This window comes from Bufo gargarizans, chromosome 4 (assembly GCF_014858855.1).
Source record: "Bufo gargarizans isolate SCDJY-AF-19 chromosome 4, ASM1485885v1, whole genome shotgun sequence".
In the NCBI taxonomy this organism is placed as follows: Eukaryota; Metazoa; Chordata; class Amphibia; order Anura; family Bufonidae; genus Bufo; species Bufo gargarizans.
In genome coordinates this window covers 110,874,829-110,982,444 of record NC_058083.1, presented here as the reverse complement: position 1 = coordinate 110,982,444, position 107,616 = coordinate 110,874,829, and the positions used below count along the sequence as shown (strand labels likewise).

The 107,616-nt window shown below is 44.5% G+C and overlaps 2 protein-coding genes across 2 annotated transcripts; one reads left to right on the top strand and one right to left on the bottom strand.

Moving 5' to 3' along the window:
* Window positions 1-29,321: 29,321 nt before the first annotated feature.
* On the bottom strand, window positions 29,322-47,224 carry ING5 (inhibitor of growth family member 5). Its single transcript, XM_044289262.1, has 8 exons — window positions 47,089-47,224; window positions 44,531-44,602; window positions 34,990-35,156; window positions 33,463-33,574; window positions 33,267-33,354; window positions 32,986-33,121; window positions 32,218-32,279; window positions 29,322-30,573 (listed from the first exon to the last, which is right to left on the bottom strand). Exons 1-8 carry the CDS (start codon window positions 47,123-47,125, stop codon window positions 30,537-30,539), a joined length of 711 nt encoding a protein of 236 aa, XP_044145197.1. The 5' UTR covers window positions 47,126-47,224; the 3' UTR covers window positions 29,322-30,536.
* Window positions 47,225-47,444: 220 nt separating this feature from the next.
* Window positions 47,445-88,749, top strand: DTYMK (deoxythymidylate kinase). The gene is made up of 5 exons (XM_044289260.1): window positions 47,445-47,685; window positions 62,799-62,907; window positions 78,891-78,981; window positions 80,568-80,765; window positions 88,114-88,749. Exons 1-5 carry the CDS (start codon window positions 47,445-47,447, stop codon window positions 88,228-88,230), a joined length of 756 nt encoding a protein of 251 aa, XP_044145195.1. The 3' UTR covers window positions 88,231-88,749.
* Window positions 88,750-107,616: the final 18,867 nt, after the last annotated feature.

Below are 107,616 nucleotides of genomic sequence, written 5' to 3'. Positions count from 1 at the left end.
CAAAGCTCGATTCACTCAAGCCTATCAGCAACCTTTGGCACTCCAGATGTTGTGAAACTACAACTCCCAGCATGCACGCTTGCTCAGCTGTACTTATAAGGGTGCATTCACAAGACAGTAAGTGTTTTGCGGTCCGCAAACTGCGGATCTCCAAAACACGGATACCAGCCATGTGCATTCTGCATTTTGCGGACCGCACATAGCCGACACTATATAGAAAATGCCTATTCTTGTCCTCTATAGCAGGGTTCCCCAACTCCAGCCCTCAGGGCCCACTTGCCGGTCAGGATTTAGGAGTATCCCACAGAATGAATACCTGTGGTAAATCCTGATAGATGGACACTAATTATATCACCTGCTCAATACTAAGGAAATCCTAAAAACATGACTGGTAGGTGGGTCCTGAGGACTGGAGTTGAGGACCACTGCTCTATAGGACATGCTCTATATTTTTTACGGTGCTGCGGAACGGAACAACGGATGCGGACAGTACACTGTGTGCTATCCGCATCTTTTGCGGCCCCATTGAAATGAATGGGTCCGCACCCGTTCCGCTAAATTTTGAAACGGTGTAGCACCCAGAAATACGGTCGTGTGAATCCAACCTTACTCCCATAGAAGTAAATGTAGCATTCTAGGCATTGTAGTTTCTAAAAAGCCGGCGTGCCATTTGCTGAAGTGAGACCACCCCATGATTGCATTCACACGAACATACTTTTCATCACTATTCCATCCATATTTTTCTGTCTGTAACATACAGCAAACGTTAAACTCATGCATGTATAACATACATGCGGAACGGGTGCAGACCCATTCATTTCAATGGGGAAATGCAAAAAAGATACAGCATGTCCTATTCTTGTCCGCAATTGCGGACAAGAATTGTCATTGTCTTTGATGTGTGGCCCGCAAAATGCGGAACGCACACGGACTGGTATCTGTGTTTTGAGGATCCGTAATTTGTGGACCACAAAACACTACCCCCGTTTGAATGAGCTCTAAGGTCCCTTTCACACAAGCGAGTTTTCCGCGCGGGTGCAATGTGTGACGTGAACGCATTGCACCCGCACTGAATCTTGACCCATTTATTTAGATGGGTCTGTGTACATGAGCGTTGTTTTTCACGCATCAGTTCTGCGTTGCGTGAAAATCTCAGCATGTTCTATATTCTGCGTTTTTCACGCAGCCCTGGCCCCATAGAAGTGAATGGGGCTGCGTGAAAAACGCATTGCATCTGCAAGCAAGTGCGGGTGCAATGCGTTTTTCACTGATGGTTGCTAAGAGATGTTGTTTGTAAACCTTCCGTTTTTTATCACGCATATGAAAAACGCATCAAAACGCATTGCACCAGCGCGGAAAAAAATGAACAACTGCACACAATCGCAGACAAAACTGACTGAACTTGCTTGCAAAATAGTGCGAGTTTCACTGAACGCACCCTGAACGCATCCGGACCTAATCCGTCACGCTCGTGTTAAAGGGGCCTTAGGTATGTTCACAAGGAGTTTTTTTCTGTGCTTAAAAAGTCCTGATGCAGAATTTGGTTCAGGATTCCTTGTGATTTTTTAGGATGCGTTTTTTTTACTCTGATGTGGTGCTCATTTCAAAAAGGACTTTGGACATGGATTCTGAGAAGCGTTACTTAAAAACGCAAATGGAAAAAAGCGCCATATGAATTGACAAGCGGTTTCCGCATTTTAATTAAACAGAGATGAACTGCAAGCATTTTTAGTACTGTTTTGGGCGTGAATCCATGTGAAAATCCAAGTGTTCTTGATGTGGATTTTAACTCGGATTTAATGCCCAAAAAACGCACCAAAGATGTTTGCAATTCATCTCCATTGAATTAAATGCGGAAACTGCCTGTTAAACCATATAGTGCTTTTTTTTCCACTTGTGATTTTAAAAACCACTCTGCGAAAAAGTACTGTGATTGTGCACAGGGCCAGCCTTAGGTTAGAGCATGCCATGTGCAAATTCCTGTACTTATGTAATTATTTTACTCGCTTATATAGCGCTGACATATTCCGCAGCGCTTTACAGGCATTATCATCACTCTCTGTCCCCAGTGGTGCTCACAATCTAAGGTCCCTATCAGTATGTCTTTGGAGTGTAGGAGAAAATGAAGTACATAGAGGAAACCCACGCAAACACGGGGAGAACATACAAACTCCATGCAGATGTTGTCCTTGGTCGACTTTGCTGCCCACTGTATGAAAGCCACGTTTCTTATGATGTGCCATATCGTGCCCAAATAATACTGTGAAACACTGCACTTCCTGCTAAACAACTATTCACTTAGTGAAATCAACAGGTACACCTTCCTGGGCCTAGAAATCAGGCAATTTGGCTTAAAATCGTTGATAGCATCATCACCTCAATCTCCCTGTACGGCAGCGAAGTCTGGGGTCCAGATACATATCCAGACAGGTCAAATTGGGATTCTGGACCAACATAAATACTTCACCTGAGATTCTGCAAGAACCTTCTCCAAGTCCTTCGGAGTAACTCAAATAGCACCTGCCAAGCAGAGCTTGGCAAGCGCTGTACTTGCTGTCTAGAAGAGGGCGCTATCATTCAGGGCCCATTTACTTAGCAGCAGTCAAAGCTCCTTCCATCACGAAGCCTTCTTCTACCACAAAGCCCCAAGAAAACTAAGGACCCCGGTACAACTCACCCCAACCCAGCCTGACCAAGCCACCAACCAGTAAAGCCTTACAGATAGTGAAATCCAAAAGACAATACACAAGGGCAAAGAGGAATCACAGAAGCTGGAAATATACCAGAGCCTACAGAGGGAGTACAAACTGGCTCCATATCTAGAAGAAATACCCAACCCCAGAGACACACAAATCCTAAGCTGGTACAGACTGAGCGTCCACCAGGGGTGTAACACGACCGTGACCGAGCCCGGCAGGGGGGTGGGCCCGCAAATGCTTTTAGCTAGCCTAATCCCCCTCTGCTTTGTTTTGCCTATTTAAAAAGTAAGTGATTTGTGCGGCTGCGCTGCGTACATCCCCATACATACACCCTTTCTGCTCAATGTCACTAGAGGTAACGGGTCTCATGGGAAGACGTGATGATGCTGCCAGTGAGAGGGATGACCGAACGTGGAACAGAGCAGAGGTACAATGCCTTGCAAAAGTATTCACCCCATTGACTTCTTTCGCATTTTGGTACATTACAGCCTTAAATTCAATGTTTTGTTAATCTGAATTTTATGTGATAGATTAGAACACAATAGTCTAAGTTGGTGAAGTGAAATGAGAAAAATATATAAATAAAACTATTGTTTAGAAATAGAAAACAGAAAATTGCCATGTGTGTATGTATTCACCCCTTTGTTAGGAAGCCCATAAAAAGCTCTGGTGCAACCAATTACCTTCAGAAGTCACATAATGAGTGAAATGATGTACACCTGTGTGCAATCTAAGTGTCACATGATCTGTCATTACATATACACACCTTTTTTGAAAGGCCCCAGAGGCTGAAACACCTAAGCAATAGGCATAACTAACTAAACACTGCCATGAAGACCAAGGAACTCTCCAAACAAGTAAGTGACAATGTTGTTGAGAACTAAAAGTCAGGGTTAGGTTATAAAAAAATATACAAATCTTTGATGATCCCCAGGAGCACCATCAAATCTATCATAACCAAATGGAAAGAACATGGCACAACGGCAAACCTGCCAAAAGACGGCCGCCCACCAAAACTCACGTGTGGCATGTGGGAGACTCCCAAAATGTATGGAGGAAGGTGCTCTGGTCTGATGAGACTAAAATCGAACTTTTCGGCCATCAAAGAAAACACTATGTCTGGTGCAAACCCAACACATCACCCAAAGAACACCATCCCCACAGTGAAACATGTTGGTGGCAGCATCATGCTGTGGGGATGTTTTTAAGCAGCCGGGACTAGGATACTGGTCAGAGTTGGGGGAAAGATGGATGGTGCTAAATACAGAGATATTCTTGAGCAAAACCTGTACCATTCTGTGTGTGATGTGAGGCTAGGACGGAGGTTCACCTTCCGGCAGGACAATGACCCCAAACACACGGCTAAAGCAACACCTGAGTGGTTTAAGGGGAAACATGTAAATGTGTTGGAATGGCCTAGTCAAAGCCCAGGTCTCAATCCAATAGAAAATCTGTAGTCAGATTTAAGATTGCTTAACCCATCCAACTTGAAGGAGCTGGAGCAGTTATGCAAGGAGGAATGGGCAAAAATCCCGGTGGTAAGATGTGGCAAGCGCATAGAGACTTATCCAAAGCGACTTGGCGCTATGATTGACGCAAAAGGAGGCTCTACAAAGTATTGACTTTAGGGGGGTGAATAATTATGCACATTGACTTTTTCTGTTATTTTGTCCTATTTGTTGTTTGCTTCACAATAAAATAAAACAAATCTTCAAAGTTGTGGGCATGTTCTGCAAATTAAATTATGCAAATCCTCAAACAATCCATGTTAATTCCAGGTTGTGAGGCACCGAAATACGAAAAAAGTCAAGGGGGTGAAGACTTTTGCAAGGCACTGTATATATGACCGGGGGTCCGAAATCCAGGCTCTAACACTGCATGCACAGATCGAAGTAACAATTTTTATCCATAACTAGCAGAAGGACCCGGCTTCGCACTGGTATATTTTATCTATTTCATTGAATGCTTGTGTGTGTCGTTAAAAGATATCGTCAGTATCCCCCATAACAGTGCCCCCCACCTTAAAATGGGACCTTTACAGCAGCCCATCCCCTTAACTTTGACCTTCACACCAGCCCGCCCCCTTAACAGTGAGTTTCACAGCACCCCACTCCCTTGACAGTTACCTCCTCAGGGGTCTGCCCCCTTAACAGTGACCTATACAGCACCCAGCCCCTTAACACTGACCTCCATAGGGGACCGTCCACTTATCTGTGACCTCCACTGTTCCGTTCCCCATTGACAGAGACCACTACAGCACCCGTCCCTTTAACAGTGACCTCCACAGTACCCCGTTCCCTTAACAGTGACATCCACAGTACCCCTCTCCCTTAAAGGGGTTGGCCACTCTTTAAATACTCTCCACTACAGTGTGACAGGCAGGGAAAAAATGAACTTTCACACTTGCGGCAGGACGGATCCGACAGGCTGTTCACCATGTCGGATCCGTCCTGCCGTTATTTCGCCGTGCCGCCGTTCCGTCCCCATTGACTATAATGGGGACGGGGTGGAGCTCCGGTGCAGTACGGCGGTGCACGGCGAAAGCCGCCGGACTAAAAAGTCGGACATGCAGGACTTTTTAGTCCGGTGGCTTTCGCCGTGCACCGCCGTGCTGCGCCGGAGCTCCACCCCGTCCCCATTATAGTCAATAGGGACGGAGCGGCGGCACGGCGAAATAACGTCAGGATGGATCCTACATGGTGAACAGCCTGTCGGATCCGTCCTGCCGCAAGTGTGAAAGTACCCTAAAACACACCTGCCTGCTTCTCTTTCAGTTATAAGCCACGTCCCCTTAGTCCTGCTCTACCTTGCAGCTGAGTTCGTCCATGGCTGCACGCGACATGGAGGAGCTTGAGAGGAAGCTCGTCCATGCGCATGTGCAGTCTGCTCCTGTCAGTGGTCGGCTCCCTGCTGCCCCTCCAACTGTGACAGGAATCAGCTGCTTGTTCCCTCTCTACAAACAGCTGATTCCTGTCAGAAGCCTTCAGAGTCCCTACTGCAGAAGCTACTTGTCAATCCCCATCCCCCCCCCCCTGCGATCACCACACAGACCAGCTAAGCCACGCCCACCGATTATGTTAGGCCACGCCCCTGCAACCAACAGGGAAAGCAGGACATCTAGCCAGGAACTATGATTTTGTGTGTGTGTGTGTGTGTGTATAATATATATATATATATATATATATATATATTTACCTTGGAGTGCTGCCTGCTTTTTGGATTATATATATATATATATATATATATATATATATATACAGGTCCTTCTAAAAAAATTAGCATATTGTGATAAAGTTCATTATTTTCTGTAATGTACTGATAAACATTAGACTTTCATATATGTTAGATTCATTACACACCAACTGAAGTATTTCAAGCCTTTTATTGTTTTAATATTGATGATTTTGGCATACAGCTCATGAAAACCCAAAATTCCTATCTAAAAAAATTAGCATATCATGAAAAGGTTCTCTAAACGAGCTATTAACCTAATCATCTGAATCAACTAATTAACTCTAAACACCTGCAAAAGATTCCTGAGGCTTTTAAAAACTCCCAGCCTGGTTCATTACTCAAAACCGCAATCATGGGTAAGACTGCCGATCTGACTGCTGTCCAGAAGGCCATCATTGACACCCTGAAGCAAGAGGGTAAGACACAGAAAGAAATTTCTGAACGAATAGGCTGTTCCCAGAGTGCTGTATCAAGGCACCTCAGTGGGAAGTCTGTGGGAAGGAAAAAGTGTGGCAGAAAACGCTGCACAACGAGAAGAGGTGACCGGACCCTGAGGAAGATTGTGGAGAAGGACCGATTCCAGACCTTGGGGGACCTGCGGAAGCAGTGGACTGAGTCTGGAGTAGAAACATCCAGAGCCACCGTGTACAGGCGTGTGCAGGAAATGGGCTACAGGTGCCGCATTCCCCAGGTCAAGCCACTTTTGAACCAGAAACAGTGGCAGAAGCGCCTGACCTGGGCTACAGAGACGCAGCACTGGACTGTTGCATGTCATTCGGAAATCAAGGTGCCAGAGTCTGGAGGAAGACTGGGGAGAGGGAAATGCCAAAATGCCTGAAGTCCAGTGTCAAGTACCCACAGTCAGTGATGGTCTGGGGTGCCATGTCAGCTGCTGGTGTTGGTCCACTGTGTTTTATCAAGGGCAGGGTCAATGGAGCTAGCTATCAGGAGATTTTGGAGCACTTCATGCTTCCATCTGCTGAAAAGCTTTATGGAGATGAAGATTTCATTTTTCAGCACGACCTGGCACCTGCTCACAGTGCCAAAACCACTGGTAAATGGTTTACTGACCATGGTATTACTGGGCTCAATTGGCCTCCTAACTCTCCTGACCTGAACCCCATAGAGAATCTGTGGGATATTGGGAAGAGAAAGTTGAGAGACGCAAGACCCAACACTCTGGATGAGCTTAAGGCCGCTATCGAAGCATCCTGGGCCTCCATAACACCTCAGCAGTGCCACAGGCTGATTGCCTCCATGCCACGCCGCATTGAAGCATTCATTTCTGCAAAAGGATTCCCCACCAAGTATTGAGTGCATAACTGAACATAATTATTTGAAGGTTGACTTTTTTTGTATTAAAAACACTTTTCTTTTATTGGTCGGATGAAATATGCTAATTTTTTTAGATAGGAAATTTGGGTTTTCATGAGCTGTGTGCCAAAATCATCAATATTAAAACAATAAAAGGTTTGAACTACTTCAGTTGTGTGTAATGAATCTAAAATATATGAAAGTCTAATGTTTATCAGTACATCACAGAAAATAATGAACTTTATCACAATATGCTAATTTTTTTAGAAGGACCTGTATATATATATATATATATATATATATATACGCACAAACATCGCGTCCACATGGGTGAATAATCTTTTTTCCATTTTCATCTAATGAGTGCTGTTGTTTTGCTTTACATATATATTTATTTATACACAAAATATAACACACATGTTTAATATATTTATATGTGCATATACATTGTGGTCCGCAATGCATCGGCACTGACAGTATGTGTATATATATGTATATATGTGTGTATGTATCTATATGTATGTGTGTATGTATTTATATGTATGTGTGTATGTATTTGTCTAAGGGTCCATTCACACATCCGTGTGTGTTTTGTGGATCCGCTATTGCGGACAAGAATAGGACATGTTCTATTTTTTTCAGGATCGGAATTGCGGACCCGGAAGTGCCAGTCCGCAATTCCAGATCGGGGCCACATGTCGTGCGGCCCCATAGAAATGTATGGGTCCGCAGTTCCGTTCTGCAAAATGCGGAATGGAATTGCGGATGTGTGAATGGAGCCTAAGTATGTGTACATATAAATATATATATATATATATATATATGTAATATGAATATACATACACATATGTATATATACATATATTTACACACGTGTGTGTGTGTATACATTGCAATGCATGGGCGCCAACAGTGTGTCCACTGTCTGCAGACATGAACCCATTTATTTAAATGGGGTCTGCAATCTGCATCCGACAGTACTTTTTCGCAGTGCGGAGGCATAGACAGAAAACCCATGGATGCACTCCATAGGTTTCCTATCTGTGCTTCCATTCCAGACCACACCGTATCTTTCGGATTTCAGACCCATCACTTAATACGGTGCGCACACGGCTGGTGCCTGTATATTGCAGACCCCCTGTTCGCTGGCCACAATACAGGCACAGGCAGGCTATGGTCATGTGCATGAGGCCTAAAGCCATACCTCCTTCCAGTATCCGGCAGGACAGTCCCGGATTTCAGTGGCGGTCCTGGTACGGGGGAGGTATGTCGAAAATGGATCAGTTTTGCCCTAATGCATTCTAAATGGAAAAGGATCCACTCAGAATGCATCAGTTTGCCTCCGATCAGTCACCATTCCGCTTTGGAGGCGGACACCAAAACGCTGTCCGCCCGATGAAACTGAGCCAAACGGATCCGTCCTGGCACACAATGTAAGTCAATGGGGACGGATAAGTTTTCTCTGGCACAATAGAAAACGGATCCGTCCCCTATTCACTTTCAATGGTGTTCAAGATCCGTTATGGTTATAGAAGACCTAATACAAATAGATCCATTCCTGATGGATGCATGCGGTTATATTATGGTAACAGAACCGTTTTTGCAGATCCATGACAGATCTGCAAAAAACACAAGTGTGAAAGTAGCCTTGGGCACGTAATGTGTCCCTCTTCCTTCTATTCTAAAGTTGGGAGGTATGCTAAAGCACTGATGAAATGACACCTAAAATGCTGTTGTCACTATAGCATCACAAGTAGGCAGAGATGTCATGTGACTCCTCCCCTGGAGACGCTTTGCTGTGATGCATGCTGGGATTTTTACTTTCACTTTGCAGCTGATCCACCCACACAGCCTCTCATTAATGAGAGCATGCTATGCCGAATGCAGTAGAAAAATTATATATATACAGTATATCTGTCATGATACAAATTCCTCTTGGCTTTAGTTATTGTCTGGGGTACTTTATTGTTTTTTTATACTTATGGTGGCCAACCCCTTTAACAGTGACCTCACAGTACCCTGCTGCCTTAACAGTGACCTCCACAGTGCTCGCCCCTTTAACAATGACCTGCCCCCTTAACAGTAACATCCACAGTGAACGCCCCTTTAACAGTGACCTCCACAGCGGCCTGCCCCCTTGATAGTGGCCCCTGCCCCCTTAACAGTGATCTCCATAGAGCCCTGCCCCTTTAAGGCTAGGGCTACATGACATGTGTCGAGCGACATTTTGTCGTATCAATGTCGCGCAACAATGTTTATAATGATAGGCTATGAATACCGCACCATACCTGTTACATCCAGTGACGTCTCCTGTGATGTAGACTCTCCTCGACGTCTTCATTCAGAGATAAGACCGCCATGATAACTTCTTTCAGCCGCTTCTCGTCTCTGCAGAGTTTCACTGAAAAAAATTTAGGTTCCTCACTTTACTATCATGCTCTCCTTCCTGGTGTCTCAACACCTGCTGCCCCCCAATACTGAGCTAGAGACAGACAGATAGCTTTCATTCCCCATAATATTATTCCCCCTGTATATTATAATGGCCCCCTCTTTATTATTAATGTACTGGCCCCCTCTTTAATAACAAAGAGGGGGCCAGTACATTAATAATAAAGAGGGGCCATTACATTAATAATAAAGAGGGGGCCAGTACATTAATAATAAAGAGGGGCCATTACATTAATAATAAAGAGGGGGCCATTATATTAATAACAACGAGGGGGCCATTACATTAATAAAAAGAGGGGGTCATTACATTAATAACAAAGAGGGGGCCATTGCATTAATAATAAAGAGGGGGCCATTATATTAATAATAAAGAGGGGGGTCATTATATTAATAATAAAGAGGGGGCCATTACATTAATAACAAAGAGGGGGTCATTACATTAATAACAAAGAGGGGGTCATTACATTAATAACAAAGAGGGGCCGGGGGTCATTACATTAATAATAAAGAGGGGGTCATTACATTAATAACAAAGAGGGGGTCATTACATTAATAATAAAGAGGGGGTCATTACATTAATAATAAAGAGGGGGTCATTACATTAATAATAAAGAGGGGGTCATTACATTAATAATGAAGAGGGGGTCATTACATTAATAGTAATGTACTGGCCCCCTCTTTATTATTAATATAATGCCCCCCTTTTTATTAATAATGTACTGGCCCCCTCTTTGCTAATGTAATGTCCCCCTCTTTGTTATTAATGTACTGGCCCCTCTGTTATTAATGTACTGGCCCCCTCTTTGCTAATGTAATGTCCCCCTCTTTGTTATTAATGTACTGGCCCCCTCTTTGCTAATATAATGTCCCCCTCTTATTACTATGCCAATGCCATAGCCTTTCTGCTCCAGTCCTCTCCCACCCCCCATACTGCCCCCAGAGCCTCTGCACTGCAATTAGGAAAGGTAACATAAAAAAAAATACTTACCCATCTCCATCCCTGCTTGTTCCCGCCGCAGGCGGTCACGAACGCCTCACTGTGCCTTCCTGCGCCGCGTCATCGCGTCATCTCGCGAGACCCCACGCAGGAGGTCACAGTGAGGTTATCGTGACCGAGTCCTGCATCGCTCTACTGCCTTATAGGCTTCAGGCCACTAGGCCTGAAGCCTATGGGGCATAACGGAGGGGACGGGAGCCATAGGCTCCCGTAGCCCTCATTGAAATTTCGGCTGCCTGGCGCCCCCTGCAATTCCGGCCCCCCCCACGCTACGCCCCTGACTAAGGGCCTGCGAGCTTCTATTGGCTGATAAGGGATATGTGACAGTTGGGATATGAGTGAAAGACTTGCAGGCTTCTATTGGCTAATGCAGGTCATTTTTTGGAACGGTACGTCCTAGAGAGCTGAGGCCCAGTCTAAAACCTTCCTGGACACCTGATGCACCTATGTGCCAATTTTGGTGAAGATCAGTCCAGTCGTTTGGTCATGCCTAAAGAACAGACAGACGGAAACTCTTTTTTATACATATAAGAGATGGTGGATGTTACAGTTGTGCTACTAATATTTGTTTTATGACATTACAGCACCCCATGACATCACAATGATGGTCCTTGATTATAAACACCAGACACTACTGGGGCTGCTCATTGCTTTGCAGGAGGGCGACATGCATGGTCAGAGACTACAGCAAGTATGTACAGAGGTCCTCCGGGTCCCAGGAAGAATAGATTGATAGATATGATCAAGGTTGGACTGGGGTTCATTGGGCTGACCAGAGGAAATTAGTCTTAGGACCAAGCTCCCATATTATCAGTAAAGTCTAATAGGTCTTGACTAGGGATCGACCGATTATCGGATTTACCGATATTATCGGCCGATATTCAGGATTTTGAACACTATCGGTATCGGCATCTATTTTGCCGATGATCCGATAATGTATGGGGAACACAGATCGCGCTGCTGACAGCGCTCTCCGTGTTCCCCTTAGCAGCAGCACAGGGGAGAAGGAGAGCAGTGTCTCCTCCCCCTGTGCTGCTGCTGCTGCCGCTGCCGCCAATGTAAGGACAGGGGACAGGAGGAGGGGAGGAGCTATGGCCACTGCTCCACCAATGAAGATTAATCTATCATTCATTCATATACAGGAGGCGGGAGCTGCAGGATCACATAGCCGGCTCCCGACCTCTATGAGCGGTAGCTGCGATCTGCGGTAGTTAACTCCTCAGGTGCAGCAGATCGCAGCTACTGCTCATAAAGGTCGGGAGCCGGCTATGTGATCCTGCAGCCAGCTCCCGCCTCCTGTATATGAATAAATGTGAGATTAAGCTTCATTGGTGGCGCAGTGCGCCCCCCCCCAAGCCCCCCAGTATCAGACATTGGTGGCGCAGTGCGCCCCCCCCCCCCAAGCCCCCCCAGTATTAAGCATTGGTGGCGCAGTGCGCCTCCCCCCCAAGCCCCCCCCAGTATTAAGCATTGGTGGCGCAGTGCGCCCCCCCTCCCCCCCAGTATTAAGCAGTGGTGGCGCATAGGGCCCCCCTACCCCAGTCGCAGTGCGCCCCTCCACAGGATCCCCTCTCCCTTGCTCCTCCGATCGGAGCCCCAGCAGTGTAATGCTGGGGCTCCGATCGGTTACCATGGCAGCCAGGACGCTATTGAAGCCCTGGCTGCTATGATAAGCTCCATGCTGCTGTGTGCACAGAGCACAGAGCAGCAGGGACAGTGTGAGCTCCTATTCACCCTGATAGATCTCTATCAGGGTGAATAGGACAAGGGTTCTAGTCCCTAAGGGGGCTAAAAGTTAGTTAAAAAAAAAAGTTACAAAAAAAATAATAAAAACACCAAAATATTAAATATAAATGAAAAAGATTTACCAAAAAAAAAAATACACATTAACAATAAACATTAATTTTCAGCAGATTTGTGGGAATTTTTATTTTTTTTTCAAAAATGAAAATTCCCAGAATATCGGTATAAATTATCGGCTATCGGCCTGAAAGTTCACAAATTATCGGTATCGGACCCTAAAAAATCAATATCGGTCGATCCCTAGTCTTGACCAGGGATGGCCAACCTAAGGCTCTCCAGTCTCCAGCTGTTGCACAACTACAACTCCCATCATGCCCAGACTGCCAGCAGCTATCAGCTTACAGCAGGGCATTGTGGGAGTTGTAGTTTTACAACAGCTGGAGAGCCGCAGGTTGGCCATGCCTGGTCTTCACCCTAGTGGCAAGTGATTGGCTCCAAAGGCAGCTCCAAATGTTTTTTCTCCTGGACCTTTGGCGCCCACTGTGGTATCAGACCCTAGGTCCACCAGAGGATATTCTGATGGGCCAGTCTGATGCTGCTTGAGGAAGTGTGTGGATATGCAAGTGCATATGAGACTCTGTCAGGTGTCTCATGGAGGCAGCTGTGATGATAGTGGTGTATTAACCACTTCAGCCCCGCTAGGTGAAACCCCCTTCATGACCAGGCCACTTTTTACACTTCGGCACTACACTACTTTCACCGTTTATCGCTCGGTCATGCAACTTACCACCCAAATGAATTTTACCTCCTTTTCTTCTCACTAATGGAGCTTTCATTTGGTGGTATTTTATTGCTGCTGACATTTTTACTTTTTTTGTTATTAATCAAAATGTAACGATTTTTTAGCAAAAAAATGACATTTTTCACTTTCAGCTGTAAAATTTTGCAAAAAAAACGACATCCATATATAAATTTTTCGCCAAATTTATTGTTCTACATGTCTTTGATAAAAAAAAAATGTTTGGGCAAAAAAAAAATGGTTTGGGTAAAAGTTATAGCGTTTACAAACTATGGTACAAAAATGTGAATTTCCGCTTTTTGAAACAGCTCTGATTTTCTGAGCACCTGTCATGTTTCCTGAGGTTCTACAATGCCCAAACAGTAGAAAAACCCCACAAATGACCCCATTTCGGAAAGTAGACACCCTAAGGTATTCGCTGATGGGCATAGCATTTTTTATTTTTTGTCACAAGTTAGCGGAAAATGATGATTTCTTTTTTTTTTTTTTTTCTTACAAAGTCTCATATTCCACTAACTTGCGACAAAAAATAAAAAATTCTAGGAACTCACCATTCCCCTCACAGAATACCTTGGGGTGTCTTCTTTCCAAAATGGGGTCACTTGTGGGGTAGTTATACTGCCCTGGCAATTTAGGGGTCCAAATGTGTGAGAAGAACTTTGCAATCAAAATGTGTAAAAAAATGGCCTGCAAAATCCGAAAGGTGCACTTTGGAATATGTGCCCCTTTGCCCACCTTGGCAGCAAAAAAGTGTCACACATCTGGTATCGCCGTACTCAGGAGAAGTTGGGGAATGCGTTTTGGGGTGCCATTTTACATATACCCATGCTGGGTGAGAGAAATATCTTGGCAAAAGACAACTTTTCCCATTTTTTTTATACAAAGTTGGCATTTGACCAAGATATTTATCTCACCCAGCATGGGTATATGTAAAATGACACCCCAAAACACATTCCCCAACTTCTCCTGAGTACGGCGATACCAGATGTGTGACACTTTATTGCAGCCTAGATGCGCAAAGGTGCCCAAATTCCTTTTAGGAGGGCATTTTTAGACATTTGGATCCCAGACTTCTTCTCACGCTTTAGGGCCCCTAAAAAGCCAGGGCAGTATAAATACCCCACATGTGACCCCACTTTGGAAAGAAGACACCCCAAGGTATCCAATGAGGGGCCTGGCAAGTTCATAGAAATTTAATTTTTTCCGCAAAAGTTAGCGGAAATTGATTTTTTATTTTTTTTTCTCACAAAGTCTCACTTTCCGCTAACTTAGGACAAAAATTTCAATCTTTCATGGACTCAATATGCCCCTCAGCAAATACCTTGGGGTGTCTTCTTTCCAAAATGGGGTCAGTTGTGGGGTGTTTGTACTGCCCTGGCATTTGAGGGTCTCCGCAATCATTACATGTATGGCCAGCATTAGGAGTTTCTGCTATTCTCCTTATATTGAGCATACAGGTAATGAGATTTTTTTTTCCGTTCAGCCTCTGGGCTGAAAGAAAAAAATGAACGGCACAGATTTCTTCATTCACATTGATCAATGTGGATGAAAAAATCTCTGCCAAAAAAATAAAATGGAGGGGAAAGGCGTCTGCCAGGACATAGGAGCTCCGCCCTACATCCATACCCACTTAGCTCGTATGCCCTGGCAAACCAGATTTCTCCATTCGCATCAATCGATGTGGATGAATAAATCATTGCCGGGATTTATTTATTTTTTGATTTTTTTTTATATATATATACAAAGTGTTTGCCAAAGCATAGGAACGCCGCCTCCTCCTCAGCTCGTATGCCTCGGCAAACGTATCTGTCACTGCAGAGGAGAAAATCCCGTCTTGCAGCGCCGCATACACCGACTTGCGTGTAATCTGACAGCAGCGCAATGCTTCTGTCAGAATGCACATCGGTGCTGCAGCTAGTAGATCGGTTGGTCCACCTGGAAGGAAAAAAGACAAAAAAAAAAAAAAAGAAAAAACCAGGCCGCAACGCAATAATTTTATTAACTTTGCAACAGAACATGTAACTTTAACTTTTTGAACTGAACATTAACGTGTTTGCTTACTGGTGTGTTTTTTTTTTTTTTTTACCTTTATAGAACAAACCTCTCCTTCCCCATGGGTCAATGTTCAAAGCGCAAATCGCCCAAAGATGTGGCGAAGTGCGTTATGCACTTTGTCCCATGTGAAAGGAGACGTTTGCAGCAGCAGTGAGTGAGTGAATGGGCCCTAATAGCCCTGTGTGCCTATCCTGGTGAGATGATCCCTATGCTAATAGTGTACCTGTGAGTGGTACTTCCGGAAACACTCTCCAAAGCATAGAGCAGGGTGGTCAGGACAGTCAGGACAGAAATAGCGGGTGTCACGCCTTATTCCACTCCTGCTACAGACACGACATCTTTTTCGGGGTGACGGTTGGGTTGAGGTACCAGGAACGACATTGGGGAAATGTCGCTCGTGTAGACGGCTAACTACACTGGTGGATGGGGTCACGGAACCTCCTGGGTACAGGAGGTTCTCGATGATCTCTTCCTGAAATTTGAGGAAGGATCCAGTTCTCCCAGCCTTACTGTAGAGAACAAAACTATTGTACAGAGCCAATTGAATTAAATATACAGACACCTTCTTATACCAGCGTCTGGTTCTGCGGGAAACTAAATACGGAGACAACATCTGGTCATTGAAGTCGACCCCTCCCATGTGGAGGTTATAGTCGTGGACTGAGAGGGGCTTTTCAATGACACGGGTTGCTCGCTCAATTTGTATTGTCGTGTCTGCGTGAATGGAGGAGAGCATGTAAACGTCACGCTTGTCTCTCCATTTCACCGCGAGCAGTTCTTCGTTACACAGTGCGGCCCTCTGCCCCCTTGCAAGACGGGTGCTAACGAGCCGTTGGGGGAAGCCCGCGTGACTAGTTCGCGCGGTACCACAGGCGCCAATCCGTTCTAGAAACAAATGCCTAAAGAGGGCCACACTTGTGTAAAAATTGTCCACATAAAGATGGTACCCCTTGCCGAATAAGGGTGACACCAAGTCCCAAACTGTCTTCCCACTGCTCCCCAGGTAGTCAGGGCAACCGACCGGCTCCAGGGTCTGATCTTTTCCCTCATAGACACGAAATTTGTGGGTATAGCCTGTGGCCCTTTCACAGAGCTTATACAATTTGACCCCATACCGGGCGCGCTTGCTTGGGATGTATTGTTTGAAGCCAAGGCGCCCGGTAAAATGTATCAGGGACTCGTCTATGCAGATGTTTTGCTCTGGGGTATAAATATCTGCAAATTTCAGGTTGAAATGGTCTATGAGGGGCCGAATTTTGTGGAGCCGGTCAAAAGCAGGGTGGCCCCTGGGACGGGAGGCGGTGTTGTCACTAAAGTGCAGGAAACGCAGGAGGACCTCAAATCGTGTCCTGGACATAGCAGCAGAGAACATGGGCATGTGATGAATCGGGTTCGTGGACCAATATGACCGCAATTCATGCTTTTTTGTCAGGCCCATGTTGAGGAGGAGGCCCAGAAAAGTTTTAATTTCGGAAACTTGGACTGGTTTCCACCGGAAAGGCTGGGCATAATAGCTTCCCGGGTTAGCGGTTATAAATTGTGTGGCATACCGATTTTTTTCTGCCACAACTAAGTCTAAAAGCTCCGCAGTCAAGAACAGCTCAAAAAATCCCAGGGCCGAACCGATCTGAGCTGTCTCAACCCGAACTCCAGACTGGGCGGTGAAAGGGAAAACTACAGGTGCGGCTGAAGTTGGGGACTGCCAATCAGGGTTTGCCAGCACCTCTGGGATTCTAGGGGCTCTACGGGCACGTCTTTGCGGTGGCTGCGACGGGGTCACTACTGCACGTGCCACCGTACCAGCTTCAACTGCCCTTCTGGTGCTCGCTACTTCACCAGGTTGTACGGCAGTGCTGGTACTAGGTCCAGGGAGGGCTGGGCTGCTGGTGTATGCCTCACCACGTAATCAGACAGCACCGGCCCCACTCTGCTGCTCTTGAAGCGGATCCTGCGCAACCTGCGGTCTAGCGACACGGGGCCGGGTACACCTGGTTCTATCAGGGACCTCAGCCTCCTCGTCCGAACTTTGGGTCAGAGAGCCACTGCTTTCTACAGGTTCGTATTCTGACCCACTGGATTCATCAGATGAGGGTTCCCACTCCTCATCCGACTGGGTCAGAAGCCTGTAGGCCTCTTCAGAAGAATACCCCCTGTTAGACATGTGGGCAACTAAATTTAGGGGTATTCCCTGAGACTACCCAAGAAAAAAAAAAGCAAGCCTGTCTTACAAAGGGGAGCCTAACGAAGTACCGGAGGCCGCTGCGGTTGATAAAAAATATCAAAACTGATTTTTTTATCGCCGCAGTGCGTGTAAATTGAATGTGCAGCGATCCAAAAAATTTTTTTTTTTGTCACTGCGGTGGGGCGGGTGTGGGCGAGCGATCAGGCCTGATCGGGCAAACACTGCGTTTTGGGTGGAGGGAGAACTAAAGTGGATCCAACCGACGAAAAGAACCAGCAGAGGAGCAGGCAGCCATATAACAGATCATATTTACAAATATGATCTGCTATCTGGCACTTTGATTGGATTTTTTAAAAATCAGCAACCTGCCAGCCAATGATCACGGCTGGCAGGTTGCTGACGAAATACTCCTGTGCGAAATGCCGGCGCGAACTGCGCATGCGCGCGCGCATATTCGCGTCATCTCGCGTCTCGCGAGATGACGCGTATATGCGTGACTCTGCGCAGCGCTGCCACCTCCGGACCGCACATCTGCGTTAGGCGGTCCGGAGGTGGTTAATATAGTAAACAATAGCACAGCGCCATGATGTTTCGCATACACATACAGCCATCTAAATTCAGCTGCATGACAGGGATGTACACTTGCCCCTTGGGAGTTTTAATCCGTTTCTACTCTGCTAATTTTCTGTTAGAAATACCTGAAATGGCACCAGACTGGCAGCCATTTCAGTAAGAGTTTGGTTACCTAGGCAACCTGTCAGTCTGTGTGAGCTGGATGCAGGCAGCCATTTTGGAGTTCAGTCGAGAGCAGCAGCAGAAGAGAGAGCTGTGTGGTAACAGCTCTGACAGGATACCACATGTGTGCAGGACTCTAGACATAACCTAAGAGCCTAGATAATACTCATTTAGGAAAGGTATTTTGTTCAATGTTAAACCCCTTTTTGTTTACATTTCATGCCCTATGTCTTGTCTACCATATTTTCTGTAAATCTTTTAAACGCTTCTTGTTTTGACTGACTTTATTTCATTAAAAAGAACTATTTCTTTTTAATTGTCTGTTTTCCTTTCGCTCTGAAATATTTACAGCTTGAGAATCCAACTTTCTTCAGGAGAGAATCGGTATATTCCAGTGTTATGGTAAAGATTTAATTGTATGATGATTGTAAATGTATGGGGACTGTCCAATCAGATGTGGGACATCTGAGATGAGATTATGGTGTCCAGGAAAGTTACAAAACAGGTCTTTTGGTATAGCACCCAAGTGTTACAGTGCAATGGGTCATAGGCGATCGATAAGATATCGATCGGCAGGGAGCAAGTTGATGCTTAATTGACAGTAGATTGGCAATTACAGTATCAAAATCTCTGATCCTCAGGTTTAGTGTGGTTCTCTTTACGAACCTGGTGGCAGCAAATCTAGGATGTGGGGAGTTAATGCTTTCATTGATTCTCAGCACCCATATATTGTCACGGCCGTGTTACGCGGACAGGCTCTTTCCGGCAGGCGCCTGTGTTACCAGTAGCAACTGGAGGTGGTTGCACCGGGCTTAGCTGGGCTGTGGGCACGGTTCGTGACAGCAGCCTACAGAAGAATTTCTAGTTAGATGCGTTTCTGAAAGCCTATAACAGCTGTGACAAAATGTAACCAATACAACCATGTGAATGAGGCCAAATCCTGGGGCTGTGTGGAACTTTTTTTTATTTTTTATTATGCAACATTAATAAACACCAAATTTAGATGACACAAAATACTTTATTTATGAATGACAGATTCAACAAGATAGAAAAATACAGACATCTTGGTCCAGCTTGGCTAAAACCTTCAATAAACAGTTTGCCATCCTTTTCATTATTAATACATTATCTCTTTAATAAAACTTGCTATAATGGGACAACCCCCTTATAAATGGTGTAAAATAGATCCGCTGAAGCCACCATGGCTGCTTTAAGAAATTAAGCTATGATGCTAGAGCCTAAGGCCAGTTTCACACATCCGTATTCCGGATGTGTGTCCTGGACAGACCATAGGCTTAATGACCCAAACATCTATGTGATACTGTGAGTTCAGGTCATTAAACCTGTAGTGGGGCCCGGACAGGCTTTCATAATCAGGACATATTGCTAGAATAACAACTAACCACAGGATAGGCAACAAGTCTCTGATTGGAGGGGGTATGACTGCTGAGACCCACACAGATCATCAGAGCGGGTGTCCCAAGTTCCCAGTTTGAATGAGGCAACAGTCAAGTATGAGCACCCCCAGCTCCATTCAAACTCTACAGGACTTCAGAAGGTGAAGACTACAGCGCTTAGTCCCATAGAATGAGTGGAGTGGCTGTGCAGGTGCTTGACCCCCATTCTCATCACCAGTGGGAGGCCCAGTGGCCAAACCCCCCCACCAATCTAACAGTCATCTCCTATCCAGTGGCGAGAGATGACATGTTGTAACTAGAATACAACTTTGGGACTCATGCACACAAACGTATTTTTTTTTCCGTGACCGGTCTGTTTTGTTTTTTTGAACCATTTACTTCAATGGGGCACATATATATAATTGAAATGACTGTGTGCATTCTGTGTCTGCATGTCCGTGCCACAAAAAAAAGAAAAAAGAAATAGAACATGTCCTATTATTGTCCGTATTATGGACAAGGATAAGACTGTGCTATTATGGGCGGGACGTTCTGTAAAATGCCGAACACACACAGGCGGTATCCGTGATTTGTGGACCGCAAAAAACTGCAACGGCTGTGTGCGCGAGACCTTAGTGTCCTTGCCATAATCTGCATTGTGCACGGGTTTTCCATGCAGAAAAACTTCAGCGTAATACAGTACTAGCAAAGTGAATGAGATTTGTCAAATTTCATACGCTTTGCTTAATTTTTTAAGTGCAGAAATCTTCAACATCTCAAATGTTTGTGTTATTCTGCATGAGTGGTTTTCCCAATAGACTTCCATGGGGTTGTTGAGTTAGAAAAAAAAATCTGCAACAAAAAACACACACACAAAAATGAGATAAATAGTAGGGTTTTGGTGCGGATTTCCACGAATCCACACCATGTACAGGTAGCCTTAGGGTATGTGGACTTTCCACAGTGAAACTGCATGCAGAAGATCTGCAGCATACATGGTAGCAGCAAAGTAGCAATTTTACATAAATCTCATCCACACTGGAAAATTTCTGCAAAAGCATCTGGACATAACTTGGCCTGCTGTAAGATTTCAATGAAATGCAGAGGGTGAAATCTAGGACTCATGCTGATATCCTACACTGGAATACATTCCATGTAGACATACCCTTAATATTTATTTCAATGTGTTGTGAAAATGCAGATTATCTTTTTTTGCTATGTTTTACCATTAAAAATTGTTTTTATTTTTTTTAAAGAAATAAAAATTAAAAATGTGTTGTGCACCACCATATTCTGAGACCCATAACTATTTTTCTGTTTATCGAGCTATGTGAAGGCTTATAGTTTGGGATGTAGCAAAATGACAAAATTATAATCAGCATTGTCCATTTTTATGTTTATATGATAAATGGGCAGGGGATTGTGAATAGTTTTTAAGAATATATTAAAAACAAAAGAACAACTACATTTTCTTTTTCTAAATTTAATTTCCCTAGGGGACTTTAACATGTGATCACTTGTATAATACGCTGCAATACTTTTGTGAAGCATCACCCTATTACAGGAGGACAGCACCAGCCGTATGGAGTGGGATCAGCTCCCCATGTGCATGTGACATATATATTACATCATAATGTACTAGGGGAATGGGGATGTAATTTGTCCCCTGCACAAAAATATAAATAGGCCAACATTTTAAAGTATAATAAAAAACTAAAAAAAAAAAAAAAAACAACACGACCACAACACAAACATTAGATGATGAGTGATCTGTCTATGCCATTCAATTCTCTAGGATTCAAACTGGCACTGACCTCCACAAAGAAAACCAGCTAGTTATCATTGAACAGATGCAAAAAGGTCATGTTTCATCCGATTTTGGTGTGGATATGGTACAGAAATACACATAAGACCACACAAACATTTGTGTGGGTCTTATGCGCGTTCACCCGCACTTGTGTGTAGGAGGTAATCCGTGCAGATTGTTGCTGTGGTCGGATTTCAACCAGTAAAGGCTCATGCACATGCCTGTATTGGGCCTGCAAACAGTGGGTGTGAAATATGCGGGCACCCCGCATCACAGATGCAGACCAATTCACTGGAAGGTGTGGTGTGTTGCCCGTGCATTGGGGACCACAAACTACCCAATGCAATGAACGGACGATCAACGGCTGTGTGCATGAGCCCTTACTCTGGAGTTTCCACTGTGGAAAATCCCCAGCAGACCTTCTATTTGTGGCTGTACCCTAAGAAAGCTCATAGAATAAGCCTACTGGAGGTTTAGGACAGCGGCTCTCATTGACTATACTTCTCTATAAAAACATGCTAAACAAGTATAAGACAAAAAAAAAATTATATATAAAAATACAGGTAGGGGGTAATGTGCACAAAACTTTATATTTCATGTCAGTTTAATAAATCCACTCTGTATCATCTTGGCAGGTTGTGACATGAAGTGCTCTTAACTCTATTATATAGAACATATTAGACCAGTTAAGAAGTCTCATAAATTAAATACATTTGTCGAGAAGCTTCAAACATTCATTAACCAGAAATACATATAGTCTATTAACAGGGCTATAATATTCCAACACATAATAATCACACCAAAACTTTGGTCACAGTTATCAGGGTTATAGCCTTAAATATTTGATCACAATAACAGCTACATTCAGACTTCTAATACATTCCGATTATCGAACATGAATTGAATGGAAGCAAAAAGGATGTACATTACCGAGATGAAGGATACATAAAATGCTACATGTGCTTGATAGTCATTCAATAAGCTATTTCCTACGAGGGAAAAGTGTGTACAGAGGTGGGCCCTGATGATTTTTCACATTGATATGGGGGAGTCTGTGAAACCCTACCATTTGCCCTCTACCTCTTCTATAACAAGATTGGACACAGCAGACCTGTGCTAATGTAAGCTTTCTGGAGTCTTCAGCCTCATGCACACGACTGTAGGTTTGGTCCGCATCCGATCTTTTTGCGGATCAGATGCCGATCCATTTATTTCAATTGGGCCAAAAAAGATGCGAAATGAACGTTTGCTGTCCGCATCCATATGTCCGTTCTGTGGCCATGCAATAAAATAAAACAAACAGTACATGTCCAATCTTGTTGGGTTTGCAGACAATAGGCATTTGGAACATATTGCGGGACTTGTGGAAAGGAAAATGCACGATTTGCAGACCGCAAAAAACGATACGGTCGTGTGCACGAGGCTTTACTTTTCTACAATTAAGGCAGGGCAGTAGGCCTCCTTACTGTTCCTTGTGCTCACTCACACCGAGTATTTCTTGTAGAATGCTAGTTGCAGAATTTGTCTCCGCAGCGAAGTGCAGAACAATGAGAGTGGATGCTGTTTTGACAAACCCCATTCACTTGCACCAAAAAATTATTGCATAAATAATATATATTTTTTTTTAAATCTGCAGAAAACTCTGAGCATTTGCACATTCGCAGTATGCCCCATCAGTTTTAACCAAGGAGAGATAAGTTTTGAAAACCACAAGTAACAGGTATGGATTTCTAGGGTGGTTTAACAGCATAACACTTATGCTATATGTGAACACAGTCTTACCCTGGGTTCACACCTGAGCGTTCGCGATGGAGCGCTCTGTATGCCCGATTGTACCGGCGTTTACAATCGCGCATACAGAGACAAGCGAACGCCCATTGTCGCGCGTTCCCGAAAGTCTATGTACGGGAACGCGCGACAAAACGCCACAAAGAAGCTCAAGAACTTTTTGGAGCGTCGGGCGTTTTACAGCGCGATCGTATGCGCTGTAAAACGCCCAGGTGAGAACCATTCCCATAGGGAAGCATTCGTTTCTCCTTGTTGAGGGGTTTTACAGCACGTAGGAACGCGCTGTAAAACGCTCAGGTGTGAACCCAGCCTTAGGCCTCTTTCACACGGGCGTCCTGGATTTGCTCTGAATGCATTGCGTGCGCATTGCAGGAAACATGCGCGAGTAGGCACGCAATTGCAGTCAGTTTTGACTGTGATTGCGTTCCAATGTTCAGTTGTGCAGCCAATGGCCCTTAATGGCCCTAATGACTTAGTGTCCACCTGCCATTGGCTGAAACACAACCTATCCCCAATTTGTTTCATACGTGCACAGGGAGAAGCAGCGGCGGCCATGTGGGACCAGGAGCGGCAAGCCCAGGCATTTGGGGGGGCCATTTCTAGGCTCGGGTAACCCCTTTAATGCAGACACCTAAATTATTGATTTTGGGCAGCAGATTGTGCGGTCTAAACAGCGATCTGCTGCCCAGAAACAATGCAGCAGTATGAGGATAAGGGATAGCAGTAGCCATTGCTCGTCCTCATACTACATCCTCATACTATTGAGGTGATTGCTACATGTAAATGCAGCCCGTCACCTCTAGCAAACTAGAAGCCAATTGTCATAGGGAAACGCTGCTGGTTAAAGCGTGTTAATCCAGCATTAGGCTGGGTTTACACCTGAGCGCATTCGATAAGCACTTTTTACAGGCCTTTTCTGGCGTATTTTGGGGTGTTTTCATATTTTGGAAACGCGCGTTTGTTTGATTAACCACAGAGGTATCCAATGTTAAACTGCGACAATACGCCCCAAAGAAGCTCCTGTACTTCTTGGGGCGTAGGGCATTTTACAGCGCGTTCGTACACGCTGTAAAAACGCTCAGGTGAGAACCATGCCCATAGGGAAACATTGTTTTTTGCCTGTTGAGCGCTTTACAGCGCGTAGGAATGCCTGTTAAAAAAGAAAAACAGTAATTAAAGGGGGTTTTCTAGGTTATAGATCATGATTATCTATCCATAGACGGGTTTCCCAAGTTCAGGTTTTCTGAAACAGTTTCTGAAGACAAAAGGAATGGATTAAAAAAAGAAATAAAAATATAAAAGAAGGATCTTTATACTTACTCTCCCTTTATAATCAATACCTGGTTTTGGCTTAAAAAAAAAACTGCATTCAAAAACCTGAATGTGTAAACCCAGCCTTAGGCCTCATGCACACGAACGTATTTAGTTTGTGTCCTTTCAGTTTTTTTTTTTACGGATAGGATGCGGACCCATTCATTTCAACGGGTCCGCAGTAAATGCGGACAGCACTCCGCATGCTGTCCGCATCCGTTGCTCTGTTCCGTAGCCCCGCAAAAAAAAAAAAATAGAACATGTCTATTCTTGTCAGTTTTGCGGACATTGTTACAATGGATCCGAAATACACACACGGCTGCCATACGAACATAATCTTTTTTTTTGCAGATCGCAAAACATTCGTGTGCATGTAGCCTTAGGCCAATTCCTCAAGTGCACGACGGAATGTTGCTCCTCTGACGTGACCTCATGACGATTTATGATGCTGCATGTTCCTGTCTGACAGATCTACTGTACTCACAGCATTATGTGAGTACAGTACAGAAGACCCACAGTCAGGCAGGAACTCACAGCGCTGAAAATCATTATGATGCTGCGAGTTCATGTCAGAGGAGCAGTGTTCGGTATGGGGAAATACAGCCGTAAAATAGAGCACGTTTCCTGGATTTACTGACTGATAAAACTGGGAGTCAGGTTTTTTTTATTTCCTTAAAGGAAAAGATTTTCAACCTAAGAGTGCTACAACATCTCACGCCTCTAAGAATAAAGAGGTGGCTGCACATGCACATCTCTCTCCCTTCACTTCCATGGGACTTTCAAAAATAGCTGAGTACGCTGACTTGGCCATTTTCAGAAGTCCTATAGAAGTGGAGAGAGCTGTACATGCACAACCACCTTTCTATTCACAGCAACATGAAGACATTCTCTAGATAGGAGCAGGTGTCAGAGGTGGGGCCTCATTACACCATAAATGTCCATATGGTACAACCCTGGATTAAGTTCATTGTAAAAAACTGAAAGGTCTACATACACAGCATTTTAAGCAAAATACAGGATGTTCTGGGTATGGTGTTCTAGTACCTTAAACACTTAACTAAAATGTTTTCCTAAGTGTTAGAAATACCCTAAAATGTTTCTATATTTGTTGAATTTCTAAATTTTACCGCAAAAGTGGCCTTGGAGTTCGGGCCTCCTTCGCTACAGCACATACAGAATCCATACACTGCACCCCTGTATGTGGTGTACAGATTCTGATTTGTACAATACACTCTGCAGTAAGCACCGTCTTGGTAGGAGCACGAACGTGTTTTCTTTCGGTGTCTGTTCAGTTTTTTTTTTTTTTTTTGAGGACCTTATGCGGAACCATTCATTTCCATAGGCCCGCAAAAAGCAAACAAACAAAAAACTGAAGTTATTCCATGTGCATATCGTTTCCGCATGTCCGTTCCGCAAAAAAATAGAACATGTTCTATTACGGACAAGCATAGTACTGTTCCATTAGGGGCCAACTGTTCTGTTCCGCAAAATACGGAATGCACACAGACATCATCCATATTTTTTATGAATCCGTTTTTTGCAGACTGCAAAATACATACGGTCGTGTGCATGAGCCCTGAGTCAGAATCTGTACACTGCATACATGGTGGTGGTATACGGATTCTGTATCTGCTGTAGTGAATAGAGCTGGTCAGGGCATTGTGATGAAAAGGGGCTATGACCGGACTTGCAGGACGTGGCTGATGCATAGAAAGTTACAAGTGGCCTTTTCTTGGAACAGATGTTAATGGGTGATTGAAACAGCCAGACAATGAAGTATAAAGCATATTAACATGCTGTCTGTTTCATCTACACGAGGCCTTAAATCAGACAGGTGTACTGTACCTGGGATCAGCTGCAACAAGGAGACCCCTTGCAGTTCTACAAAGCCAAAACTTACAGCCCCGCTATAAAGGAACTATGCAGCTACAAGCCTAAAATACATACTGTCAAAATACTCCCATTTGCATGAGGCCTTAAAACCAGAAGGCTCAATGTGGAACAAGTGCAATGGTCAAAAAACTAAATTATGAAACCTGTGGAAAAATAGGAGGCATAGAGGTATGGAATTTATGACTTTACTTCAAACCACATGGAAGCCCTCCAAATAAACAATTTCACATCTTTTCATAAGAACGTCAAACTCTGCACAACGACTACTGCCCACGATAGCGGATTTATACACATAAATCTGATCTTCATATAGATATACATCTTTTGTATTTACATGTAAAAATAAAACTGGCACTCTAATACAATATAGAGGAATCATTTCATGGGGCTCTTACACACACATCCCCACAAAGCAGTGTCATAGATTCATTTAAAGGGCTCTATAATCAAATATATTATCAACATCTTTATCTTCTCTGTATACCTCTTATTTAAAATATATTTTCAGTCAAACTGGATTGGAAATTGATCATCTTTGGTGTGTTAAAAAGAAACCAAGTGGGTCACATTTATGATACAAGCACTGTCCTTCCTATAGCAGCTGTAGGTTACGTCTACCACCACTGTGCTCTGCAGTCCAAGCGATCATTTACAGTAAACTTTTCTTTTGTAACAAGCCTGTCACCTCTACGGTGATGCCATCTATTTCATGGGCTGATCTCACATGCAGACATCATATCCATCAGGCACGGCATGGCTAACGTTCTGGAAGCTAGGATCACGTTAGACAACTCTTAACACACAAAATGGGCTGGTGACTGCATGACCTTACTGCTGTAGCATGGGTTTTTCAGTTCAAATTTATTTTTTTAAAGTAAGGAGACCTTAAAGGGGTTGTCCCTACACTGTTAAGTTTGCAAGGGAGAAGCCAGGCTTATAAAAAGGAAGCTGAACTCGCCTGATAAAGGTCCTTCCAGGTCCAGTCTACATTGGTCTGGAAGTAATGGCATCAAGCTCATTGTTCACGTGACCACTCATAAGTCCCATCCCATTCATGCACAGAGCCAGCAACAGGCTGAGTGGTCATGTGAATAATGGACCCGACGCCATCGCTTCCGGCCCAACACAGGAGACTGGACTCGCAGAGGTGAACCAGAGGGACCTGTAGCAGATAAGTTCAGCTTCTTTCTAGGTCTTAAAAGCCTAGATGCTCCTCTGCAAATGCTACAAAGTCTTTAAATGAGGATTTTAAAGGGGGTTATCAAACAGTATATAAGGAGAAAGGTGATGTAATTGAGCAAAGATGCTGGAAGACGTCTCCAAGAACACCAGAATCATAAGGGCTACCTGTAGGTCCTATCACTCTTAAAAGGGGTTATGCCATGATTGATGAAATCAAATTAATCCTCTCTGCTGCAGCTTTTTTTTGCTGAGTATTTTCTGTTGCAGTTCTCTCCCTGTAGGTTTCACAGTAGTAGCAACAGTAGTAGTTTACGCTGGGTTCACACCTGAGCGTTCGCGATGGAGCGCTCTGTATGCGCAATTGTACGGGCGTTTGCAATCGCGAAGAGACAAGCAAACGCCCATTGTCACACGTTCCCGCTGAAGTCTATGTACGGGAACGCACGCCAAGACACCCCAAAGAAGCTCATGTACTTCTTAGGGCGTCGGGCGTTTTACAGCACGATCGTACGCGCTGTAAAACGCCCAGGTGAGAACCATGCCGATAGGGAAGCATTGGTTTCTCCTTGTTGAGCGTTTTACAGTGCGTAGGAACGTGTTGTAAAACGCTCAGGTGTGAACCCAGCCTTAAGGATGGAACTGAGCATGTGTGTCCACCTCAGTAGGTGGACGTGAACAATACTATACAGATTAGGCTTCGTTCAGACTTTCTGTTCTGCTCCGTTTAGGACTGATAAGCACATAACTGACTCCAAACTGAGTCAAACGGAGCCCTTAGGACCCCATAGACTATAATGGGGTCTGTTAGGTTTCCGCTCAGAAGATTCTGTCCTGCATGCACAACTTTTGTCTCCGCTTAAAAATCATCTGAGCGGAAACATAACGGACCCCATTATAGTCTATGGGGTCCTCAGGCTCCGTTTGACGTCAGTTATGTGCTTATCCATCCTTTCCGTTCTCCTGCCCCTAAACGGAGCAGGGGAACGGAGGCGCTAAACGGTGATGTGAACGTAGCCTTAAACTCTATTATAGTAAAGTAAAGAATATTTCACAACTGGATAATTTTTATAAGAAAAAGTTACAAAAGTAACTTTTCATGCTGAACTATATAAAACTAACATTTAATGCTGGCACAACCCCTTCAGTGTCAGAGTGAATTCTACTGTAAATAGGCTACAAATACAAGATTTACAAGGTAAGATTTTCAGACAATTTTTGTTGTAATCATTTTACATTTTTTATCAAATTTGTGCTATGGCAATTTGTTATTGTAGTGTTCATTTACATCACCTTAACCTTTTATGTAGGGTTTGAATGTTATCAACTGATATGGCACATGCGTAAAAAATATATTATACACCACATTTAACATGGGGCCCCCTTACTTTTTCACATTACTGTATGTTTGTTAATATACACACAGCAGAATTCTGGTATTTAAATGGTACCTATATGGTGTGACACAGCAGTTTACATTTATATGTGCACAAAAACATAATACGGCTGCATTTTAGGTTTGTATAAAGATCATGAAAAGAATTCTTAAAAACAGGACATAAACTCATCACTATTAGGGCTCATTCACACTACCGTATCAGTTTTTGCGGATACCCAAAGCATGGATACCAGCCATGTGCGTTCCGCATTTTTCCAATAGTCTTTCTCCTGTGTAGAAATGCCTATTCTTGTCAGCAATTGCAGACAAGAATAGGACATGCTCTATCTTTTTTGCAGGGCAACAGAAGTACGGATGCAGACTGCACACCGTGTGCAGTCCACATCTTTTGCGGCCCCATCTGTTCCGCAAAACTACGGTCGTCTGAATGGGCTCTTAAGGGAATGTGAAACCAGCCTATAAAGGTAGGATTACTACTGCACCAAGTCATACATTCAGATGCACTAGCTTGCCCAAAGTGTACAAACCTGCATGTGAAAAGTGGTATAAGCATAATAGTGCACCCTTACAGAAGAAATGATATGAAAGGAATCCAAACTGGTTTATATGAAAAAATCCACAATTTCTGCTTTCACATGCATTTTGAGTGCTTGGAGCACCCAAAAAGGGTTCCTTTTATGCAGCCCCATGTAACAAATACCCACCAGAAAAAATGCAATCTATCGTCTACAGCTACAATATAGTTCAAGGCATCATGCACAAGACAGAGCAGTGGATGTGCAGAGCCATAATACAGCTGTGTGCATGGCCCCTAATTGATTTAGTTTGTACTTACACTTCATATACCAGACACACCATAACAGATTTTCACTGTGTGTATATCGCCTTACAGTTAGTACTTGTAACATAAGGTGTCAAGAGTGTCGCCATAAAATTGATTTACAAATCTTATATCACTAACATTTTATGTTCATAGTGGAACATGTGCGTTGTATGTTTAAAGGAGTTGTCAAAGCTTTTTTTTTTTAATGTTTTACTGGAGTGCTGGTGCAGATAATTCCTAGCCTCAGCAGTGTACAACACTAGACTGCGGAGGCTAGCCACTGGCATTTAAAATGTTGGCACTGCAACGAAACAACATGTCACTGGCTGGAGCTTGGGGGAAGATGAGGGCGGCGGTAGCACGAAGGTTAGTTTTATTAATTCTTTTTTACCAAGTTCCTGGCACTTCAGTAAAATAAAAAAAATAAAAAATAAAAAAAACTCTGACAAACCCTTTAAGCACAAATCATGGAGTAAGACAAAACGTGCTTTACTTTGTTCTCCCTTTCAGTAACATAAGATGATGAAATTACACTGTCAAAAAGAAATTAATAGCAGTACCAGTCCAAAAGTGCAACAGTACTCTTCCTAGGAAGAGGGTTGTAGATTTAGTAAATCTGTTGCTTCCTCTTAATCTTTAGGAAGCCATCCAGTAGCAATAAAAAGGACTGGGACGATGCACAGAAAATCATGTGGAAGTAATAAGGAGAAATCTGATCAACGTTGTGGTGTAATCATTTCTTCCGCTCCTGAGTGCAACGAGGACAGAACCTACACAAAAAAATAAAATAAAGTATTCTGTTACAAAGTGCTTATGTTTAGGGACCAATGTGTAAGAAGGGACAACATATCCTAAACTGCTGCTTAAAGGGGTTGTCCAGGTTCAGAGCTGAACCCGGATACAACCTCTTTTTACTCATTTACCATGTAGGAGTGGAGCATTCGGAGCATTTCCTTGCTCCAATGTTGGCCCTTGCCTTGCGCTCCATCGCACAGGGCAAGGTCTGTTTGTTTATTGCCAATGACGTACTAGTGGTACCCACCTCTAAAACAGCCTCAGGCAGCGCTACAGACCGCCCATTTCTGTAATCTTGGATGGATTTTTTGCAACTGTCCTGTCGCAGATTTTCCATTTCAATCAATTTTTTCCAGTAACAAAGCAAGGGTTAACAGCCAAACAAAACTCAATATTTATGACCTCGATTCTGTAGTTTACAGAAACACCCCATATGTGGTCGTAAACTGCTGTACGGGCACACGGCAGGGCGCAGAAGAAAATGAACGCCATATGGTTTTTGTAAGGCAGATTTCACCGGGATAATTTTAAGCTGCCATGTCACATTTGAAGATGCACCCCTAGAGTAGAAACTCCCAAAAAAGTGACCTCATTTTGGAAACTACGGGATAAGGCGGCAGTATTGCTGTTACTATTTTAGGGTACATATGATTTTTGGTTGCTCTAGAATACACTTTTTGTAAGGCAAGGTAACAAAAAATAGCCACTTTGGCACTTTTTATTTTTTTACAATGTTCATCTGACAGGTTAGATCATGTGCTATTTTTATAGAGCAGCTTGTTACGGACGTGACAATACCAAATATGACAGTTTTACATAATAAAGCATTTAAAAAAATAAAAATATATTTTTTATAGTGTCTCCATATTCTGAAAGCCATATTTTTTTGGGGAGATTGTCTTAGCTAGGGGCTCATTTTTTGAAGGATGAGGTGAATGTTTCATTGATACTATTTTGGGGGGCATATGCCTTTTATATCGCTTGGCGTTGCACTTTTTGTGACGTAAGGCTACAAAAAAAAAAAAAAAAAAAAAGAAGGGTTTTAGCAGTTTTTATTTTATTTTTTTCTACGGTGTTCAGGTAAGGGTACTTCCACACTAGCGTTAAAGTTTTCCGGTATTGAATTCCGTCATAGGGACTCAATACCAGGAAAAAAAAACAAAAAAAACCACACCACACGCTTCAGGTTTTGTCCCCATTCATAGTCAATGGGAACAAAACTGAACTGAACAGAACGGAATGCTCAAAAATGCATTCCATTCCGTTAAGTTGTGTTCCCAGACCGCAGAGCAAACCGCAACATGTTTTATTTTGCTTTCTATCCTGGGATGCGGAGCAAAACAATCTGCAACAATAGAAAACAGATCCGTCCCCCACTGACTTTCAATGGAGTTAATGAAGGATCCGTTTTGGCAATGTTAAAAATAATACAACTGGATCCATTCAAACGGCAGATGCAGATGGCTGTATCATCAGTAACAAAAGCTTTTGCTGAACCCTGGCTTTTTTTTTTTTATAAAACAAACTTTAAGCCTGTGTCCTTTCAATAACCAGATACAAGTATGGATTTACTAAAACTATTATTCACGCTTCCAGCAGCAAGAACATTTCATACTTACCACTTTCCTTTTGGTTTAGTGGTGAGATCTACACAGGCAAAATGGAACCACTCAATGGGACACTAAAAATAACAAAAGATTTTGTGAGATCTCTGTCCAAGTCTATCAAAAATAATATATATATTTTACACTGTAATACAGAAATCCTTAAAAACAAAATTGTGCTCCTCACGCACATGACCGTATGTATTTTTCCTGTGCTAATAGCATCCGTATCTCTGTTCCACAAAAGGAAAGAAAATGTCTTATTCTTGCCAGCAAAATGCGGACCACGGACCCATTAAAGTCAACGGGTCCACAAAAAATAAAAAAACACGTATGCAACACAGACGTCATACGTATTTTGAAGATCCGCATTTGGTGGACAACAAAATACATACGGTTTTGTGCATGAGACCTTAGAGATGGGACTGGTATTTAATTGTGCAGTTTTTGTCCACTTGCCAGTCATACTTCTGTAATCAGCACATTTGACTAGTCGATTCTGCAACTTAAATAGAACAGATCATTAATTACACTGACATGTAAAAGCAAGCGGACCTTACACCAAAATTGAAATAATGTGCAGTGTAAGATAAACACTCTACTTACACACTATTTTTATGCCATCAATAATATCAGTTTTCACCCCCCACTAAGAACACCAAAACTATCGTATGATCAACCCTTGGCCCTCCTCAGATTGTGCAGTTTAGGTATAAAATTTGGTTAAAAGGTAAAAGGACACTATTGGGGCATTAGGAATGATATGATATACAGAATTCTTACATCTGGGTTATCACAGCCAATCATTTCCCCATAGGACACCTGATGACACAGGCAGTATGTGGGTTCATTAGGGTCTACCGGCATATCAAGGACGTCTGATGGATGCACCGATAGGACCGAATCGGAGAACACTGGCCTGTTGTATAAAACATAAATGTTAATCACAATGTCCATAAATCAGATTGAAAAGTGATGTCATACCATATCACAAAAAGCAATGCTTTTTATAATTCTGCAGAAGACTATTTAAATTAGCAGACAGAGTGCTCAGAAGGACGTACCCTCCTTTTAATTTTTTTTTCTTTACAGTATCTTCTTCAGATACTCGACGACCTCGAGACCCACGCTTATCCTTCTGACCACGATTCTCTGTCAAACACACAGCAAAAACAGATATTTTATATTCCAAAATAACTATACTTAATAGATGCTGTTAAACAAGCACAAAAGCCGGCAGTGCCAACCACTGAGCCTCACTTTTTATCCCACGTCCGGACGGGCTGTCAAACTCTGTGCCTTCTAGTTTTTCCTTCAGGTCAGCTTCAAATCTAGCCAAATCGGCATCCAGGCGTCTGATGTGCTTGTCCACCTTGGAAAACAGACACATTGCTTAATTTCTGGGTTACATATACCAGATGTGTGAAGTGGCGTGACGTGGGCACCAGCTCTTACATTTTATGAACTGAAGACCTGAAATGGCAGATTTACGTTGTGCAAATAAATTTCAATAATGGAAGAAAGAGAATTTTAAAGGGGCTGTGCAGCGATTTATATTGAAGACCTATCCCCAGGATAGGTCATCAATATCTGATCGGCGGGAGTCCAACACACGCCTAATCAGCTGTTTGAAAAGGAGGAAGCGCTCCTCGCGAACGCCGCTTCCTGTTCATTACACTTAGTCTTGGATGTGCAGATGACAAGTACTTGCTTTATTCACTTGAGGAGACGACGCATAGCATAAAGAACAGGAAGCGGCGCTTGTATGGAGTGCTGCCTCCTCTCCATACAGCTGATTGGCGGGGATGCCCGCCGAGTGTCAGACCCCTGCCAATCAGATATTGATGACCTATCTTGAGGATAGCTCATCAATATAAATTGCTTCACAACCCCTTTAAATCAATTGGCAATTTTACTGATTGAGTAGTGAGTTCCCTGTGGATTTTCCATCGTGGATCTGTCTGAAATCTCCTTCGCACTGCAAACAGTGAAATCTGCAGCACATACCTACAACACAAATGGACATTCTGTGGATTTAAAATCTGCACTGTCAAGTTACGAGCAGATTCTTGTGCGGATACTCTGTACAGAATAAAACGTTTCCATATGTCGCCCACTTTGCTGCTACTGTACAACACACTGCTTCGGCTCTGCATTGTCCCAGTCTGCTGAGTGAGGGAGCGTCTGCCAAGTGCAGGGACAGGGAGAAGTGCACACAGCCCAGGCACTGTTAGCTGCTGGGGAGGACCTGGCTTTAATAATTTACTTACAGTCCCTGGCTGTTTGTAATATGACCTTGCAGCTGTGGAGGGACCCTGCATAGCAACCTCATTTTAAGCACAGGTAAAAATAGGTAGTACAGGGAACAAAACTGTGGAATTAAGGGGTAATTGAGTACACAGTGAAAAGTTGAAATAGGGCCACCAAGGAGATATTAATCACCACAATCCAGTACTCCAAAAAATAAAAATAAAAAAATATGAGAGTTATACTTTAAGATGCAAGTCTGCTGAACCAGATTTCAGATGGATCTAATACATAAGCCGCTGCCAGAGGTGTCTGGAAGTGGCTTATTCTCCTTTCCCTATTGAAAACACATGCATGTTCAGCCGAAGAATAATAAGTATAGGGGAGGGGGAGAAAACATTCCATAATAGGAACTTGTGAATCTGAATACAGGCAAATGTATAAAGTGTTGCTGGCCAGGCAACGCCTGAATCTCCAAAATCCAGTGAAGGCCAGCGTGTTTACTGAAAGAAGGTTAGCCTGTTTTTCTTTTCCTCTTACCATTTCATATGTCTGCATGGCTAACTGCACTTTGTCATCACTGTACTCCTTGCACTTGCTGTAAGCATTCTGGATGTGCTGTAGATGCTGTACTCTCTGTTCTGGGGTCAGATCCCGCACTTTGGCTATATACTCACTGGCCAATGCATCAATTTCTTTCTTTTTATCTGTAAATATATATATATATAAAAAGTTGAAAAGCCCAACTGTAAACCATGAATAACCTGTAAGCTATATGGTAACATGCATCAGCTTTCAGATTGTAAAGATTATGCTACATATCCAGACAGTATATTACATAGCATCATGGGGCTCCAGGAACAGTTACATAGCTATTGGATATATACAATGCATTTAGAAATTTTTAGACCCTTTCACATTTTAGGTTGAGACCTTGTGCTAAAATAAAATGCAAGTTTTCCCCCCATTAATCTGCACTCAGTATAATCATAATGAGAAAGTGAAAAAAAAAAAAAATATATATATATATATATATATATATATATATATATATATATATATATATATTTTTTTTTATAAAAGTACTTTGAACTTTTGGTATTACGACACTTAGAAATGGGAGGCTCCGCTGAACTAAATTCCATTTAAAGAGGCATGGATCTGGAGAAGGGCACAGAAATTTCTGCTGCACTGAAAGTTCCCACGAGCACAGTGGCCTCCATAATTTTTCAAACGGAGAAGTTTGGATAAACCAGGACTCTTCCTAGAGATGGCCACCTCAAACTAAATAATACTCCTCCTCAGTAAAAAAAAATATATATGAAAGTTTGCAAAAAAGCACCTAAAGGACTCTACAACTGTGAGAAAACTAGATTTTTGTACTTACCGTAAAATCTGTTTCTCTTCTGTTCATTGAGGGACACAGGCTTGACCATGGTATGTCCTTGAGTGGCCCAGCCAGAGCCCTGACTTGTACACAACTGAACATCTCTGGAGAGACCTAAAAATGGCCATCCATCGACGTTCCCCATTAGTGATGAGCGAACTTATGTTTCAAGTTTGAGGTACAAGGTTCAGGTTATCAAAGACCAAAAGTTATGGTCCGTGGTAGTGGAATCCATAACGGAATTCTTAGATATCCCGAACCTTGTACGCCGAACTTGAAAACAGAAGTTCGCTTATCACTAGTCTCCATCCAACCTCACAGAGCTCAAGAGGATCTGCAGAGAAGAATGCCTGGAAATCCCCAGATCCAGGTGTGCAAACCTTGCGGCATCATACCCAAAAGGAAAGGAAGGCTGTAATCTCTGCCAAAGGTGCTTCAACTAAGTCCTGAGCAAAGGGTCTGAATACTTATGTCAATGCAAGATGTTCATTGATGGACACAGGCTTGACCATGGTATAGCTGTTGCCGCTAAGAGGCAGACACTAAGCACAAAGGTGTGAGTTCTTCCCTTCAGCTATATCCTTCCCACAGGGACTAAGCCAAATTAGTTAGTGCAAAAGCAGTAGGAGAAGCAAGATAAAAACAGGAAAACCAAACTATGTACAAACCCAGAACCACACAGGCCGGAAAAGGCCCGTAAACAAGATAACGGGTGAGAGCCGTGTCCCCCATTGAACGGAAGAGAAACAGATTTTACGGCAAGTACAAAAATCTAGTTTTCTCATCCGTATCATTGGGCGGAAACACAGGCTTGACCATGGGACGTTACAGAGCAATCCCAAGGGTGGGCATAACCAGAAACCCTCCTGCCAATGAGAGAACCGCTGTCTGCAAAAAAAAAAAGAAAAAAGAAAAAAGGTGTGGACCCTGTAAAAATTGGCAAAAGTGTGCAAAGACGACCAGGTAGCCGCCTTGCATACCTGAAGGGCCGAAGCCACATGATGCACTGCCCAAGAGACTCCCACTGCACGAGCAGAATGAGCAGGCAACCGGAAGGGTGGGGCCCAGTCACTGACCCGGTACGCTTTCACAATGGCCAAACGAATCCATCGGGAAATGGAAGTTTTAGACACAGCCAGCCCTCGTCTCCTCTGGAATGACTAACAGGGACAGATAGATGCGAACGGCTCGTACCAAATCCAGAGTGTGGAGCGACTGCTCACGAGGATGAGACGGGCCCGGACAAAATTAAGGGAGAATAATCTCTTCATTTAGATGGAATGCCGACAACCTTCGGAAGGAAGGACTGAACAGGGTGAAGTACTACTTTGTCCTGATGGAGGATCAGGAAAGGCGACTGACATGAAAGCTGTGAGTTCCGACACCCTATGGATGGAAGTAATTGCCACCAAAAAGGCCACCTCGTGGGACAGGAAGAGAAGAAACACCTGCTGCAAAGGCTCAAACTGTGAAGACTAGAGAGCGTTGAGCACTAGATTAAGATCCCAAGAATTCAATGGAGGATGGAAAGGGGGCACAGCATGCGCAACCCCCTGCAGAAAAGTCCAAACCGCAGAAAGCAAAGTTCCACTGAAAAAGAATGGAGAGCGAGAGAGACGAAACTTGCCCTTAGAGGGAGCCGAGAGCCAGCCCCAAGTCCATGCCCAACTGCAGGAAAGACAAGAGTCGTGGCAACGAGAAACAACCAGGAGACAGCTGATGACGCTCACACCAACTAAAGTAGGACTTCCAGGTCCGGTGGTAGATCCAGGAAAACTACGGCTTTCTGGCACAAATCATGGTCTGGACAACTAGATCCGAGAAACCCTAAGCCCTTAGTAAGGAAGCTTCAACAGCCATGCCGTTAAATGTAGCAACCCTAAATTTGGGTGAAAGATCAGTCCCTGCTACAAGAGGTCCTCCAGAAGAGGAAGGCGCCAGGGTTCGTCGGCAAGGAGGGCGACTAGAGATGCATGCCACACTCGGCGTGGCCAATGGGGGGGCCACGAAAATGACTGGAAGACCTTCGACCGCAGTGAAGACCCGAACTGGATGCCGTAACAAGGCGGGATGTAGGAGTTTTGCAGATGGCGGTTCTCTGATTGGCAGGAGGGTTTCTGGTTAAACCCAACCTTGGGACTGCTCTGTAACATCCCATGGTTAAGCCTGTGTTTCCCCCAATGATACGGATGAGAAAATTAGATTTTTGTACTTACTGTAAAAACTGTTTCTCTTCCATTCATTGGGGGACACAGCTCCCACCCGTTATCTTGTTTACGGGCCTTTTCTGTCCTGTGTGGTTCTGGGTTTGTACATAGTTTGGTTTTCCGGTTTTTATTTCGCTTCTCCTACGGCTTTTGCACTAACTGATTTAGCTTAGTCCCTGTAGGAAGGTTATAGCTGAAGGGAGGAGCTCACACCTTTGTGCTTAGTGTCAGTCTCCTAGTGGCAACAGCTATACCCATGGTCAAGCCTGTGTCCCCCCCAATGATACGGATGAGAAATAAGATTCTCTGGTCTGATGAAACCGAGATTGATCTTTTTGGCCTCAATTCTATGCGTCATGTCTGTAGAAACCAGGCACTGCTCATCACCTGCCCAATACCATCCCTACAGTGAAGCACGGTGGTTGCAGCAGCAGCATGCTGATGGGATGATTTTCAGTGGCCGAGATGGGAGAAGGGTTAAGGGTTGAGTGAAAGCTGAATGGAGCAAATTACAGAGATATTCTGATCCAGAGTGCTCTGGACCTCAGACTGGGCCAAATGGTCACCTATCAACAACACAATGACCATAAGCACACAGCCAAGACAATACAGGAGTTGCTTAGGGACAACTCTGTCAATGTCCTTGAGTGGCCCAGCCAGAGCCCTGACTTGTACACAACTGAACATCTCTGGAGAGACCTAAAAATGGCCATCCATCGACGTTCCCCATTAGTGATGAGCGAACTTATGTTTCAAGTTTGAGGTACAAGGTTCAGGTTATCAAAAGAATTTCGTTATGGATTCCGCTACCACGTACCAAGAGTTATGGTCCATGGTAGTGGAATCCATAACGGAATTCTTAGATATCCCGAACCTTGTACGCCAAACTTGAAAACAGAAGTTCGCTTATCACTAGTCTCCATCCAACCTCACAGAGCTTAAAAGGATCTGCAGAGAAGAATGCCTGGAAATCCCCAGATCCAGGTGTGCAAACCTTGCGGCATCATACCGAAAAGGAAAGGAAGGCTGTAATCTCTGCCAAAGGTGCTTCAACCAAGTCCTGAGCAAAAGGTCTGAATACTTATGTCAATGCAAGATGTTAGTTGTTCCTTTTCAATAAATTAGTAAAGCTTTCTAAAATTGGATTTTTGCACTTACCGTAAAATCCCTTTTTTGTTCAATTTATTGGGGGGACACAGCACCATGGGTATATGCCCAGCTACCACTAGGAGGCGACACTAGATATCAAAAAGGTTGGCTCTGCCCAGGTGGGCTATACCCTCTCCACAGCCGCTAGGCTATTTAGTTTGTACCAATAGCAATAGGAGAGAGAAACAAAGCGAAGAACCATCATGTCCTGGACCGGAGAAGGAAACGAGAACAGCAGTCCGAAGACAGGAAAAAAAAAAGTTAAAAAAAAAAGAGGGTGGGATCTGTGTCCCCCAATTAATTGAACGAGTAAGGGCTTTTACGGCAAGTATAAAAATCCAAATTTCTCGATAACGTCATTGGGGGACACAGCACCATGGGACATCCCAAAGCAGTCTGAGGGTGGGAAGGAAATCTCATGCAAAAATTTGGATGCACAGGTGCTGGAAAACCCTGTGACCCAACCGAACCAGAAGAGGCCATAGCATGAAATGGTCCCAAAGGAAAAAATAAATAAATATATAGGAAACAGTCAGGATCCTAAGGACAAGTGCCTGGGAAAAAAAGCCCTGGAAGAACAACGCGAGTACTCCATCATGAAATGGGGTAAAGCGACTGAATAGAATACAGTAGTACTTTATGGGGTTGACAAAATACAAACCTAGCACGACCGCCAATAAACCGCCCAAGTGAGGGGAGTGTGGTTGTCTGGTGCGTGACAAGCAATAAAGTAAAAATCATGCCTAGTTACAGGGGCCATGAGAATACTTGGAAGTACTGCACCAGGTGTCAGATCTGAAGAGGCCAGCCATATAACCGGATCTAAGAATTGCAACTACTCCGCCCAAAAAGGGGGGGGGGGGGAGAAACATATGGTTGCCAGGTACATACTCCAACCACGATGGCCTGTCGGATACACCGCCTTGAGATAGTACAAGTACACTGCAGAGAACGACGGAAATGAGGTGCCAGGTGCATACTAGAACCAGAAAAGGGTGATGAATACAACGTCTGGGGATGGTACCATCACTCAGCATGAAGAGGGACCCTATGATTGCCTAGCCAGTAACAGTAATGCAGGACCCGTATGGGCCACAGATTGTACCAATCGGGCGCAGCACGTGGAGAAACTATAAATACTCCGTCTGAATGGGAGTAATCTGATTGCATGGGGCACACGATAATCAGAGTGGAGACATAGCTACAGCATCTGGAAATGGCATAGGTACTGTGCTTGATAAAGGAGTAGAATGACTGTGTGATGAATACTAGAACCAGACATGTGTAATGTGAGTAAAACAGCTGTCTAATGCAGACTAAAAAACCAGACAGGTGTAAAGGCTACAGCATCTGGAGATGGTACAGGTAACTCCACTTAAGAAGGAAACAAGGTGGCTGCATTGTGCATGCTAGAGCCAGACAGGTGCAATGGCTACTGCGACTGGAGAGGATACAGGTACTTCACCTAATAAAAGGAGTAATATGGTGAACCAGAGCTCCCCCTGTAATATGTTGCATGGTGCACGCTAGCCCCAGGATGGTGTATTGGCTACAGCGTCTGGAGAAGTAATACAGTGGTCTGGAACACTCCCCGACTAGGAGAGTGTGTTGAATTTAGCCCCTGGAATAGAGAAATTACTCCAGCTGAAAAGGAGATACCTTGGAACGAGCAAAGTCTGCCAGATACAGCATTTGGCAGTGGTACGAGTACCCCCTGTGAAAGGGAAGGCGTACGTACCTGGGACACCACATAGGTGTGCCAAGTACGGTGACGGGTAAAGCAGCACATACTGGAGAGGCGGCAAGCTGACTTAACTGTGTGGATAATATCCTGTGCAGCCAGGGGAGTGCCATTTGAAAATCCACTAAAGGTGGTACCAACCCCGGAGAGAAGTTCCTCAGTGGACATTTGTCTTTGACCACCCAGATACATTCTGTATGGTAGAAGACCGCCTGATGCTCTGTTCCGAGTCAGAATAGGTGCAGGTGTCCTCCGAGGAGGCAGAAGATGCGGCAGGGGAGAATAAGTCACCAGCCTCAGACCTGTCCTGGGGGTGACACGAGGAGGAGCGAGACATAGTTGTGACAACCCGAGGTAGTTTGTGGGACGACCTGGTGTCCGAATGTGAGCGTGCCCAGTCTACGGAGGAGTCCCTGGGAGCGGCAGAGGCGGCCGCAATTTGGGCAGGCAAGCGGTCCAGAGACTCCACCATGGATTGGGAGAGTCTGACAAGGTTCCTTATGGCTTGGGGGCATGGAAGAGGCCAATTCAGGAGAGACCAACACAGAAGGGGTGGTCAGGGAGACACGAAGGGCCTGGGAGCAAGGTACTGAGCACAAACAGGGAAGGCTGACCGCATGAAAAATACATGGCGACCAGGAGCGGGGGCTGGGAATGAGAGTCCTCTCTGGAAGAGGACATGGGGACTGATAGAAGAAGTCTCCCCGAAGAAGTGCTGCAGCAGCGTGCAAGGAGGTTTGCTGGCAAGATGCAGGCCCTTTCTTCTTGAAAAAGAGGGTAAGTGAAAACCTCCCCCCACAGGGTTAATGCCTACGCTAGGCTGGGATATGAGGGGAAGAGAACCCCTCCCATAAGCCGAGAGGAGCCAAGAAAAAGCCTGGGAAGCAAGGGGGTCGGGAGAAGACGCAACCTAGGCGAGAAAGAAGCAGAGGCCTCGATTAATGAGGTGGCCGGAAAAAGTGTGCCGTCAGCGGACCGGGGGCCCTCCAGAATGGGAAAAAAAAAAAAAAAAAAAAAAAAAAAAAAAAAACCACACACGGGTGAGGGAGGCTCCTGAGGAGAAGCGACGCTCAGGGAGGGGAAAAACAGGGCAAAAGGAGCACCATGGGCCCAAGGACAGGCCGGGGAAGATGCGGCCTAGTCCGGCAGAAGCCGGGGACTAAAGTAGAGGGAAAGACCGGGAGAGGTGGCCAGGGAGGTGAAGAATAGCCAAGAGAGGGAAGAAAAAGGGGGAAGGAGGGACCTAACCAGGCTCCCCAAATAAAATGAATCCCATCCCCTAGCCAGAAAAGGGGGGGGGGGGGGGGGGGGGGGAACCCGGAGGACCCCCTGGGGCAGGGATGCAGGGGAGAATACTTACCGTTCGGCGTCTTCAGGCGCTGCAGGGTCACCCCTTCGGCAAACTCAACGCTTGCATGGGGTTGCCGGCGCACCACTGCGGCTGCAGTAATGGGGGACTGGGTGACCGACGTAGGTAAAACAGAGCAGGTCATGTCTGCCTCATACAGACACTAGACTAAAACTGATTATCCTAGTGGCTGTGGAGAGGGTATAGCCAACTTTTTTTATATCTAGTGTCGCCCCCTAGTGGTAGCTAGGTGTATACCCATGGTGCTGTGTCCCCCCAATGACATTAACGAGAAAATTATGTTTTCACTTTATCATTATGGAGGACTGAGTGCAGAATGATGGGTAAAACTTGAACTTATTTTATTTTAGCACAAGCCTGCAATATAACAAAATGTGAAAAAGTGAAAGGGTCTGAAGACTTTCCAAATGCATTGTAGAAGGGGTCCCATGATGCCTTCCATTATAATGAGATGGATTTATGAGATGCTACTATGATTCACATTAGTCAGCCTTACGTGTTTAAATGTACTACTATAATAAAAAAATAAAAAATAAAAAAAAAGACTAATCAAATTAGTAACTGATGTAAAAGCCCTTGAACAACTATTTTTGGGCTTGGTTCACATTTACGTTGGGAAGTCTGTTTTTCTGTTTCATCACATGAGCACAGAATTCAAACTGTGACGAATCCATCACATGATGGAGGTCATTAACTTAAAATAGTGGCCATCATTTTGCCAGAAAAATATAAAAACGTACTGCAAGCTATGCCATTTACAGGAAGTTATGACTGAGCCTGCTATGCAGATGTGAACAGAGCAACTTATGAATTAAAAGGTTTTGTCCAGGAATGTTCTACTACCAGATTAGAAATTGCATATGGAGAGACACCTGCATGCTGGGGTTTAGGGCTTTTTTACATGAGCATGTACCTTGTGGGAATCACGCTCCATGTGAGAGGATTTGTGCGGTCTTGACTACAGAAGCGCATGGCATTATCATGATTGATCACGCTGTGTGCCTCTGTCTGACCTTTCTGTAACGGAATCATACTGCCATAAAGCTGTCACTATGATTACGTTACAGAAAGGTCCGAAAGAGGCACACAGCGTTATCAATCATGATAGTGGCGTACACTTCCTAAGTCCAGACCACACAATCTCTCTCACACAGAGCACGATTCCCGCAAGGTACATGCTCGTGTGAAAAAGCCCTTAGGGTCAGCAACAGTTGCAAGAAGGGATCCAGCATGCGAAATAAAATTTGATTTGTATTCTAATATCGCAATAAAAATCCACACAATGCATTTCAACCGCCTTGAGTTCTTAGGGTACTTTCATACTAGCGTATCCGGTAAAGGGTCTCAATACCAGAAAAAAAACACATCAGTTTTGTCCTAATGCATTCTGAATGGAAAGCAATCCGTTCAGTATGCATCAGGATGTCTTCCGTTCCGTCCCTTGTACGGTATTTGACCGGACAAAATACCGCAGCATGCTGCAGTATTTTTTCCGGCCAAAATCACGGAACACTACTGCACTTGCCGGATCCGGCATTAATTTCCTTTAAAATGTATTAATGCCGGATCCGGTACCAAGTGTTCCGAAAATTGCCGCATCACCGGATCCGGTTTTCCGGTCTGCACATGCGCAGTTCTTTGAAAAATTTTTTTAGACCGGATCCGTTATTCTGGATAATACCGGAAAGACGGATCCGGTGTTTTAATGAATAAGTCTAACTGATCCGTAATTATATATATATATATATATATATATATATATATATATATATATATATATATATATATATATATATATATATATATATATATATAATATCCGTTTGCATACGGATTACCGGATCTGGAAGGCAGTTCCGGCAACGGAAGTGCCTGCCGGAATCTAAATAGCTAGTGTAAATGTACCCTTAATCATATTCACGATATGATTAAAATCGCAAGACTGTCAAAACGCGTCAATTGGCTATTCTGAAAAGGTGCATTTTTTTTTTTAGAGAATACTTGACTAAAGATCCAATTTTATTTAACACACTGGATTCCTTCTTACAACCGTTGCTGATCTCGAGCGTGAACACACCGTGGATCCTTGATGTGGTCTGCCGAGTTCTTCCACAAGTCAGTGCTGCATTACACGGTTTTGCTTCATGGATAATTAGTTCATTATTTCTTTTATGAAAGTTGAAAAAGTATCAAATGGAGAAAAATGAGCAAAGCCCACGTACACATACCCTCTGTCCTCTGATCCAAGTCACTCATAAGTTGGAAGTTCCTTTGGAGTTCACAAGGTAAATTTTCTATACCTGAAAAATAAAAAAAATACAGCACTTCATAAAAGGTTAACAAAAAAAAATAAAAAATGTATATAAAGAGGGGCGCTCTATGATAAACAGGTTGTCAAAATCAACTAACAGCTGGAATATGTTTAAAATCAAGAAGCAAAGCAGCTCAGTTCCAGCACTGATGATCCGACCCAAGGTGATCACTGCAATCAGTGCAGTCCACTGAGAAAAAAACAGCTCACCTTCTCCTTGGCTGTGACGCAGTCCGCTGCAATAGGACCCAGCGACAGCCAGGGATAAGGAGACGCCTCCTCAGAAACCTCTCCTCCCTGTACTGATGCTGTTAATTAGCATACAAAACAAGCGTATCTGAAAAGTATCAGGTACTGATTTTGAAGAGTCAAAACCAGTGAAAGGTCCTCTTTAAAGAAAGGCCCACCAACAAGACATATCTGCAGCAAACCTAACATTAAGCAAATTTGCAAATGGGCAAAATAATTTCTACATGTCTTCATTGTAACAGACTACGAACACCCCCTTGTGTAGTCTGACCCGACACTGGTATTGCTATCCACCTACTTCTTGCCAACATTCTGAATGTATACTAGTGAGAAAGAGGAGCCATACGTATGGCTGCAGAATCAGGCTACACAGGACCTGTTTACAGTCAGTTACTATGGCGACACATAGGTACGCAATGGCGCTGTAGACACAATATGATAAAACAGTCCGCCCGCATGATATATACTAATAGACCACAGCTCACAGCTGACCACACAGACCATAGTTCACAGCTGCGGGGAGCCTCTAAAAATGCATGTCATAGTAGTAGTATACCCCCCAAAAAATGAAGTTTAATTCAGTCTCGCATTGTATGTAAATTAGCCAACACCTATACACCGTCCGTTTCTTTGGCAGGGAAGTGTCCTGGCTGCTTGGCTTTTCGGTAATCTCTCGCCTTTAATCTTGACTGATGCATTCCCTCATGTCTACACCTACGCTCTCTCCAAATATACTGGCTGTAAAGATAATGCAAGGCAGGGATGCCCAACCAGCAGCCCTCCAGCTGTTGCAAAACTACAACTCCCAGCATGCCCGGACAGCCTACACCTATCAGCTTACAGCTGGGCATGATGGTTCGTCTAAAAAAAAAATGTATATGTATAAAAAAACTTAAAAACATGGTTTCCTTGTCTTGTAGTTCTTCACTTTGGTGTGCAGTTAGCAGTGTCAGTTGATATTCAGCAATTGTATCTCTCTTCAGTGTTAACTGAATTGCAAGGTTCTCGTAATTGGTAAGGCTACTTTCACACTTGCGGCAGTGTGATCCGGCGGGCAGTTCCGTCGTCGGAACTGGCCGCCGGATCCGCCGACTGAAAGCATTTGTGAGACGGATCCGGATCCGTCTCACAAATGCATTGCAAGGACGGATCCGTCTCTCCGCTTGTCATGCGGACCGACGGATCCGTCTTGTACATTTTTACCGATCTGCGCATGCCGGAACGACGGATCCGGAATTCTGAATGCCGGATCCGGCGCTAATACATTCCTATGGGAAAAAATGCCGGATCCGGCGTTCAGGCAAGTCTTCAGTTTTTTTCGCCGGAGATAAAACCGTAGCATGCTGCGGTTTTCTCTTTTGCCTGATCAGTCAAAACGACTGAACTGAAGACATCCTGAACGGATTACTCTCCATTCAGAATGCATGGGGATATGCCTGATCAGTTATTTTCCGGTATAGAGCCCCTGTGACGGAACTCTATGCCGGAAAAGAAAAATGCAAGTGTGAAAGTACCCTAACAAACTCAAACTTATAAGACATCCTAACAGTCTGCTCCAATGTTGCCTTGTAGTTGAGTGGCTTATTGTATTGTTTGCCAGTTAAAGGGGTTGTCCGGGTTCAGATCTGAACCCGGACATGCCCTTATTTTCACCCAGGCAGCCCCCCTGAGGCTAGCATTTTGTGCCTGCAGCTCCATGTGTCTCCATAGTAACAGACTATAAACCATGTGACACTGCAGTTATACACCCTTTCATGTTTTTTTTTGGTTTGTTTTACTAACAGCTGCTGTACATGGTGCACATATGGCAGGTATGTTTTTTAGTTTCCTTTTCTGGGGGGGGGGGGGATATATGCTTAAAAAATAAAACACACACACGTCTCCCATACATTTCCACAACAGTACCACATCCCGACATCTCAGCAGTAGCTACAATTATACGTTTATAAAGCACTCAGCATACCTCCACCTGAGAGATTATTGACTATATATATTTTATAGACAGAATAAACATTTTCAATAAAGTTTTCCTTGTTCACATTCGTTACGTAAACCCACAGTACGTCATCACGTACACTCCCCCATTAGGGAGCGCGCGCCCGCAAAGTGGTGACGCAGTTTTAATAACACGCTCGGTGGATTCTTTATTCTAACCCCCTCAGCCCGCGTCAGCAAACAACACCTCCATCTACCCAACCCGTTCAGCCCTTCTGCCCCGGCACTTACTGTCCAGGTAGTGCTCGAGGTACATCGCAGTCGCCATGTTCGCAAAGTGCCAGAGCGTTTCCTTCCTCAGATCTCAATCCCGCTCAGCGACTCGCTGGATTATTCATGAGCAGTGCGTTTCCGGCGCGGCGGATTGGAAGGCTGCTTGATTAATATTCATTAGGCTGGAGGGCCCGCGCTCTACGCACGGCGATTTTTTATTTTTTTTCGTTTGATCCCGCCCACTGGCTGAGCCGCTTTCCCTCGGTGATTGGTGCGCTGCCTGGGCTGCGCGCTGTTCCTATTGGCTGAAATCGCCTCCTGCTTAGAGGTTTCGTGTGGTAAATCATTAGCCGTAGAGCGGCACGGCCTGTTCTATGATTGGAGCGCGCCAATTACAGTCATTTTTGATTGGCTGGCGGGTAAGCGCGGCAATCTTGAGCGAGCGGCTGAACTTCCCAGTAGTTTCCTACATCAGTGACTGGAGAATGGCAGGACGTCGCGGGGCCTTAATTGTCTTAGAAGGCGCAGACAGGGCAGGCAAGAGCACCCAGGCCCGCAGACTGGTGGAGGCGCTGAGGAACCAAGGGTATCAGGCTGAGGGCATGCGCTTTCCAGGTGAGGTCCTGTGTTCTCTGCTTTCTGCCAATGAAAGCCATTACTTCCTCTTGTGCCAAAGCCAGAAGTGGGTTGGAAGGGAATGAGAAATGTAAAGGAAGGATTTATACTTTTTCCTGCTGGAAGCACTTCTGGCTATTGGTTAGAAAGCTGTCCTAGGACTCCACCCTAAGGCCCAGTTCACACGCTCGATTTTGCCTTGGCAGTTTTTCAGTGCTGTGGACGTACTTTATAGTTTACCCCATTTACTATATAGTATCTGTAAGTAATCAAGACTGATCGCAATCAGATCTATGTCAGTACATTAGGGTCACCTTAGGCTCTACAAAAAATGCAGTGTTCGCCCGATTAGGCCTGACTTGCGTTCAGTCCGCCCCACTGCAGTGACGGAATTTTACATTTTTTTTTCTCATCACTGCAAAAACACTGTAAAATCGCTGCGGCGCTATAAAGATCACTTTTGAGCTTTCTGGATCTTTATTAGCGATTGCAGCTTTACTTCGCAAGCACTCCTTTTTACTAGGCAGGTGTGCTTATTTTCCTGGGTAGTCTCAGAGGAATACCCCCTAAATTTAGTTAGCCCAAAATGTAAAAAAAAATGGCACTTTTACGCATTTGAATTCCAAACTACTTCTCACGCTTTAGGGCCCCTAAAATGCCAGGGCAGTATAAATACCCCACAAGTGACCCCATTTTGTAAAGAACACCCCAAGGTATTCTGTGAGGGGCATGGCGAGTTCATGTAAAATTAAATTTTTTTGTCACAAGTTAGTGGAATATGAGACTTAGTGGAATATGAGACTTTGTAATAAAAAAAATAAGTCTCATATTCCACTAACTTGTGACAAAATAAAATTTTACATGAACTCGCCATGCATCTCACGGAATACCTTGGGGTGTCTTCTTTCCAAAATGGGGTCAATCAGATCTATGTCAGTACATTAGGGTCACCTTAGGCTCTACAAAAAACGCAGTGTTCGCCCGATCAGGCCTGACTTGCCCTGCCCTGGCATTTTAGGGGCCCTAAAGCGTGAGAAGTAGTTTGGAATCCAAATGCGTAAAAATGCCCTGTGAAATCCTAAAGGTACTCATTGGAATTTGGGCCCCTTCGTGCACCTAGGCTGCAAAAAAATTTCACACGTGTGGTATCGCCGTACTCAGAAGAAGTAGGGCAATGTGTTTTGGGGTGTGGTTTTACATATACCCATACTGGGTGAGAGAAATATCTCTGTAAATGACAAATTTATTTTTTTTATACAAAGTTGTCAATTTACAGAGATATTTATCTCACCCAGCATGGGTATATGTAACAATACACCCCAAAACACATTGCCCTACGTCTCCTGAGTACGGCGATACCACATGTGTGACACTTTTTTGCAGCCCAGGTGCGTAAAGGGGCCGAAAGTCCAATGAGTACCTTTAGGCTTTACAGGGTTGCTCACAATTTAGCCCCGCCCAAAATGCCAGAACAGTAAACACACCCCACAAATGACCCCATTTCGGAAAGTAGACACCCCAAGATATTCACTGAGGGGCATAGTGAGTCCGTGGGAGATCTTTTTTTTTTTTTTTTTTTTTTTTTTTTTTTTTTTTTTGCCAGAAGTTAGCAGAAATGGAAATTTTTATTTATTTTTTTCCTCCGAAAGTGTCATTTTCCGCTAACTTGTGAAAAAAATTAAATCATACATGAACTTACCATGCCCCTCCGTGAATACTTTGGGGTGTCTTTTTTCTAAAATGGGGTCATTTGCGGGGTATTTATACTATCCTGGCATTCTAGCACCTCAAGAAACATGACAGGTGCTCAGAAAGTCAGAGCTGCTTCGAAATGCGGAAATTCATATTTTTGTACCGTAGTTTGATAAAAAAAAAAATCCAATAAGTGTATATTGGTTTGCGCAAAAGTTATAGCGTTTTCAAAGACATGTAGCACAATAAATTCTGACACAAACTTGTATAGAAATGTAATTATATTTGAACAATTTTACCAGAAAAAGTTAAAAATACACATTTTTGGAGAAAATTGCAGTCTTTTTGGATTAATATCAGAAAAATGAAAAATCTCAGCAGCAATCAAATACCACCAAAGAAAGCTGTATTTGTGAGAAGAAAAGGAGGCAAAATTAATTTGGGTGGTAAGTTGCATGACCGAGCAATAAACCGTAAAAGTTGTGAAGTGCCGATTTGTAAAAAAGGGCCTGGTCACTAGGGGGGTATAAACCTGTGGTCATTAAGTGGTTAAATGGTGCAAAATGGTAAACAAACACCTGCTGTGGTGTCCATGAAGACTCCCCCTGCCAACAAAGGACACGTCCTTACTCTGTGTGGTGTTGGACCGCCAGCCGCGTGAATGGCAGTATGACCTTCCATTGAAAACAATAGGAGGTGTATAGCGTTGGCCAACACTGGCTTATTGGTGCAGAATCACTTCTGTGTGAATGGGGCATATCTTAAAGCTCATCTGTGGTAAAAATATTTGTAAAGGGCATTTCTGCCCCGACAAGTTTACAACTTTTTATTTTTTTCCCTGGAAATGTGAAAAAGCAGACAGGTATAGTCTGCAAAAGTAGTCAAAATTGGTCCGGAGTGCTGTATCGGCATAGCCTGCCTCGTCTGTTTAGTCTCGGTTGCCCAAACCATGGCTCCTGGTACGGTGGCAGGAACTGAACAGACCTCATAGGCTGTGCTGATGCAGGGCCCCTGATAACCACGGGAGCCCAGCAATGACTGACGCTGGGCTTCTGCTGAAGCGGCCGGCTTTGGAGAGAACTGTCTGCAGCCTAATTCCCTGGATGCTGCAGTCAATAGTGACTACAGCATGTAGGCCGAGGAAGTGGGCTCTCCATGAATAAAATTGCAGGGTGCCAATGTGGTGCCGTGGCAGCTAAAGGCCTAACACTAGCCCCCAGGACTGATACGACTGTATGTCTATTAGACTGTGCCACAGACACAGCCTAGTGATGGGCTATAATGCATCCGTGTACAAGGTATACCAGTGCATTATAAATGTCTGCTAGCGGTACTAAAAATAGTTTATCAACCCCTTAGTGACCGCCAATATGCCTTTTTAGGCTAGAAGTGTTTTCACTCTTCTGGAAAAAATGTAGTTTGACCTGTGACTGAGACCGAGGTGGATACGCTGATCTCTGTGATCAAGGGAGAGTGGAGAGCTGTTCCTTATGGCTAGTAATAATATACTAGGCTGTGTATATGACTGTCATGAGCTATGGGTGCAAATAATAAACCTTATACATTTATAGCAATGCTTCCCTGTATAAGAACATCACATGTGCAGATTGATGCATTGTTTAGTGACAAGTGATTCTGTAGAACGTATCCTTGTAAATGGGGTCTGTTAGCAGTTTGACTTCCTCCCCTCTGAGTGACACTTTAGGGCTCATTCACACGAGCGGATGCCGTCCGTGGAATACGCTGCATGAAAGAGCCAAGCTCCGATCCGGACAGCAGAGACACGGAGCAGTAACATGATTGATAATGCTCCGTGCCTCTCTGTGACCTTTTTACTACAAAATCACTGGTGACTACTTTATCTCGTTGTGATTTTTGTAGTAAAAAGATCAGAGAGGCATGGAGCATTATCAATCATGTTACTGCTCCGTGTCTCTGCTGTCCGGAGCAGGGCTTGGCTCTTTCATGCAGCGTATTCTACGGACGGCATCCGCTCATGTGGAAGAGCCCTTAGCGGTCCCCGGATTGGATGTTGGAACCTCCTACTAAAGAGGGGAGAGATTGAGGAGCTTTCAGTGTATGGAGCCCAGGACACTGTGTGTGGGATTACTTCTGATTCCTCATGCAACCTGCACGAGAGTTGTTACAAGGGAAAAAAAGGCCAGAAAGGCTTTACAGGGTTTCTGTCATGAGAAATAACGTTATGTACAGTGCTCCAGACAAAAAAAAAACCTAGTAGCCATTGGCTCCTGAACTGAAAAATTTAGGAGCAAAGTAAAATTTTTAGTCGCCAAATCGAAACCGAATCAAAATTTTGGTATCGTGACAACGCTACGCCGATCAGATCGTCGTAGGGTTATTTCGATACCAAAATTTTGATTCACTTTCGTCACCATAAAAAAGTATTGCGATACTCAATACCACGAAAAAAAAAACACCCCAAAAAAGCTGTGTGCATTTTGCGTTTTATGAAACGTTCGGCCCATAATAGAACAGTCCTATCCTATTTTTTGGGGTGACAAGGTGACTAAAAAATGGCGAATCGCATGGTTTTTATTTATTTCTGTTACGGCGCTCACCACATAGGAGATATTTTTTTAATAATTTAATAGTTTGGACCTTTCAGATGCAGAGTTGTGTAATATGTTTATTTTTTTATATATTTTATATGTAAAATTGGGAAAGGGGGGGGGTTAAACTTAATATTTTAGGGTACTTGCACACTAGCGTTTTTCATTTCCGGCATAGAGCTCCGTCAAAGGGCCTCTATACCGGAAAAGAACTGATCAGGCATATCCCCATGCATTCTGAATGGAGAGTAAGGGTACTTTCACACTTGCGTTGTTTGATTCTGGCAGGCAGTTCCGTTGCCTGAACTGACTGCCTGATCAGGCAAACTGTATGCAAATGCATGTAATTTTTTCAGACTGATCAGGCAGAAAAATGCCTGATCAGTCAGAAAAATGCATTGCAATACCGGATCCGTTTTACCGGTGTCATCAGGCAAAACGGATCTTGTATTTATTTTCTCATTTTTAAAGGTCTGTGCATGCGCAGACCGGAAGGACGGATCCGGTATTTTGAATGCCGGATCCGGCACTAATACATTCCTATGGAAAAAAAATGCCGGAGTCTTCAGTTTTTTTTCGCCGGAGATGCTACGGTTTTCTCTTTTTAAACAAAATTTTTTATTGCGGGAAGAGACATGTATGGTTCATGACAAACATATCTTTAGAGTTACAAATCATATCCATAAAAAGACATTCTTATATGGAGAAAAGAACATGATGATGACATTTGCAATAATTATTGGAAAGTATATGATCCATACAATATGCTCCCTACTTTTCAGTTTTCTTCCCCCTATAGTCTTGTCGCCATTTGTAAATTCTAAGTCGCATTGGCGACCATTTTGGTCGCCATCTGGAGCCCTGCCAACATATATCTGCACGAAAACCAGATTACCAACTTGGCAACTTCCATACCAAACATCCTGACAGAAAGAGCTAGAGGTTTTATGCCGAAATATGTACCATGTCCTGTACAGTTGTAAATTGGTTTCATTGTGCTAAACGGCCTAGCGTCCCTTTCAGCTGTTCCTCTAAGTACCATTGCGTAAGCGTAAAGGGTTTCATAATATTCTCGATTTCCGAATCGGACAAGAACTGCGTCAGGAAGCCCCGCCATCTTTTCATAAATTTTCCTCCCTTCCCCTCTTTACATCTCTCTGCCTCCCTACGCTCCAGAGCCAGTAAATCCTTGAGATAGGCTAGAATGTTGTACCTAGAGGGGATTGAAGGCTGTAGCCAGTGTTGCAAAATGCTCCTTTTAGTTACCATGCATATTGCATGAAATAGAGCTGGCAATCTACGTTCCATTGGGACCCCATCTTTCAGTTCCTCCCAGTAGTGAAACAAAAATATCATAGGGTTTATGGGGACTACTATATTCCAGACATCTTTAGATACCTGAGCTACCTGGTTCCATAAGCTATGGATTTGAGGACAGGTCCATAAACCATGAAAAAGATGATTGTACCTCGTATTGCGGTTTTCTCTTTTGCCTGATCAGTCAAAATAACTGAACTGAAGACATCCTGATGCATCCTGAACGGATTACTCTCCATTCAGAATGCATGGGGATATGCCTGATCAGTTCTTTTCCGGTATAGAGCCCCTAGGACGGAACTCTATGCCGGAAAAGAAAACCGCTAATGTAAAAGTACCCTAATCTGTTTCTAGATGCATCAGTATGGCCTCTTTCACGCTTGCGTTGTCCGGATCCGGCGTGTACTCCACTTGCCGGAATTACATGCCGGATCCGGAAAAACGCAAGTGAACTGAAAGCATTTAAAGACGGATCCGTCTTCAAAATGCTTTCAGTGTTACTATGGCAGCCAGGACGCTATTAAAGTCCTGGTTGCCATAGTAGTAGTGGGGAGCGGGGGAGCGGCATACTTACAGTCCGTGCGGCTCCCGGGGCGCTCCAGAATGACGTCAGAGCGCCCCATGTGCATGGATGACGTACCATGCGATCACGTGATCCATGCGCTTGGGGCGCCCTGACGTCACGCTGGAGCGCCCCGGGAGCCGCACGGACGGTAAGTATGCTGCTCCCCCACTACACTTTACCATGGCTGCCGGGACTTTAGCGTCCCGGCAGCCATGGTAACCATTGAGAAAAAGCTAAACGTCGGATCCGGCAATGCGCCAAAACGACGTTTAGCTTAAGGCCGGATCCGGATCAATGCCTTACAATGGGCATTAATTCCGGATCCGGCCTCGCGGCAAGTCTTCAGGATTTTTGGCCGGAGCAAAAAGCACAGCATGCTGCGGTATTTTCTCCGGCCAAAAAACATTCCGGTCCGGAACTGAAGACATCCTGATGCATCCTGAACGGATTTCTATCCATTCAGAATGCATTAGGATAAAACTGATCAGGATTCTTCCGGCATAGAGCCCCGACGACGGAACTCTATGCCAGAAGAAAAGAACGCAGGTTTGAAAGAGCCCTATGTCTTCAGTTCAGTCATTTTGACTGATCAGGCAAAAAAAGAGAAAACCGTAGTATGCTACGGTTTTTATCTCCGGCGAAAAAAAATGAAGACTTGCCTGAATGCCGGATCCGGCATTTCCACCTCATCACCACGACTGCTAATAGGAGATTGACCCCTGACCTCTGTAGGGGCAGGAACAGAGAGACCTCCCACCACCAACACCAGTGTTTCCTGTCCCTACAGAGGACAGGGGCAGAGAGAGTCTCCCTGTGGGGAGATGAAGATGGGTAACTTCCTGACACCTTACCTGGTGTTCCCCCTGCCCTCCTGCGGTCCTCGTACTAATGCTGGGCAGAGGTGAAGGAGGGAGGCCTCGCTCCATTACAATATGTGAGCCTGCTCCCGGGTCGCGATCTCCCGCCGGGCCTCCATGGCTATCGCCGGGTGCGTGCCTAAGCGCTTCAGAAGAGCGGCTGACGTCACTTCCGGTGGATGGGGGAAGTGACGTCATTCAGGAAGCGTCTCCAGTTCAAATTTTCGGCGCCAAATTTTCGGAATACCGGCGTACCTCCGAATCAGCGTGCAGTCATGTCGACTGAGCCCCGCTCTCCTGGAGACCCTTCTGTGCCGCCTGCTGCAAGTTCCCCTGTGGGGAAGCGCTTCTTTGCCCTGTTACTTGTTTTAGACACTGTACCAGGTTGCTTTTTCCTCCTCCTCCACATCTCTGGCTTGTGGCTTCAGGCTTTCTATCTCCATGTATACCTATCATGGCTGATTGGGGTTATTCTTCCCAGGTCCCTAGGGAGGCTCAGAAAAAAGTAAAAAAAACAAGCTAAATGTGTGTCCTGCCTCAAACGGCTTCTGGACAACTACCGCAAGAGACTATGCAAGTACTGCACCTCTAGCGTTATTTCTGAAGAACAGCCTTCCTTCTTTGACTAATTAAGATCCATGATACATGAGGAAGTAAAATCTTCCTTATCCCAAATTTCCTCTCTACCCAGGGACCCTCCTCCACCTAAAAAGCGAAGGGGACCATCTCCTTTATCAGACCCAGAGGAGATAGAGGCAGATGCTTCATCATCCAGAGCCTGGGAGGACGAGGAGGCTTCCTCTGATACTGAGACAACAGAATCAGATAGGAAATTTTGTTTCTCTATGGACTAGATGCCAGACCTTCTAAGAGCTGTCCGGGCCACTATGGCTGTAGAAGAAGCCCCAAAAGCCCACTCCATACAGGACAAAATGTTTGGGAGGCTTCGGGTTAAAAAGACCCGTGTGTTTCCGATCAATGAGAACATACGAGATATGGTGCTTGACGAATGGTCTAACCCTGAGAAGCGTTTGGGGGTGTCTGGGTCCTTTAAGAATCGTCTTTTATTTGACGCTAACGAAGGGAAAATTTTCAACGAAACACTAAAAGTTGACATTCAGGTGGCAAAAGTCAAAAAGACTGCCTTGCCCTTTGAAGACACCTCCCAGTTCCGTGACCCCATGGATAGGAAGGCAGATAGCCTTTTAAAAAAAATCGTTGGAAGCGGCTATGTTTAACTTAAAACCAAACATCACAGCCACCTCGGTAGCAAGGTCCATGGGGTTGTGGCTAAATGAGCTAGAATCTCACATCAGAGGTAATACTCCTAAGGAAATAATCTTAAAGTCCCTCCCCTTATTAAAGTTCGCCGCAGGATTTATGGCAGATGCCTCGGCAGAATCTGTCAGATTTGCTGCTAAAGACGCTGGTCTCTCCAACGCGGCCTGTTGGGCTCTGTGGATGAAGAGCTGGTCAGGCGACAACACGTCGAAAATGAAATTATGCTCCATCCCGTTCTCAGGGGAGTACGTCTTTGGTCCTGTCCTGGACCGTATCTTAGAAAAGGCTGCGGATAAGAAAAAGGGGCTTCCCAGAGGAGAGACCCTATAAAAGGAAATATCCCTTTCGGGCCCCACTAGCCAGAACAAATCCTTTCGGGATAAAGGGAAGTCAGGGCGCTGGAGCTATCCGAAAGGGGGCAAGGGTAGAAATAACCCTTCCTCCTCCCAAAATAAGTCCTCAGATAAACAATGACACCAGAGTCGGGGGGAGACTTAAGACTTTTCAGACTCCTTGGGAGTCCATTACCCCGAATCCTTGGCTCCGGGACATCATAAAATTCAGATACCGAATCGAACTTTCTTAATCTCCCCCAAACCGCTTCATTGTGACCAATCCAAACTCTTCCAACGTACGCAAAAAGATTCTGCAAGGAATTCAAAGCCTTCTGGCGATGGATGTGATAGTACGGGTCCCATCAACACAGCTAGGACAGGGGTTCTATTCAAATCTTTTCCTGGTAGAGAAAAAAGAAGGCTCATTCTGTACGATTATAAACTTAAAAGCCCTGAACAAATTCATAATTTATTGGAAATTCAGGATGGAATCCCTAAAGTCGCTGATTCCGTTAATAGAGAAAAATGCTCTGATGTGTTCAGTAGATCTTCAGGACGCTTACTACCATGTCCCATTTCATCCAGAGTCCCAAAAGTTCTCGAGATTTGCCATCCAGGACCACGGGGCTAACCGGTTGCTTCCAGTTTACGGCCCTTCCCTTTGGGATATCATCTGCGCCCAGAGTCTTCACGAAACTTGTGGTAGAAATGGTGGCCTTCCTGAGGTGCAAGGGATTGGTGATTATACCATACCTGGACAATTTCCTCCTGATTGGGAATTCAGAGAACAAACTCAGAACAGACTTATTAACCTTCCTGTCTCTTATACAAGATCTAGGGTGGTTGGTGAACCAAAAGAAATCAAATCTCGTACCCTCCAGCACTGTCCAGTTTTTGGGTGTCATCCTGGACTCCCGGGCTCAACATACCTTTCTCCCACCAGACAAGATCAGAAACCTCCAATTGAAGGTTCGACTGTTTCAGAACAGGAGGTCTTGTCCCATAAGGAAAGCTATGAGTCTCCTGGGTCTTCTCTCGTCCTGCATTCCGTCTGTCCCATGGAGCCAGTCCTACTTCTGATCCCTCCAGTCATGGATTCTCCGAACTTGGAACAAGTAGCAGTCCTCCTTGGATCACAAAGTTCTGATCCCTCCAGCGGTGAAGACCTCCCTAGACTGGTGGAAAAGCACAAACAATCTGTCCTTGGGAGTTGCCTGGGAAAAGACTCCCTACATTCAAGTGCTTACAGATGCAAGCGAAAAAAGAAGGGGAGCGAAAGTGGGAGATCACTTATTTCAGGGTTCCTGGATTCCAACTACTCGCTCTCAATCTTCCAACTTCAGAGAGCTGGAAGCGGTCTGGAAAGCTGCAGAATTCCTTCTCGTGGGTCAACATGTAAAAATTATTTCAGACAATACGACAACGGTTGCATACCTCTCACCAGGGAGGCACGAGATCGGAGAAACTGATGTCCGTCACAAGAAAAATCTTCAATTGGGCGGAGTCCCATGTGAGATCCATCTCCGCCATTCACTTGAAAGGGGTACTGAACGTGGAAGCAGACTATCTCAGTCGCCAGTTAATAGACCACACCGAATGGTCTCTAAATCAGGACGTGTTTCAGGTTCTGGTAGAAAGATGGGGCACTCCACAAGTGGACCTGTTCGCCTCCAAGAAAAACGCAGAGGTACCAACATTCTGTTCATTGAACCCAAGGGACAATCCTTGGGCGCTGGATGCGCTCACGATACATTGGGACTGGGACCTCTGTTATGCGTTTCCACCCTTGCCTCTTCTTCCCAGGATAATTCAGAAACTCAACCTAGAGGACACGACTCCTAATTCTGATAGCTCCTTATTGGCCGAAAAGGAGCTGGTTCCCTCCCTTAAAAAACCTGCCAATAGAGGACCCATGGACTCTTCCTCCCAGGAGGGACCTGCTTCATCAAGGGCCAATCCTACACCCAAACTCGAGCTTCCTCAAGTTATCAGCTTGGATCCTGAGGTCCAGAGGTTGAAGTCACAAGGGCTTTCTGACCAAGTAATATCTACCCTGAAAGCGAGTAGGAAGAAGGTTACCTTCTTGATCTACCTAAAGATTTGGAAGAGATTCTGTTCCTGGATCAGTAATCCTGCCCCAAACTTGGAGCCGTCCAATTTTCAGAAAATCTTGGACTTCCTCCAGCAGGGACTTGAATTAGGTCTTAGACCTTCCACCTTGAAGGTACAAGTCTCGGCCCTAACTTGATTTTTTTTTTTTTTATCAAGATCTAGCCAATCATCGCTGGATCAGAAGATTTATGAAAGCAGCTTCTCGGCTACACCCCTCTCTAAAATCTCGGATCCCCAGCTGGGACCTCAATACGGTGCTCACAGGTCTAACACTTGCCCCGTTTGAGCCCCTGTCAAGCTGTTCCACCAAACATCTATCTCTAAAGACCGCGTTCTTGGTGGCCATTACGTCCGCAAGAAGGCTAGGCGAGATTCAAGCTCTATCAATACAAGAACCCTATCTCCGTATCACCGATGATAGAATTATTCTTAAGTTAGACCTGGGGTTTCTGCCTAAAGTAGTATCTGATTTCCACCGTAACCAGGAGACTAGTCTTACCTTCCTTTTGCGACAATCCTTCTAATGATAGGGAATCTAGCTTCCACTTACTAGATGTGAGACGCTCAGTCTTACGGTATCTTGAAGTGTCAAAAGGTTTCCGTAGATCCAACAACCTGTTTTGTCTTATTCTCAGGTAAGAATAAGGGTCTGAAAGCTTCCAGGTCCTCCTTTAGCACGGTGGATTAAGGATTCTATTTCCTATGAGTCCCAAGGCCTTCCTTGCCCCTCAAATTTAAGAGCTCATTCTACCCGAGCTATGTCCTCCTCCCAGGCCAAGCGGGCCGGAGCTTCTCTGGAGGATATCTGTAAAGCTGCTACCTGGTCCAACATTCACACCTTTACAAAACACTATAGGCTAGACCTATCTAGTTCAGGCTTGTCTTTTGGACGTAAGGTCCTTCAGGCAGTGTCCGTCCGTTCCCCCCCCCCACCAAGCTATAATTTTTTTTATATCTCCTAGTAGCCGTCGAGGTGATGAGGTGGAAAGCCGGAATTAGACTTAACGGTAATTCAGTTTCCACGAGATCACCACGACGGCACATATATTCCCTACCCTTTATTTAGTTCTTACCCTGGAGGTTATGAAGTAATACCCTCTCGGCTTATTTTGTGTTCTCACCACCTATTTTCTGTCTCTGTAATTTTGGACACACTAGTGTTGGTGGTGGGAGGGGGGGATTTAAACCCTCTCTCTGTTCCTGCCCCTACAGAGGTCAGGGGTCAATCTCCTAGTAGCCGTCATGGTGATCTCATGGAAACTGAATTACTGGTAAGTCTAATTCCCGCTTTTTCCCCATAGGAATGTATTAGTGCCAGATCCGGCATTCAAAATGACGGATCCGTAAAAAGATACAAGACTGACCTGTCTGTCCGCATGACAAGCGGAGAGATGGATTCGTTCTTGCAATGCATTTGTGAGATGGATCCGCATCCAGATGCGTCTCACAAATGCTTTCAGTCACATCCAGATCAGCGGATGCGGTGGGTAGTTCTACGGAACTGCCTGCCGGATCACACTGCCGCAAGTGTGAAAGTAGCTATAGTATTTTTTTTTTTTATTTTTTTTTATTTTTACTTTTAGCCCCCTTAGGGGCTGGAACCCTTGTCCTATTCACCCTTAGGCCCCTTTCACACGGGCGAGATTTCTGCGCGGGTGCAATGTTTGAGGTGAACGCATTGCACCCGCACTGAATCTGGACCCATTCGCTTCTATGGGGACGTGCACATGAGCACTGATTTTCATGCATCACTTGTGTGTTGCATGAAAATCGCAGCATGCTCTATGTTGTGCTTTTTTCACGCAACGCAGGCCCCATAGAAGTTATTGGGGCTGCATGAAAATCGCAAGCAAGTGCGGATGCGGTGCAATTATCACGCATTGTTGCTAGGATGAAAGTATAACATGATTATAAGGGAAAATAGCATTCTTTAACCACTTCAACCCCGCTAGCTGAAACCCCCTTAATGACCAGGCCACTTTTTACACTTCTGCACTACACTACTTTCACCGTTTATTGCTCGGTCATGCAACTTACCACCAAAATGAATTTTACCTCTTTTTCTTCTCACTAATAGAGCTTTCATTTGGTGGTATTTCATTGCTGCTGACATTTTTTTTGTTCTTAATCAAAATGTAACGATTTTTTTGCAAAAAAATTTCATTTTTCACTTTCAGCTGTAAAATTTTGCAAAATAAACCGACATCCATATATAAATTTTTGGCCAAATTTATTGTTCTACATGTCTTTGATAAAAAAAAAATGTTTGGGCAAAAAAAATGGTTTGGGTAAAAGTTATAGCGTTTACACACTATGGTACAAAAATGTGAATTTCCGCTTTTTGAAGCAGCTCTGACTTTCTGAGCACCTGTCATGATTCCTGAGGTTCTACAATGCCCAAACAGTAGAAAAACCCCACAAATGACCCCATTTCGGAAAGTAGACACCCTAAGGTATTCGCTGATGGGCATAGTGAGTTCATAGAACTTTTTATTTTTTGTCACAAGTTAGTGGAAAATGATGATTTTTATTTTATTTTTCCTTACAAAGTCTCATATTCCACTAACTTGCGATAAAAAATTCTAGGAACTCGCCATGCCCATCACGGAATACCTTGGGGTGTCTTCTTTCCAAAATGGGGTCACTTGTGGCGTAGCTATACTGCCCTGGCAATTTAGGGGCCCAAATGTGTGAGAAGTAGTTTGCAATCTAAATCTGCAAAAAATGACCAGTGAAATCCGAAAGGTGCACTTTGGAATGTGTGCCCCTTTGCCCACCTAGGCTGCAAAAAAGTGTCACACATCTGGTATCGCCGTACTCAGGAGAAGTTGGGGAATGTGTTTTGGGGTGTCATTTTACATATACCCATGCTGGGTGAGAGAAATATCTCGGCAAATGACAACTCTTCCCATTTTTTTTTTTTATACAAAGTTGGCATTTGACCAAGATATTTATCTCACCCAGCATGGGTATATGTAAAATGACACCCCAAAACACATTCCCCAACTTCTCCTGAGTACGGCGATACCAGATGTGTGACACTTTTTTGCAGCCTAGATGCGCAAAGCGGCCCAAATTCCTTTTAGGAGGGCATTTTTAGACATTTGGATCCCAGACTTCTTCTCACGCTTTAGGGCCCCTAAAAAGCCAGGGTAGTATAAATACCCCACATGTGACCCCATTTCGGAAAGAAGACACCCCAAGGTATTCCGTGAGGGGCATATTGAGTCCATGAAAGATTGAAATTTTTGTCCCATCTTTCATGGACTCAATATGCCCCTCACGGAATACCTTGGGGTGTCTTCTTTCTGAAATGGGGTCACATGTGGGGTATTTATACTACCCTGGCTTTTTAGGGGCCCTAAAGCGTGAGAAGAAGTCTGGAATATAAATGTCAAAAAAATGTTATGCATTTGGATTCCGTGAGGGGTATGGTGAGTTCATGTGAGATTTTATTTTTTGGACACAAGTTAGTGGAATATGAGACTTTGTAAGAAAAAACAAACAAAAAAAAATATTTCCGCTAACTTGGGCCAAAAAAATGTCTGAATGGAGCCTTACAGGGGGTGATCAATGACAGGGGGGTGATCAGGGAGTGTATATGGGGTGATCACCTCATATACACTCCCTGATCACCCCTCTGTCATTGATCACCCCTCTGAAAGGCTCCATTCAGACGTCCATATGATTTTTACGGATCCACGGATCGGATCCGCAAAACACATACGGACGTCTGAATGGAGCCTTACAGGTGGGTGATCAATGACAAGGGGGTGATCAGGGAGTGTATATGAGGTGATCACCCCCTTGGCATTGATCACCCCCCTGTAAGGCTCCATTCAGACGTCCGTATGCGTTTTGCGGATCCGATCCATGTATCAGTGGATCCGTAAAAATCATACGGTGATCAGGGAGTCTGTATGGGGTGATCAGTGGTTCATAAAGGGTTAATAAGTGACCGGGGGGGGGGGGGGGTAGTGTAGTGTTTTGTGTTACTTTACATAGCTACCTGTGTCCTTTGGTGGTCGATCCAAACAAAAGGGACCACCAGAGGACCAGGTAACAGGTATATTAGACGCTGTTATCAAAACAGCGTCTAATATACCTGTTAGGGGTTAAAAAAAAACATCTCCAGCCTGCCAGCGAGCGATCGCCGCTGGCAGGCTGGAGATCCACTCTCTTACCTTCCGTTCCTGTGAGCGCGCGCGTTCACAGGAAATCTCGGCTCTCGCGGGAGGACGCGTATATGTGTCCACCCAGAAGAGCAGGACCGCCGGCAGGACGCAATCCTGTGTACGTCGGTCCGGAGAAGGTTAAAATGATTGCTTCGGTATCTTCTGTGGTGCTTTTTTGCTGTTTGCTCACTTTGTTTTTGTTTTTATAGAAAGGACAACAGAAATCGGTCGTCTTGTTGGTTCCTACCTTGAGAAAAAAAGTAACATTGAAGATCATACTGTTCACCTACTGTTCTCTGCCAACCGCTGGGAGCATGTGTAAGTTTTTTTTTTTTTTTTAAATCCCCATCATTACTACTAGTTTTATTTATGGAGTGTCTTACGTAGTAGAGTAACCAGTTAACCCTTAAGGACATAGGGCGTACAGGTATGCCTTTGTGTCCTGGTACTTAAGGACACAGGGCGTACATGTACGCCCTGTGTATTTTCGATCACCGCCGCGCGGCGCCTACTCAAATCGTTGGGGCAAATGCGCCGGTGGGGTCCTGTGACCCCCCCCCCCCCCCAATGTATGCGATCACAGAAAACCGCAGGTCAATTCAGACCTGCGGTTTTCTGCGTTTCCGGGTTATTCAGGTCTCTGAAGACCCGATAACCCGGAACAGGGTGGTGATGGTGGTGTGATTTCACCCCACCAATCGCCATCCAGCGATCCTGAGTGGTGATGGTGACATCACCACTCAGGATCGCTTCTGAGTGGGCGGTCCGGCGGCAGATTCAAAAGAGGCAGGCGCTCCTCTCTTCCTCCTTTTTGTGTTCCGGAGGAGAGAGGAGCTGCCTGCAGGTGTCCGCCATCGCTGCCAGCAGCACCCGATCTGTGCCCCCAGCAACCCCCATCAGGTACATAGGGAAAGCATAGGGAAAGTTTGGGTTAGGCAGGGAAAAAAAAGGGAAAGTTAGTTTGTAAACTTTTATTGCATCACCCTAGTTATTTTTGGGGTGCAGTGTTTTTTTTTTTTTTTTGTGTACGCTGACTGTGGCCGGCACTCTTAGCGTCCGGCCACTGTTAGTCCGAGAGTCCCAGTGAGGACGAGGATGACCCCACATTCCTGTTGTCATCCGCGTCCTCATCATCTAGCGATGATGAGCCCCCAAGGCGGCGGAGGCGCCGCCAGGCGGAGCAAGGGGACTGCCATGTTAGGGACCCTGTGGTTCACACTAGTACGAGCAGCTCTGGGGCTCGTACTGGTTTCCCGGCCCACCAGTTAAATCCACCGGAGCACCCTGCCGGTGAACTGGTCTGGTGTAGCCCAGAGCGATACGAGCCTGTGAGTCCTGATTTTGTAGGCCAATCAGGAATCCAGATTTCCACAGTGGGCTACACTGAATATGACTTTTTTTTTGTAATTTTTTCAGTGACCTACTGGTAAATCTGATGGTGGAGCAGACGAACCTGTACGCCCAACAGTTCGTTGCTCAACACCCAGGCTCCTTTTTGGCCAGGCCCGGTGGCTGGATGCCGGTCAGCGCAGCCGAAATTAGGACATTTTGGGGCCTCGTGCTGCATATGGGCCTGGTCAAGAAACCCAGTGCCAGGCTGTACTGGAGTGGGGACGTCCTATACCAGACCCCACTTTACAGTACAGCCATGACATGCTCCCGGTTTGAGGCCATCCGGAAATGTCTGCATTATTCCGATAATGCAGCATGTCCCCCCCCCCCCCAAGGTGATCCTGCCCATGACCGTCTGTATAAGATACGGCCGGTCATAGATCACTTTGGGGCCAAATTCATGGAGGCCTATGTACCTGGAAGGGAGGTCGTGGTTGATGAGTGTCTCATTGCGTTCAAGGGGAGACTCCTTTTCCGCCAGTATGTGCCCTCCAAGCGGGCGAGGTATGGCGTGAAGCTATACAAAATTTGTGAGATTACCTCAGGGTACACTTACAAATTTCGTGTGTATGAGGGGCGAGATTCCCGGATTCAACCCCCAGAATGTCCCCCCACTCTGGGTGTTACCGGGAAACTTGTGTGGGACCTTATGTACCCACTGCTAGATAAGGGTTACCACCTTTTACGTGGATAACTTTTATACCAGTATCCCCTTGTTCCAGTCCCTTGCCGTCAGATCCACGTCCGCTTGTGGGACCAAGCGGAAAAATCAACGCGGCCTCCCTGCCCACCCCCTCCAGGTACCTATCCCCAGGGGTGAGACCCGTGCCCTTACCACTGGAAACCTGTTGCTGGTCAGGTATAAGGACAGGAGGGATGTCCTTATGCTGTCCACAATTCATGGTAACGGCACCACCCCAGTCCCTGTGCGAGGTACCGCGGCAACGGTCCTCAAGCCCGATTGTATCGTCGACTACAATCGGTATATGGGAGGAGTTGATCTCTCGGATCAAGTCCTCAAGCCATATAACGCCATGCACAAAACCCGGGCATGGTACAAAAAAGTTGCGGTCTACTTGGTACAGGTTGCCATGTACAACTCTTGTACTATCCCAAAGCGCTGGCAGCACAGGGATATTCCTCCAGTTCTATGAGGCAGTCCTCAGGGCCCTGATCTTTTCGGACCGGGAAAGAGCAGGCCGGAGTACCTCGGGAACTGTAGGCGCCCGGATTGTCCCTGGCCAACACTTTCCAGGTGTGGTCCCCCATACTGGAAAGAAGGGACAAACCCAAAAAAAGTGCAGAGTGTGTCACAGGAGGGGGATACGGAAGGACACCACTACTCAGTGCGACACGTGCCCAGATCATCCGGGCCTCTGCATTATCGATAGCTTCAGGGAGTATCACACTTCCATGGAGTACTAAATTTATATCCCAATTTAGCACTAACATCGGATAAAAAAAACTAGTTCTCAGACTTGAGACACCCCAAAAAACTAAAATAATTTATTAAAAGTAGACATATTGGGTATCGCCGCGTCGGTAAGAATCGCCTCTATAAAAATACCCCATGACCCAACCCCCCCAGATTAACACGGTCAAAAAATAAAATCAATCAGTTTTTTCCGGTAACAAAACAAGGGTTAACAACCAAACAAAATTTAATATTTATTACCCTGATACTGCAGTTTACAGAAACGCCGCATTTGTCGTCGGAAACTGCTGTATCAGTAAAAGGGAGGCCGCAAAAGGAAAGGACCGACATGGTTTCTGGAAGGCCGATTTTGATGGCCTTTTTTATTGACACCATGTCCTTTTTGATGCCCCCTAGAGTAAAAACTCTAAAAGTGACCCCATCTAAGAAACTACACTCCTCAAGGTATTCAAAACTGATTATACAAACTTTTATTAACCCTTTAGGTGTTCCTCAACAGTTAATGGCAAATAAAGAAGAAATTTCAGAATTTAAATTTTTGGTAACCTTGCCTCACAAAAATGTAATATAGAGCAACCAAAAATCATATTTACCCTTAAAATAGTCCCCCAAAAAATGACACCTTATCCCGTAGTTTCCAAAATGGGGTCACTTTTAGGGAGTTTCTACTCCAGGGGGGTTGAAACAGGACACTGTGTAAATAAACCGGTCCATAAAAATCAGCCCTCCAAAAACCAAACGGCGCACCTTTCACTCTACGCCCCGCTGTGTGGTCGTACAGTAGTTTACGGCCACATATTGGGTGTTTCTGTAAACGGCAGAGTCAGGGCAATAAAGATAGTCTTGTTTGGCTGTTAACCCTTGCTTTGTTAGTGGAAATAAATGGGTTAAAACGGAAAATTAGACAAAAAAAAATGAAATTCTCAAATTTCATCCCCATTTGCCAATAACTCTTGTGCAACACCTAAAGGGTTAACAACGTATGTAAAATCAGTTTTGAATACCTTGAGGGGTGTAGTTTCTTAGATGGGGTCATTTTTGGGTGGTTTCTATTATGTAAGCCTCGCAAAGTGACTTCAGACCTGAACTGGTCCCTAAAAATTGAGTTTTTGTAAATTTCAGAAAAATTTCAAGATTTGCTTGTAAACTTCTAAGCTTTATAACATCCCCAAAAAATAAAATATCATACCCAAAATAATTCAAACATGAAGTAGACATATGGGGAATGTAAAGTCATCACAATTTTTGGGGGTATTACTATGTATTACAGAAGTAGAGAAACTGAAACTTGCAAATTTTTAAAATTTTTGTTAAATTAGGTATTTATGTGTGCAAAAAAAAAAGATTTTTTTTACTTAATTTTACCAGTGTCATGAAGTACAATATGTGACGAAAAAACTATCTCAGAATGGCCTGGATAAGTCAAAGCGTTTTTAAAGTTATCAGCACTTAGTGACACTGGTCAGATTTGCAAAAAATTGCCTGAAATAAGGCTGTGTCCTTAAGGGGTTAAAGCAACTGTCCTGCATACTAGGAATCGCACCACAATTTTCACCATGTAGCCCTAGTCTTGCGTGTCAAGAATACACAATCTTTTTGTGAAACTTTTTATGGGGGGAAAAAAAGTTTAATACGGCACAAGCAGCCATGGTCTGTGCAGCATGGCTCTCATGTAATGTAAAACAGGATATGTGCTGATCTTGTAGCTGTGATCTCTCCTGCAGTATATGAAGATACCGAGAACTCCATGCTGCATTATTACCAGAAACTGTGAATAAGTTCATGAAGTGTATATGGAAATAACATCACTGGTTGAGTGCTACACGGTATTCATTTCTAGACAACTAGAAGTACACAATACATTTTATTTATGCGCAAAGGGTTTTCTTGAGACAAAGGGTTATTTATCGAGTGCATTCCTGTATTCACAGTACAGGAATAATAACAATAACTCATGTACAGGCATTTTTATTCCCTAAAAAACGTCTGATGCGTATGAATATGCACGATGATTTCTCGCTTATATCATTGGGGGACACAGACCGTGGGTATAGCTGCTTGCTGCCACTAGGAGGCGACACACGGCTGAAAACTGTTAGCTCCTCCCCCGCCAGCAATACCCCCTCTGGCCAGGAGAGAGCCCTCAGTTTTTAGCTTGGTGTAGGAGGCAGACCCCCTGCTCTGCAGGCTGGCTTTTATTTTGTGTAAAATATAAGAAAAAGAACTGGATCGCACATCCTCAATACTATGCTTTTATCTAAACTGCTTCTCAGCGCAATATGTCGTATACCTACCCCTATGCTGCATATAGTACATGAGGCATAAGTATACAATTTAATCAAAGAGCATAGGCCCACTCACTGCGACAAGGTTGCCTCTTTGAATGGGACCCTTACCTAAATATGGCGCAGCACTGCACGGCGACCACCAACGCAGCAGCACCCCCGCTGTCTGGCAAAGCCACCTTGGCACTGGGCCCCATCAACCCATCAGGACAGCACCAAAGCAAAAAATGGCCGCCGTGCAGTACTGCACCATGTGAACAGGTGTGGAACCGACCCCATCACATTCTCTCACCATGTAAACAGGTATGGAACTCACCCTATCACATACTCTCAGGAACTCCAACTGAGAGGTAGGAATTTGTACCCTTATGCAGACTCCTGCTAATTCAAAGCACCTGGGCCAAATGGGGAGGAGTGCTGATACCAGTGGAATATAGATTGTACATGACCTGTAAAATATAAGAAAAAGAACTGGATCGCACATTCTCGATGTCTTGGAGCTTCGTGCAATTTTCCTCTCGCTGCGCCATTGGTCTCGCCTCCTGTGGGGCCTTTGTGTCCGAGTCCAGTCGGACAATGCCACAGCTGTGGCGTATGTCAACCATCAGGGGGGACTCGCAGCTCGACCGTCATGTCGGAAGCGGCAAGGGTCCTCAGGTGGGCGGAGACGCATGTTTCGGCCCTGTCGGCGGTCCACATTCCCGGCGTTATCAATTGGACGGCAGATTTCCTGAGCCGGACGACGATAGACCCCCGGGAATGGTCTCTCCATCCGGATGTATTCGATGCTCTGTCATCGTTGGGGACAGACGCACGTGAATCTGATGGCCTCCGGCCTCAATCACAAACTTCCGTGCTACTTCGCCCGCGCAAGGGATCCCGCAGCATGCGGAGTGGACGCGCTAGTGGCGCCATAGAACGGGTTCTCGTTCCTCTGTCTTTCCGCTGTTGTCCCTCCTGCCTCGGATTCTCCGCAGGATCAAGTGGGAGGGTGTTCAGACCCTGCTGATCGCTCCGGCCTGGTCCAGCATGGTGTTTGGATCTTGTCCTCCTACTAGGGGACGTTCCGTGCCCGCTCCTTCTCAGACCCGATCTTGTGTCGCAAGGGCACGTCTTCCACCCGAGTTTAGATGCTCTACGTTTGACGGCGTGGCTCTTGAAACCTTCCTTTTGAAGCAGCAGGGTTTTTCCGATGCAGTGGTTTGGACGCTCATTCGGGCCAGGAAACCTACCTCTTCCAGGATCTATTAAAGAACCTGGAAGTCCTTCCGTTTCTGTGAGGAGCGGGACCTATCTCCCAGATCCTTCTCCCTGCCGGTTGTTTTTGCCTTCCTCAGTCCGGACTGGAATTGGGCATGGCGCTCAGCTCCTTGAAGGACCAGGTGTTGGCCCTTTCCATTTTCTTTCAGCGATCCTTGACTGGACTGGGTCCTGTTAGGACCTTTCTTCAGGGCGTTGCACACTCCGCTCCGCCTTACCGTCCCCCGCTTAATCCATGGGATCTCAACTTTGTATTGGGGATTCTGCAAGCTTCTCCTTTCGAACCCTTACGGGAGGCTTCCCTCCGCCTGCTGTCCTGGAAAGTGGCCTTCCTGGTGGCAATCACATCCATACGAAGGGTTTCAGAGTTGGCAGCTCTGTCATGCTGTGAACCATTCCTAGTTTTCCATAGCATCATCACGACGGCATACAAGGAGATTGACCCCTGACCTCTGTAGGGGCAGGAACAGAGAAAGGTTAAATACCCTCCTCCCACCACCAACACCAGTGTTTCCTGTCCCTACAGAGGACAGGGCAGAGAAAGGTCTCCCTGTATGCAGGGAGATGAAGCTTGGAATTCAGCGTGGATACCATAAGAAATCGCCGGCATCCTGCATGGCGTCCCCCTGCCCTCCCGCGGTCCAGTACTAACGCTGGGCAGGGGTGTGGGGCTCTACCTCGTCCCGATTTTCGGGGCCTGTTCCCTGGCGCAGTCTCCCTTCCGGTATCATCGCGGCAGCTGGGTGCGCGCCGGCGCATTGGGCGCATATGTTTGACGTCACGGCTGGCGACCCGGAAGTGACGTCAGTGGCGGCAGCGTGGAGCTTAATTTAAAAACCGAGGCCTGCTCCGGACAAACGCTCCCAGGATCGGTCCCCCACTGTGCGGAACCCTTACCTTTCGGAAGAGGCGACCATGTCGGTACCGGAGTGGTCCCCCAGAGCTGAGCCGCCGCCAGCACTTCTAACTGAGTCCCCTTCGGGGGTATTTATGAATGGGTCAGGGAGTCTGTTGATCCCCCTCTCCCACGATGATATTAGGGGGGGGGGAGGAGGAGCGGGCTCTTGCTACATGCTCAGTGCAGCTACGGCAGGGCGCAGGCTCCTACATCCACCCCGCCCCCCTCCCCCCACCCTCCTCTTGGTGGGCCATATCCCTTATACTTGCCGTTTCATCTCTTTTAGGCAAAAGAAACCCCGAAAAAGATGGGGAAGTCACTCAAATGTGTCTCCTGCTCTAGTAGACTCCCTGACGGCTACCCCAAAAAACTGTGCAAGCCTTGTATCTCAAATATCGTACGGGATGAGGCACCCTCCCTAAAAGAGGAGTTAAAAACTATGATTCAGGAGGAGATCCGTTCATCCCTGGCCCACCTGTCCGCTAATCCCCCCGATTTGCCGCAACCAAAGAAGAAGCGGGCTAGATCCCCATCCCCCTCTGATATAGAAGTCGTTGCGGAGGAAAGTGCCCACTCTGTTAAGTCTTGGGAGGAGGGGGAGAGAGTCTCTGACTCAGAAGACGATGGACGTAGATATTATTTTTCTACGGAAGAAATGTCCGACCTTCTGAAGGCTGTAAGGTCGACCATGGGTGTGGAGGAGGTACAACGTACCCATTCGGTACAAGAGGAGATGTTTGGGGGCCTGAGGGTTAAGAAGACCCGTGTGTTTCCCATCAATGAAAGCATTAGGGATATGATCCTTGATGAGTGGACAGACCCAGAAAAACGACTGGGAGTCCCGGCAACGTTCAAAAATAGGTTGCTATTTGATCCGGAGGAATCTAAAATTTTCAATGAAATTCCCAAGATTGATGTACAGGTGGCCAAAGTGAACAAAAAGACGTCCCTTCCATTCGAGGATGCCTCCCAACTCAAAGATTCAATGGATCGTAAGGCGGACAGTCTCCTCAGGAAATCCTGGGAGGCGGCCATGTTTAACGTTAAAACCAATATTGCGGCTACTTCAGTCGCCCGGTCCATGTATCTTTGGTTGGGAGAGTTGGAAACTCATATTAAAGACAGAGCGTCTAGGGAGCAGATTCTGGAGTCTCTCCCCCTTTTAAAGTCGGCCACGGCTTTCCTGGCGGATGCCTCTGCCGAATCAGTTCGGTTCTCCGCCAGAGATGCAGCACTCTCCAATGCAGCTAGGAGAGCCCTCTGGATGAAGTGTTGGTCGGGGGATAAGACATCTAAGTTAAAGCTTTGCTCCATCCCCTTTTCCGGAGAATACGTGTTTGGCCCGGTGCTAGATAAGATCCTAGAGAAGGCCGCGGATAAGAAGGGGTTTCCGGAAGATCGCCCTTCCAAACGTCGGTATCCTTTTCGCCCCCCCTCGGGTCAAGAAAGGAGCTACAGGGGAAAAGGGAAATCAGGGCGTTGGAGTTACCCAAAAGGAGGAAGAGGAAGAGGTCAGTCCTTCTCCCAGCAGAAACCTTCAGATAAGCAATGACGCCGGAGTGGGGGGAAGACTCTCAAGATTCCTGGGATCATGGGAATCCATCTCCCAGAACCCCTGGATTTCCAAGGTAGTCGGTACAGGCTATCAGATAGAGTGGTCTTCAAGACCCCCAAACAAATTTTCTCTGACACGGTTCCAAACGAACCTTTGGCAAGGAGTCCAGAAACTTCTTCAGATGAATGTAATCTCTCCGGTCCTACCTCTAGAAAGAGGCAAGGGGTTTTATTCAACTTTATTTTTAATCAGAAAAAAAGAAGGTACCTTTCGGACGATCATAAACCTGAAACCTCTAAACAAGTTCATCCGTTATCAGAAATTCAGGATGGAGACCCTAACATCTACAATCCCTCTATTAAGCAAAGACGTCTTCATGTGCACTATAGACCTGCGAGACGCTTATTACCATATTCCCATTCACGCCAGCTCCCAGTGTTTTCTCCGGTTTGCAATCCAGGATATATCAGGAAACGTCCATCACTACCAGTTCAGAGCCCTTCCCTTCGGGATTTCGTCTGCCCCGAGAATATTTACCAAAGTGGTGGTAGAGATGGTTGCCTTCGCCCGAAGACAGGGACTCATGATAATCCCCTATTTGGACGATTTCCTTCTGGTCAGCGAAAGTCGCAACCAAACCAATTCAAATCTGAAGGTCTTTCTCTCCATCCTAGACGACCTGGGGTGGATCGTAAACGAGGAAAAGTCCGTCCTCACCCCCTCAAGGGAAGTTCGTTTCTTAGGTATGATCCTGGACTCCCGAAAGCAAGCAGTGTTCCTACCTCGGGACAAAATATCAGTTCTCCAACAAAAGGTCAGGTCCTTTCAAAAGAGAAGATCTTGCTCTATCAGAGAGGCGATGAGCATGCTGGGTCTGCTGACATCTTGTATTCCGGCAGTCCCCTGGTGTCAAATACACTTCAGACCCCTTCAGTCCTGGATACTGAGTGTCTGGAACAGGTGCCAATCCTCTCTAGATCGCCAAGTAAATCCTCCATCTCGGATTCTGCAGTCCCTAAATTGGTGGAAAAACCACGAGAACCTATCCCGGGGAAATCCCTGGCAGAAGACTCCCCAGTTGCAGGTAATAACAGACGCAAGTCTGTCCGGCTGGGGCGCAAAGGTCGGGGACCGTATATTTCAGGGCACTTGGCCAGATTCGATCAGATCCCAATCATCGAATTTCAGGGAGCTGAGAGCAGTCTGGGAAGCATTGAGGGCGGCAGAGGAGATGTTGTGTCATCATCATATAAAGGTGCTATCGGACAACACTACAGCCATTGCCTACCTCTCCCATCAGGGGGGAACCCGGTCCGTAACCCTTCAGGCGCTGGCAACAAAGATCTTTGCCTGGGCAGAACAGAAGGTGGCCTCTGTATCGGCAGTTCACCTGAGGGGGATACTAAATCAAGAAGCAGATTTTCTCAGCCGCCACAGGATCGATCACACAGAGTGGTCTCTAAGTCCAGAAGTCTTCAGGTTAGTGGTAAGGAAATGGGGGTTGCCCGACGTAGATCTGTTCGCCACCAGGGCCAACTCAAAAGTGGAAACATTCTGTTCCCTAAACCCCAGGGACAGGCCTCATACATTAGACGCCTTCGCCATCCGTTGGCATTGGAATCTATGCTATGCCTTCCCTCCACTTCCTCTAATCCCGAAGGTGGTGCAGAAAGTTCTCCAGGACAAGGCCACGGTGATTGTGATCGCTCCCCTGTGGCCAAAGAGAAGTTGGTTCTCATCTCTCCAGAGACTTTCTCTACAGGATCCATGGCCCCTTCCGGTACGGGAGGACCTACTCCAGCAGGGCCCAGTTCTGCACCCAAACCCGCAGTTTCTGAAATTAGCAGCTTGGATCCTGAGTCCCAAACCCTGAAACTTCAGGGACTATCAAACGAAGTTATTGCTACTCTGAAAGCTTCCAGGAAGAAGGTAACGTCAGCAATCTACCTTAAGATCTGGAGACGTTTTTGTTCTTGGAGTGGGGATGAATCGCCACATTTACATAAACCTAACATCCAAAGAATACTGGACTTCCTACAGCGAGGTCTAGATCTGGGACTTAGGCCCTCTACCTTGAAGGTCCAGATCTCAGCCCTGGCTTGTTTTTTTGACCAAGATATAGCCGGTCATCGTTGGATCAAAAGATTCATCAAGGCAGCGACGAGGCTCCGCCCAACGATCACCGCTCGCGTCCCTTCCTGGGATCTGAACATCGTTCTTACAGGCCTTACCTTACCGCCCTTTGAACCCATGTCTGACTGTCCTATAAAATTATGGTCCTTGAAAACTGCCTTCTTGATTGCGATAACTTCGGCCCGCAGAGTAGGAGAATTGCAAGCCCTATCGATCAGGGAACCCTACCTCCGTATTCTAGATGATAGATTAATTCTCCGTCTGGATCCTGGTTTTCTCCCCAAAGTGGTATCAAATTTTCATCGGAGCCAGGAAGTTACCCTACCTTCCTTCTGTCAACACCCTGCTAATGACAAAGAAGCCACATTTCACTCTCTGGATGTTAGACGGGCAGTCTTAAACTATATCACTGTGACGGAAAAGTTTAGGAAGTCGGACAGCCTACTAGTTCTCTTCGGAGGAAGACTTAAGGGCCAGAAAGCCTCCCGGTCATCTATAGCCAGATGGCTCAAAGAAACTATTAGTTTTTATCAATTACAAAATCTTACATGTCCAGTCCACATTAGGGCCCATTCCACCCGGGCCATGTCCTCCTCTCAGGCTGAGAGAGCTGGGGCTTCCCTGGAGGAAATCTGTCGTGCTGCCACTTGGTCCAGCATTCATACCTTTATAAAGCACTATCGCCTGGATCTTTCCAGATCATCTGATCTGTCCTTTGGGCGGAAAGTCCTCCAGGCTGTAGCCCCCCCTTGACTGATATATTTTTTATATCTCCTTGTATGCCGTCGTGATGATGCTATGGAAAGACCGGAATTAGACTTACCGGTAATTCTGTTTCCATGAGATCATCACGACGGCACGTTATTCCCTCCCTTGATTCATATTATTTGACCTACCCAGGTCTCTAGAAGGTATGGAGTAATACCTTTTTTCTTGTTTTTACTGTTCTCCACCACCGGGTTGCTCTGTGTGATTTTGGAAACAATGGTGTTGGTGGTGGGAGGAGGGTATTTAACCTTTCTCTGTTCCTGCCCCTACAGAGGTCAGGGGTCAATCTCCTTGTATGCCGTCGTGATGATCTCATGGAAACAGAATTACCGGTAAGTCTAATTCCGGTCTTTTCATCAGGACAAGGTGGTCCTCCGTCTGGTCCCTTCCTTTTTACCCAAGGTAGTGTCGGCTTTTCACCTCAATGCGGACATTGTCCTGCCGTCCTTTTGCCCTGGGCCCTCCCATCCGAGAGATGTGGTGCGGGCTCTGCGGATTTACCTTTCGGCACGTGGACGCCTTGTTCGTCCCTCCGGAGGGTTCTAGGAAGGGATTAGCAGCTTCAAAGGTGACGATCTCCCGGTGGATTTGCTCCACTATTTTGGAATGTTACCGCGTTCAGGACAGGACGCCCCCTTCCGGGCATCACGGCCCAGTCTACCAGGGCACTTGGGTCCTCCTGCGCTCACTTCCACCGGGCGTCGGCGTCTCAGTTGTGTAAAGCCTGGTCTTCCTGCCACACTTTTACAAAGTTTTACAGGGTTCACACGCTCGCTTCTGCGGACCCCACTCTGGGCCGCCTGGTCTTGCAGGCCGCAGTGTGGTGATTGTAACGAGGTTCTCTACCTTCTTCACTCTGTTATGTGTTCCCTCTCCAGGGACTGCTTTAGGGCGTCCTATGGTCTGTTCCCCCCAATGATATAAGCGAGAAAATGAGATTTTGTGAAACTCTCCTGTAAAATCTGGTTCTTGCTTGATTCATTGGGGGGGGGGGCACAGCACAGCACCCACCCCCGTTTGGGTCCGTTGACCGTGGAGTTGGTTGATGTGGTTATATCCTTCTGCTTCTCCTACTGCTTTTGCACAAACTGAGGCCTCTCTCCTGGCTGGAGGGGGTATAGCTGGCGGGGGAGGAGCTAACAGTTTTCAGCCTAGTGTCGCCTCCTAGTGGCTACAAGCAGCGTCACCCATGGTCATACCCATGAGTTTCACAAAATCTCGTTTTCACTGCCATTCATGAGCGCACTAAGCGCTGTGAACGGCACAGGCAGCACAGCAATCCAATCACAAAGCTCCTCATAGTACAGAGCTTTGTTATTAGAGAAGAGGCTGCTGATTTGTCAGTATCAACAGGCTGCCGTGCCATTGGCCAATCTTCTCACACCCTTTTTCTCCCGCGCGCTGAACACACAGCTGCAGCCATTGTCGGCTGCTGATGAAGGGAAAGCATAGCGGGAATGGAGCCTCTGCGGAGCAAATACAATGAGAGGCTTGTGCCCAGGTGATGTCACACCAGAAGTGCACTGCAGGCTTCTATCTGCTGCTGGGAGCTCCATGTGGAGGTTTATCAATGGAAAACGAATAGCCAAGATGCTAAAGAAAACCCTGGTGCTTATGTTAAATCATAACTTTCATTTGATTGCTCTGATACCTAAACACCAAAAGCAAATTTTTTTTTTTTTTTAAACCTGCTGTTTCTCTAGTTGACCTTATGTTGATAGTAGTGTTAGAGTCTCAAGGGTCTACAAAAGCAGGTACCCTACTCGTATAAACCTTTTGAGACTCTATTAACACTACTATCAACATAAGTTCATCTAGATTCTAGAGAAACAGCAGGTTTTTAAAATAATTTTTTTCCTTTTGGTGTTTAGGTATCAGAGCAATCAAATGAAAGTTATGATTTAACATAAGCAGCATGGTTTTCTTTAGCCTCTTGGCAATTAGTTTCTTATGCAAGTACCGAGGATCAGAGGTCTATTTTCCCATATGGAGCACACTTTCCAGAGATCAGAGAAGACTATAGGGAACACTATACCGTGCAACAGTCCGATATATTGTGTATAAGACTGTCCTATAACTGCCTCCTGTACATTTGTCCCAGTGCCATCCGACCACCACTGCTCCCTGCCACAACCACCAGATGTCCCTGTTCAATTCTTAGTGCATTGAGTTTTGCACAGTCTACTGCTCCGATCCCTGCGTGACAGATTTGGTGTTTAAAGAAAGGTAGGGGTTCTGTCTTCGGAGAGAGAATTTTAAAATGGTAAACATTTGCTAATTCTGCATGGAAGACATTATAGATAAGACTGGTAATGGTTTTCCTGCATGAATAGCAACCCCTTAATGTTATATAAGCCTACATATTATATATTTGAATAACTACAATTTCCTTACTCCTCCTCTGCTAAAAATACTCCAAGAATGGTCAGAGGAGTATTTTTTAGCCTGTACCTCTACCTGAAGTCTTAGTTCAGACTGTAATTATTCTTCTTGTTGCTATACCAGATTTACTTGTCATTTTATTAAAGAACAAAACTGTAATGGTGCACCCATACAATTGTACGGGACTTAACTGTACGCCTCCGAATATCCCTTTCACACATGAAAGCACCCCTAAGTGACAGCCCCATCTGCTGAACAGGAAGGCTTGTGAGATGAAAATGGGCCACACTTCAGTACTGGCAAGTTTCCTTGGAAGAACTTTTCTATGGACACACTCCAGCATCCCAGTCTACATCAGCCTCTTCTAGGAACCATGGATAAATCTGTTTCTTCTCATCTCCTTGGGTTGATCCCTGAAATGGCTAACCCCACCCATACCATACATGAAATGTGCCACGTGGTGTGCCGGTTGTGATGCAGTCTGTCTAAGGGTGGTGATTGATACAGGCATATACATCAGCCTTTCAGTCACTGCATAAAGGGAGTAGGGAGAGCGCTCCCTCATGAATGACCTGTATTATCAGCCTTCACCACTGCTTTCAGTACAATAATCGCTTGAATACTACTTATCGCAATCAACTACTTTGTCACCCCCAATTCCTCATAGATTGTAAGCTCTTGCGAGCAGGGCCCTGACTCTGTGTTTCAGTTGTATATTAGCCGGTTACGTTGTGATGTCTTCTGTTTTATACATGAAGCCTATTAATTTGTAAAGCGCTGCAGAATATGGTGGCGCTATATAAATAATATTGTTGGCCAGAAAACACAATTTATCGGTAATTGTTTATTTTATTTTTTCTCATTTTGGTTACTAGGAATATGTATATGTAGCTGTAATGTGCTACCGTCATATTAAAGAGGTTTTCCAGGGTTTTAATATTGTTGACCTATCCTTAGGATAGCAATCAAAACATGGCCATGCAGCATCTCTGGTTCCATCTTTATTTCATGTACTTAAAAAGAATGTGTACAAAACAGCAGCAACGTTTCGGCTACCTAGATCTTGAAAAAAGGCTACGATGTAGCCGAAACGTTGCTGCTGTTTTGTACACATTCTTTTTAAGTACATGAAATAAAGATGGAACCGGAGATGCTGCCGTGACAGTGTTTTGATTGCTGATCTGTGGACTGCTGAGGATCTGCGGTCGTGGTCTCTGAGGTCCGTGGGTGTTGCTCTTCAACTTTTATCTACAATATCCTCAGGATGGGTCATCAATATCAGATCGCTGGGGTTCTGGAACCCGGCACCCCCGCCGATCAGTTGTATGAAGAGAAGGCATGCACCACCTGTCTCTTCCTGCTCGCTGCTGCTATGTCTATGGCAAGCAGGAAGAGAGACCGGAGACGGCTCTCGCCTTCTCTTCATACAGCTGATCGGTGCTGGGTGTCGGACCCCCTGCCGATCTAATATTGATGACCTATCCTGAAGATGGGTCATCCATATTAAAAGCCTGGAAACCCCCTTTAATCTGGCAGATTTGTGCAAATTCGAAGGTATACACCGCATTAAAGCAGATCTGCCATCTTAATATGCTGACCTATGTAGTGCCTTTTTTTTCTTTTCTTTGTGGATTGGCAAGATACTATCTGACATCCGCTGTTTGGTTACGTATTTTGTCTGACGAACGGACCAATCCATTTTCGTATGTGTATCTGCTTTACATTTTAGTGTTTTCTGAGACCTTTCTCGAAGTTGTTCAAGATGTTTGTGTGCAGATTCAAAGCTTGTAGTTTTGTAGTATAGTAAATCTTTTGACTGTTTCACTACTTTCTCAATCTGTGATGTTTTTGGCATATCCACCAGCCATGCTGTAATTGTCCAGCATGTGCAGGTTCTACGTTTTGGAAGTTGGGACCCTTTCGTATCTCGAGAATGAGGTCCTGTTACCCCCCCCCCCCCCCCAACCAGGATTGGAGCGGTGGCCACGCATGTATGTCTCCCTTCAGCACTTCTGAAAGTAGCTGAATCCTCTCACTCAGCTGTTGAAGTAAATGGGAAGAGCCATGCATGTGCTACCACATCTGGGACCTGTTCCCATCAGACATTTATGGTACTATTATGTGTATATGCAAGAACTGACCCAGATGGGAATGCCCCTTTAATCATTTCTCCATGTTTAATATGTTTTACAGTCCTCTTATAAAAGAGAAGCTGAAAAGCGGAGTCACTCTTGTGGTGGATAGATATGCTTTTTCTGGTGTTGCATTCACAAGTTCAAAAGAGGTAATGTAAAGCTTGGTGGTATGTGGGTGGGACACAGGGCAACACAATATACTTCTTATGCATATGGTGAGCACTGAAACTTGCTACAATTTGCCTGTAATTATCCGTGGCTGGCAGAGCTATTTAGGCGTTGGGGGGGGGGGGGAAGTGGATAATCTTACTTTTTATTTAATTTTTTTATGGCAGATTTTATCGGCAGGAGTAAAAAAATTCATTATTCCTCCAGGTAACACACCTGCAAGTGCCCGGGCGGCTGCCCCTTACTGTGAAGTGTTCTCTGCAATGAACTTCTTCACAGCCCTTCTCCCCTGGGTCATGGCTGTAGCATCCAACCTGGAGACTACAGAGAACAAGTCACAATGAGGGGGCTGTCTACATGCAGGAGAGGCGCCTGGCCAATTAAAACATTTTCCCCACTCCTGTTGATAAAAGAAGCTGCCAGGAAGGTAGGAGTATCCATTTTGCCCTGACCCCTGCCTAACTCTGTCAGCAGCTTTAAATAGTCAAAGGTGCTGACAGACCCCATTTAGTGTAAATTACAACAGTGTTAGTTCCCCTTTTTCAGGCTGGTCATGAGACCACTCCTAAAACAGTGTGCATCAGTGCCAGGTACAACCTCCAAGTACAGCTGCTTAGTTCTCTCCTAGAAGCACTGTACAGCGTGCTTCTAGGAGAGAGAGGCTCTGTACATGGTGCATACTATGGAGCTTGCCCTAACTGTATGTTAACTACACAGGGGCTGTCTAGGGAATGTCAGTTGTTTCCATCCAAGCAGGAATGGAACTTTTGCTCAGTAATTCTACATTGCAACACTAAGGGCTGTTTCACACGAGCGGATGCCGTGCGTGACATCCGCTGCGTGGATGACAGCCAAGACCCGATGCGGACAGCAGAAGCACGGAGCATTAACATGATTGATAATGCTCCGTGCCTCTCTGTAATCTCTTTACTACGAAATCACAGTGACAACTTTATCTCCCTGTGATTTTGTAGTAAAGAGATCACAGAGAGGCATGGAGCATTATCAGTCATGTTATTGCTCCGTGCCTCTGCAGTCTGCATCGGGTCTTGGCTGTCTTTCACGCAGCGGATGTCACGCGCGGCATCCGCTCGTGTGAAACAGCCCTTAGTATGACTAGACGACTAAGTATTTATCTAGCATGAACATTTGTTGAAATGCATGGTTCTGATAATTGGCCTTTATAAGGTACCAGTAATCACCTGAATAACCAGCAAATGCTTGTTCTTCAGGTGGTTGCTGCATTTAAATGCAGCCATCATCTCCATTGACAGGCAGTTTTCAGGGATGTTATGCTCATTCACCATAATTGGCCTGATTCAATAATCAGGCCAATTATGGTGAATGAGCATAACCTCCCTGAAAACTGCCTGGTCTGTGTAAACCAACCTTTATGGTTATAAGAATAGCTATCAGATCTTGTCATTTATGTTAGTGCTTTAAGCAAAGTGAAACTTCTTGATTCTTTCTTCAGATACAAGACCGTCCCTTGCTTTGTATACACAATATGAGCACATTAAGGTGTATTTATAACTAAATGGTGAGCTCTTTTTGCATTTGTTTCCAGAATTTTTCTTTGCACTGGTGTAAGCAGCCCGACGTTGGACTTCCAAAGCCAGACCTTGTAGTATTTTTAAACATAACTCCCGAGGATGCTTCTAAACGTGGAGAATATGGAACTGAACGTTATGAGACAAGCGACTTCCAGAAGAAGGTGCAAAAGCGCTATGCAGAACTTATGGATGACAAATCTCTTAACTGGAAGGTAATGTGCATCTGCATTCTGCATCTCTATGTAAAACCAAAACAGTAGGTTTGAAAGTCTCTTTTGCAGTATTGTATCCTGAACCATTTGTATGTTGCTTTAGATTGAGTTAGGCTACCTGCATACGGGTGCGGGTTTAGAAGCAGAATATCCTTATGCAGATTTCCCGGTGTTTCCGCACTAAAACCCACATTACTTTCAGCTTTAATTTGTCTAATCTCATTCACTATGCTGCTGTTTTTCCCGCATGAAAATCCTCAACATGTGCCTAAGGCCTCATGCACACGACCGTATTTTCCCCTCCCCCACGACAGCACCTTAGAGAGATGGCTCCGCCCCAGGACAGGAAACCTGCAGCATAAAAAAGGTGGAGCCGCTCTCCCACCTCAGTGAGGTTTCCTGTCCTGGTACAGGAGCCTGCAGTGTCGTCCTGACCTTGAAGTCCCGGTAGAAGCCGGAGGGTCGGGGCGGCAGTCGGTACCTGCCCGATTGTTCCCCGCAGGCGCGGGGATGAAGTTCCGGAGGCGGCCGGGCGTCCCACTGGATACAGGGCGGAAGGTGCTGGTCCCTCAGGCGAGGAGGACGGCGCCGGCGGTTGAAGAAGGCCAGAGGGCCTTACTGACTTGCAGACTCGCCAGACGCCGCCGGATGTGGAAGCGGCGAACCGGAAGCGCCATGCGTTCCACGGCAGTGCACTTCCGGTCAGGTGACCGGAAGTTCGGCTTCCCGGTAGTTTTAAACCCGGCTCCAGGCAGGTATGTTAGCTGGGTGGTTCTGGACGCCAAAGACGGATATCCAGAGGCCAGAAAGTGGACCAGAGGGGTTCCAGGACAAATTTGGCGTGGTGGGTCTGCAGAAGCAGTGATCTCTCAGGTGAGAGTAACACTTGGTGGCAGTTTGTAATTAAGGCATTGCTGTATCAGTGCAGGTTGTTGCCCCCACTATGGACGAAGAGAGGAGGTCTGAAAGTGCGGATGTGGAGATCTTGCCACCGGTATTGTGAGTCCTATGCTCGGTTGTTAGAGAGATCTGGACTGTTCCTCAGTGTTGGGTGTGTTCCGTTTTTTTTTTTTTCTTAGACGGTGCCTAAGAAGGTGGCGGCAAAGAAAAAGAACAAAGAATGCCCTATCTGCAAGTGCCCGTTGTCTTCTTCTTACACTAAAAAGCTCTGTCAGCAGTGCATTGAGAAGACGGTGGCTGAGGAGACTCCAAGTCTTCTGAAAGACCTGAAGTCAATCATGTCTGAAGTTAGAAATTCCCTGAGAAGTAAGAAGAGGAGAAAAACAGTGAGGCAGGAGTCCGACGTTGAATCGGAGGATAGCGACTCTTTCTCCAGGAACCAGGACTCTGATGATTCCTTTTCTTCGGAGGATAATATAAAAGAAGGAAAGTTCCTATTTCCAGCGGAAGAGACGGACAAATTATTAAGTTATCCGATCTACCTTGGAGTTAGAAGATACCAGGGAGGATAGGTCGGTAGAGGATGTTATGTTTGAAGGCCTTAGGGAAAGGAAGCGTAGATGTTTCCCGGTCCATAGGTCTATCTCAGCAGTGATAGAAAAGGAATGGAAAAAAACGGATAAAAAGCTTAGGGCATTAAGCAACTAAGTGTAATCACCACTAAATGGGGTCTGTCAGCACCTTTTCATTTCTAAAACCTTCAAACGGAAGTATCCATTCGAGGAGGAAGCGTCTACATCTTGGGACAAGGCCCCTAAGCTGGATGTAGCCATTTCCAAGATTTCAAAAAAAAATCCTCACTACCCTTTGAGGACATGGGGTTCTTAAAAGACCCCTTAGATAAAAGAATTGACTCCTCCCTTAAGAATGCATGGGAGTCTTCTGCGGCTGCTTTCAGACCTAGTATAGCTGCCACGGTGGTTGCAAGGTCTATGTCACTATGGTTGGAGAGGTTAGAAGGGCAGATTAGGGAACAATGCCCTAGGGAGCAGTTATTGGCTTCAATTCCGACCTTCCAGAAAGCCGCGGATTTTATTGCAGACGCCGCTGTGGACTCAGTAAGGCTGGAAGCAAGGACCGCTTCCCTTTCTAATTCTGCACGACGTGCTTTGTGGCTTAAGAATTGGAAAGGGGGAGATCTGTCATCCAAGTTGAGGCTTTGTAGCATTACCTGTGATGGCCAGTTTCTTTTCGGGTCAGAGCTTGACTCTTTACTCGAGAAAGCGGCAGATAGGAAGAAGTTTCCCCAGGAATCTTTTACGCAGTTTAGACAATATAAGCGGCCCTTTCGGAACCCGTCAAGGTTCCAGAGTAGGAGGCAGATGGGGGACAAAGAACAGGGATCTAGGCCTAGATCAGGAAATAAGGGTTTTTTGTTTGGATCTACCACAGGCCGTGCATCAAAACAGGGTAAGCAATGACGCCATGATCCCAGTAGGAGGACGGTTAAAGTTCTTTCTTCCTGCTTGGGAAAAGATGGCAGGAAAATGGTTAGTGTGTCTTCTGCGGGAGGGTCTAAGGTTGGAGTTCCTGAGTTGCCCCGCAGAAAGATTTGTGGTGTCAAGGTCTTCCCCCGTCATGCTGCAAGAAATAAAAAAATTGATAAGCAAGAAGGTGTTGATTCCTGTCCCAGAGTCAGAGCTAGGGAAAGGATTTTATTCCACCCTGTTTTTAGTAAAGAAACCGGATGGGTCATACCGGACCATCATAAATCTCAAATATCTGAACAAGTTCTTAAAAGCCAGAAAATTCAAGATGGAGACTATCAGATCAGCAATATATCTTTTATCTCCAGGGTGTCATATGGCGGTTCTGGATTTAAAAGATGCTTACCATCATATTCCGATCCATCCAGATCACCAGAGATTCCTCCGGTGGCAGTGAGGACCGAGGTGGGACTTCTTCATTTTCAGTTCCAGGCTCTTCCCTTTGGCCTCTCCATGGCACCTCGGATCTTCACCAAGGTAGTGGCGGAGATGGCTTCCTTCATCAGAAGAGAGGACATCACGTTTTTGCCTTACCTGGACGACTTTTTGGTGGTAGCCCAGTCTCGGGAGGAGTGTGCCAGGTCTCTGGATCGGGTTATGGAGGTTCTTCGGTCTCTGGGTTGGCTGTTAAACATCCAAAAGTCCAGGTTGGAGCCGTCAACGAGCCAGGTTTTTCTGGTTCTGAATTCCAGGCTGGAGAGAACCTTTCTCACAGACGAGAAGGTAGCTGGGGTTCAGGGAAGAGTTCAGAGGGTTCAGTTAGAACGGAACCTGTCTATAAGAAAAGCTATGTCTCTGTTAGGAGTTCTAACTTCCTGCATACCAGCAGTCCAGTGGGCTCAGACATTCCCGCCAGTTACAGGTAGAGATCTTGGCTGCTACAAGACGGACGGGGGCATCCCTGGAGTCAGTAATGAGCTTATCAGAGGTGACTTTCTTCCCTAGATTGGTGGAAGGAGGTAGAAAATCTGAATCAGGGACTTCCCTGGGCCTTTCCGGAACCGGTGGTGGTTACTACAGACGCCAGCCCCTGTGGTTGGGGGGCTCATGTGGAGGATCTGATCTTTCAGGGAGAGTGGTCCCAGGGTCAGAAACGGTTTTCATCGAATCGGAAGGAGCTGAGGGCAGTTTTGCTGGCCTTGAGAGCGGTTCTTCCGATGATCCTGAACAGACATGTGAGGGTGATGTCCGACAATCGGACAGTGGTCTCATATCTCAATCGCCAGGGAGGGACCAGGTCAGATTCTTTACTGAGGGAGTCGAGATGGATATTCGAGGAGATAGAGGGGAGAGTGCTTCATCTCTCGGCCATTCATATCAGAGGGGTCGAGAATTCTCGAGCAGACTTTCTGAGTCGCCACAGACTGCGTCAGGGAGAGTGGTCTCTGAATCCCAAGATTTTTTCCCAGATAGTAAGATTATGGGGGTTACCTTCGGTAGATATGTTCGCCACAAGAGAACAGAAAGGTACAGGAATTTTTCTCCCTCAGTCCAGAGGAGTGCCCATCTGGGGTAGACGCCTTTCTCCAGAAATGGGATTTTCCACTAGGCTATGCCTTCCCTCCGCTTCAGCTGATTCCTCTGGTAGTAAGGAAGATCAGGTACGAAGGAGCCAGGGTGATCATGATAGCCCCCTTCTGGCCGAAGAGGGCGTGGTTTTCCCTGTTGAGAGCAATGTCTGTCTCGGATCCATGGATCCTCCCAGAAATTCCAGATCTATTATCTCAGGGTCCTGTGTCCCACCCAGAAGTAGGGTCCCTACATCTTTCAGCATGGAATTTGAGAGGTCATTTTTAGCCAGTCAGGGATTCTCTGAGGAAGTAATTTCCACTTTGATGAAGAGTAGGAAGGAGGTAACAAATGTTATTTATGCTCGAGTATGGAGAAAGTTCCTGTCCTTTATAGGCACAGAAGTGGTTTCCTGGCCGTTAGAATTTTCCATAGTTCAGGTGTTGGAATTTTTACAGAGGGGATTGTCCCTCGGGTTAGCAAAAAGTACATTAAAGGTGCAGGTGTCAGCCTTATCAGTTCTGGAGAGAAGAAGTTTGGCCATGGACCCTTGGGTGGTTAGGTTTTTTAAGGCAGTGGATAGGATTACGCCAGTAGCAGGCCCTAGGTTTCCTCCCTGGGACCTTAACTTAGTGCTTAATGCCCTAACCAAACATCCCTTTGAACCTCTAGCATCTTGCCCGGTTAAAATACTTTCCCTTAAGCTAGTTTTGCTGGTAGCTTTAACTTCAGCCAAAAGAGTTGGGGAGATTCAGGCCCTCTCTATTAACCTCCCTTGTATGTTCATCAGGGAGGACAGAGTGGTTCTTAGACCAGATCCTGGGTTTATGCCAAAGGTTCCTTCCAGGGTTAATAGGGCTCAGGAGGTAGTTCTCCCAGCTTTCTTTTCAGAGACTAAGGATGATAGAGAGAAGGAGTTACATTCTCTGGATGTCAGAAGGTGCCTTTTGCAGTACCTGGAGGTGACTAAAGACTGGAGGAAGTCCTCTGCCTTGTTTGTTCTGTTCGGTGGGGCAAGAAAAGGTAATACTGCCTCTAAGGCTTCTATTGCCCGGTGGATTAGAGAAGCTATATCCTTGGCATATTCAGTAACCGGCGTGTCTCCCCCTATTTCTGTGAGGGCTCACTCCACGAGGGCGGTATCCACGTCTTGGGCAGAGAGGGCTAGCATATCTATTGAACAGATCTGTCGGGCAGCCACCTGGTCTTCTCCGTCCACCTTCTATAAGCACTATAGGCTTCAGCTTGATTCTATCTCTGACCTTCTTTTTGGCACTAAGGTTTTGAGTTCTGTCACCCACCCTAAGGATAATCTCTGAAATCTCTCTCTAAGGTGCTGTCGTGGGGGAGGGGAAAAATGATGATTACACTTACCGGTAATCGGATTTTCCTGACCCCACGACAGCACCTCTTTATTCCCTCCCTATTGGTGTAAGTCTGTGTGTTCACGGGTGTTGCAAAAAAAAAAAAAAAAATATATATATATATATATATATATATATATATATATATATATATATATATATATGTATGTAAATTAAACTAACGTAAGGGGGAGACCCTCTCATGCTCTGGAAACTCACTGAGGTGGGAGAGCGGCTCCACCTTTTTTATGCTGCAGGTTTCCTGTCCTGGGGCGGAGCCATCTCTCTAAGGTGCTGTCGTGGGGTCAGGAAAATCCGATTACCGGTAAGTGTAATCATCATTTTCGTTTCCGTGTCCGTTCCGGGTTTTTTTTTTTTGCGGATAGGATGCGGACCCGATCATTTCAATGGGTCCGCAAAAAACACTGACAGCACACCGTGTGCTGTCCGCATCAGTATGTCCATTCCGTTGCTCCGCAAAAAAAAAATTGTGCATGTCCTATTTTTTTCTAGTTTGCGGACAAGGATGGGCATTATTACAACGGATCACCAAAATTTTTTTTGTGGATCGCAAAACACATACGGTCGTTTGCATGAGGCCTTAACATATGAAAAAAATTTAGGGTTTTGTGGATTTCACACATTTACAAAAAACATGGGTTTACTGTCTGCACACTGTGCACATGTCCCCAATGGGTGAACATTTTCCCTAGTCTCCTAGACAAGCTACTCTTATATTTGCAGCATTGTATTCACTGTTGTATTGCTTGATTTCCAAAACCTACTAAGCAGGACTTGCTCCCACTAATCACTGTCTTCATGGCATATTGTAATGCACTTCTGTGGGGAAAACTTTGGCTGTATTCCTGTTTTAACAATTACATTTATTTATAAAGAGAATAATGCTGAACAATTTTCTAATATACATCTATTTAAAGATGACCTGTCGCCTCTCCTGACATGTCTGTTTTAGTTTCTACTTGCATTCTCCATGTAATAACAATTCTGGAGCATCTATGCTTATGGCTCTATATTGTGCCATTCCTGCTAGAAGTTTAAAAAATTTACCTTTTAGCTGTGTTTCTGATACCAGCAGCACTGATTGGACAGAATCAGACTGGGCAGGGACGCACCCCTAACTGGTAACACCCATCTGTACCTTTTACTGCAAGTTGCTGACAATTCAATCATACTTCTAGTAGAAATAACAGAGGAATGGAACAACATAGTCATAAGAATAGACTCGCCAGAGTCGTTCTTTCATGGTTAATGCAAGCAGTTACGAAGACAGACATGTCAGGAGAGGTCACAGGTCCTCTTCAAAATTTTCCTCGCAGACCTTTATTATATCCATGCAGTAGCCTTTCTCTAAAGAAAAAAGGTACTGCCTGTTTGTCATGTAAAATGCATCCATAGGAGAGCTGGATAGGACTAACATGGTGTCAGTCATGTGACCTGGCTTTCAGTTAGATACCTGGGTAGTTAACAGGTGAATAGTAGTGTGTTTGAGGAGCAGAACTTATAGGGTGAAATTTATCATACAAATATGCTTCTTACAGTGCTGTGGAATAGTTGCAAAATTGTGTGCAATTGCTGTTACTCCACTAGCCTCACCACTTTCCTGAAAAGGGGGGCAAGGCTGGTGAGCCTGTGACATTTATGATCTTTCCCAGTTTTTTGCGGTAGAACAACACTGAAATCAATGCCAGACATATAGACAGGCGCTTGCTGCACCTAATTTATGATGAGGCGTATTCAGGTGCAGCATCCGGGAGCATGCCTAGTGTTGATGGATCCGTAAACAAGATAAAAATAGAGCATGCTTCCATGCTAAAACATGAATGTGTGGAGAACACTGACGGCACACGTGTGGTGGCCATCATTTTGACAGAAAAGCTAGTGTTGCATGCAATAGTGTTCCTCCCACCAAGTTTGAAGAAATTTTGCACCAGATGCCAACAATGCAAATATAAACAGAGCTTAATTCAAACCTAGAATAATGCTTATTTGCTGTTTTTGTGTTATCAGGTGGTTGATGCAGCACAGAGTATGGACTATGTTCACAATGCTATAAAACAACTGAGTGAAGCAATCATACAGGAAGCCAGGGATCAACCTATTGGGAAGCTGTGGGTTGAGGACTGACCTGGATGGGATCTGCTGGGAGTGAGATTGCCCAGACACAAGACTTGGGCACTTTAGTTGTCAAGCCAGTGAATGTTCTGGAATATGACTGCATTTTATTGAGCACAATATCCATGTTGTGTGAAATCTCCACTGCCTTCTGTAAATTGATATTGCTTGGTTTTACCCATGCTGACATTGATTTTCAGCCTAGAGTATTTATGTGCAAGCAACACGTTCCTTCCAGGTAAGCATGTTTGTGTAATACACTGTAGACTGAGGATGCATGGGTAAATATTCTATAATTATATTTAATATATCATTCAGTGCTGTGATGGAATCTGAGCTCAGTTATGTACAAAATGTGTATAGATTAAATATGAAATCATGACTGGTGACATTTGCATAATGTCCGATTCAGTATTTTACTGTTCTTATGTATTAGTGTGGTGAATTAGATACAGGTGCATATATTGCTGCTGTTAAACCAAATTCGCAATCTATATGTAAGCCCTGAATAAAGATTTTTATTGCAATAGACCTTCTCCTTCCTTTTTTTTTTTTCTTTTCCTTCTTTCTGTTTGTTTGGTGTCTTTTGTAAGGCCTCTTTCACATGAGTAATACAGATTGTCAGGGTCTGTTCAGTAAAAATCTGATGGTTTTGCATGCAAGTTGCATCAGTTTTGTCTGCCATTGTGTTTAGTATAAATCCGTATAAAGGACAACTATGCTGATAATGCACATCCTAAAATATCTGTTGCAGGTATTTGTCTACCAGAGATGAGAAACTTTGGGACACATTTATCAAGCTCTTTAAGCCACTTATAGTGCCATAATAGTGTTTTAATTAGTCACATCTTACTCTTTCAGTCACTTTTGAAAAGTGGTGAGCCCATCAGATATAGGATAATACAGTATATGCCAAAGACTGAATCACTGACTTTCAGGATCATCGCTGGAACAAGAAAGGATCTCTTGGCTTCTGAATCCAGTAAAATGCAAAAACAGCTTTGAGACCTTTTGCTGTAACATCTTCGATTTCTGGGTATTCAAAATCAAAGCCTGGGATAACCTGGCCTGATCCATGTTAGGCCGAATGCACACGGACGTGAGCGGTACGTGGTATCCCAGCCTGGCATCCTGCTTAACAGCAGGAGAGCACGGCATCATTGGTTGCTATGCCGCCATGCGCTTCATGCTGCTGCTGCACTACAGTAATCGTATAGAGCATACAAGTGTATTACTCTAGCGCAACGGCGGCATGACACCATTGATCACCCCCCTGTCATTGATCACCCCCCTGTAAGGCTCCATTCAGACGTCCATATGATTTTTACGGATCCACAAAACACATACGGACGTCTGAATGGAGCCTTACAGGGGGGTGATCAGGGAGTCTATATGGGTGATCACCCCCCTGTAAAGCTCCATTCAGACATTTTTTTGGCCCAAGTTAGCGAAAAAGAAATCTTTTTTCTTCTTTTTTTTTTTTTTTTTTCTTACAAAGTCTCATATTCCACTAACTTGTGTCAAAAAATAAAATCTCACATGAACTCGCCATACCCCTCACGGAATCCAAATGCGTAAAATTTTTTAGACATTTATGTTCCAGACTTCTTCTCATGCTTTAGGGCCCCTAAAATGCCAGGGCAGTATAAATACCCCACATGTGACCCCATTTCGGAAAGAAGACAACCCAAAGTATTCTGTGAGGGGCATAGAGTTCATGGAAGTTTTTTTTATTTTTTTGTCTCAAGTTTGCGGAAAGGGAGACTTTGTGAGAAAATTCAAAAAAAATATCAATTTCCGCTAACTTGTGCCCAAAAAAAAAAAAAAAAAAATTTCTATGAACTCGCCATGCCCCTCATTGAATACCTTGGGGTGTCTTCTTTCCAAAATGGGGTCACATGTGGGGTATTTATACTGCCCTAGCATTTTAGGGGCCCGAAAGCGTGAGAAGAAGTCTGGGATCCAAATGTCTAAAAATGCCCTCCTAAAAGGAATTTGGGCCACTTTGCGCATCTAGGCTGCAAAAAAGTGTCACACATGTGGTATCGCCGTACTCAGGAGAATTGGGGAATGTGTTTTGGGGTGTCATTTTACATATACCCATGCTGGGTGAGATAAATATCTTGGTCAAATGCCAACTTTGTATAAAAAAAATGGGAAAAGTTGTCTTTTTCCACGATATTTCTCTCACCCAGCATAGGTATATGTAAAATGACATCCCAAAACACACTCCCCAACTTCTCCTGAGTACGGCGATACCAGATGTGTGACACTTTTTTGCCGCCTAGGTGGGCAAAGGGGCACACATTCCAAAAAGCACCTTTCGGATTTCACAGGTCATTTTTTTACACCTTTTGAGTTCAAACTACTTACCACACATTAGGGCCCCTAGAATGCCAGGGCAGTATAACTACCCCACAAGTGACCCAATTTTGGAAAGAAGACACACCAAGGTATTCCGTGAGGGGCATGGCGAGTTCCTAGAATTTTTTTATTTTTTTTGTCACAAGTTAGCCGAAAATAATATTTTTTTCTTACAAAGTCTCATATTCCACTAACTTGTGATAAAAAATTCTAGGAACTCGCCATGCCCCTCACGGAATACCTTGGGGTGTCTTCTTTCCAAAATGGGGTCACTTGTGGGGTAGTTATACTGCCCTGGCAATTTAGGGGCCCTAATGTGTGCGAAGTAGTTTGAAATCAAAATCTGTAAAAAATGGCCGGTGAAATCCTAAAGGTGCTCTTTGGAATGTGGGCCCCTTTGCCCACCTAGGCTGCAGAAAAGTGTCACACATCTGGTATCGCCGTACTCAGGAGAAGTTGGGGAATGTGTTTTGGGGTGTAATTGTACATATACCCATGCTGGGTGAGATAAATATCTTGGTCAAATGCCAACTTTGTATAAAGAAATGGGAAAAGTTGTCTTTTGCCAAGATATTTCTCTCGCCCAGCATGGGTATATGTAAAATGACACCCCAAAACACATTCCCCAACTTCTCCTTAGTACGGCGATACCAGATGTGTGACACTTTTTTGCAGCCTAGGTGGGCAAAGGGGCACACATTCCAAAGAGCACCTTTAGGATTTCACCCGTCATTTTTTACAGATTTTGATTTCAAACTTCTTCTCACGCATCTGGGCTCCTAAAATGCCAGGGCAGTATAACTACCCCACAAGTGACCCCATTTTGGAAAGAAGACACCCCAAGGTATTTTGTGATGGGCATAGTGAGTTCATGGAAGTTTTTTTATTTTTTGTCACAAGTTAGTGGAATATGAGACTTTGTAAGAAAAAAAAAAAAATAATCATCATTTTCCGCTAACTTGTGACAAAAAAATAAAAAGTTCTATGAACTCACTATGCCCATCAGTGAATACCTTAGGGTGTCTACTTTCTGAAATGGGGTCATTTGTGGGGTGTTTGCACTGTCTGGACATTGTAGAACCTCAGGTAACATGACAGGTGCTCAGAAAGTCAGAGCTGCTTCAAAAAGCGGAAATTCACATTTTTGTACCATAGTTTGTAAACGCTATAACTTTTACCCAAACCATTATTTTTTTTTTTTACCCAAACAGTCTTTATCAAAGACATGTAGAACAATAAATTTAGCGAAAAATTTATATATGGATGTCATTTTATTGGCAAAATTTTACAACTGAAAATGAAAAATGTCATTTTTTTGCAAAAAAAAATCATTAAATTTTGATTAATAAAAAAAAAATTTAAAAATGTCAGCAGCAATGAAATACCACCAAATGAAAGCTCTATTAGTGAGAAGAAAAGGAGGTAAAATTCATTTGGGTGGTAAGTTGCATGACCGAGCAATAAACGGTGAAAGTAGTGTAGTGAAGAAGTGTAAAAAGTGGCCTGGTCATTAAGGGGGATTCAGCTAGGGGGTTGAAGTGGTTAAAAGGGAACCTGTCACGATGAACATCTGAGCTAAAGGCAGCAGGTGATGTAGTAGGGGAGCTGAGCAAATTGATATATAGCTCTGTTGGAAAAGATAGTTCATTTATTTTCATTCATTTAAATTCCTGCTCATTTTGGGCTGTGAAGTCAAGGTGTCTGTCCTATCTTCAAATAAGAGGCATGGAATTGCTGTAGAAACAGAAAAAAGAGCAACATAGGGTAAATACGTCCTGGGCAATCAGCCGAGGGCAGAGATCTCTAAAATGAAGTGGTTTATACTAGAGTAATAGTGGCTCTCCCAAATTATTCCCTTGGAATGGTGCTCTTGTCAGAGGTGGTTCACCTGCCCACTGGTAAGTATGTAAATGATAAAGGTAAGAAAAGTCGACAGGCACTCTATATCTGGTTTTAGAGGATATTTATTGATTGATATTGTACAAGGTTTTTATTAAAAATATTGCTATTTAATTTTAAAAAAAATTGAAATATTAAAATGTTGAAATCCCTTATTTGTTATGGTGGGGGAAGGGTGGTGTGGTCTGGGTACCAAGGTGTAACCTGAAAAATATCCCGATGGGGGAGGGGTTGATGTGGACACCTAGGTGGAGGGGGACTAAATGGTGGAACAAAAAATTGAATTCAAATAGTGAAATAGAAAATGATTATAAAGAATTTTTATAAAAAAGTTCATATAAAAGTTCAAAATATGATCGAGAGTGAAAGAAGTTGATATTCGATATGAAAATATAAAGGATCCGATGATGTTCAAAAAATGTCTCCAAGATATGTCAAAAAGTTTAGGATAAAATGCAGGTGTGTGTGTGTGTATATATATATATATATATATATATATATATATATATATATATCTTAATGGATATAAAAAATAAAAGAAAAATAAGAATAAAAATAGGATAGCTGAGAAATAGTCTCTACATGTATATCCACATGCGATAATATAGGTGGAACTTGTCTTTAGTTTAAGCCAAGAGTTGGTAATGTCATATTTGCTTACAGTTGGTTGCTGGTGGAGTCCCACACAGTAATTGTACTCACCCTTTGGTCTGAGTTAGGTACCTGTTCGATAGAGCTCTAGCTGATGCGCACTATGTGTTCCACGCTTTCTTTCGCTGGATTCCCAATTATCATGTTTTTAGGGAAGGAAGTTTAATTAATTTAATTGTAATTTTTTTCTTTGTGTTTAATTGTAGATGTGTTTCGATCTTATTTACTGGTATTCCTTTATCTATATTCTCTTTTTAAGGTATTGTGTTTAGTTTTTTTCCTCGTTTTGTTGCCAGAGATAGGATATTTATATGTTTGTGAACTGAATGGCATAAAAAACGCAGGTGCGTTTTTGACGCGTTTTTCTGGGGGTATATGCGTTTTTAGTCAGATTGTATTTTTTTTTTTGACTTTTTTTGTACATCCAGTATTTTTGTTTGTTTCCTGGGGTGTTGGAATTCAAGATATTGATAGTTATCATGGATAGTGAGGTTATTTTTGGTCTAAAGTCTTTATTTCTTGTGTTCCGTGTATGTTTTTGCTTTATGTTATCCATGTGTATCCTTGTTTGGCTGGATCTGGATGTTTTTCTCTTTTTTCATTTCTTTTGGGTCTGTTTCCTACTATATTGGTATAGTATGGTGTTTATTTCACACAAAAAACGCATATGCGGTTTCGGTGCGTTTTTTGGGGGGGGTATGTGCGTTTTGTTATTTATTTGTTCATTAGTGTTGTTTGTAGTTCATATTGGTTTTCTGAGGTAAGGAGGCTTGGGGGTTTTCATAATAGAGTTTTTCGTAATTAGGAAGTTCTCAGTTGTTTTCTCGGTTGATTGAGTTTCATTGTGTTGTATATGACTTGGAAATTATTATTTTTTGTTCCATGGAGTCATCAGGGAATTATAGATATTCTGTAAGTTTAGGGGTAATAAAACACCTTGGTACCCAGACCACACCACCCTTCCCCCACCATAACAAATAAGGGATTTCAACATTTTAATATTTCAATTTTTTTAAAATTAAATAGCAATATTTTTAATAAAAACCTTGTACAATATCAATCAATAAATATCCTCTAAAACCAGATATAGAGTGCCTGTCGACTTTTCTTACCTTTATCATTTACATCTCTAAAATGAAGGCTCACTTTCAGAAGTTGTGCTAAGGATAGGCACAACTCTATTGTAGAGACTGAAATCTGATGTGCCAGATATGCTGCCGCAGATAGACTACCTTTGGGCCTCTACAACAATCTATCAAAGGAAGCAATGTGGTTTTGGTGCAAAAAGAACGGCATCAGAGGGATGAAGGATAGTTCAAGATACATTAGCATAAAATAAACGCATTTCAGGGATACTCATTTCCCCTTCAGCAGGTTTAAGCTTGCAATAGATTCTGTACAAAAGCAGCAGACCTGGACAAATTGAATGAGGGTCTTTAGATCCAGGATGGGACGTAGAGAGTCGTCCTTGTTTGACAATGTGAAGAGGTTTGAGTAAAACCCTTGAAAGTGTTCTGAGGCTGGAACATGAAGGGAATGAATAGCCTGAAAAAAGGCAGCCTCCTGAGACTTGGACTGAAGTGACGACGGAAAGAGCTTGTTTCAGAGAGGGATGAGAATTCAATTTTGTATCTGGAGAATACCACTTATAAGCCCCAAGCGTCGTCAACACTTGTGACCCAGGTCTTCTGAAGACCCTCCCCCACCTGAGGGAAGGACTCAAGTAGGGGAAGGCCTTCATATTAAATAGGGTTTCGCAAGCAGGGGCTTGGAAGGCTTAGTGTGGTTGTGCCAGGAGTGCTTGGCATTGATGGAGGACTGGGAAGCCTTTTTGTCCTGATGAAAAGAAGAGTCCCAAAAGGAGCTAAATCATTGGGAAAGTGCTGCCGAGGAGGTGCAGGGACAGTTCTAAGGTAAGAGGGAACTCTTGTTGCTTGTGGCTTCAGAGATAAAGTTCTTACAGGTGCTTGCCAAAAATCTTTTCACCCAGGAATGGGAGAGCTATGAGCACTGTTTTAGATACTGCTTCTGCTGCCCCGTATCACCATCTGGTAGACTGCTACAGAATTGACTGCTGTTCGGTGAGTGAACTCCAAGGAAAGATCACATAGATACCGAGAAGCAAAAACAGGGAGGGTCTGCTTGGTCAGAATCAGTGGGCAAGGACCAAACAAGCTGTTTGGCCCAAAGTTCATAGACTTTAGCAACCAAGGCTGCAGCAAAAGCAGGATGGTTAGCTAAACCAGTTACCACAAAGGCAAACTTGAAACAAAGAGGTGCTGCAGGAGAGATGGAGCTGTCAAGGAGAGGTGCTGGACCAGGCCAAGTAAATGCCAGAATTGCAGAGAAAATGGAGGCTTGAAAAGGCAAAAAAAAACTCCACTCACTGATACAAATCTTGTGCTTGAAGGTGATTGGGAGGGAGGAAGACCCCCTCCCAAGAAATGGAGGTGCTAAGAAGAAAAGGGAGGCGGAGACGGGATGCGGCCTAGTCATGGAGAAATCTGGGGCCTCGAATTAGAACGCCAGACAGGAAAGTGGCACCATCTGCGGGTAGGAAACCGCGGGACCTCCAGAAGAAAGTGACTAGCTGGGCAGCCTCCCTGGAAAGTGGAGAAAAAGTGGGTCCTGGGTTTCAGGGACAGACAAAGAAAGGGGGAGGCTTAGTCCTGGCAAAGCTGGGGAATAAATTAGAAAGGGAGCTGAGGAAGGTGATGTGATCAAAGGCCTGAAGAAAGAAGGGGTGGGAGGAGATGGCTAGGAAAGGTGCAGGCTGAGACCAAGGGGCAGGAAAGGACCTAGGGAGAGGATGGGCCAACGGGAGCTAGAGGTTCCCCCCCATGGGAGCATAGTTACCATCCAGCGTCTTCAGGCGCTGCAGGGTCACCCCTTTTGCATACTTGCACGGACATGGGATTACCGGCAAGCTTATGCTTTAATACTTTGTCCCACATTTCCGCTCGATTACATTTAATTTCATCCATTGACCTCCCTTGCATGTGGTATCCTTTTCTCAGGCTCCCTCTCCGGTCTGGAACCCTGATTCCCCGCCACCCGTGATCACCATGGTAAGCACCTAAAAGAACATCGAAAGTTGATAGAGCAGATTGGATCGTGAACATCACAGGGACATGGGGCAGTAAGTGTGCACACGCCTACACGAACTAACTGTCAGGGGTCAGCCCCTGCAACTTCTGGGTCTCCAAATTGGGCACATGGCCTGAGCTTTTGGGGTGTACCCTAATTTAAAAAAATAAATTTAAAACCAAAAAGCAGTGTAGGCTACCTCCTCCTCCACCGCTGCTTCTACATCCACCGCCTCCTCAACCTCCTACTCAATATGGACCTCGTCCTCCTAGATCAAGATTATCATTTTCTATTTTTTGGTATTTTTATGATATTTAAAATAATTTCCCTATTCACATTTGTTTGAAGAGCACTTGCCATGCTCTTAACCACATTTTGATGCCATTTGCAGCCCTCTAGCCCTTTCCATGACATTTTTACAGCCATTTTAGTGCTCAAAAGTTTGGGTCCCTATTGACTTCAATGGGGTTCGGGGTCAAAAAATCAGGTGACCACAATCAACCTTAGCCATACCTTTATACAAGATAAAATACTTCATGTTCTTATGTTTGAATGTTTATCTATTACATTCAGACGAGGACGAAGTATTGGAGACCAATTGGTACATAGCCACTTTGAGGCACCCCCTGCACCCGATACCTGGCTGATGGATAGGAGGTGTGGTACCTACAAATGTGGCAGATGCAAAGCCTGCTCATTCGTGGAAGTGGGGAACACTTTATCTAATAGTAATCATGAATGCACATACACAGCCCGCACATTTGCGAATTGCAACACTGAAGGCCTTGTATACTTGGCACATGTGGGTGCGGCATGAAATATGTTGGTAAAACTTGTAGGGCCTTCAAGAAGAGCATACTGTAGTACGTAGGTGACGTTCATCATAAACGTGGCAAACCACTGTCTAGACATGTGGTGCTCCTGCATGGAGCTAACCCTAATACACTACGCTTCTCAATGATAGAAACAATCAAACACTCTATCAGGGGAGGAGATATTGATACGATCCTAAAGCAGAAAGAATCCAAATGGATCTTTATGTTAAATACCATGTCGCCAATAGGACTGAATGAGAACATTTGATTTCTCATGCTTTCTATAGCCGGCCATTTTAGCAATGAGATAGTGAATACCGGATTATGGTGTTGCACGTGAGTAGGGGAGGTACTGTGGCCATCTCCAACACTGTACTTTTCACTCTCTCTTTTCATTATTGCCCACATCTACCCGGCACAATAATAAGATACACAACATGAATGTGCCTAGTCAGACGTGGACCTAGTACCCATACCCCTCCCGTCTGCAGATTCCCTTTTTTCTTATCATTATGACTATGGATCTATATGGTATTACCCCTATAGGTTCTTATTATGGGGGTTTGATATATATTTAAATGTTCTTACGCCCACTAGTGTTCCTAACATCTACCTTCTATGGATGATGTATTGGTCGGCGGTGAGTTCACATAGCTGAATCGCATGACCGAAGCCGGCGGAGACACGTCCAGCGATGCCGCGGTGGGACCATGTGACCTAGGGGGCGTGGTGTCGTCAGGTGACTAGCGACGCATTGGTGTGATGCGTATCACGTCACCAGAACACGCCTATTCCCATTCAACTTACAAATGCGGCGTCCGACACTTTACAGCGCGACAAGAAGGGCCTTCCCACCGCATCACTATCACTAAGCGGGCTATTTAAATCGCATTATGAGCAGTCACCAGCGATCTCGCATTTTATCTATTGAGGCGTTGGCGCAGGAGAGTCCGCAGGAGCATAGGCCACTCAGATCATTGGACACTAAGGTCAGCAGTAAGGCTATTGCGTTAGTTACATCTTCCTCTGTTTCTTCCTCCTACAGACTATCAGTGGTGCAGCCGGACTGGTGTGTTTACCGAATACATCAGCTATTCTATGTGCTCACTCTGACTATTCATTCCCGGGCACGCAAGTACCATTGATATATCAAAATTGGTGCAGTATCTTCAATGCACCATATCTTACCTAATTGTATGGGAATCACTTCCACTAAATTGCTGTGGAGGGGTTGGTTCTGGTCCATAGGTCGGACTAGACACAATGATCTATTATAAGAATTATCTGTTGTGAATGACGAATTCACTAGTGTCATTAATGATAGTCTGCTGTGAATGACAACTCTAGGTGCCTAAAAGCGTGTTGTTACCAATTGCATGTCACCGCCAGTTCTGTGAGAAGGTCTGGCAGACGTTCTTCTCTACCTCTTGCATGACGTTCTTTGTTTTGGTTTCACTTTGTCATCTCCTTTCCTTCTCCCAGGTGTCACCTATTTAGACTAATTGTCTCCCTTTATATTCCCTCCCATACTGCCTCACTTTGCGGTTTATACTACTTCCTGGATGAGGTGTTCACTGCTGGAGGCTGCTGCTGTTGTTTCCTCAGATAAGTTTTTTTCCTTTATTTGTTTCCTTGCTGGCTTAGAAACATAGAATGTGTCGGCAGATGAGAACCATTTGGCCCATCTAGTCTGCCCAATATACTAAGTACTATGGATAGCCCCTGGCCCTATCTTATATGAAGGATGGCCTTATGCCTATCCCATGCATGCTTAAACTCCTTCACTGTATTTGCAGCTACCACTTCTGCAGGAAGGCTATTCCATGCATCCACTACTCTCTCAGTAAAGTAATACTTCCTGATATTACTTTTAAACCTTTGCCCCGCTAATTTAAAACTATGTCCTCTTGTAGCAGTTTTTCTTCTTTTAAATATTCTCTCCTCTTTTACCTTGTTGATTCCCTTTATGTATTTAAAAGTTTCTATCATATCTCCTCTGTCTCGTCTTTCTTCCAAGCTATACATGTTAAGGTCCTTTAATCTTTCCTGGTAAGTTTTATCCTGCAATCCATGTACCAGTTTAGTAGCTCTTCTCTGAACTCTCTCCAAAGTATCAATATCCTTCTGGAGATATGGTCTCCAGTACTGAGCACAATACTCCAAATGAGGTCTCACTAGTGCTCTGTAGAGCGGCATGAGCACCTCCCTCTATCTACTGGCAATTCCTCTTGCTATACACCCAAGCATTCTGCTAGCATTTCCTGCTGCTCTATGACATTGTCTGCCTACCTTTAAGTCTTCTGAAATAATGACCCCTAAATCCCTTTCCTCAGATATTGAGGTTAGGACTGTATCACAGATTTTATATTCTGCTCTTGGGTTTTTACGCCCCAGGTGCATTATTTTGCACTTATCCACATTAAATTTTAGTTGCCAGATTTTTGACCATTCCTCTAGTTTTCCTAAATCCTTTTCCATTTGGTGTATCCCTCCAGGAACATCAACCCTGTTACAAATCTTTGTGTCATCAGCAAAAAGACACACCTTACCATCGAGGCCTTCTGCAATTTCGCTGATAAAGATATTAAACAATATGGGTCCCAGAACAGATCCCTGAGGTACCCCACTGGTAACAAGACCTTGGTCTGAATATACTCCATTAACTACAACCCTCTGTTGCCTGTCCCTCAGCCACTGCCTAATCCATTCAACAATATGGGAGTCCAAGCCCAAAGACTGCAATTTATTGATAAGCCTTCTGTGTGGGACAGTATCGAAAGCCTTACTGAAGTCTAGATAAGCGATGTCTACTGCACCTCCGCCATCTATTGTTTTAGTCACCCAATCAAAAAAATCTATAAGATTAGTTTGACATGATCTCCCTGAAGTAAACCCATGCTGTTTTTCATCTTTCAATCCATGGGATTTTAGATGTTCGACAATCCTCTCCTTAAGTATGGTTTCCATTAATTTCCCCACTATTGATGTCAGGCTTACTGGCCTATAGTTGCCCGATTCCTCCCTACTACCTTTCTTGTGAATGGGCACAACATTTGCTAATTTCCAATCTTCTGGGACGACTCCTGTTGCCAGTGATTAGTTAAATAAATCTGTTAATGGTTTTACTAGTTCACCGCTGAGCTCTTTTAATAGCTTTGGGTGTATCCCATCAGGCCCCTGTGACTTATTTGTATTGATTTTAGACAGCTGACTTAGAACCTCTTTCTTTGTAAAGACACATGCATCAAAAGATTCATTAGTCTTCTTTCCTAACTGAGGTCCTTTTCCTTCGTAAAGACTGAACAGAAGTATTCATTGAGGCAGTCAGCTAGTTCTTTATCTTCTTCTATATACCTTCCTCCTCTTGTTTTTAATTTTGTAATTCCTTGTTTTAGTTTCCTTTTCTCATTTATGTATCTGAAGAATGCCTTATCGCCTTTTTTCCCTGACTGAGCTAATTTCTCTTCTGCCTGTGCTTTAGAAGCTCTTATAACTTGTTTGGCCTCTCTCTGCCTAATCTTGTAAATTAGCTTGTCATCCTCGTTTTTTTTTTTTTTTTTTTTTTTATAATTCCTAAATGCTATCTTTTTGTTTTTAATGATTTTGGCCACTTCTGCTGAGTACCACATTGGTCTTTTCCTTTTTTTGCTTTTACTGACAAGCCTAATGCAATTTTCTGTTGCCTTCAATAGTGCCTCTTTTAACCCCTTAAGGACATAGGACGTACCGGTACGCCCTATTTCCCGAGTCCTTAAGGACCAAGGACGTACTGGTACGTCCTATCTTTAAATCGGCATTCCGGCGCCCCAGGGGTTAATCTGAACAGGATGCCGGCTGAAATCATTCAGCCGGCATACTGTCAAAACGCCAGGGGGGGTCATGTGACCCTCCGTGTCGGCGATCGCAGCAAACCGCAGGTCAATTCAGACCTGCGGTTTGCTGCACTTTTTTCAGTTTCTGATCCCCGCGGTCCCTGACCGCGGGGATCAGAAACTTCAGAGTGCCTAAAATCAAGATTTTGCACCCCTGCACGATTTGATGGCAGCGGGTGGTGCAGGGGGGGGTGTCGCAGGCGGTGGGGGCGTTGCGGCACGCGATCCCCCGCCCGCCTCCCGTTGAATAATCGTTGGCGTCTAGTGGGTTATACCAGGGTGCCAGCACATTGCTGGCACCCTGGTATAAACGGCTGACATCGTTGATGCGATGTCAGCCGTTTAACCCTTTCCATACAGCGGTCCGTACGGACCGCTGTATGGAAAAGGTTAACAGCGCAGGGAGCTTCCTCCCTCTCCGATCGGGGGGCTGCTGTGCCTTTGCAGCCCCCTCAATGGAGAGGGAGAGAGCCCCCCGAAGCCCCGTCCTCACCCTTCCCCGTCTGCGAAGTTGTGGCAGACGGGGAAGGTTCCCATGGCAACAGGACGCTTGCTCAGGCGTCTTGCTGTCCATGGTGCTGAACAGATCTATGCTAAAAGCATAGATCTGTTCAGTGTAAGTAAAATACAGTACAGAACCCTATATAGGTTCTGTACTGTATTATACAGACATCTGACCCACTGGATCTTCAAGAACCAAGTAGGTCTGGGTAAAAAAAAGTGAAAAAAGTTAAGATAAAAAAAAACATTTATCACTGAATAAAAATTAAAAAAATAAAATACACTACACATATTAGGTATCGCCGCGTCCGTAACGACCTGATCTATAAAACGGTGATGTTACTTTCCCCGCACGGTGAACGCCATAAAAAAAAAAAAAAGAAAAAGAGAAAATTGAAATTTGCCCACCTTACTTCCCAAAAAAGGTAATAAAAGTGATCAAAAAAGTCGCATGTACGCCAAAATAGTACCAATCAAACAGTCATCTCATCCCGCAAAAAATGAGACCCTATTCAAGATAATCGCCCAAAAACTGAAAAAACTATGGCTCTTAGACTATGGAAACACTATAACATGATTTTTTTTGTTTCAAACTTACATAAATAAAAAGTATACATATTAGGTATCGCCGCGTCCGTATCGACCGGCTCTATAAAAATATCACATGACCTAACCCCTCAGGTGACCACCGTAAAAAAAAAAAAAACGGTGTAAAAAAAAAGCTATTTTTTGCCATCTTACGTCACAAAAAGTGTAATAGCAAGCGATCAAAAAGTCATATGCACCCCAAAATAGTGCCAATCAAACCGTCATCTCATCCCGCAAAAAATTAGACCCTACTCAAGATAATCGCCCAAAAACTGAAAAAACTATGGCTCTTAGACTATGGAGACACTAAACAATTTTTTGTTATTATATTATATGTTATTGTATAAAACTTACATAAATAAAAAAAATTGTATACATATTAGATATCGCCGCGTCCGTGACAACCTGCTCTATAAAATTACCACATGATCTAACCCGTCAGATGAATGTTGTAAATAACAAAAAAAACGTGCCAAAAAAGCTATTTCTTGTTACCTTGCCACACAAAAAGTGTAATATAGAGCAACCAAAAATCATATGTCCCCTAAACTAGTACCAACAATACTGCCACCCTATTCCGTACTTTCTAAAATGGGGTCACTTTTTTGGAGTTTCTACTCTAGGGGTGCATCAGGGGGGCTTCAAATGGGACATGGTGTCAAAAAAAACAGTCCAGCAAAATCTGCCTTCCAAAAACCGTATGGCATTCCTTTCCTTCTGCTCCCTGCCGTGTGCCCGCACAGCAGTTTACGACCACATATGGGGTGTTTCTGTAAACTACAGAATCAGGGCCATAAATAATGAGTTTTGTTTGGCTGTTAACCCTTGCTTTGTAACTGGAAAAAAAATATTAAAATGGAAAATCTGCCAAAAAAGTGAAATTTTGAAATTGTATCTCTATTTTCCATTAAATCTTGTGTAACACCTAAAGGGTTAACAAAGTTTGTAAAAATCAGTTTTGAATACCTTGAGGGGTGTAGTTTCTTAGATGGGGTCACTTTAATGGAGTTTATACTCTAGGGGTGCATCAGGGGGCTTCAAATGGGACATGGTGTCAAAAAAACTGTCCAGCAAAATCTGGCTTCCAAAAACCATATGGCGCACCTTTCACTCTACGCCCCGCTGTGTGGCCGTACAATAGTTTACGGCCACATATGGGGTGTTTCTGTAAACAGCAGAGTCAGGGCAATAAAGATACAGTCTTGTTTGGCTGTTAACCCTTGCTTTGTTAGTGGAAAAAATGGGTTAAAATGGAAAATTAGGCAAAAAAATTTAATTCTCAAATTTCAGCCCCATTTGCCAATAACTCTTGTGCAACACCTAAAGGGTTGACGAAGTTTGTAAATTCAGTTTTGAATACCTTGAGGGGTGTAGTTTATAGAATGGGGTCATTTTTGGGCGGTTTCTATTATGTAAGCCTAGCAAAGTGACTTCAGCTGTAGTGGTCCCTAAAAATTGGGTTTTTGTAAATTTCAGAAAAATTTCAAGATTTGCTTCTAAACTTCTAAGCCTTGTAACATCCCCCAAAAATAAAATATCATTCCCAAAATAATTCAAATATGAAGTAGACATATGGGGAATGTTAAGTCATCGCAATTTTTGGGGGTATTACTATGTATTACAGAAGTAGAGAAACTGAAACTTTGAAATTTGCTAATTTTTCAAAATTTTTGGTAAATTGGGTATTTTATTATGCAAAAAAATAAAAAAAATTTTCTTTATTTCACCAGTGTCATGAAGTACAATATGTGACGAAAAAACAATCTCAGAATGGCCTGGATAAGTCAGTGTTTTAAAGTTATCAGCACTTAAAGTGACACTGGTCAGATTTGCAAAAAATGGCCTGGTCCTTAAGGTGAAAATGAGCCTGGTCCTTAAGGGGTTAAGTAGTCCCATTTCTCCTGGACTCTAATGAAACTGTTCCAATCTGATAGGGACTCGTATACCACTAATCTAATTTTAGAAAAGTCCGTTTTTCTAAAATCTAAAACTTTTTTGTTTTTGTGTGGTGTGACTCAGTCACTGTACTTATAGTAAACCACAGTGACTGGTGATCACTAGATCCCAAGCTTTCCCCTACAGTAATATCATATACCAAATTCCCATTTGTGAATACTAAATCTAAAATGGCCTCCTTCCGGGTTGGCTCCTCAACTACTTGTTGTAGAGATAATCCCATTAGGGAATTTAGACTATCTGTACTCCTGGCAGAACTAGCTATTTTGGTTTTCCAGTTTACATCAGGAAGATTGAAGTCTCCCATAATGATAACTTCCCCCTTCAATGTCATTTTAGCTATTTCCTCAACTAGTAGATCATCTAATTCTTTGACTTGGCTAGGTGGTCTATATATCACACCTACATGAGTTACCTTATGATTATCAAGCTGCAAGGTAACCCAAACTGACTCTAAATTGTTCTCGCTAACTTGTATCAAATTAGATTTTATGCTGTCTTTCACATACAGGGCCACCCCTCCCCCCTTCTTGCCTTCTCTGTCTTTCCTGTATAGAGAGAACCCTTGTATTGATATATCCCAGTCATTACTCCCCTTGAACCATGTCTCAGTAACAGCCACTACATCTATATTCTCAGATGCCATTATAGCCTCAAGTTCATTGATCTTATTCCCTAAACTGCGAGCATTTGTAGATAAGAATCTGAGCTTGTCATTTCTTAAACTTTGTGCTACTGGCATTTTCTGGCATTGTTCTGGGGGGCAGTCGGACTGCTGGATTATCACTCTTTTGCCCCCCTTTCCTAGTTTAAATGCTCCTTAGCAAATGCTTGGAACTGTTCACCGAGGACATTCGTTCCTTTGAGACAAAGATGCAAACCATCTTTCTTGTACAGTTCTTTTCCATTCCAACAAGAGCTAACATGAGACACAAAGCCAAACCCTTGGTTCCGACACCATTCACCAAGCCATACATTGAATCCCTTAATGCGCATCTTCCTGTCATGCTGAAGGTTATGCACAGGCAAAACTGCAGAGAATGAAACAGTTGATGCAACCTCCCGTATATCCTTTCCAAGTGTGTGAAAAGATTATTTCACCTTTGAAACCTCATTGCAAGCCAGATCGTTTGTCCCCAGATGGATAATAACATCCACTTCCCTTTCCTGTTTTGCTTGCCTAACAATATTAAGGATCAGTCGTCTATCCCTGCTAGCGGTAGCACCAGGGAGACATCTTACAACACCATTCTCCTCAAACTTCACACCTCTTATGATGGAATCGCCCACCAACAGTTGCTTACTATCAGTCCTCACCTTCTCCTTTTTGTCTTTGGCTGCAGTCTTGCATACTTTAGGCATGGGAGATGATTGTTTCTCACCCACTGTGCTTGAGCCATCCGCCATGTTGCTCTTGCACTCTGAAAGTGCTGCAAATGAATTATGGAGAGCCACAGACTGTGGGACATGTCTTCTATCCACAACTCTCAGTCTACCAGAACCTACAGTAACCCATCTTCCATTTCTAGGGGGCCTCTGTGGCAGTGGCATTGCAATGTTCTCAGTCTGCGTTTGCTTAATGGTTAATTTACAAATCTCATATTTCAAAAAGGTAATTTCCTGTTGCATTATGGAGAGCTGTCTACAGATCAGACAGTATCCAAACCTCTGAAGAGTGGAACCTGAAATAAAAGCACAACAATTCCTGCACAGAACCAGGTCTGCCATTGCAAAGAGGGAAAAAACAAACAAATCTTACTTGTTTAGAATGTATCCACCTCCAGATTACCTCCTGAGTATCTCCTGAATATCTCCAATGCACTTGCAGATCAGCACTTGATTAGACCAGCACTAGATTAGCAGTCTTGAAAAAGCAGCAAGCTTTGATTCTAGGTGACCCTGACTCCGTCCGTATTAAGGTGACCCTACTCCGTCCGTATTAAGTGCAGGGAGCCAGTGGTCGTGTCCCCTCACTATTATAGGGTTTTCAGGTGTCACACAGTATTAGGTACGTGGGCATGCAAACGTCTAGTATAGAGACCCTTGCATGGGCATAGCAGTCAGGGAGAGCTCTAGGGGTTTTATAGGGCTCACCTATATGCTCCTTAATTTGGGATCAAGCCAGTTGGATGTTTATTTATAAGTTCCAGATTTCTGCAACATCATCCGTGACATTGCAACAAGCTTAGGCACCTATATTATTGCATCTAAAAAAAAACGGCGAACAGTGTATCTGGCATCTAGATAGAGAGTTGTATTTTCTATCGTACTAATGAATGTACTCAGCAGTTATTTTGATATCTATAAAGATAACCGTATACAGTCAGGTCCATAAATATTGGGACATCGACACAATTCTAACATTATTGGCTCTATACACCACCACAATGAATTTGAAATTAAACAAACAAGATGTGCTTTAACTGTAGACTGTCATCTTTAATTTGAGGGTATTTACATCCAAATCAGGTTAACGGTGTAGGAATTACAACAGTTTGCATATGTGCCTCCCACTTGTTAAGGAACCAAAGTAATGGGACAATTGGCTTCTCAGCTGTTCCATGGCCAGGTGTGTGTTATTCCCTCATTATCCCAATTACAGTGAGCAGATAAAAGGTCCAGAGTTCATTTCAAGTGTGCTATTTAGAATCTGTTGCTGTCAACTCTCAAGATGAGATGCAAACAGCTGTCAAAATCAGTGAAACAAGCCATCATTAAGCTGAAAAACAAAACAAACTCATCAGAGAGATAGCAAAAACATTAGGCGTGGCCAAAACAACTGTTTGGAACATTCTTAAAAAGAAGAAGCGCATCGGTGAGCTCAGCAACACCAAAAGACCCGGAAGACCACGGAAAACAACTGTGGTGGATGACCGAAGATTTCTTTCCCTGGTGAAGAAAACACCCTTCACAACAGTTGGCCAGATCAAGAACACTCTCCAGGAGGTAAGTGTATGTGTGTCAAAGTCAACAATCAAGAGAAGACTTCACCAGAGTGAATACAGAGGGTTCACCACAAGATGTAAACTATTGGTGAGCCTCAAAAACAGGAAGGCCAGATTAGAGTTTGCCAAACGACATCTAAAAAAGCCTTCACAGTTCTGAAACAACATCCTATGGACAGATAAGACCAAGATCAACTGGTACCAGAGTAATGGGAAGAGAAGACTATGGAGAAGGAAAGGAACTGCTCATGATCCTAAGCATACTGCCTTATCAGTGAAGCATGGTGGTGGTAGTGTCATGGCATGGGCATGCATGGCTGCCAATGGAACTGGTTCTCTTGTATTTATTGATGATGTGACAAAAGCAGCAGGATGAATTCTGAAGTGTTTCGGGCAATATTATCTGCTTATATTCAGCCAAATGCTTCAGAACTCATTGAACGGCGCTTCAGAGTACAGATGGACTATAACCCAAAGCATACTGCAAAAGCAACGAAAGAGTTTTTTAAGGGAAAAAAAGTGGAATGTTATTCAATGGCCAAGTCAATCACCTGACCTGAATCCGAATAAGCATGGATTTCACTTGCTGAAGACAAAACTGAAGGGAAAATGCCCCAAGAACAAGCAGGAACTGAATACAGTTGCAGTAGAGGCCTGGCAGAGCATCACCAGGGATGAAACCCAGCGTCTGGTGATGTCTATGCGTTCCAGACTTCAGGC

Bases quoted from the DNA above. Each gene is read 5' to 3' on its own strand.
- ING5 (XM_044289262.1), bottom strand. From the start codon at position 47,125: ATGGCGACTGCGATGTACCTCGAGCACTACCTGGACA. The intron at 35,157-44,530 runs GTATGTGTACGT...ATATATTTACAG, and splicing joins CTTGGATCAGAGGACAGAGG to ATAAAAAGAAAGAAATTGAT. The intron at 33,355-33,462 runs GTGAGGCTCAGT...TGTGTTTGACAG, and splicing joins GTCCGGACGTGGGATAAAAA to AGAATCGTGGTCAGAAGGAT.
- DTYMK (XM_044289260.1), top strand. From the start codon at position 47,445: ATGATTGGAGCGCGCCAATTACAGTCATTTTTGATTGGCTGGCGGGTA. The intron at 47,686-62,798 runs GTGAGGTCCTGT...TTGTTTTTATAG, and splicing joins TGAGGGCATGCGCTTTCCAG to AAAGGACAACAGAAATCGGT. The intron at 78,982-80,567 runs GTAATGTAAAGC...ATTTGTTTCCAG, and splicing joins CATTCACAAGTTCAAAAGAG to AATTTTTCTTTGCACTGGTG.